Genomic DNA, 144,179 nt, shown 5'->3' with positions numbered 1-144,179 from the left:
TCTCTCTCTTTGTCCTTGTCTCCTCTTCTCTCCCTGTGTCCTTGTCTCCTCTTCTCTCCCTGTGTCCTTGTCTCCTCTTCTCTCCCTGTGTCCTTGTCTCCTCTTCTCTCTCTTTGTCCTTGTCTCCTCTTCTCTCCCTGTGTCCTTGTCTCCTCTTCTCTCTCTTTGTCCTTGTCTCCTCTTCTCTCTCTTTGTCCTTGTCTCCTCTTTTCTCCCTGTGTCCTTGTCTCCTCTTCTCTCCCTGTGTCCTTGTCTCCTCTTCTCTCCCTGTGTCCTTGTCTCCTCTTCTCTCCCTGTGTCCTTGTCTCCTCTTCTCTCCCTGTGTCCTTGTCTCCTCTTCTCTCCCTGTGTCCTTGTCTCCTCTTCTCTCCCTGTGTCCTTGTCTCCTCTTCTCTCCCTGTGACCTTGTCTCCTCTTCTCTCCCTGTGTCCTTGTCTCCTCTTCTCTCCCTGTGTCCTTGTCTCCTCTTCTCTCCCTGTGTCCTTGTCTCCTTTTCTCCATTGTCCTTTTCAATTAATAAACATGGCAGCCGTTTGGCTGCCATGTTTCATTCTTCCATTTCACAGAAGAGGATGTGAACCACATGCTCTACTGATCCGAGCACTTTAGTCCTCGATCCCGAGGACTAAAGTGCTCGTGATCGATCAACATGGCCGGCCTCCTTATAAGCTTTGTCAGTGCGCTGTAGATGCATCATGCAGCGCTTTGTGAGCTTGTAGGTTGGTCGGCTATTGTCATCATGCGATTCCCGGGGTATAACTTTGCCATTAGGGCTCTGCTGCTGCTGGGGGTGCTAAAAGCGATGAGGAAAAATTGGAGGGGTCAGTCAGTCTATAATATCTGGGACTTATATAGCGCTTTGCATAGTACTCAAAGACGCTTTACATGTATGGGGACCAGGAGATGGAACATAAAAAAGGAGAACTTTATTAGGAGAAACAAGTAAAATAAGAATTAAAACCAATAAAACAGTACGTAACAAGTTAAAAGCAGGTTAGCTTGGGAACCTGCCAATCTAACAGTGTAACCCTAAGGGGGATTGTTCCTTTAACTGTGTTGGCGGGCTGAGCGCTCTGACGAGGAGTATTGTGGGATAGCTTGTGTTTACTTTAGGTTCTGGTGTAGAGGGAAGCGGTCGCGCTATTCAGAGGAAGAGAGTTATTATTTTGATTGTTTGCTACGGACAGTTGATACAGAATTAGAACCCTGGCTGATCACGTTTGTTCTTTTGAATTATTTTTGTTTATTAAATCACCAGTTCTGCAACACGGACTCCTTTTTTCTTTATAGCATAGAAAGAAAGCACAAGGATTACTCTGGAGAGGAGAGACACGGTGGTTATAGGTGGGTTTTCAGTGCGGCTTTGCAGGTGGTGAGAGAGGGGGCATCTCTGATGTGTTTGGAGAGAGCCATTCCAAAGGGTATGGGGGCGGCCACAGAGAAGGCCCTGTCGCCCCAGGTTTTGCACTTGGTCTTTTTGGGGGCCTCAAGGAGGCCGGCGTCGCTGGCCCTGAGGGAACGGGAGAAGGGACATGTGGGTCGAGGAGGGCAGAGAGGTAGGGTGAGCCAGGTTGTGCCGTTCCTTGTATAGGTGAGGACTCGGAGTACTTTGAAGTCAAGTCTTTGTTTAACGGGGAGCCAGTGGAGGTCATGAAGGACAGGTGTCTAGTCCCGTTTGTGTAATGATGTCCTTTTTAGCACTCTTTTTACACTCTTGACTTGAATTAATACTGCAGATTTCACAGTGTAGTTGTGTTATATAAGCATATATATATACAGTATAGCATACATATTTTTGTGAAATTAAAGGATGGTTGGGTGTGTGTGGTTAGATACTGTAACTGGAATGACATTCTGTGATTGAGAACTGTAAATGCGAAAATACAAGCTGATATAACATTGCGTCCTGTACTTTGTCTAATGTCGGCACAGAAATGCTCAAACCTCTGCCTCGTTGTTTTACTTCACATTTTAACTAAAATAGAATGCAATTATCTTGACAAGTATGACAGTATAAGCCTAATGAAGTGCACTGACACTAGTTAACAAGTTCTCTGTGTAAATAAATGTAAATCCACACTTTCCCTAATGAATTCCAATATCACGACTCTCTCGAAGTTCAGCGGCAACCGCCTGGGTTCATTAACTACATGCGGTGGTGGAAAGTACATTTGCTAGAGTGCCGTGCTTAAGTGTAATGTTGAGGTAGTTTTACTTTACTTATGTCCATTGTTTTATATAGTTTATAGCCTACTTTTCCACTATACATCCCAGAGAGAGGCAATATGCATACTTTTTGAGCGATGCACACCGCTCCTTTAAATGTCTTGTCTTGTCTTGTCTTGTCTTGTCTTGTCTTGTCTTGTCTTGTCTTGTCTTGTCTTGTCCTGCCTGTCTGTCTGTCGTAGGATTTATGACCTATTGACCCCTGCAGATGCCGGGCCATTCACGCTAAGGACCCACCCATTGACCACTGCAGCACACACACACACAGACACAGACACACAGACGTGCACACACACAGACACTGACACACACACTGCACCGCTCAGTTCAGTTCAAACAGGTCTGATTTTTATCCACCATTTGACAGCTTCACTAGTGAAAAACTATAGTAAGCTTTACTTACTACATCCTATCCTTTAACCGATTAGGCAAATAGCAACGCGCAATCAGCTGATTGGGGTCGCATTTGACACACACACACACACACACACACACACACACACACACACACACACACACACACACACACACACACACACACACACACACACACACAGCCTGCACCGCTCAGTACACATGGGTGTGATTTAAAAAAAACAAGAGTATTGTGGTATAGCTACTTTTACTTACAGGTATAGGGTAAGTGATTTTCTTTGGTTAAAATAAGTGTTTAATAGCTCTACATTCTGATAGTACTTATTGTATATAGTGTATAGAATGTTTGTTCAGTTCATGTCACGCCAGCTCTTTATGAAACGGAAAATGCATTTTCACCTTGGGATACCAATTTTATCCAATCAGGATAGAGAACACTGTCAGGATACAGATTAAACAAGTGATATTGGAAGTGATGACACAAAAAAAGAGCTGACAAAATTAGAACAGTAACCTCCCTGAAAATCTATTTTCTGTGTATTAAGGAGCTGGACGGACAGGAGACTCCTGTTACTGAACAAATACTCTATAGCTTTATGACTATCAGAATATTGTGATTCAACCTTTTAACAAAAATATCACATACCCTAGCTTTTAAGTCAAATACCTGACCTGAGTGCTTCTTCCAACACTGACATCGTCAACTTTTTTTGTGTGGCTTTTTGCCTTTATTTTATATTTTTTATGGAGGGACAGAAAGTAGGCTGACAGGAAATGGGGAGAGAGATGGGGGGGGAAGACATGCAGTAAAGGCCGTCGGGATCGGGAGTCGAACCCGCGGCACACTGCCAGACTGGATTACCAGCCAAGGTGCCTGGACCACTGAGCCATGGCCCAGGTCACCCATCGTCAATTTATATGCTATGCATATATGGTTCTGGTAATTTGGAGACAGAAGGGCAGAAAAAGTGCAGGGGAATTGTCTCTGGTGTGATAATCGCATCATTTCATTTGCTGTTTCTTCTCTGTTGTTTATCATCATTCACATCAAAGACCTCCAAAGTGTGTAATGAGATGTGGTGAGAGCGGGTTAATGCTTGTGTAATGTATATTTATACTACAGTTGGAGGCCATCGATATTGTCCTTTTCTTTTTGCTGAGGTTTGCGTGATCTGCGCAAAAGGACAGTTAACCCATTTTGGGCGGGAACCCCTTTTGGTGTTTTAAACATTATAATTTAGCTATTGAAAAATAGCAGATCTACAAGCTCATAGCGCGCCACCGAGTGGCGCGCTACGAGCTTTGTAGGTCTGCTATTAGTGAAAATATTTATTTCAGCAAACTGAAGGATTTAGATGGATTTTTAAAAATGTTGAGGTCAGGCCTAAATGGGTCAAATGATAAGGGACAATATCGGTGGCACCCAACTGTATGCCTCATCATCTAAACAAAAATAAAGACGCCCCCAGAGGTCTCGAGTCGCATGTAAACAACCCTGCATGTGTGCTTGTGTGAGAGTCGCATGTAAACAACCCTGCATGTGTGCTTGTGTGAGAGTCGCATGTAAACAACCCTGCATGTGTGCTTGTGTGAGAGTGTGCAGCACACACTGTACACATGGGTACAGGTATAGGGCTGAGTGATGTGACTTCAAATCAATATTAGGGACGCACGATTAATTGGTAGCATAATCGGAATAATACAGATTATTTCATCGGTTTTCACCAGCTAAAATGTTTTTAAATGAGAAATGTAAAAAATCATCAATGAGTTCAATATAAATCAAAAGTGTCTAGTACCTCTAGTCTAGAACAAAAGCCACATTTTTCTACATTTAATTTGTGTACTCATCTCATTTAGTAGTCATTCAGTTGTGAAAACAGACACTTGGAAAAGAGTATAGGCTATTGTTACTTTTTTTTAACCGGCTTTGGGCTAAGCCCCTAGGGCCTACACTTGTTTCCATTGTGGTCCTCTGTATAATCTCGGAATCGGTCAGAATCGGTATGGGTGGTTAATCAGTCTAATCAATTTAGTTGATTCTAAAACATATTTAGATTTTTTTGTTTTGTTTGTTTCAAAACAAAAAATCCTTGCTTCTAGATTAATTGGTTATAAGTCGGTTATTGGTTCTAAATATCAGTTTCGATATATTTAAGCAATAAGCCACAAGAGGTGCTTTCTGTCTTTGCAAGGCCGCCCGGAGCCACTCATTCACAATCCTAGTTCGGGCGGTGCTTAGACACCCGCACGGCCAGGGTGTAAGGAAATCAAGCGCTCCCCTTCCCTAATTCAGCTACAGAGATGCTGGATCACTAACGCACCTGGGATTGATATAAACTGATTTAAGGTGTAGATTATTGTGACATTTACTACATGGTCTAATCAGAAACCAGCCATTCAGAATCAAGTATTAGGGACTAACCGGTTTAGAAATGTGGTTAATTGCCAGCCCTAGTTCTTACTGTCCGATTAATTGCATCTGTGCGTTTGATTGGTTGACACCGGATAACAACCCATAGTACATTTTGTTATGTACATTAGTCATATAGCACACTTTGAGGTGATTGAAGGTGCTGCATGTGTGCTACTTCTAAATATTCTAAATATAATATGTACTGTAAGCATATGTTTATGTATGTACATTCATGCATGAAAAGTGTCAGGCATGCCTGTGTGTGAGGGAAGTGAATATTATTGTAGATGGGTGAGGGGTGCTACTGCTCCAGGTATAGCCTATAGTGTGATTGTGTGTGGGTATACAGTAGCTGTCTCAGTACTGAGCGTGCGTACGTGCATGCGTGCATGCGTGTGTGCGCATGTGCGAGAATATAGTGAAGAAGAATGGCAAAAATAGCAGATACAAATCATACAAGCTGTGCCATGTTGGGAGCTTCAGGCATGCTGGCACACACACTCATACACCCACTGTCACGCACGCGCGCACGCACACACACACACACACACACCGGTTGAACAACTTGAAAGCAGTGCAGTGGTCACTGGTCAGTGGCTCTGGGTTAACCTCCATGCGACCTCTCATATCCCGTAGTTCCCCTTATGGGACACATGACAGGTTGAAACAGGCTGTTTTCCTTGGCTGTGGAAAGGGACCAGGGCTTTGCAAGTAGAGGTCACAACACTGTGTCTCTGTCCCAGCAGCACTGAGCTCCAGCTCAGCCCCTTATTGGGCCCTGAAGGACCCCGCTGCTGCTGTTACAGGTTTTATGTTTGTCAGGTGATATGTCACCGGAGCGGACCACAATTATTTCTGCATTGCCAAGTTATATGCGTTTGCACTCAAGCCTAGCCTTGATCTCATTGTTCCTGCGCTGTTCCATTAAAATGATGTGAAGCAGTAGTCTTGCGGAACAGCCACGTGAAACAGAGCAGACGTTTTTATATCTTCTGGACTGTTTCTGGGAAAGGATTGGTGTGCCCCATATGTGGCAGATACTTTGACTTTTCTTGATTGTAATATGAACGGATGAATCAATCAAAATTCATTGCACGTTATACAAGCCAGTTCCCCATATCGTCGAAATTTCACTGTGAGATGGAAAGCCTAATTGTGAATGACTTTAACAATCAATACTCTGAAGAAAGAAATATATTGTTGCTGTCGGAGCGGAAACCTTTGGTTTTTGTCCCATAAATTAACACCCTACTTCGTCATGTAAGCTCACTGTGAGCTTTTTATCAGCTATTTTCACTTTCACTGTTTTTGTATTTTTACAAATACAATGTTTCCACCCGACATCAATGATATATGAAATATATTAATGAAGCCTGGAAATCAGTAGGCCTACTGATCTTTGTTATCGATGCTCCAGCAGCCTTATTGGATAGCATTGTCCTCTGTCAGGGATTTCAAAACTACTTTAGGATACTAAGCATCAAATGTATACCCTAAAGCCAGTATCATTTACAACGTAATATGAGGCAGGTGATGACCATGTATCACCAGTGGAGCTGTTTAATATATATTTACAACAGAAGGTAATGCCTTAAAGTTTAAACACAAACCATGCCAAGGCTGGTCTCCTGTGTTGGGTCTCTGGGCTACACGCACACACACACACACACACACACACACACACACACACACACACACACACACACACACACACACACACACAGACACAGACACAGACACAGACACACACACACGTCACACACCAATAATAATAATACGCATTCATGTAATTTCCGGACTTGAATGTTTAATGTTAGTGTCTGTTTCACAACATTGCGAGTGAGAGACACCAGATTTCTGTCTTTATTTTATCCTGAGCTTGGGGGCAATAACATTGCTTGAGAGAGAGAGAGAGAGAGAGAGAGAGGGAGGGAGGGGGGGTGGGGAACTTGGGGTGAAATTGAAAACGGACGAAGAGCAGAGAGTAAGATCGTATATTTGTCACTGCGAGAAGAATAGGGAAGTGGAGATCTGAGATCTGTGAAAGCAGGGCCAAGTTCTGAGGAGACCCGTAGACTTGCTTGCATGGCCTATTGGCCCGCCAGCAGTTATGGACTTGATGCACGGTGTTGCACACTGAATAGCTTTGATATTCTTGTGAGTTTGTAGGTTGGCTTTGGTTTGTATTCACCGGGCGACACCAGCGCGAAAAACAAAGTATAAATCCGGCATGATAAGCCAAACTAGAGAGCAGTCTTCAATGCAAACATATTGTACTACCCAAGTGTGTGTTTCCCCCGTTGTCAGGCGGCGGCCTCAGGTCAGACAGGGAGAACAGGCTATAGTCTGGTGGCTTAGTGCACTTTTTTAGGAAAATTGTGCACTTGCGGTTAAAAGCGCCAACTTTTGTATGAGGCTTCTTTAAAGAAGCCTCATACAAAAGTTGGCACTTTTATTTAGTATGTCCTAAAGTTTAGGACATACTAAAGGATCTAGGAGCCTATGATGGGCCAAGGAAGAAGGGTCATGGGTGCCAGTTTGGCTGAGCATTCCAGAGGTTTCCAGAGCTTGCAGAGAGCTGATCCAGATGCACCTGTAAAGATGACTGTAGTACCTGCAAATGCAGCAATGCAAATTTGGACTGTTCCCCACTTTGCACTATGATGCATATCCTTGTACTATAATGGGAAGGGGGAGCAAACCAATATGCCCGTTTATCCGTCCGGCTTCCCCTATGAAACCACTCCGTTAGCACACATCTCTCCATGCACAAAGAATTCTGCATGCCACAGGAATCCATCTGCACTACATTGCCTCCACGCACCTGTCATATTTACTATACAAATATTGCTTCTGTGTTCTGTTATTGCACAACATTTTGCGTTACATCACAATTTCCACATTCACCGACCCCTCCCCTTTTCACTGCACACACACACACACACACACACACACACACACACACACACACACACACACACACACACACACACACACACACACACCGCAGTACAGTACAGTACACTACAGTCCAGTACAGTATGGTACAGTACAGTACAGTATCCTCTGCATTTAGGCCTACTATTAGGAGCAATGGGCACTATAAATACGGCACCCAGGGAGAAGTTAGGGGTTTAAGTGTCTTGCTCTGGGACAGTTTGACACACACCGGGTGGGCCGGGAGGTGAACCGAGACGTCTTCTCTACCCACTCAGCTACAGCCGCCTTAACTCAATTATTCAGGTATATTTTTGAGAATATTTCTAAATCAATCCATGCACAGGAAACCAGCTCAGTGGACTTGTGGTTAGAGTGTCCGTCCTGAGACTGGGAGGTTGGGATTTGATCCCATGGCCAGGCCTGGGTACCAAATTAAGACTATAAAATTGGACCCACTGCCCCCCTGCTTGGCATTCAGCATAAGGGTTGGATTGGGGATAAGTTCCTGCGACAGACTAGCACCATGGCTACGGTGTCGAGCTGCCACACGGCACGCTACAGAAACAGGAGCTGCAGAGTCCTGGCCTATATGGGCCGCTCGGCAAAGCTTACTTACCGGTATGCACAGGGAAAAGATCTATGTTTATGTAGTACTAGAGCGTTACCCATTGGGCACTGGCCTACTCGGAACGATGCAAGTTGGAAATGCATGCCCCACCCAGTTATTATGTCTGTCCCTCTTATGCCCATATATGGAGTTATTTGTGTGATAACTCCATTTGTGTGACAGGTCAGCTCCATATATGGAGATCTAGGGGTGAGGGGTGATGTCAGAACAGCAGTGTGATGTCAGAACAGGCCAGCTCCATATATGGAGATGTAGGGGGGATCTGGATGTAGGGACTGCTAAATCCGTTGTATTTATATTGCATTTATGTAATGTCCATTAATATGCATTGTCCCATCTAAATAAAGAAATAAAGTAAAGTAAAGGATTTGGGCCCTGTTTGGAGCCTGGGCAGAGGCTTTTGTGCTTGCTCTGGACAACCGTGGGTCCGACGAACTCGACACCGGGCACTGCACTCCCATGTGGTGGTGTAGTGGAACACGTGTCAAAATTGAAGTCGGTGGGGCGAACGGTTCTCGAGTTACGTGGATTACAGATAACAGACCTACAGAGACACATATATAGACAGACGATATAGGCCTTACTGTGTGAGCGAAGCTGTAAATAGAATAACATGTACTGCTACTGAGGCCGATATGGTCCTTATGAACACTGTAAAGGTCATGATCAGTACAACTCGTAACCATCTGGTCCTTGGCTCCAAACAGTGGTCTAACCACAAACCTTTGGCCGGACAGGTGCTGCAGTGTGACCACGGCACCACGCAAGCCCTCTCTGCTGGACACGAAGGTCAGGCCAGCTACTGTATAAAGCCGTTTTTTAACAGCAGGTGACAGCCAGACTAATTTTCCGGAAGTGCATTATTTGTCAATGGGACCCGGCAACAACTGGCGATAGCAGGCGAACAGGCGATGGTCGAAAAGTAGGCGGAGGAACGTCGCCCGAAAAGATGAAAATAATTCATCTTTTGGGCGACGTCGTCGGGCGATAGCAGGCGATTAGGCTATAGCCAATTAAATTCATGTGTCGCTCACCGTTCTCCTGCTGTTAAAACGCACTCAGTGAGTCATAATTAGTATGTACATTATGCGTACTGTATGTCTTTCACTGAAAATGGAAGATATACAAGCCGAAAGGCGTTATGAGCTTGTATATTTAGTGTGTGACATGTGTGACACACATAAATCAATCTCAAGACAGCAGGGAAAACGGCGAGAGAGCTCCGCAGTACTGCCTTTCCTGCACTCATCACGTCAGCGCGGCTCCTGGATTGATGGATGCTGCGTGTAAACGACAAAGTGATCTCGTCAGTCAAAGCGACAGCGAGACATGCAGAGAGAGACAGAGGTGTGAACCTGTCCCTTCTCGGGGCGTTCACTGTGAATGCCCAGAAGGGACAGGTCAGGGTGATTGGAGCTGGATAATACATTATAGGGCTTTATTCACAGATGCTCCTTCATTCATGAACATAAAAACAGACTGTGGTCAGACATGTACACTCACAGGCCAAACATTCCACAACTTAGGCTTGTGTGATTCATCATTCGGCCACACAGCAATGTAGGTTGTTGCGGGTTAGACAGAACCGATTAAACGGTTTTATTGGGGGAAAATTAGCATCCAGACACGGCAAAAATCTTCCTACTGTACTGCATGTGAACGGCAGTGTTGTGCTACTGTTTGGGGCTCTGGCTTTGGCTGGGGTCACAGTGAGCACTGAGCAGTTTCCCAAAGGAGTTCACGAGGGACAAATACCATTCGCCACACGAGTGACTCATTTATTGCGTCATTGTGTAATTTATTTGTATTTACAGCGCTTTTGCAATTAAAGCTACACAGCCGTCAGATCATTGAAGTGCATTTCAGATGTTGAAATTGATGGCATCACAGCTGCACAAATAAAAAAGAATAATAAAAAAAAAGTTAGCTTGGTCCTTGGACACAAAGTGCCTTGTGTCCCCAGCCTACTGTAGCTTCCATGGAGGTCTTCATTTTCTGTTTTACGTGATCGTGGCTTTCTGCCAAACACTAAACTCTATGCATAGTGAAATCAGAGGTATAAAGGGAGACTGATATATTTTTGATTGCTCTTTTAATGGCTTGACCCGCTGACTCTAATCAGAATACAGGAAGGAAGTATCAGCCCTGGTAACCCGTGGTCAAATTACCTCCAGCTGAACATCCATGAAACAAAGGAGATGGTGTTTGACTGTTTGACTCTGGTTGAAGGACAGCCCATAGAGTAGGTTGCTTCTTTAAAATCCCTTGGTACTGCATTCTCCAATATCCCTTCATTACAGTTGTGTTTGTAATACTATTGAATCTGCCTTCACTTCTTCCATCAGTCTTCTATGGTCTTCTATATAAGAGAAAGGGCAGCTTGAGAACATTGTCACGGCTGTCACTGAGTGAGATCACAAGTTGCGCCTGACCCAGAATCAGTCAATCTACTGTACACGTAAGATGGCAGTCTGTACCCTCTTATAGACAACTAGCCTCTTGACATTCACACCATTACACAGCAGTGCAAGCAAAATATGCATTCCAGATGCATCCATATTTTGAGACTGATGAAAAGTGTCTGTCTGTTTGCCCCCAGGAACAAATGAATGGTTTGAAAGATGAATTGACGCTCTTCATCCAAGGAGCTCAGGTGACTCTATCTTACACTTGAGCTGACTGCAACAAAGAAAGATAAATTAAATGTAGTCACATTTCTGCAGATGAAGACATTCACAAATGTAAGAAAACAGAAGCCAGGCAGTTTGAAGCCTTCTGAATACATAATTAAACTAGAAATGCATTCTCTCGAGATGCCAACTTGCGCCTTACTCACAAGTAGGCCATGTATGGCCTACTTGTGCGCAAGCAGAGCGTGCCATGAGGTACGCTCACCACTGACATCACCGCAACCTCAGTCGTTGAAGTGAACAGGCCAGACTCAACTGACTCTGGCCTATAGAGCTCTCTGCTGTCTGGTGTACGGCTGCTGCCCTGAGTCCTATAGCTCTCTGCTGTCTGTCTGGGTATGACTGCTGCTCTGAGTCCTCGAGCTCTCTGCTGTCTGTCTGGGTATGACTGCTGCTCTGAGTCCTCGAGCTCTCTGCTGTCTGTCTGGGTATGACTGCTGCTCTGAGTCCTAGAGCTCTCTGCTGTCTGTCTGGGTATGACTGCTGCTCTGAGTCCTCGAGCTCTCTGCTGTCTGTCTGGGTATGACTGCTGCTCTGAGTCCTCAAGCTCTCTGCTGTCTGTCTGGGTACGACTGCTGCTCTGAGTCCTCGAGCTCTCTGCTGTCTGGGTACGACTGCTGCTCTGAGTCCTAGAGCTCTCTGCTGTCTGTCTGGGTATGACTGCTGCTCTGAGTCCTAGAGCTCTCTGCTGTCTGGTGTACGACTGCTGCTCTGAGTCCTAGAGCTCTCTGCTGTCTGTCTGGGTATGACTGCTGCTCTGAGTCCTAGAGCTCTCTGCTGTCTGTCTGGGTATGACTGCTGCTCTGAGTCCTAGAGCTCTCTGCTGTCTGTCTGGGTACGACTGCTGCTCTGAGTCCTAGAGCTCTCTGCTGTCTGTCTGGGTATGACTGCTGCTCTGAGTCCTCAAGCTCTCTGCTGTCTGTCTGGGTACGACTGCTGCTCTGAGTCCTAGAGCTCTCTGCTGTCTGTCTGGGTATGACTGCTGCTCTGAGTCCTCGAGTTCTCTGCTGTCTGTCTGATTACGACTGCTGCCCTGAGTCCTAGAGCTCTCTGCTGTCTGTCTGGGTATGACTGCTGCTCTGAGTCCTCGAGCTCTCTGCTGTCTGTCTGGGTACGACTGCTGCTCTGAGTCCTAGAGCTCTCTGCTGTCTGTCTGGGTATGACTGCTGCTCTGAGTCCTAGAGCTCTCTGCTGTCTGTCTGGGTATGACTGCTGCTCTGAGTCCTAGAGCTCTCTGCTGTCTGTCTGGGTATGACTGCTGCTCTGAGTCCTAGAGCTCTCTGCTGTCTGTATGGGTATGACTGCTGCTCTGAGTCCTAGAGCTCTCTGCTGTCTGGGTACGACTGCTGCTCTGAGTCCTAGAGCTCTCTGCTGTCTGTCTGGGTAGGACTGCTGCTCTGAGTCCTAGAGCTCTCTGCTGTCTGGGTACGACTGCTGCTCTGAGTCCTAGAGCTCTCTGCTGTCTGTCTGGGTATGACTGCTGCTCTGAGTCCTAGAGCTCTCTGCTGTCTGTCTGGGTACGACTGCTGCTCTGAGTCCTAGAGCTCTCTGCTGTCTGTCTGGGTATGACTGCTGCTCTGAGTCCCTATAGAGCGTCGCAGTCCTGCCTCCTACCCTGGACCAGGAAATGAAACCCAATGCATTATTCTCATAGACATTTCTTAAAGTATTTATTTAAAGACGGTTACGCCGCGGACAAAGCCAACTCGAGTCGTGACAACTCATGACAACACAAACAATATTTTGGATCAAACAAATAATTACAAAGAAGAAAAACAACAAAAGAAGTGTTGTAACCTGACGTTTTTTTCTTCTTTCTAATTATTTGTTTGGTCCAAAATATTGTTTGTGTTGTCATGAGTTGTCACGACTCGAGTTGGCTTTGTCCGCGGCGTAACCGTCTTTAAATAAATACTTTAAGAAATGTCTATGAGAATAATGCATTGGGTTTCATTTCCTGGTCCAGGGTAGGAGGCGGGACTGCGACGCTCTATAGAGTCCCTATATAAGCTACTTTGAAGCACAGTGTCCGGTAGTGTCTACTGCCTGGTACAACTGCTGGTCTAAATCCTCTGTAAATCCTCTCTACTTTGAGTGCTACTAATGTCTAATACAACTGCTGTTGTCATACCTATTACAGTACAGTGAGGAACCCCCACCGGGAGGACACACAGTAGTGCCGCCGTCCTACTCCTCCCGCTGAACACCCCCCTCTGACGGGCACCACCCCAGTCTGTAAGAGTCGCCAGCACAGCTACAAAGCTTGCCCTACCTTTACATTGCCAAAGCAAGTGTCAAAATACAGTTGGAGGGGGGAACCCACTACCCAGCATAGTGTGCTAAACAGAACTGTCCCATTGCATCGTTGTATACATGTTATACAGTGTATAAAGCTTTTTTTCCCATGCACTTTTAGAACAACTGCCTGTATGGACACTCGGCCAAGCCGAATGCACTGCAGTGGAGATTCCACAGATTCCACGGTGGTGGACAGGTACTTTAACCCTGCGCCACCAAAGCACCTAACTGAAACACTTTTAAGGCTGCTCTTTCACTCTAAGCCACTCTCTTAGGTCTTAGTTCACTAAACTCCAGTCGTCTGAATCTTGTCTTAACCACACACATTTTCTGAACCCTTTCTTACGCTCCTGACAAATGTATGTACTGTAGGTATAGCAAGTTGAATTCTTAACTTGAAGAAGCATTAATAAATCTTCTGCAGTATCCTCAGATGGGACACTACTCCCCATATGACACAGACTGCAGTGGATGAGGTTGATGTTGCAGATAGTGGCCGAGGGTGACGTCACCTTTATTTGGGAACAAACCTCCTTGGCTCACACATGGATCTATTTAAATTGTTCACTGGAGCTTAACGCTCCGCTTAAGATTTTAACAAGCAGCTCTGTGGATATGAAAGTTCTCGTCCATCAAAATCGTGTTCCTCAGAGATGGAGGAATATCGTGGGATGATAGCAATGGGATGATTGTAAAAGTAAAACACGTTTATTGATGGTGAAGATGTGTGCGCCCCTAAACCCGCGTGTCGCCGCAAAGTCGCAGCCGTGCTAGTCTTTGTCAGTAACAATCCAAATCGGCTGCTCTGTTATTCAAGTGTGCGTGTTTGTATTTTCGGCTGATGGTCTCCACATGTTTGAGAGCATGCCGAGTTGCAGGGAGGCCTATTATAACTCTCTGTTGTGTGATTCTGTCGCATCTGATTGGATATCCTCTTCCCTCTGTCAAACACACTGCTAACCTTGTGCACACGCACGCATGCGCGCGCACGCACGCACGCACGCACGCACGCACGCACGCACGCACGCACATCACACCACACCACACCACACCACACCACACCACACCACACCACACAACACAACAACTCTAAAAACCTTTTCAATCCTGACATATTTACACATTTTCTCTTGTGAGTACCAGGAAATTGGTCCTCACAATGTCAACTTGTCAATTAACTTCCTCTACCTGCAATTGCCAAATTACAAGTGGGGACATTTGTAAAACCTGAGTATTACTCTACCCCAGTACTTGAGTCATAGTCAAGTATAGGCCTACTCCTGGATTATGCTTTTAAAAATACTTATCCAAAAGTACAAATTACAAAGTATGTGTTATTTGGTACGTGTGGGCACTTTGGGCATATAGGCCCGTAAACGGGTGCTCTCCCTGCATCCCATGCAGTCCTGCCACTTTCTCCAGCTGTCCCCATGTGTGGCCTCTCTTCACATCTGCATCCAGGCCGGGGCGACTGTGGCTCAGGAGGTAGAGCAGGTCGTCCAATGATCCATGGGTCGGCGGTTCGAATCCCGGCTCCTCCTGTCCACATATCGAAGTGTCCTTGGGCAAGACACTGAACCCCAAATTGCCCCCGATGTGCTGGTTGGTACCTTGCATGGCTTCCGCCGCAATCGGTGTATGAATGTGTGTGTGAATGGGTGAATGTAATGCACTATATGTAAAGTGCCTTGGATAAAGGCGCTATATAAATGCACCATTTACCATTTACCATTTAGGTCACGTCGCCAGGTGTTTCTTGGTCTGCCCCACTTCCTTTATCTCCCCTGTGGGTTCCAGAACAGGGCATGTCTTGTGATATTGATTCTCAGCTCACAGTTACATGATCTGACAGTAATGAACAAGAAAACCTGCCCGGCTTCACTGTCTGAGAAAAATAATAGGACGGAGGGAGAAAAGTTAATAGCCAAATGGAAATGGACCAAACGCACATTAAACCCAGTTCCGCTGTGGACAGGTGTTAATATGAGAGGGCATTGTTGATCCTGATGTATTAGCATAAGACCTGGCAGCACCTCATTTACATTTTGAATATATCAACCTCCCTGGGGGGGAAAAAAAATACAAATTCACAATTGCATTGCAAGCTGTAGGCCTCCCTAAACAACGGCGCAGAGCAAAGCGAAATGTAATCGGAACAAACGGCTTGAGATTGTATGTAATACTGAAATGCAAAATGAACAAATAATTATGACGCTCACTAGAACCAATATGTATAAAGTATTGTGAATGATGTCTAACACGCGTTTCATTTTCATTTCAATGGATACAGACATACAGTATATGGAAAGTGACCACCGAAGCCAATATTCTGCTTGGTTTAACTTTAAATGATTGTTGATGCCTGCAGGTTAATTAGTACTTCGTTGTACAATGAGTAGCGAAAACAGTTTCCCAGTTTATGTGCAATTTTGCGGTGGTTGGGGGACCCCAGAAAAAGTAGTTAATATAGTGTCACAATCATTTCAACCACATTATCCAAATGTTATACTGTGGCTCTTTTTTGTGCAAATCTAAACATTTTTGTGCAAATCTTATACATATTTTTAAAGCAAACACCTTTTGTTTTTGCTTCTGGTGGTCCCTGGAACAAAACATTTTGAGATGGGGGTCGGCGGCCAAATAAATAGGTCTGTAATTTTGGGCGTCTTTGACATGAAATCATTTGAGAACTATACTTCAACATAAGTTTGCGGCATCTGCCTCATTGATGGGTTAATCATCATAATTATGTCCAATATAGCCTACTGTAGGTACAACAGGTAGGTATAAGTTGAAAGTGACAACTTTCATCTCACAAGTAAAGAGACTGATAGCAGTACAGTCACTACAGTATTAGTCCCACAGGCATCGGTGTCTGTCTTCCATTAGTTGGACTGACATCTAACACTGTGATGAGATCAAACGTTTGCAAGGGAACATCCAAGGAAGCTCCATAAAACAAATCATGTGAATTAATGACCCACACGTTTGAGATATCTCTGCCTTGGATTGCATTCCACAGACATCTGCTATGTCCCAACTTAAGAAGCACAAGAAACACGCAGCCCCATTCCCTTATAATTGAACTACACGGACAAACTTATCTTCTCATTATTATGAAATGCCATATTCACACTTCTCAGTATAGCTCTAATTAGCGGAGGGAATGTAAAGTGTAGTTCTAGAACGCTATCAAGAGGCCACGTGCAGAGGCTTAATTTGCAAGTGTGATTGTCTGTGCCGCTAGCTGTCTGAGCCTTATTAAAATAATATCTTTTAGTGAAGACATGTCTTTCAGGAAGAAGATGGGCATAGTTTTTCTACATCAAATTAACCACTTCAGCCCCAATTTTCCAAAAGATCACAACGCTTCGCGATGCAATACATTGTGATCGACCGATTCTGATATTTTCTGACAATGAATGATATACCCAAAATCGGGGTATGTTGCTAATGGAAAGAGTGTGTGTGTGTGTGTGTGTGTGTGTGTGTGTGTGTGTGTGTGTGTGTGTGTGTGTGTGTGTGTGTGTGTGTGTGTGTGTGTGTGTGTGTGTGTGTGTGTGTGTGTGTGTGTGTGTGTGTGTGTGTGTGTGTGTGTGTGTGTGTGTGGTTGGGGGGGGTTGGCTGTTTCTTCTGATGTGCATGTGCCCCCCCAAGGTCATCACAAAGTCAGGATAGGCCTGATTATTGCCCCCCCATCTTGATTCAAGCGGCTTTGATTGCAACGCTCAACTCTGTGTCTGCTTTCGTGCCAAAACATACTCACAGTTAGTTTAGTGCAGCGGGAGCAGCAGAAATGTGGTGAAGCGCTTGGCAAATGGAAGTAATTGTTTAATGAGCCGTGTAATCAGTCTATCAGTGTGTTGATATTGCTGATCACTGTGGATAAAGCAGGCTAAATCGCAATTACTGCATGTTACAACGCGTAACTTGTGTGCATCATGCAGCTTGTACCAAGCCCTGTGGGCGATCTTTATCATTTAGACTATATGGAGGCATACGGGTGGCATAGAGGCCTTCAGAGAGTTGTCTTTCTGGCAGCGGTGCCTCCGGGCTTGGCCGGGCACTCCAATCAGCACAATCTTGGGAATCTGACAGCAGTGGTGTGAAGAAATAAATAAGTACATGTATTCAAGTACTGTGCTTAAGTATAATACGTTGTTTCTTTACATAATGTGATGAAAAATCACTGTTTTAAACCCACATTAGACAGTAGTTTGTAGTTGACACACCTGCAGGCCACCTGGTGCTCCACTGACACTGCAGGACAATAATGACTTTGGCACCAGGCTCAACATCATCATGCCAGAGCTAATTATGAGCAAGAAGGTTCTCATTCATCTTCTGTAAGTGTTCCTCCAACAACCTGATTCCACATGGAAAGTGCTCTGCAGCCACAAGGCCATTGGCGGTAGGCTGCTAAAGAGTCCCCCCCCCCCCCCGGACAATCAGACACAAATTAAAGAAAAATAAGCTTGGGAAAGCCAAGCCTGTGTGATGAACAGCGGCAAGGTACAGGCAGTCAAGACACAGGCCACTTACAGCAGTGGTTCTCAACCTGTGTGTGTCTCCCCCAGTAAGGCTATCCAACGTTGAAGATGCCACTACCTACTGGCGAAATGTGGAATTGCAACACTTTAATGGAGGTGGACGCCGGACGGACGTTCATGACGTCACGTGCGTAAGCCCGGACCTCAAAATTGAGGTCCGGGGCTAGGCTAGGCTAAACTTCCGCTCACTCGAGCCATTGAGTTATAATTATACTTCCGGCAGTCTTCCGGGTGCTTCAAAACGCCACTGAGCAACTTCCACTGAAATGGGTGGGGCTAGCAATCCGGTTCGGTCTCTATCCTTTATAGCTCTATGGTGTCTCCACATAATTTGGGGTGGGTGCGGGACCACAGAAAAAGTAATTAAAAGACAAGAAAAAACTATATAATGTACTCTTCGTAACTCTTGTCTTCTTCTTCTTCTTCTTTGTATTTGTTCTCTTTTTTGTGATAGTATTTATTTTCCCGCCAGGCCAGACAGCCGAAGGCCGGAGACTATGTTTTCACTCCTGTCCGTCCGTTGTGGGAGGGGCCAATTAGAATGCAGCATCATGAATTGCCGTGAACCTTTGCTCGCACACTCCCAGTAGGCAAAGGAAGAATGTCAAACCTCACCGCAAATATTTCAAATCGGTCTCAAGGTGGCATTATAACAGCCCTCATGTTCCTTGGTTTATAGCGCTCCTCCCCATATCGGCCATTTTTACCGGCATTTCGCCTTTTCTTCAAAGTATACTCCAACACATTTTGTCCAAAACTCACACAAATCAGTAGCCTATAAATACTATCTCTGATGCATCAATCAGATTTCTCATGTTCCATTTAAATTGGCTATGCCAAGAGGGCACTTTTTTTGTTATTAATACTTGTATGCTGCTAATATAATGTAACAAAGATCATCTTGAATCTTGAACTCTGTCAAGATGATGAACAGAAGAAAGAATAATACATCCGCTGGACGGCACTAGGTGGTAAATAAAAAAACGCCGACCCATGGATCATTGGACGACCTGCTCTACCTCTTGAGCCACAGTCGCCACAGTGCAGGACAAACAGTGGAAAAGACAAGATAGAAGTCTGCACTGTTTGCAAACTCCCAGCCAAGGCTTTATTTTAGATTAACGTTTCCACACAGAGTTGACACACAACACACACAACTCAGAGATGAATGTGTACAGGAAAGTCTGCAATGCAACCATGACTTACATTGGTCATTCATAACAAAATGTGTTGGAAATAAAATGAGCCCCGCCCCCTATACCCTTTCCCATTGACCTCACCACCAAATGTTGGAGGAATCACTCTTCTAACCTGTTCTTCTCTCCTCATTAAGCCTAATGAGAGTCGTAATTGCGCACCCGGCGTTCTTAATTTGCAGAATCTATACATATACATTTAGATTGAATTGTTGCATATGGCCAGACACCATTTGATGTATTTCTGCCATTATAAGGCTATTAGGAGCCCTTCAGAGCTCTCATGTGATCAAATTCCTAAATCTCTACCTGATGGAAGTTCTCAGGGATGGAGAGACAAGCCAACTAAAAAGAGCTGCAGAAAGATTCTGTCTGTCTGTCTGTCTGTCTGTCTGTCTGTCTGTCTGTGCATACATGGTGTATATATGTATATATACACCATGTATGCATCGACGAACTGCGTCGACGAACTGCGATGAATTGCTATTTATCTATTCAACATGAATTGTAACCTTTTGCATTCTTCTTATTTATTGGTACCCCTCTGTTTGTACTTTTGTATCTTGTTCTACTGTCTGAATATGTGATGTGAATAATGTGTCTGTTTTTAGTGCACTGAAACAAATTCCAATCAACTCTGTTGACATGGCAATAAAGTCTTGAATTTTGAATCTGAATCTTATGATAGTAATCATATAATGAGCTATAGGTATATACACATATACAATTATGTACCCTATAACACATGCACACACACACACACACACACACACACACACACACACACACACACACACACACACACACTATTGTATGTACTCTGGTGATTGCAGCATATAGCTGCCACGGTAAAGCGTTGTGGTTCAGATGGCTGTTTCATGTGCTTCTTTTAGACGCTCTTCACAGCGAGACAGTCAGCGAAGCACTTTGATGATGTCACTTCTGAGGGACTCCTTGTAGCTGTAGTTCTTCATAGATGTCTCCACGTGACGACCTGCATTATCTCTCATTTTGCAGCTGACAGACATTGTGTGGGTCTTATTTTCAAGACAGGAGACTGTGGGCATCATAACATTTCATGGGTTGTGACTGTGAGCAACTTATTTTAGAGCCGAATAAAAGTCGGTTCGGCTCCGTAGAACCTACAGTGTGACGTCATTTGAGGTTCGGGGGGGGTGGGTACTGTCCTAAAGTAGGCTCTTCGGTGCTACTGAAAATTTCTGACGAGGTGAAATAATTTCGGCACTACAGCGGTAAATGGTTTTATTTATTTATTTTACTCAAGGTTCAGCATGGGTTTAGTGTGGTCAAGGTTCAGGAACACATCTGGGGAAGCCATTCTACATGAGAATGATGTCAGCTTTGAAGGAATTATCCAATCTAGTCTAATTCATTAGCCCTTATCATCCCAGTAACAGTCAGGTATTAATGTCTTAATGTCAGGTATTAACGGTGCCGAAGGCATCTCCGGCACCGTTAAGCCGGTCGATGCCAAATTTTGCACACACACACTCCCTGGATGCCAACGATGAACCTCTGCCCCAAATTTTCCAGAACGGCCTGTTATAGCGCCACCAGGAGGCCGACTTTTGAAAAACACATTTGTTGATATTACCCCCCTTTCTGAAACCAGCTCCTCGCCACTCGCTCTACACACTTGCCCTCGATATTCGCGTTCACGCGAGGCTGCGCCATATTAAGTGTCATCCGAAACCAAGCAGCCTTGAGTGGAAGTGGCTTATAAAGCCCTCAAGAGCGAGTCTGTGCCTATCTAGACTCGATTGCCTTGTGCAGCCCTGTTCTCTGTCCGCATGGAAACCGCGACCTACAAATGTAAGTACATTTCTTTATTTACCCCACCGTGAAAAAACTATAAATGAAAGTTATGAAACCACACAAACAAAACAACTTTTAACACAATGATTTATAAACACCATGGATGTATATGACATGTCATTTTTGACAGTCACGCTGTATTTCCTCTTTCCATATTAATGAAATCCACATGTCACAAACATACACGATGCGATGCAATATAACTGTACAAACAAAATAACAGGTAACACAATTGCGTGATGGTAACCATGGCAACGAATGGTGTCTGTTTCCTGTTTCTGCACAAGGAGGGCGAGTGTATTTCCAAACAGTTTTTTATACCCAGCACCCTAATCAAGGGAACTTGATTCAGCTGGAGGGGCACTTTCTGACGAGGGAACCTCCCGAGAGCACTTCAAGTCAAGGGACTGGTTTCAGAAAGGGCCGTACTCCAGATTCTGTCCAAAAATCCCGCAAATCGTTACACACTATCTCTATAGTCATGTGTTCAAGCCGGATCTGTCCGATATTTCATATTCCATCCTAATTGGCTAATATTGGCTTTCAAAGTTTGCAGGATTGGCCCGTTTTGAACAAAACGCCTCAAATCATGAACGCAGCGTGCAATTTACGTGAAATCTTTAACGGACTTTCCTACTAGGCTGAGGAATATATCCCACCCTTTTCACATTGGCCTGTTATAGCGCCACCAACAGGTGGATTTTTGCAAAACACATTTTTGAAACAAAATGCCTCAAATCATGAACACAGCGTGCAATTTACGCGAAATCTTTTACAGACTTTCCTACTAGGCTGAGGAATATATCCCACCCTTTACACATTGGCCTGTTATAGCGCCACCAACAGGTGGATTTTTGCAAAACACATTTTTGGAACAAAAAGCCTCCAATCATCCAATTGCCAAACAAGGCGTAAGACGAAAGGGCACCATTTTCACATTGGCCTATTATAGCGCCACCAGGAGGCCACAACCTGACCTGCCCTGATGGAGACCTGTGCCCCGAGGGGCACTTTTATCTAGTTTGCCTTGATTCCCAAGCTCTCCTGGCATTATCTACACACTATCTACATTCTACAATAACTCACTCACCTGTGATAATATTTTTCTCTGGCAAAGCAATTCAGAGATGTCAGATGAAACCATAGCAGTGCGTTAAATGAACATTAAACTCATACATTCTGTCATTACTCCTAAGCCCTAATTACCCCCACAGTGGGGCAACGGGGAGGCCATGTCTATACCTGGCCTACTGCTGCCTCGCAGCCTAATTGTTCTAACACACATGTACTCTTGCGCACACATAAACACATGTATGCTATATACGCAGCTTTGCTCCTGCTCCATCTCTCTTATCCACCAAGCTTTCTATTTTCTTTACAACCTTATTATCGCTCCTGCAGAATAACTGCTGTGCCTCAGTTCCCATAGTAACTGTATGGCGAGCAAGCGTTCACAGAGAACTTCACACCATAAAAGTCCCCTTGGTCACCCGCCCACCTCATGTTATGTAGAACACCCTTATTTTTTGCTGTGCCTTGACACACATCATACTTGTTGGGGGTGGAATGTGAGTAACGCTAGAAGATGTAACAACCACTGGGACCTGAGTGGGTGGGCTAAGAACAATAGTGAACTCATGTAGTGAATATATCACTGTACTATATGAACTGTCGTTGTCTTTACGGGTGTCATCTGGCTCTCTTTTTTCCAATTTAGTCACATAATTATAACTAAATTGATGCCATCGTTAACTACTTAAGCCCTAATATAGGCTATAAACATCTTGCGACAAATAGCAAAAATAGCAGATCTGCAAGCTCTACAAGAATTGAGAACAACATATTCTCTTATAATAAAATAGGGACACCAGGTTGAAAGTGGTTAATCAGCCTCTGATGTAGTGGCAGAGAACTGGTGAGACTCTTCTCTGTGTCTAGTGAAGCCACACTGAAAGCACAAGAACACATGCAGGTGCAATTCTTGCCCTCACAACATCTCATCGCTCCGGTTCGATCTCTATCCTTTCATTGTCTCCACGAGGCCGAAGGCATGGGGAGAGAGCATGGTAAATGGTGCATTTATATAGCGCCTTTATCCAAGGCGCTTTACATAGTGCATTACATTCACCCATTCACACACACATTCATACACCGATTGCGGCGGAAGCCATGCAAGGTACCAACCAGCACATCGGGAGCAATTTGGGGTTCAGTGTCTTGCCCAAGGACACTTCGACATGTGGACAGGAGGAGCCGGGATTCGAACCGCCGACCCATGGATCATTGGACGACCTGCTCTTCCTCTTGAGCCACAGTCGTGCATGTTTTGCACTTCGTCCGTCCGTGTGTCCATGTGTCCGTGACGTCCGTCTGTGTACAGCTAATCTCCGGCACTGTTAACCCGGTCGATGCCAAATTTTGCACACACATTTGTTGATATTACCCTCCAGATTCTGTCCAAAAATCCCACAAATCGTTACACACTATCTCTATATAGTCATGTGCTCAAGACGGATCTGTCAGAAATTTCATATTCCATCCTAATTAGCTACTGTAACATCGTTTCAAGCCAATCTAGCTAGTCTCATGTGTATAGTTTCAAGCCAGTCTAACCGTGTCGGAGAGTAGCTGTTCACGCACGCACGCACGCACGCACGCGCGCACGCACGCACGCACGCACGCACGCACGCACGCACGCACGCACGCACGCACGCACGCACGCACACACGCACACACACACACACACACACACGCACACACACACACACCGGACGGATACACACACACACACCGGACGGATGGACAGACAGACAGGAGGAATCCTTTGGGGCCAGTGGTAACCTGGCTCCAGCCCTGAATTGCTACCATTAAAAAATATGTCCTGGCGATTGAATAATGAAGTGAAACAAAATGAAAATTCAGACTGAGTGTCAGGCTAGGCCAGTGGTGTTCTACCAGACAATCGTATACCATACAGCATACATAACCATTTCATTCTGTGACCACGCACAAGTGTATATAAGAATCCACGGAGGGGTGCCCTGGGTGCAGCCATAGCTGAGGTGTACCATTAAGTGCAGCTTGACACCTCAGCATTGATTGCCTACACCTGCTGGCCTACAGGGCACCGCTCCATGGATTTGTCTATACGCGTGCATGCATGTAGTTTGTGTGCAGGGAATAATTATGTGTATGGTATACCCTCCACAAACCTAGAACCACTGTGTAAAAAACAAAGATTTTGGGACTATATGGTTCAATAGTTACAGTATGTACGTTATGTACGTACCTGTTATGAAGCCAACTAGAACATGTTGGGCCTACTATGACACTCATATAGTACAAAGTAAATTAACAAAAAAAGAGAAGATAAACAAGGGCGCTTTCAGAAGCAGACAACCCCCCACACCCCACCTCTGCTGCTCCTTTGGGTCCTTGTCAACGTCGAAAGGCTTTTAATCAGTTCTACTGTTCTTCTTCACACTGTATATGTTGTTATGGCATACTATAGAACCCATTTCACCCCTTTTATATTCCCCCAAGTCATTCTTCTTCCCTCTACTTTTGATTTGTCCACAAGGGTTTGCATACCAGCGCGGGGTCAAAGCAGGCCTGCTCTGCTCTGCGAGGAGAGGGGCGATGATGAGAAACAAATGCTCAGAGAAGGAGGTGGACGCATGCAGAGGGAAGGGGCCGACGGCATTGGGCCAGCTGTAGCCAATTAGGATTTATCAGCAGTTTGTCAGACTGTGGATTCAGGCTCTTGACCTCTCGCATGGTCTCATGGAGGCAGAGCACTGCCTATTATTAGTATTGCTACAAAGCTCGTCGAGTTGGCAGTCAGAGGAGGACGTCTGCTAGAACTGGACTCGGAGGTTATTGGGTTGCCTTCAGGCGATTCTGTGTTCAGTGTGGTTTTCAGTGGTACAGTATGCGTGCGTTCTATTGATTTGTCACAAAATGCTGGTGCCTCAGAAGTTCTTCAACAGTTCTTTTGAGTGGTTGAGGTGTAGTGTTTCCCAACCTGGGGCCCTGATCCCTGCTGGGTGAGGGGCTCTGCCTCTTCACATCCAAACAGCAGTGGTACAAACAAAGTAACTAAGTACATTTACTCAAGTACTATGTAAGTATGTTTTATGTGCTTTTACTTCTACTCCACTACATCTCAGAGGCAAATATTGTACTTTTTACTCCACTACAATTATTTGAAAACTTTAGTTACTAGTTTGTTTGCAGACTTGAACAGAGGCGATCTACAAATGCGACACGAAGTACAATAGTGAAAATAGGAAATACGCAGTAAAGGCATTATACCTCAGAATTGCACTTAGTCTAGGCCTACAATAGTAAATGTAATTAGTTAATTTCCACCACTGAGATTGAAGAGACTGGGCTGGTTTGAGACACAATCCAAATGGTCCATGAGGTCATAAATAATACCACAGATACTGTACCACAGATCTATAATAAACCTAAAGTAGCCTATGCTTGATGATGATGTAATCGTCTGTGATTTTTATACATTTTGAACTTGTGAAATGGGACATTTGTGTTTGGGGCTCATCACATCCAAACAGATTGTCTGTTTGAACTGTCCACTGTAAATCCAATCTTTCGAAAACAATAGTAATATTAACAGATCTACATTACAATGTAGATCTACATTGTACATTGGGTATTTTATCTATTTGCCATGTGACAACTAGTATATTGTGCTTAATGTGCATGCACACCTCAGAATCTTTATGGACATTGCGGTCACATCACGGGTGTAAATTAAAGGCAGAGACATGGCCAAAGCATTTCCGGGGGTCCCCAGCCAAAAGCGTTGAGAACCCCTGGGGTAGAGCAGGAGATAGAAAAGTAAAGAACACAGGACACAATCAGGTCAAATCATAATCAGATATACATGCGTGTGTTGTGGCAGGCCGTATAGCCTACTGTTGTTTAGAACATTAGCATCATATGCAGGTGTCTTTTTAGCAGGTGAAAGTAGCAGAGCAGTGTTCTTAAGGTGCAGTTCAATAGACCAGTTTGTGCAACAACGGAAGGTGCTAACCACATGTTCACACAATCCACCTATTAAAAAGAGAGGGGAAGGGGGCGCCCGCTGGCCTAGTGGCCCCGGTGCATACAACATCATTTATAGGCTCTAATGCAGCCAGACAGTGCATCAACGTTTTGAAATCCCGATCCCAACGACCGTTGCTGCGTGTCAAATGTAACCAAATGGACCCATTTTATAAGCTGTATGACAGCTGAATGTCACCCCCACAGTTTGTGCAGCCCAGAAGCCTGTTAAGGTCTTCAATTTTCACTCTATCAGCTAGGGTTCGGTTCATATGTGACTAAATATGATGGACATTGTCATAATACATAGCCGTAAAATTGACTTCCCGCAAGCATAGAGCCACATTGTTCATAACCACCACGTACAGTACATTAGATGTTAAAACCAGGGAAATGGAGGTAGCTTAAGCTGCATGTAATCTAATATGAGCGAAGCTATTTAGGATGCAATATATGAGCTGCCTTCAGAGAGGCCCCTGTTGAGATTTAAAGCTGTAAAAACCAAAGCCCTTTCCACCCCGTAATCAACAGTTAGTGCCAAAGCTCAACTCCGGAGTAAAAGCCCCAAAACCCCAATACCCCATGGACCCCGGCACTCTCCCAGAACGGGGAACATTTTGACATATTGACAATCAGAAGGCAAACCCTTATTCTTTCAGAAAGAAAGAACTCAATATTGTTGTGAGATGTATAACTAACTAAGGCATGAAGTTTTAACAGTTTTGACATTTTTACGGCGTGACTCTGCAGGGGTCTAGCTGTCTATATCTGTATATTGTGTATTGAGCTAATCTCACAAACTGCTAGCCATCTATAAGAGAGTCTCTGTGTCGGGTGCTAAATCACATAACTGCTGGACGGTCCGATCAGTCAACTCAGACTGCCAACATCGATGACTGACTGACGTTACAGGCTGGCCACAGAGCCGTTCCCATTTGGATCCACCATTTGATTTTTGTCATAGAATGGCATCTGCGACTGCAAGCATGGGCGTCTGTGAATGCATTAGTTTGTTATTCACTGATGGTGACACTCTTTGGCTGTTCAGTCACACTCACTGTGTTAATACCAAGTTGTAGACATAGACTCATCACATATATGCGCCGCCCGCGAGTGTACTCTACCGTCACATGGGGTGAATTTTGTCACCAGCTCATGTCTGCGCAGACATCTTTTATGAACAAAAAAGGTTCATGGTGCATGCGTATAACAGAAACATCATGGACACTGGTTCTGTGGAAATGTGTGAAATCCGTATAGCTTCGCACATGGACCTGTAGCCTATAGCGGCTCATTGAAAAACTGAAAGCACAGTGAATGTCACTTATAGTTACACTTTTGTGGGGACTTAAAATTGATGAAACGATGAACTATGTATAACTAACTACTGGTAGTTGTGATATTAATCTGTGTGAACTGAACTTGAGCTACCTCTCTGAACTGATCTACCTCTAGGCGACGTGTGAACTTTCACAACACTGATGATACAGCAATATTCTCACATGACTTCAGAAAGCTAATCTAATATTTATAGATCTTTCCCTCTGCTGGAATGTGCTCAAAAAACATAAAATGAAGTCTTTGGTTTGAGTAAACAAACACTTTTTGTAGCAAAACTGGAACCTTTCCATTTCCATTTAGCTTCCTGCTGATTGATATCATACACTACAGTAAGCCATGACTTAATTAAACAAGACATTTGCTTGGCGGTGATCCATTGTTGTTGAGGCCTACTGCTAAATGTTTGCATTCTGACATCATGAGAAAATAATTACCAGAGACATCTTTTGTTGACAGCCTGTATGTCAGTTCAGTGTGAACTTTGAACCATCACAGGCCAGTCAATCTAAGATTTGACCCAAACGAAATTGCAATAGTAATCGTTTAATGTTTTTTATGATCCTTAGGGTCATCCAAATAACATTATATGATTATTATATAAATTGTGGATCGTTGTAAATTCAGGGGTTGAACATTAGGGTACCATTGAAAACCTATAAGGCAAACATTTCAAATTTGAATTATGCTTTAAGTAGCATGTGACATGTCAAACTAGGAGTTATTCATGATTCTGAATCAATTGCAAGCATTCGTTTTGCACGAAAAACACTCCTTGGGCTAAATTCAGCCATAGCCACCATAGCCAAATATGATGACCTTATCACATTTGTGAAGACGGCTATTTAATTTGAATGCCCCCGCGCCACCCCTGTCAAATATACAGCTAAAATTGTTCAAATGAAAGAAAGCAGCAAATGAAAAATAAAAAAAGAACTCCCATCTTTTACTTTCTCTAATAACAACCTAAAACATGAACCTTGGTTGAAAAACAAAAAACAAAGTTGTCCTTTAAGTGCACTTTTGAGCTAGGCTACTTTGATTTTTACATCCAATCAATCAAATTAATCAAAAATAGTTTTTCAAGGCTCTAAAGAAAGAAAATGCTATGACATGTTTTTACATACAATTATTTAAATATTAAAGCAGCACTATATATTTTAAATTAAGAAAATGTAATTCTGTTCAATCTGTATGGTAGATATGTTAATATAACTTATATACAATTGGGGTGGTTGTATTTTGGCTCACTGCTCTTCTATTGAGACATTTACAGTAGATTGTAGGATGCAGGATCTGACAGAAATGTTGATCTGAAGGTCGAGATTCAATATATTCAATAAATTCCTGATGAAGACCCGAAGGGGTCGAAACATTGAATCCTTCTAATAAAAAACTACTGGGAGCTTAAGAACGGTGTGCGCCTGTGCGGACATCCTACCTTCTTTCTGTACGAGATTCAATATATCCCCTGAGCAAGCAGGCAGGCTCTATTACAGTAGCTCAAAGGTAAATATTTCAGGGTAGAAGATGAAAGTTATACATAGTGCAGCTAAGTCCCACATATTGGGAATCGCTCTCATGAAGGATTATCCCAGCCAACAAGGTGAACAGAATAATAATTTTAAAAAGTTTGAAGCCACCACCTCGTCAACGTGCTGGACACATACAGCTTTGCATGGGTTTGGATGAATTCATCCTATAAGCTGCAGTGATTGCAGCGGCTGTGCAGATAATTAGTGCAGGTCTGGCCACCAGGCCACCAGGTTTGCCCCACAGCAGCTATTAAGTAATTTAGACCTGAAAACTGATTCTACAAAACGTCTTCTAAATCATGGCAGTTTTCAGGAAAACCTCTGTTTCTATATCAGTGGTGCTCAACCCTTTTCATGTCAATGACCCCAAGAATGATCTGTATTTGGCCGACCCCCATCTGAAAATAGGTTGTTCCAGGGACCCCCCAGAAGCAAAGATTTGAGTTAAAAACGTTCGCTCTGAAAGAATATATCCAAAGATTTGTGCCACATTTTCACGATTTTTCAAAAATAGCAGACCTACAAGCTCGTATGAGCTTGTAGATCTTCTATTTTTCAATAGCTAAAGTATAACATAATGCTTAAAACGCCAAAAGGGGTTCCCGCACAGAATGGGTTAAGTCATTAACCCAGCATGCACTGCTCCCATGCTGAATAAATCACTGCTGCTCAGCCACATTACAGTGTTATTATGACCACTGCTGTGATGCTTATGGCTGCTAATGGTCACTTGTGTATCAGGATGGACAGATCAGAGATAAATGGCACATAGCTTTTGTACGTTTTTTAACCACTTAAGCCTTATAGGCTACCATGTCTTAAGAAGGATGCATGGCGATGTCTGAGCTACAAACTCACAACTCGTCGTGATGCAGCACGTTGTGATCTTGTAGATCTGCTGTTTTTGCTACATTTGTGAAATAAAAGGTTTAATTTAAAGACAAATTAAAAAATGTTTGCCTTTTTCTATAATTCGATTTGTTCATGTTTTGCAATATTGTGCTATTTTTGTAGGCCTAGCTAGATTTTCAGGCCTATATTGCGTCAAACACACATCGTCAGAGAGTTATTGCCATTTTTTTACCAGCTGCTGTGTAAGCACAGCTGGTCTATGTTCTCTCTGCTTGGCTTTCACGCCACGCTGGGAAAGACCTACGCTGTAGACGGTATCATTTATAGTTGCGGGATTTGTGCAGAAGTACCGCTCAAGGAAATGACGTTGTGATTGGTCGAAAAAATATCGTATCCGGGGGAAATACATTTGACGGATGTTCCGGTCCGGTCCAACACTACGCCGATACCGTCTCTGCTTTATATTATATTATGAAAACTTCCTTTGGGGAACAGTTGATGTTTGTGAAGCACAAACGTATGGGGCACACAATTGACAGGTGGTAATCGATCACACCACCTATTTTTATGTGGCCCATATATTTTTGCTTCCTAAAGGAAATTTTGATATGTTCAGTCCTGCACTCATTCCGGGCCCCTCGCCGGAGAGAATGTCGTCCGTATTTTACTAAACATACGTTTTCTGCCAGAACTTTCAAATTAATATGAAACTAGTCCCCAAAACGACTCCAAGCTTTAGGAATTAATTATTGGGTGAGTGCACACGCAGTGATACAAGTTTAAATGCAGACGAGGTCAGTCTGCTAACCGTGTGTGGATAGAAACGATCTATGGCTGTGTATTTGGAATACATGAAATGTATATTAGATTACAGACGTTCTAGGGCTATTAACTTGTAAACTGAGAATATTCAACTAATATTCAAACATGTATTCACCAAAACCAACTTACAGTTAGTTAATTTAAAATGTATTTGTGTGTGCTTTTGTGCCCGGACAAGTGAATGGGAAATGTACTTGTCCAAAGGACAAGTGCCTCAAATCTCTTGTGGCACCCATAGGGACCACTTGCAGAGCCTGGCGGGGGCCCTTGGGGCCACATGTGGCCCTGTTAGTTTCTTTTTTCTTCTTCTTTTTTTTTTACATTTTCCTACAATATAACAACCCGGTTTCAACAATGCCATGTTGAAACTGGTAAAAAAAAACAAAAAAAAAACATATGTGGCCTGGGAGACGAGCTATTGCTATTGCTATTGATCTCGGCAAGAGAGAGATGGCGACACTGCACACTGTTCTCATACAGCATCCTCCCTCACTTGGAAATAACTCTTTGGTATGTGTCTAGAATAGATTGGGGGATTTTCATTCCTGAGTCCGAGGGAAGCCTGACCAGCCCTGTGTGGGAATCTTTGCTAGTCGCACACATTCTTAGTTCCTGAAATGCAGGATGCAAAGATGCAAATAGAACAGTATTACTATGAATTTAAGAAATTATTCACTGAATGGCTGCATGCTCGAGACTGGAACAGAATCAAAGAGACATTTTTTATTTTTTTATTTTCAGTAGACCTACGGAGCCAAGACTGTATGGCAGCGGATGTTTTATTAGCAGAGGAGATAGAAGAGGACACAGGACAAAATGTAGTAGTTTCATAACAACACTCTTCCCAAAAAATAAAGAAAGAAAGAAAAAAAGAAAGAAAGAAAGAAAGAAAGAAAGAAAGAGAAAGAAAGAAAGAAAGAAAGAAGGATGATTAAAAATAAGTCAGTGGGAGTTTCTATTATGTGAATTCATTCCTGGCTATGAAATGTTCATCTGCAATGTTTCTGTACTGGTCTATAGTATTTGTTGTTAAAGTGTGCTAGTAGGATGGTTAACCACTTTATTGACCTGGGCCCCTATAGGGCTCTATATATACTAGTCTCTTATTTCCCTCTACACCAAATCTACAAGCTCACAATGCTTTGCGTTTTGAAATGTGTTGTAAGCTACTATTTTCGCTGAATGTTCCCCCCCAGAAAAAGGACCCTAGGGTTCATGGCCATGGGGTACTGTAAATGCTGATTAGAACTATTATAAATTATGTAGCTATTGTAATTATCTGTTTCATGTGCTTCTATCTGCAGATGTGACATGTTTTATATGTTGAAGGGTGACATCAGTTAACAGATTTAGTGTGTCAGTCAGTCAGGCTGCAGTTATCGATTATTTTCTTTAGCGAATATTCTACCGACAATTACAACTCATCAGTAGTTGAATTAACTGTGGCACCCCTAAACATGGCCACCTGACGGGCTGGATCCCTTCAGGCTCCAGAAAACTGAAACAAACGCTGCCGAGGCTCAGATGAAGAGGTTTTAAGTTTAGTGTCATTACACATAATGAAATGAGAGGTAAAAAACCAGTCGACTGAGTCCGTCCATCAGTGGACCAGCATGCTGTTTAATGATTATGTCTTTTTAATTTGCCTCAATTACACATTGTTTAATGGCTTCGTAATCATGACAGCAGGAGACTCCGCAGACTGTCAAACTGACTGATGACTCAGCTTCTCTCATCATATCAGCAAGAAGTTGAGTCATCCTTTCTCAGGGTCACCCTTAACCAGTGATGGGAAGTAACTAAATACAATGTACTCAAGCATATACTGTAAGTACAATTTTGAGGTACTCTTACTTTACTTGAGTATTTACAGTTTTCACTTTTTACTTCTATATACCCACTACATCTCAAGGGACAAAATTGTACTTTTTACTCCACTACAATTATTTGAAAACTTTAGTTATTATAGTTTCTTTGTAGATTTTGATTATTATTACAAAACACACATTACCACTGCAATCTTAACTTTGGCTATTTTGAGTACTTATATATATTTTTTTGGTATATTAATTTTGTTCTTTTACTCGAGTACATTTTTAATACTGGACTTCTACTTGTATCAGGGTATGTATTGATACTTTTACTCAAGTAAAACATGTGAGTACTTAAACAGGAGATGATTTATATTGAAATACACCTCTGGTGGAGGAGGTGGCACTGAAAGATACTCACAAGCTATAAACAAAATCAAACGACACCATTTATTTCTGTTCTTGCCACTTGTTGCTGATTATAATGACACTAGAGGTAACGGAAAAAAGGCATTCCCCTTTCAATAAACACCAAGAGAGTAATGAAGTTAAAGGGAAATGTGAGCATAATGATTACAAGATACAAAGTGGGAACAAGCTATAAGTATGTGTGAGTTAACAGTGCTTTGATCTAATGGAAATGATGACTCGGCACATCACAGCATTGGTGGATATTAAAAAATTACATTTACTTTTTTTAATTTTTTGTATTGGTACTTTAAGTATATTTTGATGTCAATACTTTTGTACATTTTTAATACAGGACGTCAGGACCTTTATTTGTAACAGAGTATTTCTACATTGTGGTATTGGTACTTTTACTTAAGTATAACAAAATGTGAGTACTTCTAGTTCCACCACTGCTGACTGGGCACATCACAGAGCCTACAATACAATAATGTGTTGGGGAAAGGTTCCTCAAGTTCCTCAATTTGCTTGGGGCAAATCATCAACATTTAGAGAATTAGCAAATAGCCATGAAACCTTAATTATATCATTACCATAATACTGTACCATGAGGCTCAGCATTGTGTTTGTGTGCCCCATCTCATCATGCCTCTGGCCAGTGGCAGTATTATGTACACAGGAATCTGTATGAAAGTGCCTTTAATTTCATTTTTTTTATTCCCTGCTCTCTGTAATTTGCTAATTACACACATAGAAAGGGGGAAACCTAATGGCTTATATAATATCAGGCATGTATGCGATTTGAGAATGCAAACACCATATGGGCAGGCTGAGATAATAGTCCCTGGTCGCTGAGCTCGTTAAGCAATTAGCAAAGGGAAATCAGTCAGTGACATTATCATAGGCAAAATGTGAAATACCACCACCTAACCGCACACATTGTGCTGTACTGTAGCATCAATGCTCAACCTTTTTAATTTCAAGGACACCCTGTTTGATATGCTCTTGGCCACGGACCTCCACTTGATACAATGTGTTCTCTGGGATCCAGATCCACAATCCTCAGTGCAAATTTAACTCTGACTTACTGAGGGTCCATTTGGTTCCTCTAACTATCACTCATTTAGCTGGGGAACCCCTAGAACCCTTCTCCATGGACCACTCAGGATCCCCGGGCTCAACATTGGCAGTAGTTAACATTTCAGTTGTTCTCAGCCTTTTAAATTCAAAGCATCCCACTTTTATATGCTTTCAGTAGTTCCCAAACGGGGGGTCCTCAAATATAAATACCAACAGACAGTATAAGTATACATGGTATCTACCTTTTAAGATCGTTTTAATGCATCTAAAATAAAAATAAAAATACAATAGCTATCAAATAAGATTTACCAAGCTTACAGTGCCTCACATTGCAGATCGGCTATTTTCACAATTATGTGACGGCCTGAAAGGTTTTAGGCCATGAACCCCCACTTAACCCCCACTATAATTCTCAATGGTTTAGCCCCTGGAACACCCCCACCTGGGTGTCCCAGGACCCCAGGACCTGGGGTCCTGGGACACCCATTGAGAGCCATATACCACTAATGACTGACTGGGAAATCAATTAAGTTCCCAAAGTAGTTAAATTCTTTCTTTCTTTCTTTCTTTCTTTCTTTCTTTCTTTCTTTCTTTCTTTCTTTTCTTTTCTTTGTGCTGCAAATAAATGACTGCATCAAAATGTAGTGCATTTTGAACGATATGTTAATTGATTTACCAACCCTGAACATAGCCCTGAACCCTAAAATATTCAAATGAAGCTGGGGTCCTGACACGCCTGTAGGAGTCACCAACTCCTTATTTTACCAACTTCATTCAGCACTTCCTCAGGCAGCTTATTGTCCTGCTAGTGCTACACTTCACTTCATCACATTGACGCAGGATCGTAATATTTACCGTAATGTTCTATGTTTCTTAATAGGCTACCCAATCTTTTCCGGAGGAAAAGCTAATGAATTGTAAACAACTTCGGAGACTATAGAGGCGGTTGGAAGCTTTAATTTGACAGAGTCTGAGGTTTGCAGTGTAAAAGTTCCGTGGCAGTGATTAAAAGTCGCCCCAAGTCTGACAGGTTACAGCCGCCGATAAAGTCACTTTACCAGGTAAGAGCAACGTTTAATTCCTTTAAAAGCAACGTTTAATTCTGGTCTTCGGGGATGTAGCCCAGCAGTAAACGTTTCTTTAATGATAATAAATAATAAAGAGGGATTCCCTCTGGGCTTCGTTTGCCGAAAAGACCAAATGTCTACAAGATAAACAACAACAACAACGCGTCGCAAGTGCAACGCAACATATCTTAGATATTTTTGGCGAGCGACACCGCTCTGTCTTGACGAAATGACATGACTTGAAAATAAATTACACTGTCACCTGTGTGTGTGCTTTACCTTTTGACTGCATGCATTCAGCATCATGACAGCACTCACGCGTCACAGCCCACACCATACAGGCACAGACATTGAACACGACAGTTACAAAAACATTTGTTACTTGAGTAAAAGTATCAATACCATAATGTAGAAATACTCGTCTGTTGCATGTACAAGTCTGGTATTCAGCATGTATAGTAAAAGTACAAAAGTATTGGCATTAAAATATACTTAAAGTACCAAAAGTAAAAACCAAAAGTGTATTTCCTACAAATCTGTTGAAAAATAGCTGATCATCGCAGGGCGTTGTGAGCTTGTACATCAGCTATTTTCAATATACATACTGTAGTAAAAAGTACAATATATTTTCCTCAGAAATGAAGTGGAGCAGAAGTAAAAGTATTGATATACTCCACAAAGGTACAAACAAAAAATGCACATAAGTACGTACAGTACTTGAGTAAATGTACTTACTTAATTTACACTGCACTTGACCAAACAACAAATAATGTTAAAGTTGAATGTGTTTCTAATTATCTCCCCATGGTCACTTGTGCATAGCAAACTGATTCACTTTCAGTCTTTCACTATTATTGGCTTGTATTATTAGTAATCTGACTGTATAGGCATCCATCCTAACCTGGCTTGCTGTGCAGGTGAAAAAGAATGCGACAAACAAACATAACAGCTATGGCCATGTGGGATGTTTGAGAGTTCAGGAGGTTCTCATCACGGAGAGCCTCAGGAATGTCAGGAATCACCAACATCATCTGAACACTTGACTAAGAACAGCTGAATGAGACGTTGTATGGAGGATGCATACTTTGAGCAACAGTTGTCTCCTGCTAACCCTCATGGGAGGATGGGTGTGTTAAGTCACTGTGACTCAGTACCGTCTGAGACTCGACAGACATATATGATATCTTCCAACCCGATCTCTAAAAAAAGATTGTTGGTGTTTTTCCATTCATAAACCGAGACCCTGTGAACATCTTAATTTCTTGGTGCCCTGGTGTGATTTCAGTTTCCATTGGAATGGTCTTGTTTTACGGCCTCTATAAAGCCAAGCAGTGACTTGTGGTGCATCTCGTCTCATTGCTGTGATGTGTTTGCCACATGTGCTGCTGATGCGTGTTGTTGGCTGTGTGTGCTGTGCAGTGTGCATGATTTGAAGCCTGTGGAAACCTCACTTGTCCTCTGCCGCTTTGCCGACCCCCTCTGGGTGGAGCCGGGGGGTCCGGTCTGTAGCTACTGTTCAGGGTGAGTTGTCTTTTGTAAAAGTTATGACACTCATCATGATGTTGGTACTTTATTGCTCCAAGCCACAGAGTGAACTATTGAGTAAATATTGCCCAGCTTTTTTTATTGTGCTGCATTGACTGGTTTAGTTATGCTTTGTTTAAAAAAATGTTTCCCACCAGTCCCCTGAACAAACAATCTCCTTTCCTTGATATCACATGCTGTGGAAAGAAAAATGGATATTTCACACTCCCACGGGGGAGGTGGTGAATTCACAGGGGGGACGTTATGAAAGAAATGCAGCAATTGTTCACTCCCGATTCCCAAGACACAAGCCAAATGTGGCCATAATACTTAAAGAGATTTAAGTGTGGCTGTAGATTTCTACATGACATGGAGGCTCCTGTATTAATATTCTGGTGCATGTTGGGGGGAGGGGGGGCATTTCTGAGTGAGGGTCTAACAGTGAGGGTCTGACCTCGCATTCCAACCTCTCTCAATCACCCTGTTTAGGGTCATTGCTCCTTTGAACCCGATTTGCCCCAAAATATGAACCTTTTCTGCTTGCATTTTTCTGTGGGCGGTAGATGGCTGTATACTGTATGTGTGTCTGTCTGTGTGTGTAAGAGTAGAGATAAAGAGAGAGAGATTTTCTTGACCCAATCGTCTTTTACTCATCACAAATTGCAAAACATTATTGGCCTTTTATATATATATATTTTCTTTTATGGAAGGACAGACAGTAGGCTGACAGGAAATGTGGAGAGAGATGGGGGGAAAGACATGCAGTAAAGGCCATCGGGATCGGGAGTCGAACCCGCGGCACACTGCCAGACTGGATTACCAGTCAAGGTGGCGGTGCCTGGACCACTGAGCCCATTATTGGCCTTTTATAACCAGCTCAAATCCTTTGTTGCTGCCCTACATGCCAGCCGGCATAAAGGGCAAGTATAACCAGTCCAAAATATGGATGTCAGGGTTTAAGTGGTTAAAATCTACTAATCTGCAACACTACTTACACGACATGGAAAAAGTGACAAACATTACATCGAGAACCATTGCATTAATCCCCCCGTCAAAATCTACGGGACACACCCACCAGTGAACTTGACGCAGAGAAACACAGAAGAGCTGTCATCTGCTTTCCATTGTTTGCAGCTGCCTCGTTTTGCACACTGAAGCCAACACAACACTGCAAACTCCAGAGTGTCCTTTAACTCAGAGAGTGTCCCGCGAGTTGAATTAGCACTCCTGATTTTGTGATCAAAGACCGACTTTCCCACAATTAACTTTCTCGGTGGCTGCGTTTGTAATAATTAGCAATCTTAAAACTGTGGCTGGACACTAGTCACTGTCTTTAGGGGCAAGCCACTAGACAATTGTGTCCAGTCATTAGCATGAATAACGGTAGTGTGAGAGCCCTGTCTGTGTTTTCTTGCCTCCCTCTGTGCTTTCTCTGTCCAGCTTGGTCATCATCACGACGGTCAGCTCGTTCATGAAGGTTCCCATTCTCTGAGACAAGGGGCTGGACGGTACTGGGCAGATCTCGTTCCATCAGACCCCACACAATGGACGAGCTGTGCTGCTACATCAACATTTTCTCTCTCTCTCGTGTGTGTGTGTGTGTGTGCGTGTGTGTGTGTGTGTGTGTGTGTGTGTGTGTGTGTGTGTGTGTGTGTGTGTGTGTGTGTGTGTGTGTGTGTGTGTGTGTGTGTGTGTGTGTGTGTGTGTGTGTGTGTGTGTGTGTGTGCGTGTGTGTGTTCGCGTGAGTGTTCGCGTGCGCATGTTCGCGTGCGTGCGTCTAGCCACAGCCCTCAGGGCCAATCAGCAACAGGAAGGGCTTGTGCTGGTTCTGTGTCTAACGTAGACTGACTGAGATTTGAGATATCTGCGTCTCGCAGCTTCTGTCCATGCGGGTGGCCTACCCGCCTCTGAGTGGCTTCTCTTTGCATCTTGTCCCTAAACTCTTTTCCAGGCAGAGGGCAATTAACTAGAGCACTCATTTGCAGGCTTAAACTGACAGTTAAAGTCAAAGTCCACCCCTTTTTATGTGCCCTTTACTTTGGGCTGTTTGCAGGCATGAAACGCCTCAGATGCATACTGTACGTGCAGTATTCCCTTGCCTCTAGTCAGATATACAAATATACATACACTGCCAGCAGCACATTCTGTGCCTATATTTTGACACCGCTATTTGACCACATGCAGTTGTTTACAGTGCTCCTTGCAGTCTATTTCAGAGCAGGGATCCTGGCTGCAAGCTTGTGGGGACAATTTTAGGAAAGTCTCTTTTCCTATAAACACGTGTTCACGCTTAAATGTCATTGTGAACTGTGGGAACGAGGGGAGCTATAATTGTATGTGGGAGTCAGTCTTGCAATATGTACAGTATTTGTTTATCCGTGAGATACTGTACAGTGTACCGTATCTGCATGCTTTGATACCGTATTGTTTGAAAAGTATTTACAGTGTATTCTGTATACTATTGACTCAAAGAAAATCAAAAGTGCCATTGAGTTATGATACACTATTGGACTGGGTCATGCATGTTTTGAAGCAATTTCTGATCTATGTTTTTAATGACAAAAACTTGTGCATATATCACTTACTGTAAATATACTGAACTGAAATATACTTTTTTGTACAACAAATAGCCAGTCTACAAGCTCACAGTCACAGTGGGACATGACCTTTCCGAAGTTCTTCAGATTCCACAGATATGAGTCTGCTACCACTTAGTCTGCTTTCACACAGGGATGGGTCATACAGTGAATTCTTTTTTTGGCCTCATGCAGCTTGTAGTGGGATTGTTGTGTCAGACTTGTTGACTTAAATGGGGGAGGGCTTCCTGCCCCCTGACAGCGGATATGACTATAGCCCGTTCCAATTGCCTTTGTCTTTGTAGGTAGACAATGTCGGGAAGTGGGCCTTGTTATCATCTGAACTCTTAAGATAGTATAGTATTGTACTATTGTACAGTATATTGTATTGTATGTCTTTATATGTCTTGATGAATTGAATAAAGGAACACGATGGAAACAAGCCCTCAGGGCTTTTTGTGTTATCCTTTTAGCATTATTGTATTGACTGTACCTCTGAACTTTTTGTCAATCAATTTGATTTGATATTTTTTTGTCCTTGTGCCCTTTTCAGACTTCCATATTGTCAGTCTGGGGAATATTGCTGATAGCCTCAGACCCAGTCTTACTCATCTGCAAATAGAAGCCTGGTCATGACCTAAGTCAGAAAGTGTCTAGCCAGAAGCAGGGCTTCCAGTGTTCCCTGGAAGTTGTCATTTTTCTGCTTCCTCCAAATCAGCACTTTATTAGACAATCAACAGCGTAGGTCTTGTGCGTGCGTGCGTGCGTGCGTGCGTGCGTGCGTGCGTGCGTGCGTGCGTGCGTGCGCAGGGGTTGTTTAATCAGGAAAGCAGATGACTCAAATCTGAATGCATCGGCCATTCAAGGTCACGGTCATTGTAAAGGTTTTTTTATTATTCCAGAGGGACAGTTTGTTGCACAGCCAACAGTAAATACAATCATCATCCTCAACAGTCAACACAAACAATACACACGAGAAGCACAGATTTACACACAGTCTTATTTTAAAAAGGCCTGATAGCGGCAGGGACAAAATTAGTTTAACAAAATCTTGGTCCTGCATATTTGCATATTATCTGTGATCCTGACCAGATGGAATAGCGTCTTCATACTGTACAGTTGGGAGATGTCATTAAGATTTCAAGATTTTTAAATGTCAAGATTTGCTCCTGCAATTTTAATGCACATTCTAATAATTCTTTCTAATCTGTTCCACTTTTTCAAGGTACAGTAATGGCTGATTTATAGTTGGCTGTGCGCAGGTGTCTCACACCGAAGATAGCAAATCTACAATCTCACAATGCGTCACACTGTGATGCTTGTGGATCTGCTATTTTTTTTGTACTTTGCAACAAAGTATAAATCAGGCTGTAGTGACTCAAACCAGCATATAGCACAGATTGAATCAAACATTTTCCATATAGTGGTACATGTCAACGCTAAAACGCCGGCTTGTACATGCAACATGCGATGATGGACATTTACAGTTTGCGCGAACAACATCAGTATTTGGTTCAAAGATTATCAATCAGTTTGTATTCCTGCTGAACCACTTCAACAGCCTTGCAATCAATAACGGCAGGAAGAATAGAGGGAGGCTTCTTCCTAAACTCAATTATCATCTATCAGTCTATTATTATCATCATTTCCTTTAGTCAGCTTTCAGCACTTCATAAAATGGTGTCAGTTTATTGAGCGTTAGTGAGGTCAGTCTTGAAAATAGATGCAGTAAATTGTGCAGTGTATGAATGGTAGACCGTTTACAATGTGACACATATGGTTCATGTGGCCCTGCCTCTTTTTTCTTTAACCACATTTAACCCTGTTTGAGTACATTTTCAAAGTGTTTCCCAAATTTCCAAAAATATATACTTTGCATTTCCCCCTCCTACAGAAATATCAAAAATGCCAGCTCTTAAAGCTCACAACATGTCACCATGTGACATGTTGAGACTATTTCACTATTAGTCATTAAGACATTGTGACATTAGGCCCTATTGTGGGTGTCAGGCGGTATGCCCTTATTAGGTCATAACGCCATGATCTTGTGCGTTATCCATATTATGCAAGTCGCGCTGAGCGCACACACGTAAGGCTTACGACTCGTCAGCATATTTTACGCCTGGGGGAGTGTTCATATGTTGATTAAGGGCGCTTTGCGCTATCTGCTATTATGCCCCTTGACCTAAAAAGACTCGGCGCATAGTGCTTAGACGTGTGTCAGACCACCTTATGTGCAAAAAGATTTGACACAAGAGCCGACCCCGTGCCTGCTCAGCAGTTTTGCCATGTCTGCTTATTATAAGCGACCAAAAATATTCCAAAGTCCCGACAACAACAACAACAGAGGGGAACTGGGGCATTGTCCCTCATAGACTTAGCATTGCGCCTCAATTTCCCAGAAGCCCTGAGAACCCTGTGTGACTGATTATTTTTCGGTTCACGTGATCCAAACGTGTGACGTATCCTACTGTGTCCGCTGGAAACCATGTATCTCTTAAAAGTGATCAAAAACAGGCAAACAGCGAATTAAACAATGAAAACAAAAGTCGTGATCCGCAGGGAAAGATCTCTTTATCAATTAAGTTGATGCCACAGACGAAAAACAGTCTAAGTCCACACTATTGATCCATAATGTTTAAATGATAGATACGGGTTCAGGACAACAAGGCCTTTTCGTGGAGGGGTCAGAATGAAATTTGGACTGTTTTTCATCTGTGGTACTTTACTAAAGCCCTAATTTATACAAAATATTTTAAAAGTCTTGACATTTTTGAAAACGTCTCAGTCCTGTAATAACACTCAAAATAGTAATGTCAGGTTGATAGTAGTTCAAACTTCACAATCTCTATCCTGCCATGTCATGCAAATAGTTTCAGAGACACCAAGAACATCTGCTAAATATGCCTAAATTGTAGAGGCTGCTAGTATCAGGGCATACAGTATGTTACTGTAGGGATGCCGCAAACATGAAGCCTTTTGCAGCGGTGCTCCTTTTAAAACACATTTGTTGCTAATCACAGGTATACTCCTATAAATTAATTACGCAAGGCGCTCATGGCGAGTAGGCTCGTCTTAAGGCACTAAGAAAGCCTCGCTGTGTTTCATTTCTGGAATCGCTCTGGGTGCTATAGGGCCTCGCCTGCACTGCCTCTGCACGACCAACTCCATTAGCTTCTGTATTAGCCACGACCTTTTCACCCTCTTTTCTCTGAAACTACGCCGTTGTTCCGTGGTTTTGAACAGACCTCGATGTTCCTTTTTGATTATCCGGTGATCACGATTGGACCATTGGCGTTTTCTAGAGCAAGGATTGGCCCCACTTTAGCTCGCTAGCATTGATGCAATTACTTTAGCATCCAAGATGGAATCCAAAACCGGACTCGCGTCATAGTGGACTGCTTCTCATCACGTGGCACCCAATCGCTACCCATTTTGTCCACCAGGTGGCACTCAATGTTAAAGTAAACATTGATGTTCTCTGTAAGATTTGACATTCCAATTACACTTTGAGCAGCTTTTAATGTCCCCACCACTCTCCCCACTTACAACGCAGATGAGTAGCGAGAACCATTGAGTAGTATTATTGGCCACACACTGATTGGCCCCACCCTGCAGCGTGGATACAACCACTCCTGTCCTGTAATTGTGAGTTTGTAAAATAAAGCGGGGGGCCCTGACAGAGTAATTGGGCATCCGACTCTGAACCGGCTGGGATTAATCGTCCCCAAGGAGCCTTGCTGCCAAGGCACAGCCAGCCCTTCGTCATGCCAGTTGTATAATCAAACGCACCTTTGTGAGGCACAACAGAGAGCCTGGGGACTGTTGGCTCGAGGTCCGGGAGAAGACTGTAAACACAATCCAACCTGTATTCAATTTACGGTGCTCCACATATATTTTGTTTGAGTTTAACCACTATCAACCTGGCGTCCCAAAAATTAAAACATAGCAAAAATAGCCTGTCTACAAGTTTTGCGATACGACAGGTTGTGAGTTTGTAGATAGGCTAGCTATTTTTGGTGTGCAACATACTGTACAACAAAGTCTAAAATAGGGTGATTAATAATTCTAACTTTCTAAGAGAGTCTAACTTGCAAATACAATGATTGAATTGTGCAGAATGTACAGTTCTTACACAATACATACAGTATAGGCTACATACTGGTGCATACCGGTATTAATGTTAATCAGTGACTAATGTGCCAGTGGAATTTAGACAAAGGCACCATCTCAAGTCCCATTGGCTCGTTCACTGATTGACACATTACCTGATTGACATATTTGCGTATTGACATTCACTGATTGACCTAGTATGAGGATTTCATAGATCGCATCCTGCAATCTGGTGAGTGATGAGGTGTACTATAGTTTCTTCTGGGACTAATAAATCATGTGATAGCATTACTGTGTGCATAGATATTTACCTTTTATGACCTTAGCATCCCTACTTTTTATATTACAAAAAAAGAGAAGAAATTATTACAAAGGGGTTAAAATAGCAGATCTCATCATGCCACTCACAACACGTCGCAAGATGGCGTAAAAGGCACGACCGAAACTTGGCATCTCACGCTGTCATCTGTGTCATTGCATCTCTGTGTTCACTCATAAAGCTACTGGGTGTTGAGAAACCACCCGCAAAGTGTGTTCCGTGTCTGCCATGCTTTTAATGATAGCAGATGGTCTCATTTTCTACCCTGACAGCTATATTTGAGTTGTCATTAGAGCATCTAGAACAAGAAAAGGCTGGCTGAGCAGCAGTCTGCCCTGCCATGAGTCATCAGTGCAGTGGTTTGTATGTGTGATGATGCTTGTATGTGTGATGTTGTGATGATGAATGTTGAGCATAAGTTTGAACCGACCTACGCAATACGCATGCTCCTCCTGTACGCTTTGTTGGGCCGCTGACCTTGACCCCATACAGGCCTCTTTTTTTATCAACTTGACATTCAAACCTCCACGATAGTTACTTGCATTATATAAATTGTATATAAAAAAGTATAGTAGGCCTTTGACCTGTGTTGCATAACAAACACTCCCCCAACACTCCCTGCTGTCAGGTGCCACCCCCAGAGGACCTGCAACCGGCTTCCCTCCCCCGAACACCTGGTGGGCAGGGACTTTACCACTGCGGCACCTGAGTCAGTGAAGAATCTTTTCTTACAAGCTCACAATGGATGTGTATGCCTGTTTCTCAGTGTCTTCCCCGGCCCATAAATGGATGCCCTTTTTATGACCCCTAAAAATAGATACCGTAGTTATATATAGATGTATTCGGTGTCTTTCCAAGGGGTATAATGTACGCAGTATATAATACAATAAAAGCACTGGATGCAAACATCCGTTATGTGTAACCACTCTCACCCTTCTGTGTGCGTGTGTGTGTGCGTGTGTGTGTGCGTGTGCGTGTGTGCGTGCGTGCGTGCGTGCGTGCGTGCGTGCGTGCGTGCGTGCACAGTAACATGTTCAGCTCTCCGGTTTCAGATGAGTGACCTTGTGTTTATTTAAGAAAAGCAGTTGAAGGCTGCTGGCAGCCCATGTCAGCAGATCCATTCAATGGGTCTATTCCTGAGCAAACACTTCCTCTCTCGCATGTAGCCCATGTGACCTCGCACACAGACGCTGGGCCAGCGGGACATGGGTTTATCAATTTTGGCCATTAAGTGAGTTGCTGTTGTGTGATTAGGGAGGACATTTTCAGCATTTTCAGCAGACATCTCCTTGTTGACGGACAGATGGGCAAATTGATACAAGCTTGTGCATGCATGCATCAGCCATATTTCCGGCTGCTATATTGTTTCAGGACAGAGAGTGTGTTTACCTAGTGATGCTGCATAATTCTCATCATATACATTGGCTACCCGAGCTACTGTAATTTCTGATGTTGCAAGAAGCTTATGGTTCAAATAAAAAATAAGTTGAAACGGCACCGGATAATTCATAGAAGAAAGAAAGGAGCCAGAATGGAATAAGGAAAGAAACCATAAAACTGTAACCAAGTGATCACTTACAAAAGCAAATCTAAGGGGCGCCCCTCACTTCACACAAGTGTGATTGTTTTCACCAAAGGAGGGCTGGTATAGACCCATGGGGGACTTCAGTCAACAATGTGTAACGGCGTTTAAACTGGTTTTGCTAATGCGTACATCGTTTATGTTTCTGGTTCATGTGAACAGATTTTTGGCACTGCAAAAATGTCTTAAACAGTACTTGATTACCCCAGAAGGGACGTAATATGGTGCCTTTATCCAAGGCGCTTTACATAGATTGTGCATTACATTCACCCATTCATACACCGATTGCGGCGGAAGCCATGCAAGGTACCAACCAGCACATCGGGAGCAATTTGGGGTTCAGTGTCTTGCCCAAGGACACTTCGACATGTAGACAGGAGGAGCCGGGATTCGAACCAGATCATTGGACGACCTGCTCTACCTCCTGAGCCACAGTCGCCCCACGTAATAGGTAGCAATAGGTACAGTAGCAATACTATATTGTACAGTTTAATATTATTTCTTTCAAGTTTGGCACAGAAGTGGTATGCTCTTAATGTTGCCACTGATCTGAAAACGGTTTGTTATGTGGTCAGGTCTGGCTCAGGGAAGAGGACACCCCTGCCATGCATGTATAGCTGTCATGACATGGGAACTGCAGGAAGACCATAATAATAATAATAATAATAATAATAGTGCTTTTCCAAGTGCTCAAAGCGCTTTACCATCTCTGTGTAGAATAATTCAAACCATTTTAAATGAATAAGGTACAAAGGGATTTCATTATAGGCCTAATCAAATACCTTTATTGCAGCACTCCAGGTCTCCAGCGTTGTCTGACTCTCAGCCTTGAGTCAGTATAATATCATTATTAAGTTCACTTTTCAGTGAAGATGCCATTTTCCAACAAGGTTACTACAGAGGCGTCTCAGTTAATGGAATAAAGAAAAAGAAAATAACTGAGATATGCCTTAAATAGAAAGAATCCCTGTTTCGCTCCATATCTAAGAAGACACTGTGAACAATTAAATAACCCCTTTTATTATCTGTACATGTCATGTTCTCTCTTTCACTTTAAACTAAATCTCACACAATTGCACCTGCACAATATGATTATTCTATCATTCAATTATACCTTATGCATATTTTATTTGTTAACTTTTATAACAATACACTATAGTTATTGTGATAGAACAACATTCTCATACACCACGATTTGATTGGTGGAGCTTGTTGCGGGTGATCCACAGCCTAAGTACACACTGGTCGACACCTCATACACGATAATGCCTTTATTTGCGGTGAGCAATAAAACGATAAACAAATCACTTATGCGGATATGTACACATAGGCCTATGTCATAAACAGCAGTTTAAAAGATAATATATATTTGTATTAGAGATGTCCCGATACTCTATCGGTATCGGGAAAAGTATCGGATCGGCCCTTATTTGTCATATCGGTATCGGTGAATATGCCAGTCTAACCACAGATCCGACACAGGGGTAAGGGGTTGACACTATAGCAGGTAAATAAAATGTTGGGACATGTGGAGTTTGCTTTGGAGTTGCCCAAACTGCAAGTGCACATTTGAGTGAGGAGTCTGCTATAAACACAAGATATATAGCTAGATAACTATAAACACAACATGAGATCACGACACTGGTATCGGAATTCGGTATCGGTATCGGCTAACACAGAAATTGAGGTATCGGGATCAGATAGGAAGCGAAAAAATCGGGACATCCCTAATTTGTATATATATTTATAAAAAACAAATCTGGTGAATTAATCACACAGAAAAACAGCCCTAGTATCCAAGGACCTTAAATACTGCCTGAGAGGCCAAGGAGAAAGAAGACTTTCTTTCTTGACCACCTAGAATGATGCACACCACCAGCCCAATTAAGGGTCAAGCATTAAATATCAAGTACCGGTAAATGATTCATGACAAACGTTTGAAAGATCTAACAACCATTCATGCTACTTTTGTAGATTAAAATGTGATTTAACAAACATCCTAAAGTCCTACGGCAGTGGTATTCAAATGGCGGGCCAAATGCGGCCCGTGGAGCGCCCCCTTGTGGCCCCTGGAAGATTTGTATTTTATTTTAATTCTGGTAATAATAAGAGGGCTAATGAAAGTTACAAGTATGGTGTGCACGATATGAAGTGTGAGATTTCCATAAGTGACTTTAGACTAGACTAGAGCTAGACCTTTCGCGCCCAAACTGTGCGCCCCCCCCTCACACACAATCATTCTACAGTTGTGGTTGTGGCCCCCGGGTCATAATCTAATTGAATACCCCTGTCCTACGGTATGTCAATGAAATGTTGTCCTACAACACTGCTAAATTCAGTGCATGTTGTACATACTTGTGGAAGGGTGCCCTAGCTGGCCTAGACTACTTGGTTAAGTAGACACGGCTAAAGCTCCCCCAGCGACTGCATGACATCTGAGAAAGTGTGGAATGACCTACATGTACACAGCAGGTTGTTATGATGGTGAAAGATGCTTTGCTTTTGGTCTTGGGAGTGTTGTTGGTAAGCTGAACACTTCAAATGCCCTCTTACACTGAAGAGCCTTACATTTAAGAAGAGGGCCTTGATCCTGGTTTTCTGTTGCAGGTTGTTATGATGGTGAGAGATGCTTTGCTTTTGGTCTTGGGAGTGTTGTTGGTAAGCTGAACACTTAAAACGCCCTCCTACACTGAAGAGCCTTGCATTTAGAAGAGGCCCTTCACCCTGGTTTTCTGTTGCTTGGGTTCAGAGTTTGTTTGTACCACAGGCTCAAAAAACTGTTCCACCGTCTCTGAGTAGAGTTGCCATTTCTGCGTATAAGCGGCATTGGCCTTGTTTTTCTGTAGAGCTTGTAAATCCCCCCCACCCGGCGCATGTGCACACACACACACACACACACACACACACACACACACACACACACACACACACACACACACACACACACAGGAAATAAATAATGCACGGAAGAACTTGGCATCCGACTGCGCGTTTTGTGGCGATGAGAGGTGGTGTGTGTGTGTGTGTGTGGCTGGCTGGCCAGCCTCCACTGCATGTTTCAGCTGTGTTTTTAAACCCAGTATTGTGGCCGTCACATGTAGTAACGGATGGCTACACATCGTAGACACACGCACACCCTGGGTAAATAGTATGTGTACTGCGCACACACACACACACACACACACACACACACACACACACACACACACACACACACACACACACACTCAGTCCCCCCGCGATGCGATACAAAAATCAAAATGTACTGTGAACCCATGTGTCTGCAATGGTACTGATGCGAGGTTGCTCTGAGTCCATGGTGGTGGGACTGGGAAACGCGATGGCGTTTGCCGTACGATAGCCGAGAGATGTCTTTCGTTTTGGCATGGCTTTGTAGTTTGCGGTGGTTGTAGGAAGAAGAGTGTCATCCAACTATTCGTGTTGTGGCGCTGAGAGATGTAGTGCATGTGAGCGGGTGGCTGGCCTCTCACAGCTGTGTTTTGCTGCGTGAGGATGGGCATGTGAGCGGGCTTGCCAATAAGGGCCCTCTGTTGCGTGTGGACAATTGTGTAGGTTAGTGTGTGTGGTGTAGCCGAATTGGGTGGTGAGAACATGAGGGGGATGTTGCACAGCAATCGGTGACCCCTACATTAAGCTGTGTCCTTCCCAACATGCAGTGTGGGGGCTAATGCGGGGCTAAGTGTGTGTTTTGGGGTAAATGTATTAAATGTGGGTATTACACGCAAGTCTTTGCGTGGGTCAGGCGCGCAACATTCGTGTGCGATCGGAGGGTGCTTTTTCGCGAGGTCCCGGGAGGCTGGCCGTGCTCCGTGGCGTGTGATCGTGTCCATGGTCAGCAGCAGTGATGCTAAACAGCAATGCGGGCCCGAGCTAATGTGACGCGCAGGTTTGTTTGTTTGTTAAGAGATTATAATTTATGACATGATATTTTATAGCGTGTAGGAGCCAAGATGTCTCAGCTAGGATGGAGAGCTTTTGTACAGTCTGTCTAGTGAGCATCTTCCATAAAATCCTAATGGTCACGCATTTCATAAACAAAGGTTAAAGCCTCAATCTGTGATTTCTTCACCTGCTTGGCTGTATAGAACAGCAGGAATATTACTAAAACATCATCATTTTACATATTGTGTTAATTGTTTAGGAAGCAGCGGTATAGTATGGCGGGAGGCTAGGACACCATTTTTCAGTCGTGAGATTTTATTTTGCTTTAATCCATGGGTTCTATAGTCTGATGATCCCTGCACTCGTTGGCTGAACTACCTTACCACCGATCTGTGTCATACCGTGTGTCTAACTTACTTCTCCCCATGATATCAATCGTGTACATTAAAGTATAACCATCACCACTAGAACATTGTCTCGACACCTATTGAATTGAACCAGAATTCCTGGTTTGATTGATTGATTGATTGAAAAATGTATTAACAGTTTGCAGAATTACAGTACATTTCAAGCACAAACTCAATACAAAGGCTGTTAACTGAGTGGACGACCCAATTAAGCATTACACTTGTTTCCAATAGGGTCCACCATGTTCAAATCATCAAAAACATTTAGAGACGTACAAATAGACACTTCTATATAGACAAAGGACAGAACAGGAATTCATCATAAAGGAGGTAAAAAGGGAAAAGAAACATATACAGTGAGGGAAAAAAAGGGGTGGGCGGTGGGGGGGATTCACGTTCAGCTCCGTTAATTTGTTTGTTTTCCTTGGAGGAGCTGCGTTGGGTCCCCAAGTCGGCTCCGTGGCCGTACCTTGAGTTGGCTGTGTGGCCGTGGTCACTGGTGGTCACCACCTGAAACACCCACCCAGGGACCTGCTTAGTTGGCAGACTGACTGCATGCTGCTACAATAATCTGCAACTTCAAAAGTCATAACAAATAATGTAGTTGTGTCGTTCCCAGCCTTCCAACCATTCCAATTACACCAGTTATTTCCAGGGTGCAATAGGTTTTATTTTGTTACTTTCTGATGATTCAAAAGTGCAAAAGTGTTGCACCTGTGTTATGTTATGTATGCAAAAGAGTTTGTGTTTAAATATAAATACTATTTTGATGTCAGGGCCTTGGCTGAAAAGCACAGCCGGAGCACATTGTGGGTTCATAATTGGTCTCTTCAACCAAGCATGCATAACATTTACCTGCTGATTCACTCAAGCAGTTCTTTGTTATGGAGAATGAAAATGATTGGGTGTTGAATAGCAATGCAGCAAGTCAGGGTGACTCAGTGGGGTGAATATTATTGCTGTGTTGAATTCAGCAGACCATATTAAATATGGTGACATTCTCTGATTCTTCTCAGAACACTTTGTTCAATGCTTTCTAGGAGGATGCGACCTGGAATATTATTATATTATGCCATTAATATCTTGTCAGGCCATTAGATTAGAAGATGGATATAAGTAACAAGCAGATTGTGGCTCATATCAACCCTACAATGACCACAATGACTTTACTGTATTAAGGCGTCAGTTTGTCTATTCAGGTGAATAACACCTTTGACCACTTTCAACCTGGCATCCCTATGTTGGGTTAGGCTTTAGGTGGGTTTTCAAAAATGTGCATCAACTTCTTAAACTTTTCTTTTCTTTTCATAGCAAAAAATAGTTGGTCTACTCTACATTACAAGTTCACAATGTATTGCATGGTTATGTGTTGTGAGCTCGTTGATCTGCAATTGATTAAAAAAATAATAATACATATGTACAGTTTTTGTACGTACAGTTTGTACAGTTGTATGTACAGTTTTTTGTACCAACTATAATCTATCTAATAATTTAGCGATCGCTCGCTCGCTCGCTGTCTATTTCGCTCGGTCACTGTCTTTCAGTCAGAATACTTCCTTAGCATAGAGCAAGACAGCTGCTCGCTTCCAGCGGCCCCTCACAACGCCACGACGCACAGACCGCCTCACGGAACCTAGCGCCACGCAGCCCTGTCCTCCAACCTCAATCTGCCTGCATTACACACGCCAAACATTCTAACATTCATCTTAATGAAATGAATTTGCGTCAAAAACAACTCGTCTCCCCGCAAATCACGTGTCACCAGTGAAATGCATGTTGGGACGGACACACTTTTCCGCGCAACAGACCCACACAGGGAAAACAACTCGGACCCTGATACTACAGCTACTCTTGCGTCAGAAGACATAACTTCTTCTTTTGTTAACGTGAACGAAAATATTCAATAACTTCCATTTATAGGCAGAATTTCACCACCAAATTTACATCACACATCAATGGTGATGGTGTACTTATGATTGTACTACAGCATTTACTTGCAAAAGAAACCTTTAATTAGCCTACTTTTGTGCCCAACCCAACTTCCCAAGACCATCTGTAAACAATTCCCCCCCCTATCACATTACCCACACTGGAACATAATTTGCTGTTCATATATTCAGAACGGGTTAGGACTAGTACACTATATACAGTAGTATATGCATTAGTTAGTCATGCTTGTGTAGTGAAGTTGTGAGTGTACAACAGTACATGTGTAACATTGTTGTGGATCTTGGGTGTTTGTTTATAATGCACTCGGTAGGGTCTTGTCCTCCTGGCCCAGGGCCAAGGGCTGCTCGACTGTCCATCACCCCCCCCCCCCGCTCTTCTCTCCCTCCCCCGTGCCCAGATGACGTGGAATGCTTGACCCTTTCACCCCTTCCCTCCTACGCCCCTCTCCTCCTCTCCACAGCACAACGGGGCAGCAGGAGGATTGACGGGGAGGGAGGTGCACTCCTCCACCCGCACTTGGAGCTTGTTTGACACACGCATTCACATGTTTGGAGAGATCCTGTTTGCCATGCCAATCAGGATGACCCACTACACATGCATACTGAGCAGCAGCGTGCATTCAGCGCACGCTGACGGAAAAGAAAGTGGTGGTTTTCTTTTTTTTGTTGTTTCATCATCGGGCGCTAACTGGGACACCGGCCGAGCGTGTGAATGTACCCATTAGAACTTACTATGTGTTTAAAGACCATCTTGTAGACTGGCTAGTATAGTGTGACGGTAGCACCAGTAGAAAATATTAGACGGGTGTAAAGTTAAGAGTTAAACAACTCAGATGGGCCATAAGGCACCTTGAGATGGACATGTGGGTGTGTGTGGGGGGGGGGGGGGGTGGTTATCTTTTTTGCATTTGACGGCATCACACTACGGAGTGATTATTATGGCTGAAAGTGAAACCTAAGGCGTGATTGCATACGTCAGTATAGATCCGCTATTATCGATGCATGATACCATCGTATAAGGAGTATAAGCATAACCTCACGGGCAATAGCATTGCATGGGAAAAGTTAAGTGTAGCAGCACCAATTGGCCATAGCACTGTGCATCGATGACTGCATGGATGGACGGCCAACAGCCATGCAATCACTGATGCACAATGCTATGGGCGGCCAATTGGCACAATGCTAGATCTAAATGGCAACCGCAGCAGGCCGTATAGAAGGCCAGTGGTACTGTGAAAGTGGCAAGTGTTTTCATAGAGGCGTCTCCATTTAAATATGATTCTAATTTTAGACATTGTGGGCTGGGAATGGACACATGTATGACTGACCTCAGAGCGGAGACTGCTGTACCAGCACAGCTGTGGGAGTGAGGTTCAGGCTGAAGATCCCTGTTCCAACTGATGCATCATTATTTGTTGGCTCTCTCAGAGTCTGTATGCAAGACTCGGGCCAAGCCCTTTAAACTCTGATTTATTGCACACGATATATCACTAGTTCACGTATGATGCGTCGTGAGATTGTAGATTTTGATGAATTGTATACCTATGTTGGCTTGTGAAACAGGACATTTCTCACAATGAGTACTTTATACTTTTACTATATTTGCAGAGAAGGCTCCCTTGACTCAAATACACCAGAGTAAGGCCAAGTGTGGACAAGGACGGATGCATGCACACCGCACAGACAAACAGTCTGGTGAGACGTACCGTAGGAGGACACTAGGCAGGAGGCAAACCATAGTCCTAGAGAGTACTAGAGATAGAGACACCTCAGGGCCTGCAATGCAATCCCACAAGAACACACAAGGCAGAGAGAGCCTCCTGTTGGCTCTGGCATGAGAGAAAGGAAATCGGCGGGTCCGTTGGGGGGGGGGGGGGTGCCCTGGGCGGTTGCTGGGGTGTGGTCGGCGCTGGATGGCCGCACCTGGCCGGCAGGATACTGCCTTCCCTGTTGGTTGGGTGTGGCTGATGCTGTAGCTGGTGATGGCTTTCCAATCTGTGCATTCGTCTATAGCTGGAAGCCTGGATGAGAGGGGCAGTGATTTGGCCAATCACTGAGGGTTGAAGGTTGGAGACCACCTGATGACCTCTCTTCCAGGCCAAGGCTTTATCCAGTAGAAATGGATTATAATTGCATCTTTGATGTATTTACAAACTAAAAAAGTATATTTTGATGCCAATACTTTTGTACTTTTCCTCAAGTAAATTTTGATTAGTGGACTTTTTAACTTTTAATAGGGTTTTCTACATTGCAGTATTGATACTTTTAAAGATAATTAGTACTTTTTACACCACTGACGGAGGAGTCGAGAATGACTGTTGCTCTAGAGTTTGCCGTTAAGCAATGCCCGCTCACCAGGCATGTAATTGTCTCTCTGGCTGCCCTGCTGTCTAATTGCATATCAGCAGTAGCTTAATTTCCATCGTGACTGTGTGAAGCTTGAGAAAAGATAACTGTGGAGCGTGCACTATCATTTTTCATTTCTCCAGACTCACACATAAATGACTATATTTAATATGCCCCTGCTGTGTGTGTCTCAGAGGAGCTGTGCCAATCATAAATTATATCTAAATCTAAATTAACGTAATTCCATTAACTCCTTTGAGATATTAACCACTTAAAACAGTGGTCCGTGGCTTAAAAGCTGAATAAATAATGGACCTTGATATGAAAAGGGTTGCAAACCATTTACATAAATACCCTCTATTTTAGAGAAACAAACTTGTGTTACAACTGTGCATGCGTCGCTTCTTCCCGTCTACACTACAACATTGGGAGCGCATTTACCTTTATCGTATTTGCAATGTTTTCTTGAAAAACATTTTTAAATAGTTCAAATAGCCAATCTACATTGACACACTGTGAGCTTGTAGATCGCTATATAAGTCGCAAATACGTTTAAGGATCAGGGGTAAGGGGTGGCACAAGAAATAGCCATATATTTCTTCGCCCAAAAATAGTCATTGGGACACACTGTGAGCTTGTAGATCTGCTATATGTTTTAGCTAACAGCAGAATATGGATGGTGGTGTTGACGCAGTTGACGTCTTTGCCTGATTCATATGTCATATCTAAGGTTGCTTTAGGGTAACATAAAATCAAAAGCTGAAAGAATCAAACCACGTCACTGGCGCTGTCATGCGTGTGGACACACAGGACACAGTGCCGTACAGTGTGGTGTGGTGTCCAAACTTTTGCACAATAGTCCATCTGTCAAAGCCACTTTCCACTGCTGACTGGGGCTGTTCTGATGATCGGGCTAAAGGTTTGTGGTGAAGTCAGGCTTCACTTCAGCGTCATGGCACTGTCGTATAGTCTCCCACTGAAGCCTATAATTATTGAGGAGTGCGTGTTGACCCAAAGGTTGGTTAGTTTACCAACTTCCCTGCTCCTAAAAGACCACAATAACTCACCAAAACCACTTTACTCGAGATCGGGCCTTAAAGGAGCATTCAGTGATTTTTCAGTCCGCCCCGGTAACAAAATGTGCACATGCACACGCTCTACAGTGGGGGGAAGTGCAACATCATGTGCACCAAGGCCCGCCCCCACACATGATTGGAGGAAGGCCCCTCTCATCCTGATTGGATGAAGGCTTTGCCACCCGCCACCAAAACTGAAACTAGGGTTTTTTGACCCCAGGGGCTCACTGGGGACAGAGAGGAACTCCTTATATGGTCAGCACACTCTATAGTAGGGAGGATTATCAAAGAAAAAAAAAAAAAAAAAGATTTTTGAATGAAGCGATATCACTGAATATACCTTTAAATGACTTGGCAAAATTGACCTATCATGTCCCATCTCCTTAGTGCTGTCGTTCCTCAGCATTTCACCATCGGCCTAATTTAGTTCACTGTTTAGCATCCATGTCATCACATGTGTTGTAAAGGGTTAGTTCACTGTTTAGCATCCATGTCATCACGTGTGTTGTAAAGGGTTAGTTCACTGTTTAGCATCCATGTCATCACGTGTGTTGTAAAGGGTTAGTTCACTGTTTAGCATCCATGTCATCACGTGTGTAGTAAAGGGTACGTGGATGCATGGCTCCACGGGGGGACAGGGACAGGGACAGGACAAGGACATGGACAGGGACAGGGACAGGACAAGGTCACAGTCAGAAAATAACCTGGCAACCTCCCAAAATTATTTGGCAACCCCCGGGCCAACCTTTTTCCCATTAGTTATTCTTGTGCATTTCTCTTGTTAACATTTTTGGTAACGTGATATATGACATCACATGCATATAAATAGCTCTGGTTAGGAACTTCAGAATCGTCCAGATAACTTTTTTTTTTGTTTTTATTACAAACTTATTTCTTCGATCCAAATGAAGTGACATATGTGACGCATATGTGGGGCGCAGACCACTTTTTATGGGTAGCGAGTTATTTTGTTTCCTATATTTAGTTTTTAATTACTATTCAAAATATTTTCAAAACATTCCCCCAGAATTCACAATCTTTCATAAGCTGCAAACAAATTCAAAAGTTTTTCAAAAGAATGATATATATTTTTTAAGCGCATCTACAAACTCACAACATGTCATTTTGTGAGCTTAAAGATCGGCTAATGGTACCGTACTTCCACTAGTTTGGGTCCTGGGGAGACATCAAATTTCTCTTTTGGGTCTGTCAATGCTGGTAGAGTACAATATATAATTTATGTCATGACTGGGTCTGTGTGACAGTGTCACTTTGGGGATTTTCCCAGCAAAGATCTGAGATTATGGCAAATGTTTATATATTATTGTAAAATATTGCAGCTTCTGTTTATTGCCCTTGTTCCATGTAGGAATATTCAGATGTCAGATGGTTTATTTATTAGCCAACATAGCCTTTTTCCCATTAGTTATACTTGTACATTTCTCTTTAACATTTTTGGTAACGTGATATGACATCACATGCATATAAATATCTCTGGTTAGGAACTTCATAATCGTCCAGATAACTTTTATTTTATTTTATTACAAACGTATTTCTTCGATCCACTTGAGAACCAAGCCTGTTTATGGCCATTTCTCCCCTTTCGGCGAGTTGGCGTAACAACAATGCAATGTCAGATGCATTAAAGTGCTTTTAATTGAACACAATAGTGCGCAATCCTGCACAGATGCCCCGGAGGGCCCCGGAGGGCCCCGGAGGGCCCCGGGCGGACCAACACAATAACTGCTTTAACTGGTATGGGATTAGTGAGAGCACCGTAAACGTGGGCATGAAGAAGAATGCATCCCTCGGGGGACTTTGATGGAAAGGCTGGTGTGTCGGACGAGGCCAGTGGAATACTGAGTGAGCTTCCAGAATGACAGACAGCTTCTACAGTGAATGGTCTGTTTAGAGTCTTGTCTGTGAGAAGCTGTGGTGTAGTGTGTAGCAGGTCTGCTGTCCCTTACCAGAGGTACTGGAGTGTGTAGAGTGGCGTCAGTGGAACAGCTCCGTTCCAACAGAGCCTTGGGTGTGTGAACCTCTAACACAGGGGTTTTCGACCTGTGGGTCGCGACCCCCCCCCTGGGGGTCGCCAATTTATTTTGGGAGGTTGCCAGATTATTTTGACTGTGACCTTTGCTGTAACTCCAGTCTCCACTATGTTTTGCGATAACTACTAACTTTGTGTAACAAATTACTTTTCCCAATTCAATAACGCAGAACACAATTACTGCAATTTAAATGGGCTAGGGTTATAGTCACCCTTACTGCACCTCAATTGCACAATGGCATTTTTGTAAAGCAGTAATTCAGTTACTTTTTTGTACTATTTACTGTAACTAACCAGTAAGACGCCTTAAAGGCGAGAAAGCGACCGCAGGGCTGAGACAATCTACCGGAATAATGTCACTTACTTACTATGTTTTCAGTAACTTGCTCAACACTCCGTATAAACGCCGGGGAAGATAAGGCTCTATCTTGCACCGATTGGTCAGATACGGCAATCCGTTCATCACCCCTGCGTGTCCAGTTATAGTCCACTTACACATGGCAAATAAAGGCATGTGTGGCAAATTAGAATAGCACAAGGGTCACTCTCGGGTGAAAATAACTTCACAACCCCACTTGGCAGTTGGCACACAACACGGCCATACAATCACTATTTCAGCTATGGACATGTGTGGAATGATGTCGTTTTTCAGCGCTATTGCTGCATACATAGTTCAGCGTGCTCTCATATCTGCCCCTAGGTCAGGATGCATGCTCGGGAGAGTAGAACTAATTGTATCACTTCTGATTCAATCTTCCTGTTTGGAATGTGGATGGCTGACCCTGCGGCACCGGGCCATCATCCAGTGTTCTCTTGAGTATATTTACTCTCTCCCACATCTCTGTCTCTCTCACACTCACACACATACGCACGCATGCGTGACGCACACACGCACACATGGACGTGCATGCTCACATGCACATGCACACATTCACAGAGGCAGGCAGATGGGGTAGCAAATAGAGAGAGACAGTGATAGGTGTACAGGGATTACTGATCAAGATAGGTACTCATCGTTGCAACAAAATGACAGCGACATCACATTATTGCAGTCATTTGGGGTCGGTCAGCTGATAGAGTTTTGCTGTGTACTGCTCACAGCCTCACACCAAAACCCCAGAAAACTACAAAATAAAACAACCAATTTGTTACTGCATTGTTATCTGTCAATATGTGGAGGCTGGAAACAGCTCTGTTTGAAATGGAAATTGTTTGTTAGAACCCTCTGTGAGTCCGTTTTAACAGCTTCAACCAAGTCATTTTGGCAGCACAAGATCAGTGAGCGAGATAAACACTGTTTGATTACTGGAATTCCTGGAGCTTTCTTCTGTCTTTGTGTAGCCTAGCTGATGGTTGTTAAGCAGAATTCGTGGCAACTTGTGATGCTCGGTGATGGAAGAAGTACTCAAGTAAAGTAAAAGAAAGTACCTCAACATTGTCCTGAAGTACAATACTTGAGAATAAATATACTTAGTTACTTTTCGCCTCTGCTGATGCAGCACTGGGAATGAGCGAGATGAATGAGGAACCAGAGTGGGAGAAGGCCAGGGAGATCTGGAAAAACGGAAAAGAGAAGGAAAGTGGGCAGACAGAAGGAGACCATACTTCTAAGAATATCCCAACTGTCTCTCACGCTCCATTCTGTCTCATAATAAGCTGACATCCTTGGGGAGAAAAGAGGTTATAGCCTCAGGGGGATGCGGTATATGCCACCAACTTGACAACCCATTTGTGCCGAGGAAAGGGCTTGTCTGCTTTTCATTCAAATTACTCTCATAGAGTACCCTTCTTAGGAAATTGTTATGTTTAATAACAGTGGTCTTGTGGTTTCAGGGTCCCCCCTGAGACTGGCGTGTCGGGCGGGGGTGGGGGGGGGTTGGAGTCATACCAAATCCCGGGCAGAGTCATACCAGAGATGAGAAAACGGTACCCAATGCCTCCCTGCTTGGCACCGAGCATCAATGGTTGGAGGGGTACAGTAAGTCCCTGCTGCAAATTGGTGTCATTTCGTCCAGGGGGTGTACTCAAGTTGCCGCTAAGGAAACCGGAGACGGCGTTCAATGGTCCGCATGGCTTGGGAATCTACTTTACGTACTTACCTAAACCACTTGAGAGCTAAGTGGTCCACAGTATAGCGTCCCTATTCTGGGGTGAGCATTCAGCAAAAATAGCTGATCTACAAGTTCACAATGAGATGCGGTATTTTAGATCAGTTATTTTCAGCGAAGAGATTTGTTTGTAGAGGGAAATATTAACAGACCAAGTATAGAGCACTGGGGAGTGGGGGACCCTGGTGGTCATATTGCAATATGTTAAAAACGTAATGAGGATTTTGTCATTGGTTTCCTTCATGCCTGTAGTGAAGCTTTGGTTTTCAGATTAAACTTAAGCAGATATAACAAGCTTTGATCTGGTTCACATCCCCAACCTGTTGAATCAAACATAACTCCGTAGGAAAGCTGTCGGGGCTAGAATTAACATATCAAAACAGTACAATCTGAATTCTGCATGCAAAGTACTTGCCGATCTTTGCCAAGTGATCAGAAGCTGAGCCCACGGGTCACAATTTCCCCCTGCTTTCTTGCCAGCACCTGAAATGGCTTTTTGATTTATTTAGCTTTACTACATTTGAGCTTGACATCAAAGATATGGTGTTTTGGCTTAGCAAGAAGGGAGACTTTGTAATGAGGAAAAAGAAAATCCTTTCACAGAAAATGTGAATTTCTACTGAAAGTGAACATAAGAGAATGCCCCAGGGGAAAGTAAAGAGACAAACATTATTGTTTTGTTGTTGTTTTTCCCTCAGAGAAAAAGGAAACCTTTTCCATCAGAGTGGTGGTGGGATTTGATGAGGAAAATGCTAAATCTTGGCGTTTATTATGTTCCACAGGCTTATGGTTTGGAGCGACAACAACAACAACAAAATGACTTGTTTTACTTTGCATTCAGTTGGTTGGAATAATAAACCGATAAACAAAATGGCCTTTTGCTCAAATAATATTCTCTTAAACTTTTAATGTCCTCACTATCTTTTATTATCCTCCCTCTTTCAATGAGTTTTTTGAGCGTTGAGCGGTGCCTCTGCTCCATTACGCAGCTATGTGTGTCCGTATGTATGTACAGTATGTGTGTACGTGTCTGAGCACGGAAAGCTGCAACACGGTAACTCTGTCATTTCTCGACCGTTTCGGATGTCTGAAGGCTCGCCGGAACTGGGCCGGCCCCCTGGGCGCGCTCCTGGGGGTCTGGATTAGGGATGTTGAAAAAAGTTGAAAATCGACTCGATTTTCGACTCATGCCTTCCGCGACTCAAAAACGTATGAGTCGAAAAATCGTTTTTATTTTATTTTATTTTTTTTTTGCGCCTGTCAGCGCCGCACCTCACATGCATGCCCTGGCTGCAGTTAGAGCGCCATCGTCCAAGGGTGTGGGGTGAAGGGGAAGGGTATCTTAGCAACACTGAATGCTCTGTCCCATTGGTCGTGTGCTCGTATCATGAGCCAATGGCTGCAGCTCTGAGCCCCCAGACCCCAGGTTCGCAATTCGCATCTCATTGCTCACGCTCAAAGACAGGTCCGCTCTGTTCTGAGCTGTGAGCGCTCTTCTCTTCTCGTGAAGAAAGCAGGACAGCGTTGTCAAATAAATCCCGCCGTCATTCATACTGTATTTATTCCCCGACCCGACATTAAAATACGGAACAACGTGCGTCCCGTATCAGTTCATTACGGGACTTGTGACAGGCTGCTGCAGACACTTGAGTTGGGACTAGCTGATAGCATAGCAGCCGATAGCGCCGCTGCTCCTTCAGTGTCGTTGTTTACAAAATAAAGTTTATTTTTTATTATTGGGCTTTGATCATTGATGCAAATTCTAAACATATGGATGCAGCTGCAGAAGTTGTGTTGCTTAAAGGAATGCATAGTTGCGTTCTCCTCAACTGCTGCGCAGCAACAACAAAAATAAAAAAATAATGGAAAATAAAACTCGTCGATTTGCGGCCTCGATTTATCGATTGGCCAAATATGAGTCGTTTGGCATCCCTAGTCTGGATGTTCCGAGACCCCCACACGGTACAGGTGGTTGCATACTGGACGCGTTTTTCGGATTTCTAGCTACGTTTTTCCGTAGTTTTTTCCCCGAAAGACGTGTCCAGTGTGCAATCACCTTAACTCAAATCAAAGTACAGTACAGAGCACAGTGTACACTACAATACAGTACAGAGCACAGTACAGTAACTATAACAATAAATGTATAGTTGCACCGCTCAGCTCACGCTCAGGTGTGATTTGATCTTATTGTTTTTTTTCCAACAATGTATTTATTTTCCTTTTTTACACACAAATGACAATACAAATATACAAAAAAACAACAATGAACATTACATGACAATTACTGATATAAAGAAAGCAAAACAACAATAACCAAAAAACAAAACAAAAAAAACAACAACAACACTACTCCTCTTCAGCTCCATCCATTAAATGTGACAAATTATTGTTCTTTATGTATCTTATAAAATGGCCCCACACCTCCTTAAACATTTCTTGTTTGTCCTTAAGAATGTATGCAATCTTTTCCAAAGGTAAACATAAAGACAATTCCCTGAACCACTGTGTAATACTTGGTTTGTCTGGCCTCTTCCAGGTCAATGCTATCATTCTCTTAGCTTGTAAAAGACATATATCTATAAACAGATTTGACTCTTTTTGTTCATTACAAGCAATATCACATTTCTTTTGCTATTATGGTCATCAAGCCATAGGTTTATTATAGATCTGTAGTATTATTCATGAACACATCGCCTTCTAAGGATCTTGTCTCAAGCCAGCCGGGTCTCTTCAAGCTCAGTGGTGGAAAGTAACTTAAGTACATTTACTCTAGTAGTAAGTACTCTACTGTACAATTTTGAGTTCTTTTCTATTCTTATTTATTTATTTTTACTTTACTGGAGTATTTTCTATTTCCAATAATTTGTTGTAGATCTGTTATTTTTTTACATTTTAATACAAGTATACAGTATAATTTTATACATTGATGCCTCGTGAAACGGAGCACTTTTACTTTTGGTACTTTTAAGTATATATTTTGATGCCAATACTTGTACAGTACATTGACTCAAGTAAAGTTTGATTACCAGACTTTTTTCCACCATTGTTCAATCTGCCCACATGGACACTGACTCATGCTGGACGCTGTGTCTGTCCGGCAGCATCGCTGACTGCGGTCTTGACAGGACCAGCTAATGTTTGAAGCACGCTGTTATTTACTTATCCCAGCATGCCTAAAATAGCCGCCTCCGTGGCCCCTGGGACCGACCGTCAGACGGCCGGGTCATTTCATCGGAACGCCGACATGCAGCTCCAGTCTCATGATGACACGCTGCCTGTAATTGTTTCGTCTCTCTGATCGCCGGCTGCATGTCCTCCTCAAAGGGGGGAAGATTTGTCCATTATATGGCCATTTTCGATGCATTATTATCTGCCTGATGGTTTTATCTGTGCTATGTTTCACTAAAACACTTTTACACACGCACGCACGCACGCACGCACGCACGCACGCACGCACGCACGCACGCACGCACGCACGCACACAGCACCCAGTGGTGGAAAAAGTACTTTTTTGTTGACAGAAAAGGAACTTACTGCTACAGTGCCAGTGTGCCACCTTACAAAACATCTGCCTTGCAAATGCTGTGTGCCTGTTTCTTAGCAGTACCATACTGTGTGTGCTTATATCCTTTTTGTGTGTCTACTGTACAATACCAAAAAGTAAACTATAGTAGAATTTCAGACATGTTTCCTGGTCCTCACAAGAGAAATGATGATTTTATGGTTAACTAGAAAAAGTGCCCTTCTGGGCACAGGTCTCCACCAGGAGGATAGGATTGTGTGTGATGTTTGGCAAAATGTTTAGGAGTAATATAAAGTGTGTGTGTGTGTGTGTGTGTGTGTGTGTGTGTATGTGTATGTGTATGTGTATGTGTATGTGTATGTGTATGTGTATGTGTATGTGTATGTGTGTGTGTGTGTGTGTGTGTGTGTGTGTGAGAGAGACGCGGCCTGTTGTAGCGCCACCATGAGGCTGATTTGAAAACTGTCAAGTGGCATTTCTTCCTCAACCTAGTAGTGTCTAGTAGTGGGAATAGGCATGCACAGTTTCACCGCAATCGGACGCTGCGTTGAGGAGTTGTGGCGATTTGTACCAAACGGGCTACTCCTGAAAACTTTAGAAGCCAATCGTAGCCAATCAGGATGGATAATTATGAGAAATCAAACAAATCACATGATCACATAACTATGGAGAGCATGTGTACCGATTTGCGTGAAATTTGGATAAAATCTGAAGGAGTAATATTAGAAAATGTGTTTTACATATGTCGGCCTCCTGGTGGCGCTATAAAGAGCAGATGTGAAAAATTCCAGGCAAAGGTTTTTCCTTGGCCTCTAGGGAGTGTGCATACATGGTTTTACACAGATCGGTGCAGTTATAGGTAAAACACAAATCGACCAGTTATAGCGCCACCATGAGGCTGAGTTGAAAATATTCAAGTGGCATTTCTTCCTCGACCTAGTGGGAATGTGCGTGCAAAATTTCACGGAAATCACACCATGTGTTCATGATTTGCAGCATTTTGTTTGAAACGGAGTACTCCTGCGAACTTTGGAAGCCAATTTTAGCCAATCAGGATGGAGTGTGAAAAATCTGAAAGACCGGTTTCGTTGAATGGCTCTAGAGAGACTGTGTACCAATTTGCGTAATGTTTGGACAAAATCTGTAGGTGTACTGTCAAAACATTTGTTTTGCACAAAGCGGCCTCCTGGTGGCGCTATAACAGGCCAATGTGAAAACTTTGGGGCAGAGGTTCAGCTCTGGCATTCAGGGAGTGTGTGTGCAGAGTATGGCTGCGATCAAGCCAACGGTGCCAGAGATTAGCTGTTCACAGACGGACACACGGACGGACACACGGACACACGGACGGACGGACGGAGTGCAAAACATACTCTCTCCCCATGCCTTCGGCCTGGTGGAGACAAAAATATATATATTTGGAGATGTAGCCTTACGGTATTCAGGATTGGTCCTTTAGCGTAGAAGTTAGGTTTATGGGTAGGGGTTGCACACCAAAAATAGCAGATTTGCAAGCTCAGCTTGACAAAAAACGGGTACAAAAGGTAATTGTTTATAAAGTTTCCATCCTAAAATGTTGATGTCCTCACAAGTATAACAATGCTGTGCGTGCGTGCGTGCGCGCGTGCGTGCGTGTGTGTTTTCCATCAGTGTGGTGATTTAATCTATGTAGTCGGGCTTGCCCTCTGTTTTTCCTCCTCTGTTTGACAGGCTGTCACCGGCGTCACCGGCGTAGCCTGGGATCCCGTTGCTTCTGTTTCCGACCACATCTGAGCCTGGTAAGGAATGACATCACCTTTCCTCCAACTCCACTTGATGTTTCTTTTTTCTTTTTCTCTTTTCCTTTTTTTGTTGTGCTGCTCTGCTGGCAGATCTGTCCCCAAACGACCGTTCTTTGAAATGAAACTATTGTGGCACAAAGGATGTTGGATTGTATCGCTGCAGACATGATAGTCTGTCGTGTACCTTTATGACAGTGGTTCCAACCCCTTTTCCAACACGCACGCACGCACGCACGCACGCACGCACGCACGCACGCACGCACGCAATGTTGGATGTTTTGAGTTGTAGTTGGATTTTATTGCTGCAGACGTGATACCGTCTGTCGTGTACCTTTTATGACACACACACACACACACACACACACACAAAATCCAACTCACAACCTGACGCGTTGTGAGTTTGTCGATTGGCTATTTTCAAATGGCCAATGAGAGCCAATTAAATAGGGTGTTTTGTGATAATTATTCAAATCTACAAAGTAACTTGTGACTAAAGCTTTCACATAATTGTAGTGGAGTAAAAAGTACAATATTTGCCTCTGAGATGTAGCAGAGTAGAAGTACTAAGTATTGAACATTGGAAATACTCAAGTAAAGTAAAAGTGCCTAAGAATTGTACTTGAGTACAGTAGTTGAGTACTTGTAATGAGTTACTTTCCAGCGCTGACACACACACAACTGCACACACGTTTTCAGACTGGTTGGGTGGACTGCATGGGATCACAGTGGGAGAGAGACGGCAATCAAAGAAAACAAACAAATGACCTACAAACCTACATGTTCACATATTGGTGTTAGCATTATGTTACGAGCTTGTAGGTCTGCTATTTTTGAAAAATCGAAGAACCACTGACATAGAAACATAGCTTTTTCAGAAAACTGTCAGGATGTAGAAGACATTTTTAGAATCTGATCTCAGGTCAACATGGGTTAAAGGGGTGTGAGCATTGCAGCAGCATACTGTACATGATATACTGTATGGACTATGGATATACAGTACATGAACCATAGCATCCCTATTATTCTGTGGTGAACACATTGGTGAAAACTAAAAGGAATAGGACAAGGATAGAGCCCTGGGAGACCCCAGTCAAGTTGTTCAAATGATGTCGTTTAAAACACGTTTTTATTTCCAAAGAATAAATAATATACTATATACGTCAGAAACCATGTTATCGTTGTTTCATTACATTGTGCGTTGGCATCATATAAATGGGTATTGAATAAATAATGGTATTGAATAAATAATAATTGTATTTATATAGCACTATTTAACCCATTTTGACCTGAGATCAGATTCTAAAAATGTCTTCTACATCCTGACAGTTTTCTGATAAAGCTATGTTTCTATGTCAGTCGTTCTTCGATTTTTCAAAAATAGCAGATCTACAAGCTCATAGTAATAATAATAATAATAAATAATAATTAGCTCATAGCTAATAATGCTATGAGCTTGTAGATCTGCTATTTTTCAATAGCTAAAGCATAACATAATGCTAACACCAAGAGGGGTTCCCGCCCAAAACATGAGTTACAAAGTGCTGAACAGCAGTTTGCCTTGGAGCATAACGTACTGTACATAACTAAGGTAAAATAAAACATGCACATTTAAAAAACCTATGGGAATAACACAGTTAACAAGTAAGTTAGTTGTGACAAAGCACATCACATTTCCTCACACTGAAAAGGAGACCGAAAGAACGCGTGGTTGTTCGCAACACCGTTATGGCAAATGAGGTGATCTAGGGGAAGGCTTTCCTGAACAGATGCATTTTTCCAGAAGTGATTTAAATAATGACACATAATTGACATGTTTGAATGCCAAGGGTAAGGCGTTCCCCAGCCTTAGCTTATAGGTGCTTGTACTGCAAAGGCCTGAAACAGGACCCCATGGGTGAAGTGCCAATGCTCGGGTTATGTGAATTGGGTAGTTAAGGGTGTTTCCCGGTTGGCTCAAGGGTGTTGTATAAGAGAGGTTGAAAATGGGCCTTCCAGGAAACGCACTCTTGGGGCTAAATTAGCAGTTGACCAGGGTGACTCGCTCGAGTATTGGCGCGCTTCCTGTCAAATTCTACTCTACTACATTATACATGTGCACGCACACACACGTACGCACACACACGTACACACGCACGTGCGCGCACACACACACACACACACACACACACACACACACACACACACACACACACACACACACACACACACACACACACACACACACACACACACGTACACACCCATTCTTTGAATCCACCCAAGACTTTAGAGAAACAACCTGTCTGACCTCCAGGAATTTCTCTTCACCAAAATAATTAAATTACTGCCACTAGAACGCTGCAGGTTGTCGTGATTTGAGACCCAGGAGCAGCACATATGGAAATAATACGCTCATGGTTTTCCCATGCGGTTTCCAGATTCAATAAATGTCAACAGCAAGTGTTAACTGAGAGTACGGAGTTCATTTAATCAGCTGTTTTCTCCCAGATTAATAGTTATTTTCTGAATTGCTATTCGCCCATGCCACTAAAACCCTATACTGTACTTATATTACCGGGGTGCACCAGGGCTCTAGTCTTGGTCCCTTTTCCCCTCTATCTTTCCCGAAGATAGCCGACGTTACGCAGAAGCCTACAGTATTTTGAACCTAAATCAGGTTGTATAGTGTGGCAAAAAGTACGTTCTGTGTAATTCTGAAAATAAATGTCCACGCGTTGACGCAAACCGACGCACATCACAGAATACATTTATATTTTTGCCACACTAATGGGATTTAGGTGCGTGCGTGCGTGCGTGCGTGTGTGCGTGCGTGCGTGCGTGTGTGTGTAGCATCTTATGTTACCATTTAGAACAGTGGTTTGAAACAACAGATATGCATACAAGCTCACAGTGCGTCACTTCGTGCCTCGTTGCTAGCTTGTACATCAGCTATTTTTGGAACATTAGAAAAGAATATCGAAAATACTTGGAACATTTTGCATTCCGCGTGGGGGGTGTTTGTGAACGACAGGGATCTGAAACGTGGCACACCCACACCCGTTGGAAGAGAGACACTACATGCATTGCTTCATCAACGTGAGAGTGTCTTCTCTCTCAGCAGCTCTGGGTGCCCCAGGTGCCAGCGGGCATAGAGAGAGTGTCTTCTCTCTCAGCAGCTCTGGGTGCACCAGGTGCCAGCAGGCATAGAGAGCCAAACAAAGCAAGCTGTTCCCTCTCACACATTACCTCTGGGTTACGTTGACCCGTGTAAAACACTTTGTCAGCACGCAGCAGCAACCAGCAGTGAAGCCTCTAAGCACAATAAATGCTGCACTAAACATTTCATTGAAGTTGGTGTGAGCTCAGAGGCAGAGACTGTGGTGCTGCTTGGTATTCCGGTCAGACTTTGGGCAGCATGAGGTTATTATAGAGGTGGTCCGGTTTGAGCCAGCGGAGCTGTCCAGTGGAACGGTCGGTGAGTCGGTGTGACCACTGGCAAGAAGATTGCCATGGCGTTCTGGAGTCTTGTATACGGAGTGCAGCGACCGACACCATCTCATGTTGAAGCTAATTTGGATTGAAGTGATGTTTTTGTCTCTTTCTCCCTCCCTTTTTATTTCTAGGCCTACAAAATGCCTATTCACTAGTCTACACACAGTAAAATCATCAGTGTTCGTTTATCCATTTTACAACCAATTGGACACTTACAGGTCCAGCATTTTAAATACTTTATAGCATTCCTGGCATTTTATACTTCCATTCATCAAACATGTTGCTAAGGAACACATCTCATTATTGGTCTCCAAGGCCTGCCCTGCACTGGGCTAGGTAAATCAGCCTTTGGTTTTAGAGCTTCCTTTACCTGGAATGAATGCACTTTAAAAATGATCTCACTGGGGCAATTTAGAAACTTGCTCGCTAATCTTGTTGTATTAAATTTTCATTAATTGAATTAAGGTGTTTCTATATTGTTTTCATACTCTTTATGAAAGAGTATGCTGTTCCTATTTCGATATTATTTCACTATTGTTGCACCATAGGTTACAGATTACTATGAAAACCTGCAAAACCGTCAGTCGGTCTGTCACGCCTCCTCCATATATGGTTGTCAGAACATCACACCTCGTGACATCACGCCTCGTGACACGCTCCATATATGGCCGCCTCCATATATGGTTGTCAGTCTCCATATATGAAGATCACGACATGGAGAAGACTGGATCATCACCTACATCTGCATATATGTAGCCGGCCAGCAGATCTACATCTGACCTCATTGACACCAGATTAATAGTTTAACTTGTGCTTCTCAACTGTGCCGTATTAAGAAGCTCTGTTTCAGGACTGAAAACGTCAATTAAAAAAATGAAGAAAAAAAGGTCCATATATGGGCATTCCCAGACGATGCCCTAAAACAATCACTGTTATGCCCATATATGGAGATCCCTGATGTCATCAATATTAAGCCCATATATGGGAATGTCAATATATGGCCATATCGTGACAGTCTCATGATAACCACTGTGGTTGCCGCGACGCGGGTCACACTTGCAAATGAACCAAGTTGGTACAACACATGGATCTCCATATGTGAAGATCACGACACTGACCTCATCAAACCCTGGATAGCCATACATGGAGAAGACTAATATATGGAGCCGGCCAGCAACTCTACATCTGACCTCGGCTCACTGACACCAGATTAATAGTTCAACTCCTGCTTCTCAACTGTGCCATATTAAGAAGGTCTGTTGTTTCAGCGCGACCTTTGCCCTTTAGGGCATCTTACTGGTATTATGCCTTCTGTAATCTCGGCCATCATTGAAAATGAAGGCTCTGCCCTCAATGTATTTCCGAGAAATTTAATAAAGGTTGGATGAATTCTCTCTAGCACTTACTGCCAAGCTACACCAGGCTTTTCTCGCGCGTTTTCTCCCGCGCGTGCGTTTAATTTAGGTCCAGTCCTATTTTAAAAAACGCACGCGCGGGCCGCGCGTTAAGGGTAAACGCGCGAGAAAAGCCTGGTGTAGCGTGGCTGTGAGTAAACAGAAAATGTATACATTTTCATGTTGGGATACCCATTTTATCCTATTGGGAGAGGCAGTTCTTACTGTGTGTTCATGTCATATTCATAGCAGTCTATTCAGACTGGGATTCATGAACCGCCTCACCTGGAGTCACTTAACACCCCCTTTAAATTGACACTGAGGATTTGGCTGTGTGTACGGCGGCGTCTGCTCTCCTCATTGGAATTCTACGGCAGCCACATCTGGCTTCTCTGTTTCAAGACGGAGCAATAACCGAGGTCGTCCAGGGAGACCGCGGTGCTTGCTCTGGGCAGGGCAGGAGGAAAAAAAACCCAAAATGCTAATTGATAGCACTGGGGTGTCAACTGTCGGGAGAGAGGGAGAGAGAGAGAGCGCGCTCTCGTTCTCATTCACGAATTCTCTTTAAATTCTACTCGCCACTCTGTGTGCTCTGGAGGCGTCTGAGACATAGAGTTAACTGACAGCAGGGCTGCTTAAAACACGCTGCTCTTAAAACACCCTGCTCTTAAAAGCAATCGGGGAAATCCTTTCCATAACAATGTTCTTTCTATGCTTTGCTGTAACTCTCTCTCCTGGCTGATGCCCTCTTGGGTCTGGACACTTAACTGTTTCAGTTTGAAAGGACGTGACTAGGGTGACTGAGAGAACAAAGCGATCAATGTGCATTTTAGCATGCTTGTTTGTGCGATATACCAAGTGATTGTGGGGTTTGAAGCTAATCTAATCTATTCGAATCTAAATCGAATCAAAAATTGCAAAAATATCTAATCTACAAGCTCAACAATGTGTTGCAATGTAATGCACTGTGCCTGTGATTTTGTAGATATTTTTATTTTACCATGAAATAGGGCTTAAGTAGTTAAGAAAATGTCTTCCTTCCCCCCTGACAAGGTAGCCGATAGTCAACAGAAAAGACTGAATCTTCTGAAAGTGTCCGATAGCTTTGAGGTGAGCCCCAGTAGCAAAATCTTCCCAAATGGATGCAGGCCAAATTCAATTCAAGTTTAATGGAAGCTTATGCGGTACTTGGATGGTAAATGCTGTAAGCGTCTTAGGAGGTGACCTGTTGGCCGAATTGCTTGTCACAATACTTGATATTGATCACTTAATATTCTGTTTTGATGATGTTGTGTCCCGACATCACCTCTCGAGCAGTGTGCGTTCCAATCTGCGCTGATGGCTACAAATACCTGGATGAATAGTTGTCAACTTGTCACAGGCAAAGGTGAAGTGAAATGGGCTGTAAAGCAGCCGGTGTATAAGCCTATAGGCTCTGGAGGGGTTTAAGAGAGAGATAGAGATAGTTGCTGAATTTCACAGCCTTGGTTATGTGCTTTGTGTAAAAACATCAAGGCACTGTTTCACTGCAGACCACAGCATGACTCCCAGCTTCTGTTTCTGATTGCTATGTTAGACCCGAACACACATCCCACTGCCAGTCTGCCAGGGTCAAAGTGGTTAAAATAGTGTGCTGATGTATTCGTGAAGATGTAAGAGACCCTGTTAGTTTGGCCTCAATTAAGACAATGCTGCTTTTAGTTTTGTGTATAGTTTGAGCCATCTGGATAAAACATGCGGTATGGCAAGGCAAAAGCACACTTTTGGTGGCATTACTGAACTTTCATAGGGTTTCATGGGGTTTGTTAACTTGTTTTGTTGCAGGTCATTAATGTGAATGCAGTTCAAAATATTAACTTTTCAGGAAATAAACATGTTTTTCGAACAACATAATACTACCTCATCAACGTTGGTATGGTGACTTATACATTGTTAGATACTTGTGTTTGTCCTTATTATCATCATTATTATATTATCATCACTTTACCCAAAGTGGAGTTAGGATGTTTTTGACCATTAATATAGTGGTTGCAACTGTATTAATTGATTGCCCGAGTCCCGTGGTGGTAATTCTGCTCGGGTTTTGGTGAATATTAAGTCGTTCCGGTCATTTTGTGGGGGGCACTGGGGCCACGCATTAAAAGTAAATTAATCCACACAACTAGCGTCATTTGTATTGTTGACCTATTTCTAAAATATTAGCGCAACTTTCGTTCAACTTTGACCCCTCTATCACATGGAACTATTTTTTGGGCGTAGTGATATGGACATAAAAAACATAGTTCCGTGTGATAGAGGGGTAAAAAATAAAACGAAAGTTGCACTATATGGTAAGAATAGGTCAACAATTCAAATGACGCTAGTTTTCTGAATTCATTTACTTTTAATGTGTGGCCCCCTGTGCCCCCCACAAAATGAACAACTTCATATTTACCAAAACCAGAGCAGAACTCCCACCACGTGACTCGGGCAATCAATTAATACAGTTGCAACCACTATATTAATGGCAAGTATTTCATACAGCTTAAGTAAAAAAAATCTGAACTATCCCTTTAATGTGGAGATTCAATTATAATATTTGTAAAAATGCGCACGCACACACACACACACACACACACACACACACACACACACACACACACACACACACACACACACACACAGTAAAAGTGTTGAATAGCACTGATTTATATAAATCAAGATTGCTGGTTTCTAGTCGACAGCAACAATATGATTGGTGGTTATTTTTAAGTGTATTTATGTATTTATTTATTTATGTTTTACATTCCAATTATTCCAATCAACCACTAAGTCTCTTGGGAGAGGAACCTATATTGAGTTACTGCCCTTGATGTGACACCCTCAGATAAATCTTACACTGAATTAGTCCGCTCTGTACGAACATAATTACTTTAAGCAGATTAGCAAGGTATCCTCATTTCTTTTCTTGAGTGTTGCAACCTCCAGAACTTCACCCGGGGTCAACGTCCTCAGCCTAGTGTTACTGTAAACAGCACCTCCTAGATTCTTAACCACATGAACCCTAGCATCCCTATTCTAAGGGCAAAGAGTTTTGGTGTCGTGAGGAATACTTGGCCAACTAAGTATAATATAGGGTTTAACCCATTGAAACTGAGCAGGCCTCTGTGTCATTTCTTTGGCTATTCAAAAATAGCAGATATACAAGCTCATAGCGCGGCACGAAGCTTGAAGATCTTCTATAGAAAAATCATGAACATTTGTGCAAATCAATCAATAAAAAAGCGAACATGTTATAACTCAAAGCATTGCTTCTGGCCGTCCGCAGCCAAATACATTTCATGCTGGGGGTCTGAGTTGGGCACAGCCTTAGTTTTAGAGCATATTACATACATTACCGGCTCCAGTGGAGCTGCTCACTGGTACCCTGGATAGATAGACTAACTTTATCTTTTCTATAAATCACTTACACTTACACTTGTCTGTATATGTCTAGCTCCGTTATATTCAACAGAAACATGCTCTTTCTCTCGTTCTTCCCGTCACTCTCCATCAGATCTTATGGTGGCATTGTTTTCTTCCAACCTTGATTTTTTTTGGGTTGGATTTTCTCCTGTCGGTTGATGCTCGGTCAAAGATCTCCAATGTTGATCTCCATGCTTCAGACGCGTTGAAATGTGAGGGGAAAAAATGGAACACTGATGTTTCTGGCACAGATCTACCTGCTGTGACCTAGTGGATCTGTTATTGTCACTGCATGACAATGACACCCACGCGCAACCTATGACTTTAGACCCAGACTTTAGACATGGACTTACAAAACATTAGTGTTGTGATTCTTGTGAAAGGCATTGATCAGATGATTTCACAAAAGGGATCCAGCATCACAGGAAGATAATGTGCTACTGCTACAATAACCTTAATAATAGAGACAATACACCATAAATAGGCCCAGGCGGTGGCGTAACCGTCTGGGCACCCGACTGGTAATCCAGTCGCAGTGTGCCGCGGGTTCGACTCCCGAGCCCGACACGGCCTTTACTGCATGTCTTCCCCCATCTCTCTCCCGTTTCCTGTCAGCCTACTGTCTGTCCCTTCAAAAACCAATAAAAGGCGTAAGCCGCAAAAAAATATCTTTAAAAAAAAAAAAATACACCATAAATAAATACTGAAACCAGATATACATTAGGGAAGGTGTATGCATGCCATGTACTATGTGTACTATGTAAACTCTTCATTTCCATTTTCCAGCCATTCAGCAAAAAAAGAATAATAATAATACTTTGGGGACCCCCGGAAATAATTTGGCGACCCCCCTGAGGGGTCGCGACCCACAAGTTGAGAACCCCTGGCTTACAGGTCAAAATCATACTGCTGCTCACGTGCCAATTGCAAATAATACACATATTAGACATGGTGTATGTTATTCCATCATTGATGACTTACTGTATAAACAGTATACCACAGTATATCTCTGGTTCCTTCCAACCCCTACAGATTCAACTACGGTATCAACTTGGACGCCAGGGGCTGTATCCCTTTCAGGAAACGTCAGTCCCTTTGGCCCACAGAGAATCAAAACCAGATGTTGTTTTTTCATGCCACAAAGTGTCGGTTCAATCCATAAATTACGCAGGTCAAGTTCACCACAGTGCACCCTCTCCCCACATCAAATCCCAATTATGACCCATAATTCAATGCAATGGGCCTCTTGTCTCATTATTTCATATTCACACAGTTGCACAGTGGCAAGATGGCATGCAGGGTTGACAAATGGGACAACGTTTTAGCAAGCGGGTTTGAACTAAGCACATGTGTTATCATAGTACCTCCTTTTTGTTTTGTCATCTATTGACGTTTTGACTAACACAAAGAGGTGTGTAACTATAACTAACGTACGTAGTCTCGCCGTAACATAATAATAATAATAATAATAATAAAACTTTATTTTTAAAGCACCTTTCAAATTTGCATTACAAAGTGCTTTACAACAACAAACCAAATATACAGCAGAAGACATTTCAAAAGAAAACAAAAATTAGGAAAAATATATATACTAAAATATTTGATTGGCAGTGAAAACTAATAGGAAAACTAAAAGGGATTTAAAAGAGGACACTGATTCAGTACGCTTGATATGTAAGGGCAGTGTGTTCCAAAGTATTGGCGCTATGGTGCTGAAAGCCTGGTCTCCTTTGGACTTTAGCCGACAAATTTGAGGGTTAAGAAGGTCATTGGATGAGGATCTCAGGGAGCGGGTTGGGACATAGGGGGAGATTAGATCGGTGATGTAGGGTGGAGCGAGACCGGACCTGGCCTTGAATATGGTGAGAAGGAGTTTGAAATTGATTCACAAGAAGATCACATTGTGATGAGCTTGTAGATCTGCTATTTGTGAACATTTCTGAACATGTTTGACTATAATGCCATGCCCAAAATAGGAACAATTGGGTGAAATTGATTAATAACCTCTGGGTAAACCGATTGGGTATCCACATCCAATCGGGCTGGCTTGTTTCATAAAACGTGAGTATTTGGATGAAACGGCCTATATTTTCTAATGAGCCTTCAGGACGGACACAGACGAGCAGCTATTAATCTCCCACGATTCGGCAGGCTAATTTAGGCTCTTATCGGAGCGCTGATGATCTTTCTTTTCCTCTGCAACAGCTGACATTCGTCCTCGTGGTGTCCTCTGCTGCTTTCTGCACTGCTGTTCTGAAACAAAGCCATGTTGTCACTATCTGGGTCCAAACCTGCTCCAGGCGGACTCTTGAAGATCAGAAGTGTACTATTAACCCATAAGACCTGAGGCCGCTTCTAAATCCTAACAGTTTTCTGAGAAAAAAAACCGTATGTTGCTATACCAGTCGTGCTCAAAACGTTTCCATGTCAAGGACACCCCCATCTCCAAATATTTTGTTCCAGGGACCCCCAGAAGCAATAAAAAAAGATTTCAGTTAAAAAATGTTTGCTAAAAAAAAATACTGTAGCTAAATCTAAAATGACACATGCTTTCCTGGTTTCAATGGTTTCAATTATGCAACGTCTGCTGTCATACGGTCTTGTATAATCCTGTTTTGGAAGAAGAAAGAGGTATACCCACCACAGTTAAGCTTTGGCTCAATGAGATGGAATGCTACACTTTAGATTTATACTCAAGAAGAACTCAGAATTAGATGTATAGCCTACTCAAAGATAAACTGGATTATTTGGAAGCCCTTAAAGTCCTTTAGGCTAAATCCTGTGGTCCTCGTCTCGTGTGATGTTAGGCAGCACTCCTGGGGTGGGGTGGTGTGGGTGGCTACAAATATAAGGCAGCTTTTGGTTGTGAAGCATTTGCAGTAATTCACCCTATTTGTACACGTTTAATAATGGTAATAATAATGAATGTTATCTATATTGCACTTTACATTTGAGACAAACCTCAAGTGTTACAGTACAGATTTAAAAAAAACATTTGCATTAAACAAATGGTTGAAATCAAATCAACTGTGCTCACATGTATATGTCTGACTGGTTACCTGAGTGATTATGTTTACTTTGTTTTATAGGTCAATGTAATCGTTATTGTAAGTTTGTTGTAAAATATTATTAGTACAGTATATTAGATTAGATGCATGTATTTTCTGTAAACAATTGTTTTTAGTATACAGTAGGTAGTTCACATTTGTATAGAAAGGCCTAACCAGGGACTGGTGTTGCAAATTAGCCTTGGCTATAAACCCTATTAATAAGGGAAATTTAGCTTAAAGGACCACTTCACCACTTTTCAACTTCTCTTCCTATAATTGGTCCTAACTAATGTTCATGATAAAATACCACAATGTTTTCCTACTCGGTCTGTGTCTCATAAGAGGGCTGTGGGCAGTTCAGAAACCCGTCCACCAGCGACATCATCAATGGTGAATCCAAGCTAATAGAAACGGCAGGTTTCTTTTCCTGAAAAGTTGCAATGCAAAAGTTGAAGCCATCGTTCTCACGATAATAAAAATCTAAATGTATTTTAAAACAAATCTTGTTTAAAAATAAATCTGCCTAATGATGATGTCACTGGTGGACGGGTGTCCGAACTGCCCAAAGCCCTCCTAGGAGACACAGACTGAGTAGGAAAAAATGGTGGTGTTTTATCATGAACATTAGTGAGGACCAATTATATGGAGAGATGTTGAAAAGTGGTGAAGTGGTCCTTTAAGTTATGGCAAATCTGGAAAGAAATGCTTACCACTAGCTTTCTTCACAGATGTGTTCATAAAGGTGTCTACTATCACAAACTTTGTGGGAGCCAATCAAAGTGCGGGTACTCGGAGGGCCTAGGATAAATGCAGGACAATGTCAAATTGGCCAATATGAGCTTCTGAGGTGTGTAAATAGGTTTTTTTTGGGGTGCTGATGAATCTGTTCCAACCATTCATTTTCAGTAAAAATGACTTCTGGCCATAAAATTGGCCATGCCTGCTTTTGTATGTCCCAGACATACTAGTGTAATAACTAATAATCCATGTTATGCATATCTCAATGGATGTCTATGGTGTTTTCTTTTCCGTTTGTGTGTTGGTGTGGGGGGCATATTAAAATATGAAACATTTTATTAATATCACAAATGCATGCATCTTAATTGAAACTAACTGGTGAAACAGAAGTAGATGGACAACCTTTAATGGATTTAACTGATTTATTCTTTTCAGAATCAGAACGACTTTATTGTCACACCTTTACAAAAATAACGGTAAAATAAGGGGGAAATTAATGTGCCGAATTTCAGTTCATTAATACAAATAAATAAACAGCATATGGCTCTATGATATCACAATATAAAAGATCAACACGTAAAAAAAAACTAAGGTGCTAAGATTTAAGTATGCTTTTGTAAACAATAATTGCAAATATGAATAAACATAAAACTATCTCTACTCTTCCAACTCCCTGGCATCTCCCTTACTGCTCTTGTCATCTAGCTTGTTGTTCTTGCAAAATTTGCCATGGCAGTTACCACAAGCAGAAATGCACTGTGCATTAAAATGCAGTGTGTACACTCCCCCTCATAGTTGCAACTGACTAACTTCAGAAGATAGTCTGGTGTGATGGGGTCTGTTCATTGATGGTACAGACTCATAGCCTTTGTCACCAAGCTTCCATCCATACTCCAGTACATTATGGATGGAGATTATGGATGGAAGTTTGGTGGTGGTACACTGGATGTACTGTACATCCAGTGATGGATATAATCTCTGGTCTGGATATAAGCTCGGAGAGAGTGCTGTGCTGCGGCTCCTGCTGTTGGGGGCAGTTTTTCTGGTTTGATACTCCCAGTAGTGGTAGTAGTTCTGCAAGACTGACAAAGTGGAGAGGGCTATGGAAGTTTTGAACGTCCAAGCCAACAAGGAGGACATCATCACAGCCAGGCCAGCTGTGAACTCTTCAAGTTCATGTTCCATGGGAAATCGCACAAAGGTTTTGGGGACTGGAGATTTGACATCTTCAGCAAGCAGGCCGCTACTGGGAGTATCAAAACTGAAAAACTGCCCCCAACAAAGGAGCAGCAGCACAGCACTCTCTCCGAGCTTATATCCAGACCAGAGATTGGCAGCTTCCATTCACACTCCAGTACATACTGGAGAATGGATGGAAGCTTGGTGACAAAGGTGACATATTAGTTATTACGTGTGTCTGGGACATACAAAAGCAGCACATTTTATTGCCAGGAAGTCATTTTTACTGAAAGGTAATAGCTGGAACAGATTCAGCACCCCAAAAAAAACCTATTTACACACCTCAGAAGCTCATATTGTCCTGCATTTATCCTAGGCCCTCCGGGTACCCCAACTTTGATTGGCTCCCACAAAGTTTCCCAAGGGAGTTGGCTTGGAACAATTTTTTCTGTGATAGTAGACACCTTTATGAACACATCTGTGAAGAAAGCTAGTGGTAAGCATTTTTTTTCCAGATTTGCCACAACTTAAGCTAATTTTCCCATGTACAACGCAATGGTTTCATGTTTTTACAAACTTGATACATTGTTTTTTGCAGTGTCCCTGTTAAATAAACGTATATATACATATATATTAAAAAAAAGAAGAATCTAAAATAACAATAATAAATGAAGGGGGCCAATGAAAATAAAAGCCTAAAGAAAAGACAGTGGAACTCTTAGCTGGTCCAGGAGAGAGTTCCACGGCAGAAGGGCAGCTGATAGAAAGCTTGGTTGCCTATAGTGCGGAGCTTGGTGGTATTTTATTTATTTCTCCTGTTTATTTTGTGTGTGTGTTTCTGTTTGGGAGAAAATGAAGAATTGTGGTCCATAAATAAACAAACTGTCCCGGCGCTATAGAGCGTTGCAGTCCCGCCCCCTTTCATGACGACGCCAGGCCCAGGAAATGATTCCCAATGCATTTTTCCCATAGACATTTCAAAAAGTATTTATTTAAAGACGGTTACGCCGCGGACAAAGCCAACTCGAGTCGTGACAACTCATGGACCAAACAAATAATTACAAAGAAGAAAAACAACCAAAAAAGTGTTGTAACCTGCCGTTTATTTTTCTTCTTTCTAATTATTTGTTCGGCCCAAAAAAATGTGTTTGTTGTCATGAGTTGTCACGACTCGAGTTGGCTTTGTCCGCGGCGTAAATGTCTTTAAATAAATACTTTTTGAAATGTCTGAGGAAAATGAACGGAGAATCATTTCCTGGGCCCTGGTAGGGTGCGGGACTGCGACGCTCTAATGTCAGGGAGGTGTCTCTGTATCGTTTACGATAGTCAATGACTCATATTTGACACAGTCTGTATCTGGTGAAAATGTTATTTCGGCAGCTTTTCTCGCCGTCAGTTGATGCTTCATATACATACGAGTCGAACCACTATGCTCATTTGTTTTATTTTTGGAACACAGATCTTACATATCGCAATATTGAACATGTCTATGGGAACCCAGGTTTTTTTGATTGATTGATTGATTGAAATATGTATTAACAGTTTGCAGAATTACAGTACATTTCAAGCACAAACTCAATACACAGGCTGTTCAGATTTTACGGGGGCCAGTTTCGAATTGCAGCCATCCATAGGTGCCCTTTGAGAGCGGTTTTGAAGGAGTCAAAGGATTTGTAGGATTTGTAAATTACAGACTTCAGACTTTCAGACTTTGTGCTCTATCTTTATCCCAAGAATGTCTTGAGGGAATTGTCTGTGACATTTGGCACATAGCCTACGTCCCCTTGGACCCAAGGATTAAGTGATTAGAAGTAGGTGGTCAGAGGTTGAGGTCCCTAGTGTGACCTCACAAATCATGTTCCTTTTAAATCATGTTCCTTCAAAGTCTTCATTCGCTACTGGACAGACACGGACGTAAATTTCAGCCGGTCAGTAGAGGCATAAAAACCACCAGTGATGGAAGAGGTTCTCGCATGAAGATATACTCTGTTACAACTTACAAGTGGAAAAAAGTCCTGTGTTCAAAATGTACTTGAGTAAAAGTGCAAAAGTATTTGGCATCAAAATATACCAAAAGTAAAAGTACTGAAATGTTTGAAAAAAATCTGATTGACTATTTTCAAATAGCCTAGCTATGTATGAAATAGGTCCAAAGTGGTTGACGTATATTTTATAATCATTTATCTGCAAAAGCAAAAAAACTGATTAGAAGTAAAAGTATTGGAAATCGTGAATACTGATGAAAGTAAAAAAAGAAAAATACCTCAAAATTGTGTAAATGTACTACTTACATACAAATATACACTTCTATGCAAAAAAGGAAATCATCGTATACACGTTAGAAAAAAGGGAAAACGTGTACAGTATAGACATATACCACAATTTAGTGGCATAGGAGCGAAATTGCTTCTGGTGTTCGTCGTGGACTTTGTAGGAAGGAAGTATTTTGACAGGTACATGGGTATCTTAGTGGTGTAGACCAGGCCCATTGCAAGTTGCTGTACTCATCAACCCTATAAGCCATTCCAACCTATCAAAATGAGCGGGGGTGAGGTGGGTTCTGGGAGCAAGGCCAAGTAGTAGCCTGAGCAGTTTGTTTTGGGATGTTAAAGACTGTTTTAATTGAGACATGTCTATGATTTTCATGTTGCCATTATATTTGCATAACCGTTGTTGTCGGGCCAACCAACTGTGTTTGCTGTGATATAACGACAATATACTGTTGTGAGTTATTGCTTAATTATAATAGCTCCGAGGGAAGCATATTTATTGGAGGGTTCATCATGGAGGGACCCTGCTGTTAAATGACTGTTTGCTCTGCTGAATTATTTCATATCGCTTAGCTTGGCCTCGCTGTGGCGCTAGCCCAGCAACAACCAGAACGGCTGAGTGGCTTTTATTCATTCTATCCCATTGATGCCAAATGGCTATTTCACTCCCCCTCTCTCTCTTTTTATTTTCAACTTGATTTGGTTGGATGAGACTCCTGTGAGGAGTTAAATAGCATGTGAAGCCCCAGGAGTCAGGTCGCTGATGAGTGATGTTAGAGTGTGCAGCGGAGCACTCAGCTTGCCTTTTAACACAATGTCTTTCTCTCTCTCTCTCTCTCTTTCTCTCTCTCTCTCTTTCTCTCTCTCTCTCTCTCTCTCTCTCTCCCCCTCTCCCCCTCCTCTATCTAACTTGTTTTTATGCCTTATTCGCCGGCTGGCCACAGCCATTTCCCCCCAGGAATGAATAAGAGTACTGAGAGCCAGAAGTCACTCATTATTTGACAGTCTTCTGGCGAAATGTTTTATTAATTCGACAGCGGTAACATTACTGTCAGATTGATGCTTCATATCCATATCAGTCAAACCGCTGTGCTCATTTGTCTATTTTTTTAACACAGTTCTTATTTGACGCTGACACATTGCGTCAGACTTCGGTGCTCTATGGAAAGGAATGTCTTAATATTTTTGCACAAACCTCCATTGGGACTCTAGGATGAACTGATTATAATTTGGTGGTCGAAATGTGAAGTGCTGTGACCTTCACTACATAATAGTGTGGTGCCTGTTATTAGAGTACTTACACAGATACAAGACACAGAATTTATGAAGATGAGGATCTTCATAAATGGCACTGTATGTGTCAGGCAGGCATGGCCATATATGAGTTGTGCGTCAGGGCACGGCCAAATTTGGGCATAATCTGGGCACGCAGACAAACCCATTTACCCGACAAAACTTCCACTTCATATAGTAGATGAGTCTGGACGTAAACTGCACACTGGTTGGCGGATGTATAACCACAATGCTGTATTTCTTAGTTTGTTACTCTCTTTGTCTCTCTTCCCTTTTTCACTATCATGGAACCACACAAATAGAGAGAAATATATATAAAATATATCCTCTTAGCTAATTTATCAATTCTCTCTCTCTCTCTCTCTCTCTCTCTCTCTGTCTCTCTCTCTCTCAGTTCCCGGTTCTCTCATTTTGTCTATCTCTGACGTTCATCGTTTCCCATGCAGCTTCCTCTTCATGGCCTCGCTCGCGGTGTTGTGGCTGTAGTCGGCTCACCATTAGCTCTGCAGGGGGACGGATATTTGTTGCCAGGAAACACAGAAAGACTAATATTCCCTGCATGCCAAAGACTACATTTCAAAGATTTGCACACATTTTCACAAAAATAGCAAGATCTACAAGCACATGTGCTATATGTATATATACAGTACCATGGGTGACCGAGCCTTCTGCTCGGTCGCCCCCGAACTGTGGAACACTCTCCCCTACCCGCCCACCTGAGAGCCCCACAGTCGGTTGACACTTTTAAGAGAGGACTAAAAACTTTACTTTTTACCAAAGCATTTTTATAGCCTTGCCCTTATGTTTTAAATGTTCCTGTTCTATTAGATGTTTTTAATGGTGTGTTGTTTCTTCTGCTTTTATTCATTTGCTGTAGCACTTTGAGATTCTGACGAATATAAAGTGCGTCATAAATAAAATCCATTATTATTATTATTATTAGTAGTATAGTTGGCTATAGCTAAAATCTAAAATGACACGGATGCTTTCCACAGTGTCCGGTGACCCGCTCTTTAATGGGTTAAAGTATGGAGGAATGTTGAATGTTGTACTGGTTGAATCTTGCACACAAACTACATTGCATATCATATCACATCTCTCTCTTGCTTTTCCCCTCCCTCTCTTTCTATGTAATGCGATGGAAATGTTTGTGAAATACTGTATATCAATATAACCAGGTATCTAAATTGAACATTTCAGAACAAGGGTGTAGTACAGTGGATTTCAAAGTGGGGTCCAGGGGCCCCTCAGTGTTCCTTGAGGGGGTAACTAACTGAGAGTTATGAGGGTCCTTCAAATGAAAGCCACTATAGTGCATGCATTATTGAACAGTGAAATTAATGGTATGCTTATGTTTTCTTGCCTTGAGTGCCATCTAGTGGCTGTTGTGCATCATAATATGAATGGATTGTCATAGCAATACATAACCAATAATGCTTTCTGTATTGCCTTCTCCTTACCTGGTCAGTATAGCGCCTTGCATGGAAAAAACTACTATGGTAATAGAGCACCGGAGTCTGACGTCAATATTGGTAGAGGGCGCAAATCCACAGGTTCATGTACTTTTTATTTGCATTGTAATCCCCATATAGGGGGATTTTAGATCGCCTCATTAGTGGGCAACCAGACTAATGAGGCGATTAGTAATTTAATTATTGTAATTTAAGAACTGTGTTTGAAAAATAAACATGTCATCCCGGCCGTTTCACTCATATGGATATGAAGAATCAACAGACTGAGTTAAATTTTTGCTAGAAATGCAGACTATCATATATGAGTGACTAACTGTCACAAACGATACAGAGACACCTCCCTGACAATAACACAGAGACAGCTTGTTTATTTTTGGACCACAATGCTTATATGAAACGATTTTAAGATGACCCCATGGTATTCTCCATAGAGAAATTACTTCCGTGAACCAGGGGATGAGCGAGTGACGTCAGGACTTCGGCGCTCTATTGAATAAAGGAACTCCATGGACAAAATAGCTTAGAAGAAAACAAACCAGTTTAAATCTCCAGTGTGTTCACTGTGCACGCACCTATGTTTGTGCGTGCCTGTGCACGTGCATATCCTTGTATCTCTGGTGATGTGCACTCGCTGAGATGTACTGCACTACACTTCATTAGATAGCAAACACCAAAGGCAAGTCAGACTCTGTCCATGGCATAGAGTGGATGTGAGTTATTTCGAAATCTTTCTGGTAGATCTTGTTACAAAATCAATAATGTTCAAAATGGAAAAATCTTTTTTATGGTATCAAAGGGGAGAGAGAGATGGGTCTTGCAGGCTTTGTCGTGGATAATTGGAAAGCGTGGCGGCTGAGACTGTAGACATGAAACAGGATGTTCCCTGGAGCCATTTATTCATATCTGAGTGCTATACTACAACCTGTGCCACTGACTCTAAATCCATTTTCTGGTAAAAATTGCACTGAGGACAAATGATCTCTCACTTAATTGCTGCAATGGGGCTTGCCTGCCATTCCTGCGGACGCCACTAGAGGTCATTGTGACGCTGAGTTGGGAAAGTGAATGAATGGAGCCGTCATGATGTGCACATGGAGGGTTTGCAGCAAGCAGCTCCGGGCGGCTGGTATCTGCAGGATGACAGCATTTACTGTTGGTGGGTCTTTCATGGGACCTCTCTCTACTCTGGCACTCCACTTGACTCTACTTCACTCTACTACTTGGTTTCATTAACCCATTTTGACCTGAGTTAAAAACATTCACTTTGAAAGAATATATATTCAAAGATTTGTGCCACATTTTCACGATTTAAAAAAAATAGCAGACCTACAAGCTCGTAGCGCGCCACTCGGTGGCGCGCTATGAGCTTGTAGATCTGCTATTTTTGAATAGCTAAATTATAACATAATGTTTAAAACACCAAAAGGGGTTCCCGCCCAACATGGGTTAAATCCCAATTTGTCTGCTTCATTCACACCACAAATGTTACAACATTCCCAAAGCATCTCTATAGCTCTTTCCCTTTCTCATGTGCTCTCTCTGTCTCTCTGTCTCTCTCTCTCTCTCTCTCTCTCTCTCTCTCTCTCTCTCACCCCTTGCCTTGCTCCCTCCGTTTCTTAATCCGTCCCCGTCGATGCATTTCAACAGGGGGGTGGATCAGCCTGTTTACATGATTTGCATAAGCTGGATTCAGAAACCTGTGCTCACCCTGTGGTGCCTCTCAGTCAGCAGTGGGGGTGGATGGTGGTAGACGGGTGGGGGGGGGGTCCAGGGGGTTGGGGGGTTTCAAAAGGAATAGCTAATGACTGCACTGCAGTGCCCTCATTGACGTGTGTCACTATTTCAGTCCCAACGACTAGCAGTCTCATAACAAGGCCAAGTAAGAACCTATGATCTGCGGTGATGGATCAGCATTATGTGGCATCAGCCTCGCCAGACGGTGGTTTCCGCAGCCCTCCCGCCGCCACCGTCTCCTTATTGATCCACGCTTGGCCTAGGTTCATGTCGTTCCTCTTTGTGATGCCCACTGAGCCCAGATTTCAGGAAGGGGAGATCAGGGTGGGGTGGGGGGTTGTGTGTGTGTGTGTGTGTGTGTGTGTGTGTGTGTGTGTGTGGGGGGGGGGGGGGGTGGTTGGGGCCATAGAGAGATAGAGAATAAGGTTTAGGGTAAGGTGGGGAGGGCATTAACTGGACTGAATAGTGAGCGCAGGGGGCAGGCAGGGCACTGCCGCAGTGTCGCGGGCCTGCTTGTGCGGCTGCGTGCGGCTGCCTTGCGGGGGCAGTGGTGTAAACTGTAAAGTAACTAAGTACATTTACTCAAGTACTGTAGGCTACTCAAGTACAGTTTTGAGGTACTTTTTCCAATTTGTAATACTTTTACTTCTGCTCCACTGCACACACCTTTGCAGTTGTAACATTGTACCACTCATTTCAGAGGCAAATATTGTAGACTTTTTAGTCCACTACATTTATTTGAAAACTTTAGCTAGTAGTTACTTTAGATTAGATTTGGATTATTATTACTAAATGTACATTTACCACTTCAGCCCTATTTTGTCCTATATTTGAAAATAGCCGCTCTACAAGCTCACAATGCGTCGCAATGCAACACATTGTGAGCTTGTAGATCTACTAGGCCTACTTTCAATTTCATTTTTCAAAACTTGTGAAATGGGACATTCTACATTTGGTACTTTTAAGTATATTTTTTATACCAATGCGTTTGTACCTGTACATTTAGAATTCCGGTCTTTTACTTGTAACAGAGTACTTCTACATTGCGGTATTGATACTTTTACTTAAGTAAAGGAAAATGTGAGTACTTTTTCCACCACTGCTTGGGGGCGCGAGGGAGTAATAGAATCTCAGCGTGATGTGCTGGGACGCTTTGGGGGGGTAAATATAGCTGCAGCTACAGGCGGTGCTGGAGGACGGCTCGGGTCGGGGAGGGAGGATGTGCAGGGCTTTGATAGAGCCCCCCCCCTGTGCCTGTGCCTGTGCCCGTGCCCCCCTCTCTGGTCCTCCCTATACCCTTCTAGAGAGAGTCACAGAGGGCACTGCTGCCATCACAATATGAATCACCTTCCCCGTCCCATACCTTGGTGGGTTTACTGGCCAAATGGCGTAGCGGATCACGTTGCACTGCGGTCGAGGGAGGGGAGGGGGGGGTGGAGGGGGGGGGGGGGGGGAGATAAGTCAGCCACACTTTATTTCCATGGCCTGGTAGGGTAGCATCTGTTGGCTCGCAGAGTTATTGAGTTTCAGGAGCAACATAGCGTGTCTTGAACAAGATGTTCTCTATTGGAATGGTTGTTGTTTTGTGACGCATGGACAGATGTGTCTCTCCTGTTGGTCTTGTATCCCTGTACAGATATAGAATAAAGCTGTGTGGGCTGTCATATATGTGCAGAAAGAAGAAGCATGTGGCTTTTCCTCAATTACAGAGCGTTTGATGCTGAATGATTGCAAGAAATCACCACTTTATGTTTGGTTCCAATTTGTTCTTCACCCTTCTTTCACCTTGCAAATTCCATCATTAAGCTATACTGTGGCAATCACAGATCAAACGGGGGTCATGGTGCTTTGGGAATGATTGGGGCCAACCAAGTCCAATGCCATGCAAAGTCTGATTATTGCATGCTCTGGTATGATTACTGTTCCCTTTTTATAGAGGCATTGGATGGGTTGAGTGGTGATTCGCCATTCATCAACCTGTCAGCAAGCAGGCCTCGTGCATTTTCTAATGGCGCTGGTGGCACCGCAAGCCATTTGCTTCCGTGATGCTATGGGCATAGAAAACAAGACGAAATATAGCCACAAGCAGCAATTTACTGCATGAACCCTAGCGTCCCTATTCTGGGGCTGAACATCTAGCCAAAATAGCAGATAGACTAGATCGGCTATTCTCGGTGAAGACATTTGGTGTTGAGGGAAAAAGGGAGCGGACCTAGTATAGAGCCCTGAGGGACTCTAGTCAACTAAATATACTGTATCGGGTTTAAGTAAGTGTGGTCCAACGGCAGGAGAAGGAGATGAATATGAGAATATGACAAGGACAATGATGAAGATAAAGATGACTTTCAGAAAAAGAAGATGATGAAGGAGAAGCGGAAAAAGCAATATGCTCATTGCTCTAGGCTCAGGTAGACTCGACCAAGATTTGAAGTTAAGGTCTTTTGAAAGTTTCCAACACCTGTCTTCAGGCCTAGTAGTGCTTCTTTGCCTGGGAAGGAGCCAGCTTAAGGCTCATACATAGTCTGGATTTCCGGTGGTGGGGTGACCACCGAACTACAACATGACCTGTTTTTACTCACCACTGCTCAACGTTATTTCAGCTCCGGTGGTCACCTCATCACCGAAAATCCAGACTATGAATAGGCCTTTAGGTGGTTCAGGCATCTGGTTAGGATGCCTCTCGGGTGTCTCTCTAGGGAGGGTCCTCGAGGCACGTCCCACTGGGAGGAGACCCCGGGGCAGACCAAGGCGCAGTTGGAGGAAACACATCGGGAACGCCTCGGGATCCCTCAGGAGGAAGTCACTAGTGTTGCGCTGGAGAGGGAAGTCTGGAACACTCTGGTGGAGCTGGCCCCCGCGTTTACTATGAAAATCTGAATTTCATGTCAGTCAGTCACACCTCGTGTCAGCCTGTCTGTCACGCCTCGTGACACGCTCCATATATGGCCGTCTCCATATATAAAGATCACAACACTGACCTCATCAAACCTTGGAAGACTGGATCATCACCTAGATCTGCATTATATGGAGCCAGCCAGCAACTCTACATCTGACCTCACGGACACCATGTTGATCTGACCTCATCAAACCCTTAGATCTCCATATATGGAGCTGACCTGTTCTGACATTCCATATGTTGATCCTTCCCCACCCGCCCTTCCTCTTCGATGTCCCCTTTTGACTGATACCTGATTTACTGACACTGGCAGAGGCTCAGGCAGAGGCTCAGAGTGACCGGATAGGAACTGCAAGGTTCCCAGTTCAAACCTGGGCTCCCCCAGAGTTAGTGTCAAAGTGTCCTTGAGCAAGACTCTTAACCCCTAATTGCTCCCGATGTGCAGTTTGGTGCCTTCTGCCTTGCATGGTTTACTCTGGCATCGGTGTGAATGAATGGGTGAATGTAATGCACAATCTATGTAAAGCGCCATGGATAAAGGCGCTATATAAATGCACCATTTACCATGCCTGTCCATTCAAACTCTATACGGGCCCGCCCCAAAGTCATTAGCGGCAAAAACGTTCTCATCAGCCCCGAAAATTAGGGTCCGGCCCTACCTGGGCCCTGACTGGGCCCTATGGGCTGGCCCGAGGCACCGCCTGGCCTTATTAATTAGCACACATTTTACACTCTACCCGGCCCAAAAACGTCAATACAAATAAATAGATAAATGGGCGAGGTCGCTTCTCGCACTCGGGACGTTTTACTGGTATCACACTCTGTATACGAGTGTCACACACATTCATTTTCCAGAGTCTCCATCTGGCCAGGCTGTGTGAGTTTTGGAATAGTGGGTGAGACTTCCAACCTATTATTGTATGCCAAATTGCCAAGTTTGGAACCAGTTAGCTGTTCCGTTATCTGAGAGACAGATACTGTTGGGACAGACGACTAATCCTAACACGTACAATAGGGTTCCAGCAGCCTCGCTGCTTGGGCTCCTAATTAAAGCGATGTCGTTTGATTGTTCATTTGGAGCCATTGCTTATGGCAGGCTGGACCAGGTGTGCAATGCTAATATAAAAACCCGCCATCGCTACCGTTCATTATCAAAAGCTCTCAAGCATAGTTATATGGCCTTTTTCAAATTGGCTTTTGCTAAGCCGCAGATGTCCTCCTGTTCAGGCGGCTTTTCACGGTGTGCGTCTATATAAAGACTCCAGAGTAAATAAATAACACGTCTATAAAGTGCAGCTCTTTCAAGGTCTCAGCATTTCATGAAATTTACTTTGATGCAGTTAATGCAATAAAAAAAGACTCCTGAGACTTTCTCAGGAGTTCCTCGTGGTGTTATTTTCTGTGATAGTTGGTGTACCACTTTCACTATTAGCCCAATGCATTTATAACTTACAATTTCGCCATTTAGCAGACACTCTTAATCCAGAGCGACTTACATTTGTTTCAAATTATGAACTAAATGTATCATACCAAGCATATTATTTGCGACCGCAGGTCGCCTTTACTATGGAACCGTGCATTTCCCGTCAGTGTGTTGTTTGGTCACCCCAGGCATGACTATACAGTATATCGGAATGCCCCCATATATGGTTACATCATCATAGGGATGAAGTTGCCCCCATATGGGAAAGCCCCCATATATGGTGCCCAGGTCTCGTGACATCACGTGACATCATCAGGGAGGGAGATCCCTGATGTCATAGTAAATGCGACCTGCTGTCGCAGTTAATAAGTTAATAAGTTATATAAGCCCATATATGGAAATCCTTGATGTCGTCAATATTGGCCAGCAACTCTACATCTGACCTCAAACCCTTAGATCTCCATGGATATATGTCAGAACTTGTTCCTCACATAGCATATGTTGATCCTTCCCCATCCTTCCTCTTTGATGTCTCCCTTTTGACTGATACCTGTCCATTCAAACTCTAGAAGGGCCCGCCCCAAAGTTATTAGTGCAGCCGCGCCCGGCAGCCGGCAAAAACTAGAGTTCTCAACAGGCCCAAAAATGAAGGCCTGGCCCTACCTGGGCCCTCATCAAACCCTGTACATTCAAGAGAATGTCCCCGCTACCACCCTTAGATCTCCATGTATGGAGCTGACCTGTTCTGACATTCCATATGTTGATCTGACCTCATCAAACCCTGTACACTGAAGACATGCTCCTTATATGGCCAGTACAGAATTCATTCCATGTTGATCTGACCCCCCATGCCAAAGCGCCAGCGCTCGCTCAGCAGTCTGCCGTCAACGAGGCGGATGCGTGCATGCAATCTCAGGCATCTTACTGGTTTATTTCCAGATGTAGATTGGATACTATTTTGAAATTAATGATTTGACATACAGTACACAGAGCCAATGTAAAGAGATCCAAGATCTGGAGTGATATGTTCCACTTCCGTGGCATTAGTAAGGAACCAAGCACCAGTGTTCTTTACCGAAGAAGCCGATATGCTTTTTTGTTTGGCAAAAGTTCTCCTCAGAATAGGGAGTCTACTCTAGGGTTAAGTGGTTAATGTAAAAAGAAAAGTTCCTATCGCACAAAGATTTGGTGGCCCCCTGTAGTACGTCTGAGGACCACTTCCTTCCACACACCCCCTGTTGAAGACCCATGCTACGGTACATAGAGTTTAACCTTCCACACACCCCCTGTTGAAGACCCATGCTACGGTACTGTTGAAGACCCATGCTACGGTACATAGTGTTTAAGTGGCCACTACTTACAGTTGGGTGCCACCGATATTGTCCCTTTATTATTTGACCCATTTAGGCCTGACCTCAAAATTTAAAAAAATCCTTCTAAATCCTCCAGTTTTCTGAAATAAATATTTTCACGATTTTTCAAAAATAGCAGACCTACAAGCTCGTAGCGCGCCACTCGGTGGCGCGCTATGAGCTTGTAGATCTGCTATTTTTCAATAGCTAAATTATAACATAGTTTAAAACACCAAAAGGGGTTCCCGCCCAAAATGGGTTAACTGTCCTTTTGCGCAGATCACGCAAACCTCAGCAAAAAGAAAAGGACAATATCGATGGCCTCCAACTGTAGGTCCATACTTGATCTGTACTTTTCCCCCTCTACACCAAATCTCTTCGCTGAAAGTACGAATCAGGCTTTACTCTCGATGTGGTATTGTTCTTATTCCAGGGGCTAGTAAGGCCAGCAGATAAATTGAGCTCTACAGCTTTTAGCAAACAAACTAAAATGTCATCTGAGAACCGCAGCGGGGTTGATAAGAATGACTTTCCTCACATTCATGCAGTTCCCTATTGTGTAGCTTTGCAATGCAGCAAATACAACTATTCATTTCAGAAAGGTTTGTCAGTGCACAGAATATGTGATCATCAGAAAACTGACAATTGTTTGACAATGACTTGATCAACCATATGTGGTGCTTTACATTCCTTCCAGTTGGTACAGTATATTGCGATGCTTGTTCCCTGGTAATTGTGCGGTTTATGTTAAAGCTGTGTATATTATTACAGATGAACACAGCAACGCTGAATAACAACTGACGCGATGCCATCTGTGCAGTGTGATGAAAGACATCCAACAAATATGTTCTGTGTGCGTGATGTGTGTTTTGTTTTCCTCCCAGAGATGATTAGCGTGGCTTATTTGTGCGCGGCTTATATACAAAATGAGTTGATTGTTTATTTGTTCACATGCTGAGACAGAAATTTGGTGCCTTTGTTTTGAGTTACCGTCTCAGAGGGGTTGAGTGTTGTAACTCTGACAATACTGTGTTCTGTGCAATGTCACGGTGCACTGCACAGCGCCATAGGGAGGGAAGTTTCTTTCACAGACCCGATCTCCGCATCTTAATAGATTGGTTTTCAAAGAATGGGCAAATTGCTGATTGATCTGCTAATATCTGTTGACAGATCTTTAATCGGACCCCCAGTAATAGATATTTTTTCCCATGAACAGAGTGCATTTTAATAGTGCTTTGAACTGCGGTTCCCACATCACAGTTTTCCACCACATAATTTAGATCTTTTGAGTTTTGGATTTCATTATATTTATATGCCTCAGTGATAATGCATAGGCAGTGATAATCCAACGGAAAAAGATAATCTTGGGAAGTAAAGCACTGACATCCCCTTCGGAATATATGGGGCGGCGGTGGCTAAGGGGTAGAGTGGCCTGATGGTAACCGCAAGGTTGCCAGGTCAAACCCAGGCTCCCCCAGAGTTGGTGTCAAAGTGTCCTTGAGCAAGACACTGAACCCCTAATTGCTCCTGGTGTGCTGGTTGGTGCCTTGCATGGTTTCAGCTGCCATCGGTGTATGAATGTGTGTGTGAATGGGTGAATGTATTGCACAATCTATGTAAAGCGCCTTGGATAAAGGCGCTATATAAATGCACCATTTACCATTTACCAATCTAAATATCCCCTCCAATGGCTGGGTTGTTGTAGTTATGTTATTTAGATGCTACAGTAGATATGTTATTTGTTTAGTTACTGCAGGTGCTATAGCAGTGGTGGACGGAGTACTACTCAACCTATATTGTGTACAGTGTAGTGTTTTTGGTATTTGTTGTTAATATGTATTATTGTGTTATTTGTATGCTATGCTGATGAATTTATCACATAGGACCACAATGGAAACAAGTCCCCAGGACTTGTTTCTGTTACCCTAAATGTCTGACTGTACCTTGTGCTGTTTACCTTTTGGACTAATATTCAATCAATCATTCAAAAATCACACCCGTGTGAACTGAGTGGTGCAGTGACGTCACACACTAACCATAGCAACCATGCTCGTTTTTTTGGTACAAACACGGGTACACGGGTACAAAGCCAGTTGTTTGCACCACTCAAAAACCAAGTACTTGAGTCAAAGAATAATGAATATCTGTTAACCAGGTCGACAGATACAGTATGTATGCTTCGAATATGGTTTCCAGTAGGACTTATTTAACCGACTGCACAGGAAAAACTGAAGTGCAGGGAAGACTGGATATACACTTTATTTCTAGGAGGAAGTGACACATCTGTAGTATCAAGATAGATAGGGTGCGACACATGTCTCTTGAGAGACTACCAGCTATTATGTCATCCTAGATACTTTGTGGTACACTTGTTTTCTAACACTTCCTAACACTTCACCCTGTAGCCCCGTTAATAAATCATAGGGTTCATGCGGTTCCGACAACTTTGCACTTTTGTAAGTTGCTCTGGATGAGAGCATCTGCTAAATGCCTACATTGTAAGAATTACTTGACTCTAATTTAGGCTCACATACAGTACAACACATTAAAGCTCGTGTTAACATTGCATTGCTTATTGAACGTTTGTAGCAACGTTTAAACGTGTTATTGAGACAAAGACAAATACAGTGCAAGTGCTATGCGAGGCTGTGTTAATGTTCAATGTAAAACGGCACGGTGTAACATTGTTGGCGTTAAACCCTGTAGTGTGGACCATGCCATTCCAATTAAAGCCAGACATTATTCTTGGTTACGGCTAGTTCAGGGGGTCATTGGTCTTTGGAAAGCATGACATTTGCTTTGATGTTTTATGGGTAAAATGACATCAAGTATTAATGCACAGCTGTGAGTTCATCGTTTGAACCACTTTCAACTTGGTGCAGTATATCATGTCATTATGCCTATTGTCTCATGGATGATTCATGGAAAGTTTTTTTTTTTTTTTACTAATACATTTTGAAAAATACATACAGTTGGAGGCCATCGATATTGTCCTTTTATTTTTGCTGAGGTTTGCGTGATCTGCGCAAAAGGACAGTTAACCCATTTTGGGCGGGAAACCCTTTTGGTGTTTTAAACATTATGTTATAATTTAGCTATTGAAAAATAGCAGATCTACAAGCTCATAGCGCGCCACCGAGTGGCGCGCTACGAGCTTGTAGGTCTGCTATTTTTGAAAAATCGTGAAAATATTTATTTCAGAAAACTGGAGGATTTAGAAGGATTTTTTTAAATTTTGAGGTCAGGCCTAAATGGGTCAAATGATAAGGGACAATATCGGTGGCACCCAACTGTAGCAAATATATCACAATGCGTCTGAGTGCTAAGCATTGTGAGCTTGTAGATTGACTATTTTCGCTATTCGTCATGCATCAAATTATGGCTTAAGGGGTTAAAAAATAATGAAGCTCGCCGTAACTGCTGATACCACATCCCCGGTTCAATTCCTATACCCGGTGGACCGGTTGCTGCATGCCTCTCCACGAGACATTCTCTCTCTGCTTCCTGCATCTCTATCTCACAGTGACAAAATATGCTTAAAAAATGTATAGCAATAACAATTAATATATTATCAGTATCACCTAAATTTGTGAATTTGTATTTCATGAATTTGTCTGAACTTTGTATTCCATGGACAATAGTGCGAAAGAGGTTTATGATGACCTGAAGTCGAACAGGTCCTCACATCACCCATGTAGTAAGTAGCCTTGCCGAGCCATGAGGCCCATAGGGCAGGAGCCTTTCTCCTGTTTCTGTAGCGTGAGGCAGCTTGATGTACAAGTACACCCCCTGGACATGACGCTAGTATGTCGCAGGGACTTACCCCCAATCCAACCCTTGATGCTGAGTGTCAAGCAGGGAGGCACTGGGTCCCATTTTTTAGAGTCTTTGGTATGACCCGGCCGGGGATTGAACCCCGACCTCCCAGTCACAGGGCGGACACTCTAACCACAAGGCCACTGAGCTGTACATCACCCATGTATCACAGTATTATTTGAAGATATCTATTGATTCTCATTCATTATCCTAATGGCTCCCTGGAATATGATAATTGCCTGCTCCAGGACACTTTGAACAGGGAAAGAAGGACATATTGTATCCGTTAATGGCCTAAAGCTCATTTGTGTCATCTCTTCCTTTCCTGCACACTGCTGCTGTGTCTTCTTGAAAGAAAAAGTGCTAACAAGCAAATGGGCCGTTGTGGGTAATCATAGCAATAACACTGACAACAAATGGCTGTCTGCATGCCCGATGCATCGAATAAATGATTTAACCCATTTTGGGCGGGAACCCCTTTTGGTGGCATTATGTTATGCTTTAGCTATTGAAAAATAGCAGATCTACAAGCTCATATCTACAAGCTTGTAGGTCTGCTATTTTTGAAAAGTCGAAGAACGACATAGAAACATAGCTTTTTCAGAAAACTGTCAGGATGTAGAAGACATTTTTAGAATCTGATCTCAGGTCAAAATGATTTAACATCATATTGGCCTCTGGAGAGCAACACACGAAACGTGTTTCTTTTATATTATCATTTCAATAGCTGATTTACCCTTCCTCTAATGCGCATCCCAGACGTTTGTGTGCTTTTCCACAGGCCCGTGTTTTATGCCTGCCATTTCCAACGGCAGCATTCTAATCATGTTTTTTATGGATCTAAAGTCTGTCCTACTGTATTTGCTGTTGTCATTTTCCCCTCCCTATTCAAATGAAGACACAGTGGTGGTTCTCAACCTTTTTCAAGCAGCGACCCCCCCCCCCCCCCCCCCCCCAAAGTGGCCAGTAGAGTAGAGAACAGAGTAAAGTGGCACAGAGTACACTACAGTACGAGCCCTGGCCGCGTTCCTGGTGGTCTGGATGTTCCTGGTGGTCTGGATGTTCCTGGTGGTCTGGATGTTCCGGAGATTTTTAGCATTTTATGCAAAACATGCGCCTCTCTCTACTACTCGTTTAGACTTAGTTCAAAACATTTGCAAATTGGTACACATTATGTCTAGGTAGTCACATGATCACCATGTTATTTTTCTTTTTTAATATAATAACAAAAATAGAGGATCAAATATGAGAACACATCTCGGTGTGACATATTGCTTGTACATCTGCTATTTTGCCAATATTGTGCGAAAGGGATTAAGTATGGGCTTAAAGGGGCATTCCACTCATTTTCAACATTTTACTATGTCATAAATATACCTTAGAGCTGTTGTGTGGAAATAATAAAAAGGTCCCCCTATTCTGTGTTTCCTAGAACTGGAGGTCTGAAAAAAATCATTAACATGGTGAATCACAACTTGATGATGTCATCAAGATGTGATTCACCATGTTAATGATTTTTTTGTTAATGATTTTTCTAGGAAACACAGAATGGGGGGACTTTTTATTGTTTCCACACAACACCTCTAAGGTATATTAATGACATGGTAAAATGTTGAAAAGGAGTGGTATTCCCCTTTAACTTGCAGCCCTAGTAGATACACCAAACTGGAGGTGTCTGAAGACCCGCTCGTGGCGCAGCTCTATGGATGGTGATGGGCTGGCGGTCCGTCCGTCCATCACTTTGTTCTATAAAGAAAGCTCTCAAAAACGACTGGCTTGATTGCCGTTCATGCTCTCTGGAGGATGAGCCCTAAACTCATTTGTTGATCCAATCGACTTTCCTCTAGCTAAACCATATTGTCACCTTTTTTGCACAAAACATTCTGCATAATCAAATAGGCAGACATTGGGAGGAACCCTACTGATTATGTTGACCCTGTGACCTTTTCTCTAGCACCACATCTGTGGGGTGTTCTGTGGGAGTGTCTGCTACTGATCTCTGTGAATGTGTGAAATCCACAGACTGGTGAACACGTCATCGACGAATGCCCAACCTTCAAATCACTTCATGGAGTCAGCGGCTTCATTGAACTGGAAGACGATACCACTTCTTGGCTGATATCCCTATTGCCTGTGTAGCCCTACACGAACGAACAAACTCAAAGGCAAAAATGTCTCCCTGCATAAAAGAGATGTCAGACTGGTACAGCCCGTTCCCTTAGGGAATTCAGAACTCCAGAACTGGATAAAAAAAGAAACAGCCAGCTTAGACAGTGGATATTCATTCACACATGAACCGTCCTATGGTGTCTTGTTCCCTCGTTAGATGAATGTTGTGGGTACAGTCATGGATGTGTTGAAATTCTTTATTGGGAATAACTCCTTGAGATACAGTATCTAGGTCCCATGGGAATGTACAAGAGGTCGTAATATAAGAAGAAGAATTTTTAAATTTAAAATATGTGTTTCGAATTTTTTGGTAAATTGTTCCAATCAGAGGGGGCTTTAGACATAAAGGCTTTCTTACCTAATGCTTTGGGGACTGAAGGAACGGAAGAAAAAATGTAATGCATGTGCAAGAGGTGTCTGTAGCTCGCAAGACTATGCAAATGGGGATGATGTATAGTATGAATAGAAATCCTCCACTGCACTTGATTTGGACTACTTTCAGATTCTGATTACTTCATCCTCTGCTTCGGTCTTGGTGTGCAAGGTGTCTAAGCTCGGCACATGTCGAGAATTGTCGCCCTCTGAATACTTTTAGTTTGCAAATTACACAGCCTGCGATCGAAGGCTGATATATGCGATTACAAGACTTTAAATTTGGAAGAATGTAATCGTTATCTGACAATTGCAGACAAAGTGACCGCCACGCTTGCGGCAGAAACTGGCTAGAAGCCCTCTAGTCTAGTGCATAACGGCCTGCTCTCAGTCTCAAGTGTCCATTCAGCTGCCTTTTGTCGGTTTCATCAGTAGATAAGACCGGCTAATTATGCTGTTAACTCACTGTCTAGACGGACCCACCCTCACTTTGTGATCTGCCCTACATGGTGTCGCTGCACCACGTGTGTGGTGGGCCCTTTTTATAGACGCCCCTGGCATTGGCTTGACCTTCCAAATGGTCAGGGTGTGGGTGGTCACTGCTTGTCAGTCCATCCCATACGATGGCCACATCACCCTGACAAAGGACAGCTTGTCCAAATGTTGGTAATTAAAAGAATTTAAATGGCGCTGCAATGAGTGTGAGGTATCCCTCTCTATTTCAGTCCTTCTTTGATGCCGAAAGGGCACGGGAGGACTTTGCAGGACAATTCCTCACGCGCAATAAAATACAATTTAAGGCCTATTGTCTCATGGAAAATTCAGCTTGAAAGGCCAGCAATGAAAGTGTTGCTCCCGACGTGCAACAGCGGTCAGCGCGCTCCACAGTCGCTATATGCAGCGTTGTTCACACTAAAGCCTGATTTATATTTGGTTGCGCCGTACTGTAAATAGCAGATGTACAAGCTCACGGTGCATCACATTGCGACACGTTGTGAGCTTGTAGATCTGCTTTTTTCGGTACACCGACACCGCTGCGTCACCATAAATAAAGCATTAGATCACCACTGTGGTTGGTTACTCGAGCAATGCTGAGCTTGAATGTAATATATGGGTTTTAAAAGCTGTACAATGTTATAATGAGGCCTGTTGGTACACCGAGGAGCTTCATAAATATTCATTAGTGATAGGTGGGGGAGCACAGATTGATGGGCAAGCAAACAAGGAGAGCAGGCAAATGGATTTGACACAATAATTTTAACGGTGTCCTTCTACTGGAATGCTCATAAATATTCATTATCCATCAGGGGTGGGTACAGGTTGATGGGCAACGAAGCAAACATGTTGCCAACACTTCATGAATAGGGATTGATAACACGGGGCTTTCACAAGCTATTCTGACAGACACCTTCAGGGGCTTTTGTAATGGCTGTCAACAGCCTTGGGGCACCATCTAATCTTTTTTTGACTTATCACCTGGTCCCATTGTGTCATAATAGATCACTCGGACCTCCGCACAGAGATGGAATAATAGTCGTTTCAAACTCGCTGTCGCATCGCCGTCATCATCAGCTTAAGTGAAAACCTTCTTTTTTTTCCCGGTCGTCTCTCTGACCTAATGCCAGACAGTGAATTAAATATGCATTAAACTCCGCCGAGCACTCAGGTGTGGTGAGAAAATTGCTGGCCGTTTTATACCCGCACAGAGTGGCGTGGGGGGGGGGGGGGGGGGGGGGGGGGGAGTGGGTTGTTGAACGATGAGGGGCGGTAGTGATCCTGACACTTTGAGACAGCCTTTATTCAGTGCTCGCCAACTGTCATCATGTGCCCACAAGTCCTTTCATCTCTGTCAGTCGAAGAATGCCACGGCGCCGTGGGCGACACCCACAACAAATACACGGGAGAGACCCCCCAACTACACACACACACACACACACACACACACTGCAGACTGCACTGCACTGCACTGCGCTCTCACCTCAAGCTACATGATTACATCCCACCCAGACTGTTTTTGAATTGAAATTGTATTGGATGGAAGCCTCTATAGTGCGGTTGATTTATGTTCTCCGTTCTCTAAAGAGGAGATCCTCTTTAAGGGGTCGGTGGATATTTCTACAAATCCTGAATCTCTGGAAAGTTTCACTTGCGGGATTTAGTCGTTTTCCAAGACTCTGCTTTTGCACACTTTTTTCTTTACTCTTTTATTGTTATTTCCTCTCTGCGACAGTTCCAGAAATAGTGGTTGGAGATGTTTTCCCCAGGCAGCGCTCAGGGGTGAATGATGGTGGTGACGTGTGTGCGTGCGTGCATGCGTGCGTTCATGCGGTGATGGAGGTGACACCTGGCTTAACTGTTAATCCACCTCAATGAGAAAAGCATGAATAGTATCTCCCTTGACACCCTTAGCTCCAGTACTAATGATGTATGTCATACGCACACACACACACACACACACACACACACACACACACACACACACACACACACACACACACACACACACACACACACACGTCCCTTCACACATCCCCGCTGTTCCGTTCAGCACATCTGGAGGAGGTATTGTCACCTCGGTGTGACAGACATGACGCTACGTTGCTGTAGAGTGCGGCGTCTCGTCCTCGGGGAGCCGCCATGGAGCTCAGACAGACATGCCGGGTCGCCGGTCACCAGGACACCTACAGGACAAACAATGGCCCGGTGCCAGGGAGACTGACTCATCACAGCACCCCCACTGGGTGGCAAAGTGGCATGGCACTCGTATAGTCTCTCTCTCGCTCTCTGTCATTTGTATTGGATTAAAGTGCTTATTTCTTCTTTCTTTCTTATCATCTGGCAATGATAATACAATATAATGTATATATACATTTGGGGTGGTTGCATTTAGATCGTATCAAAGGTCATGTCTCACCTAGACAGTAGACACAAGATCTGACACGAATTTTAACCTGAAGGTCAAGATTCAATGTATCCCCTGAACAAGCAGGCTGGCTCTTTTGGCTCAATGGTCAAAAATGTCAGCTTTAAGTACAGTACTTGAGATAATGTGCAGTACTAGTTACTTTCCACCACTGCGCAAGTAACTGCCATGCAGGGATGAGTGCATTAAAGGGGAACTTTAAAATAGGAGTCATGATGCATGCCAATAAAGTCCCCCAGACTCCCAGAGGCATGGAAATCAAAACCTCTCGCCACCTGGGGGCCTGGATTTATCATTCCTCTCACGCTGATCCCCCTCACTATCTCGCTCCGTGTCTGTCTCTCACTCATATGCTGTCTCTTCTCGCTCTGTCTCTCTTTAGGCAGATGAAGGCATGCGCTAGCTGGGGCTTGCCCCGGGCCCATCAGTCACCCTGTCAATCCCCGGGGTGCGATCAAAGCTCTCTGGGGGGAGATCGAGAGAGCATCTGTCCCACCGTGCTCTCAGGCTGTCCGCTTCCGCTGCCTAATAAAGCCGTCAAGCATAGAGAAATCCAGAGATCCTCGGCGCATCAACGTGTCCCGAGAGACGCGCCTGTGAGACACCCCGTCGGATGTTCCGTAGCGTTTCGCTTGTAACATGTCGGTCGTTTTCCCCTCCCCCTCCCCCCATGGGCATTTCCACATCCTGTCGTATGTTTATTACAACGGTGTTGTAAAAGACGGATAGATGGGGTACAAGAATACGGAAGGCTGTTGTAGCTACGCGATGAGTACGCTGTGTAAAACAAGATTCCACCCCAGAGTCAGTGTCTTGATGCATATCTGCCTGTCAGACGCACCTCGTTGACTACTGGAACGCGTAACCACATGAACCCTAGAATCCCTGTTATTGGGCATATAACTTGGGCATATAACCATAAGTAAACATTTGGCAAAAATAGGCAAGAACAGCTGATCTACAAGCTCACGGCATGGTCCAACGCTGATGCAGTGTCAGCTTGTAGATCGGCTATTTTCACTATTTTTATGTGCAAGAAAGTACACTGTAAGATTTACCATAAGTGGTTTATGAGACACTCGTCCAATTAAATCCCCTCGTTATCCACCAACTTTAGTGCACTGTAAGAGTTTGGTTTATCCCTCTGTATCTTCCTCCAAGGAATTGTGGTGTTTATTTTATTTCGCCTACGTTTTTTTCTCATGAAGCAGCAGGTTCGTGCTGTACCACCAGACACCCCCACTTATGCACCCAGCGGTGCCGCTGAGACGGATGCCCCTGCCGAGCCGCCCCGTTCTACCCAGCCATGCATATCTCATCCTTATCAACCACAAAACTTTAAATAATGCCTGTGGAGTTTGTCTGGGGGAGAGATGCTAAACGAATCGCAATATCTCAGTGTTTCATGCACATTGGCAATTTGCCAGACAGCAGTTTAACCCCTGAGAACAAATACCAGCGCATCAAGGTTTTCTGCTCCCATGCGGCTTCCTGAGGAGTCTGAAGTCGAGCTTTATCAAACTTTGATGAGCAAGCGTGTCCACTGCTGCACTGGCTTATATCATGACTATATGACACATGCGGGACAGGCTAGTCCCTGTAGGTAGGTAGTAAGTAAGTAGCCTTGGGATCGGTTCCCCAGCTATGTGGCCTCCTGTTTCTGTAGCGTTAGACGGCTTGATGTACAAGTACACCCTCTGAATCTTTTGAGTATTTTAGAGTCTCCATATAATATATATATAATTTCAATATGCCAATGAATCCCTCCCCCACACATATCTGTGATGTGCCAGTGCTTTTGTACCCTATACTGGCTCACCTGCCAGGGAGGAGCCCCCACCGGGAGAACCTCCGTCCTAGTCCTCCCGTTCGACATTCCATGCTGAAAGGTGCCGACGCTGCCTTCGCTCCTCCAAAGCGCAGCCAATAGTGTGCGTGTAGAAGGCCAAGCCGGATGCACCGCAATAACTTCAGCTAGGCGCACGCCTCACGGTGGGGGACAGGTACTCCAATCTCCACTCCTTGCTGTTGATTGTCTCCACCAGGCCGAAGGCATGAGGAGAGAGTATGTTTTGCACTATGCGTGTGTGCGTGCGAGCGTGCGTGCGTGCGTGTGCGTGCGTGTGCGTGCGTGCGTGCGTGCGTGCGTGCGTGCGTGCGTGCGTGCGTGCGTCCGTCCGTCCGTCCGTCCGTCCGTCCGTCCGTCCGTCTACAGCTAATCTCCGGCACTGTTAACTCGGTCGATCCCACATTTTTGCACACACACTCCCTGGATACCAATGATGAACCTCTGCCCCAAATTTTCCAGAACGGCCTGTTATATATTATTCCTCCAGATTCTGTCCAAACATCCCGCAAATCGTTACACAGTATCTCTATAGTCATGTGTTCAAGCCGGATCTGTCCGATATTTCATATTCCATCTTAATTGGCTAACATTGGCTTTCAAAGTTTGCAGGATTGGCCCGTTTTGAACAAAAAGCCTCAAATCATGAACGCAGCGTTCAAATTTTCATGAAATCTTTCACAGACTTTCCTACTAGGCTGAGGAATATATCCCACACTTTTCACATTGGCCTGTTATGTTGTTATATTTTCTTTTCATGTCTGCCTATGTATCGTGCCACTCTCACGGCTACCCTCTCAAGCCTATAATTTACGCAATGTCGCGAAAACAAACGAGAACACCAGACTCACAAGCTCACAAGGCGTCACATTCAAGCGCTACTTATTTTTCCTGTTCCTTTCAACTCTCCCCCCATTTGCTCCTGTGTGTCTCCTGACATGGTGCCCAGTGAGCGGGTGCCAGGCAGGCACCTGGGGTTGGCTGCGGGCCCTTCTCCTGCTGAGAGAGAGAGAGATTATCCTCCCTGCCTCAGCTGGGAGGACGGATGAAGACTTGTGGAGATCCAGGCACCTGCGGACGGGGGGAGGGGGGGGGGGAACGGGCGGACGGATGGACGAGAGATTAGGCTAGTGTAGACCAAGGACAGCTGACATGTAACACACACACGCGCACACACACACACACGCACACACACACACACACACACACACACACACACACACACACACACACACACACACACACACACACACACACACACACACACACACACACACACACACACACACACTAACCACTTAAATCCTATATGCTTTGTTGTATGTGAAATGGCAAAAATAGCAGACCTATACACACACAATCCAATGGGGCACATTGTGATGTAGTTAGTAGATCTATTTTTGCAGAATGTTCTCTTATTTTTGCCAAACATCCACCTAGTACAGAATGGAGACGCTATGGGTTCATGTAGTTAAGGCGTGTGTGTGCAGAATTCATAGAACGCACGCACGCACGCACGCACGCACGCACGCACGCACGCACGCACGCACGCACGCTATGGGTTCATGTAGTTAAGGCGTGTGTGTGCAGAATTCATAGAACGCACGCACGCACGCACGCACGCATGAACACGTCGGCCACACGCACGCACGCACACGCGCTATGGGTTCATGTAGTTAAGGCGTGTGTGTGCAGAATTCATAGAACGCACGCACGCACGCACGCACGCATGCACGCACGCATGCATGCACGCATGCGCACGCGCACACGCACATGCGCACGCACACACACATATATACACATATACACATATACAGGAATAAGGACATCAACAGCATTCAAGTCTGTCAATATCTTGGGACAGTAAGATTTGGGACTTTTTGAAGGTCGTTCTATAAAGAAAGTTGTGATATTAAAACTTCTTGTTGCCATTGGGGGAAAGAAATACTTATATATTCTACCCATATTCTACCCACTTTCATCTCCTCTCCTCAAAGCTGTAAGTAGACTGTGGAGGAAAGTGTGATGAATACGAGTCGTCACCTGCTCTCAGTCAGCACTCTCTCTCTCTCTCTCTTTTTCCCTCCGTTCTGGGCCTTGAAGGGATATTATTTTCCGTAGCCATTCCGTGTATATAATCCCTTATGAAGATATATAGTATATAGTGTGTACAGTACGACATTAAACGCAGGAGTCGCTGTCAAATTGATTGAATCTCACGTCATCCGCGCCGACAGACCGCCTTTGTATCTTTTGACAGTCGTCGTTTTTCGGGATTAGCACTGCAGGCTAGTAGGATGACAGCCGTTTTATGCTAATTGTGTTTCCCAAGTGTATAAGTCATCCCTGAGCTCACTGCTCTTCCTATGTGTTCATTTTAACCAACCACCCCTCCTCTTTACTTTTCATTCGGCCTCTCTCTTAACCCATTTTGACCTGAGATCAGATTCTAAAAATGTCTTCTACATCCTGACAGTTTTCTGAAAAAGCTATGTTTCTATGGTCAGTCGTTCTTCAATTTTTCAAAAATAGCAGACCTACAAGCTCGTAGCACGGCACTCGGTGGCGCGCTATGAGCTTGTAGATCTGCTATTTTTCAATAGCTAAAGCATAACATAATGCTAACACCAAAAGGGGTCCCCGCCCAAAATGGGTTAATCCATTCTGGGCGGGAACCCCTTTTGGTGTTTTAAGCATTATGTTATATACTTTAGCTATTGAAAAATATCAGATCTACAAGCATGAGTTTGTAGGTCTGCTATTTTTGAAAAATCGTGAAAATGTGGCGCAAATCTTTGAATACTTTCAGAGTGAACGTTTTTTAACTCAAATCTTTGCTTCTGGGGAGTCCCTGGAACAACATATTTTCCGATGGGGGTCGGTGGCCAATTTCATATAATTCCGGGGGTCCTTGACATGGAATGGTTCGAGAACCACTGACACAGAAACACAGGCTTTTCAGAAAACCGTCAGGGTTTAGAAGGCACTTGTAGAATCTTGTGTCGGGTCTAAACGGGTTAATGATCCTCGATTGAACCACTAGCCCTGTCTATTACGTTAATTTAAAACCCTGGGAGACGAAATAATAGAGGATTTATCTGCCATGAATCCTGGATGGCATTACTCAAGGCGGACAGACACTGGTAGGAATTAGCATGAGGGATGTGAAGCAGTAGCGCTCTATAGTCAGAATGATGGCTTCGCTCTCCGTTTGGTCAGACTCCGAGGCCCCCTTCGGCACTCTGTCACCCCCCCCGTCAGGCCTGGTTGGCTGCGGCAGCCCAAGGTTCTGCAGTACTGTCAGCATTCAGGGGGGGCCTGAATGGGGGGAGAAAATGAATTTCCTCCCTGCCTTTTCGGCTTCACATTGAAACCACTTGAGCTCGACTTGATATGATGTATAAATAATTCCACTCCGGTGGGTTAAAATGTTGTTTTTGTTTCTCAATTAAATCAGTCTTCCGCTAAATGCCTCGAATGTCTCAAGGAAACCCTGGAATGTGTTTTGCGAGGCTTAGTGGAACAGAAGGTTCGGAACGTTGCCAAGCAGTGTCTTTGCGATGATGAGGTGGATTCTCTGAGGTCATGGGTGATGACAGTTCATCCCTATCGCGATGCGCGCAGAATCCCAAGAACCCACAGTGGACTTGTGTGTGCGTGCGTGTGCACGCGCCCGTTTTGGTTCATGAGGTGCACAGCTGCCTTCCACTCTGGCCTGTGTGATCGTATCCCAACAGATGCCTCAGCGTGTCTGTGTTGATTTTGGGGGGAGACGGGGGCATTTGGCGTATAGCAGGGGTCCCCAGTTGCCTCGTATTGCATGCGTGTTTGGCCAGGCGAGGAAATTCCGCCAGAAGGAAGATGAAGGATCAACGACCAGCCTGTGGGCTGCGCTCGGCCAACTTTGGCTTTGCTCCGCTGGCGAACAGAGGCCGACTGTATCCTCATTGTGAATACAAATGTCCCCCCCCCCCCCCCCCCCCCCCCCCCCCCCCACACACACACACACACACACACACACACACACACACACACACACATAGTCTGTGCACATGTGCAAAACGCATCCATGCATCGCCGCATGCATGCCAGTCAGCCGTGACGATGCCATGGCACGGTATCAGAGCAGGATGGTATAGTGATGATACTACATGACACTGCTGTTGTTTATCTATCGGCGGAGGTGATAATCCCCCTTCATGGCTCCCGGGAGACTCTTGGAAGTGTTTCTCCAGCATGTCTGTCAGTCAGTCTCGCAGGCCGTGAGGGGGGTCTGTTGGATGGATGTTGACAACATGGGGAGGCTGGTAGTCGGTTAGGTGGGGGAGATCGGATGAGAATACCTGGTGTGAGTGTGTGTGTGTGTGTGTGTTGTAGCTCTGTCAGAGAGAGATGTGCAGTTGCTGCTCATGAGGTAGAGTAGACTGCTTGGGAATCTGAAGCTTTTCCAGTGTCCTTCGAGCAAGACACTGAACTCCTAACTGCTCCTGCAATGCAGGCTATGCTGCCTTTGCATGGTTTGCCCCACATCTGTGAATTAGTATATGGGAGAGTAATGTAACATTGTAAAGTGCCTTGCAAAATGCCATGGGAGTTTGTGTTGCTGGGAGGCTGGTTTGGCTATAGGGACATACTGGAGGTCACAGAGGTATACTACTAGGTGTTGGACAGACCGGAAATTTGGGATCATTCTACTGTATGGTTCAGTGGTTTCTGGTTGGCTGTAAATATAAGACAAACATTATTCATGCCAGCTATAGCAGCTCACTCCATGAGCTCACTGGCATCTGGAAGTTGGCTGCCAAAATGCAGGAATTGGCACGTTGTCGTCCAAGACGAGCAAAATGGATGCATGCTCACGTTGTGGTGATCTGCATTCTGCAGGTGTGCAAGTACCTTATTCATATGCTTAATTGACCCGATGTCATGCATTAACAAACAGAAGATTTACAAGTTCACCACGGGTCAACAAATTGTGAGGCAGCAAATTGGCTTTTTTTGGATGCAGACCAGGTATAAGTCAGACAATGCTCTCCCCTGAGAGACTTCACAGCGCGGTAATTACAGATGCATTCCAAACGTCATTGAATTTATTGGATAGGACACGTATGAATTGCTGCATTATTGATGCGTCACATATTGTGGATGATGGCGAGCAGCTGTCGTGTTTCTGTTGACCTCATATGCAACAGGCACAAACTGGAGCGGAGGAGAATGCCATTATGAATTTGAATGCCATCTCGTTGCACAGTGCACCTGCATGCATGTATTCATACATTTACTCTTTGGGTTCTGTTTGTTTATTGAACCCCTGCACGTAAGCAACCAAATAATCCATTGAGACCTGGAACGCATCCATGTCACGTTAGCGTTTAACCACATTAACCATTAACCCATTTTGGGGCGGGAACCCCTTTTGGTGTTTTAAACATTGTTATAATTTAGCTATTGAAAAATAGCAGATCTACAAGCTCATAGCGCGCCACCGAGTGGCGCGCTATGAACTTGTAGGTCTGCTATTTTTGAAAAATCGTTAAAATGTGCCTGAAATCTTTCCGAAAATTGTCATGATTTAGAAAACTTTTTATTTTTAATTTCGACGTCAGGCCTGAATGGGATAAAAGAAACGACCACCAGAGCCCTGGAGTATTTATAACCCATTTAGACCTGAGATCGATTCTACAAATGCCTTCTAAATCCTGACAGTTTTCTGAAAAACCTATGTTTCTATATCAGTGGTTCTCAAACATTTTCATGTCAAGGACCCCCAAAAATATATGTAATTGGCCGACACCATCTGAAATTATGTTGTTCCAGGGACCCCCCCACGCAGAAGCAAAGATTTGAGTTAAAAACGTTCGCTCTGAAAGAATATATTCAAACATTTGGGCCACATTTTTGCTATTTTTCAATAGCTAAAGTACAACATAATGCTTAAAACACCAAAAGGCGTTCCCGCCCCAAAATGGACTAAAAGAGACAAACTGCTGAAAAGCTAAATGTATATTGAAAATTCTCATTACCTCACAATTCACCTGCACAGCCTAATGATCTCTTAATGCCTGAGGAATCGTTTCCATATTCTGTTTTTAATTTGCGAGTTATCTGACAAAGGGAAAGAGGAAGGCTTTTCAGCACAAGTTGCTCTTACCTCTTTTAGCCCCAGACTGCTGGATGCGTTGACAATAAGCAGCACCTCGCTGCAGGCTAGACGTCGTGCAGAGTGATCCAGCTGCGTTGGAGAAAAAAAAGAATACATAAAAAAAACATTTATGTCTCCCCGCAGTGAATGGCTAATCATAAATAATCAAGTACATTATGCCTGCATGTGAGTCTTCATACTATAGTGTGTCTCCCTCCCATTTCAAACTATTGTATTTTTTCTTGTGCCACAAGTCGACTAATCAGCCATCTGTTCCTCACAGGTTCTACATGCATTGTTGCATTGCGATACAGCACAGGTTTTCAATTGGAGGGCGGGGAGGGGGGGCAATTGGAAAGGAGAGAAAAATGTAGCGGATTCGAATGCCATCAATTTAGCTATTGAAAAATAGCAGATCTACAAGCTCATAGCGCGGCACTCGGTGCCGCGCTATGAACTTGTCCTACATTACTAACCCTAATAATACATCTAACCCTAACTCTAATCCTAACTCTAACCTCAGTCTTCAGTGAATCAGTGTTGATTTCGAAAAATGTTCGTCGACTACCTTTTTCCACTGACGAAAACTAAATGGAAACTGAATGAAAACTACTAAAGCTATGATGACTAAAACTAAGACTAAATATACTGACAATTTCGTCAACAAATTAAACTAGACTAAAATGTTATAGGAAGGGACTAGTGGACAAGAGATCCAGTATAAGTCGTTTTACACTTGGTTGCATGCTGAAAAGAGCAGATCTATACAAGCTCACAAACTTGATGGCATTCGAAACGTTTTGGAAGCCCTTGAGCTATGAAACGCGTAGCTCTCTCTTGCTAAAACTTTTGAAGGGCAAATTGTCTCTTCTGCAAAAAAAATAAAATAAATAACTACCGGTACATAAACTAATGGCTTTTCTTACAAGGTGAAGTGCTACTTGGAACCGAAACATATTAGGGAAAGTCATTATCCAATTTGTCAAGCCAGCCAAGCATGAAAACTGACGCCCGTTTTATCCCTCGTCCTTGTTTACGTTCGACTGACGCAGCTGTTTACAATCATGTTTTCAGATTGGCCAAAAGCCTTTAATTGGCTCTCTTCAATTTGAATCTGGATGCATTCATTTATGCATCCATAAATTCCACGACACGCAAAATTATACAAACGCATACATGCCACACACACACACACACACACACACACACACACACACACACACACACACTCGCACACGGAGAAACGGCATAAATATTACATTGGACAAGTACATGCCTCATGGCAGATGCCATATTTCACATTGTACCGCGATGCCCCGTTCTGCGCTCATCTCTTTGAACCCTGACTGCCAAAGTAGCGTAGCGCTGGCAGCATAGCCATTCGCCAACCCACGGCGTTTAGCCCATTCTGGACGGGAACCCGTTTTTGGTGTTTTAACTAAGCATTATTTAGCTATTGAAAAATAGCAGATCTACAAGCTCATAGCGCGCCACCGAGTGGCGCGCTACGAGCTTGTAGGTCTGCTATTTTTGAAAAATCGTGAAAATGTGGCACAAATCTTTGAATATATATTCTTTCAGAAAAAAAATTATTTCGACGTCAGGCCTAAATGGGTTAGTGTTCAGCTGCGATGCTTTCAGAGATGAATGTCGCCGTGTCGGATGACGGCCCGGGTTATGAGATGGAACCGCTCCGTCATAATTCTGGCTCCTTTGAACGTTGTCTCACACAGTCATGGCCCACCAGTGAACCTGCACTGTGTACGCCCACGCCCACTCTCCCTTGAATATACAGTATCGTCCCTTATGTCTTATTTGGAAAATACGACGTGTCCCTTATCGAACCGATCAGGCACTGATTCCCAAACAGGGTCACGACGAGTAAAGACCGCTTTATTTTTGGTTTCCTACATTTTTGTTTTTTTTAATTATTATTCTTTCAAAAAGATTTCCAAAATGTTTCATGAGTTAAAATCTAATTCAAATGTTACAGTATACAGTCTCTACACCACATTTCTGTCTTGGAAATAAGGGATGCCTAAAACAGTCTTTTTAGCACAGCGTTGCTGCTATAGAAAGTATATAATGTGTGTGTTTGTGTGTGTGATTATGGTTACACATGACAATAGCAATAGCTGATGGTGAATAGCTCGTTAAAGGAATAATAGGCGATACATTGTGACTCACGGCTGATTAATTCTTCTATGTGTGGTTGCAGTCGATGGATTTTTTGAGCAAATTATGCCAGTCCGTTACAAGGTCAACAGAAATAAGACTATTAGGGGAATCTCATTGCCAGTCAAATATTCGCTTTCCTCTGCTCCGATATCAATTTGAATTTAGGCCTTGTGTTGTGCAGCTCTGCTATATAGCAGGCCTCGGAAAGTAAATTGCACGGTTAAAGCTGCTTATTGATTTCTGTTCCGCCTTTTATAATATCGCTGCTGCCTCTGCTGCTGCTAGGGACCTCCGGGCGTGTATCCCAACGTTCGCTTGGCGCTCCGCCAGCGCTTCCAGTAACATTCCCCTGGACAGGACACCCATAAACATACTGGACGTTTAATCAGAGCTGGGGCCAGCGAGCCACCCATACTGTCTTGAATTACATGGCAATTTCAACAGTGTCATTATGTACCTGGTCCTTAAGACGCGCCGCAACTCGGGTTTCGGACTAAAGCGCTGCAACGTTTCGATATGGAGCTGAAAGTACAGCGGGGCGAAGAAAAGTTAAGCTGACGGCTTACATCCTAGATCCACCTGTAAGCCATATTTCATTGTCAGTGTGTCTTGTACAGTACATACAGCATGTGAACATTCTTTCTGCACACAGGCATTGCAAAGTGTGCATGCTCTGCAACATCCCAGATATTAATTAAACTCTGAAAGTGTAAAACATTTCCTGTAGGGGAGTTATTAACCCATTCAGGCCTGACGTCGAAAAAAAAAAAAAAATGTTTTCTAAATCATGACAATTTTCGGAAACATTTGAGGCACATTTTAACGATTTTTCAAAAATAGCAGACCTACAAGTTCTATGAGCTTGTAGATCTGCTATTTTTCAATAGCTAAAGTTTAACGTAACGCTTAAAACACCAAAAGGGGTTCCCGCCCAAAATGGGTTAAGGAAGCGCTATTTTATACTTCAGCTATTTCCGAAATATTTCGACATTTGAAAAGACAAATACTCCTAAATAGGGGATGGGGGTGTTACTGTACTGTAGTGTGCATGTACTGTACATGTGTTGTGTATATGCAGGCTCGTATACACAGTACACGTGTACCTTTTGCTTCACTTCTGTGATTGACGAGATTGGCCATGGCTCCTTCGTCCCAACATTCCCAGAGGTGTGGCGTCATACTTCCTGCTGTGTGACCCCATAGCTGTGCTGTGTGACCTGTAAAACCGTGAAGATGAGGTGCAAATCTTTGAATATTCTTTCAGAGCGAACGTTTTAAACTCAAATCTTTGCCTCTGGGGGGGTCCCTGGAACTACATGTTCAGATGGGGGTATCACAGCCAAATACAGATAATTCTGGGCGTCCTTGACATGAAATAGTTTGAGAACCACTGACGTAGAAACATAGGTTTTTCAGAAAACTGTCCAGATTTTGAAGACATTTTTTAGAATCGGCCTCAGGTCTAAATGGATTTAGCTATCCACTAAATGTCATAGACAAATATTGTACTTTTGACTCCACTACATTTCTAGGAAAGGGCCCCTGGTATACCTAAACTTACAAAAGTACATTATGAATCACTTAAGACCTACTTTGAGTACCACAGACGAATAACAGTCTAAGTCCACACTATTGATCCATAATATATAAATGATAGATAAGGGTTCAGGACAACGAGGCCTTTTCGTGGAGGGGTCAGAATGAAATTTGGACTTAGACTGTTTTTCGTCTGTGGTACTTTATTGTAGTATGTGTAAAATGTAAATCAGTTAAAAAATAAAATGTAATTTGTTACTTTTGAATTCCATTTTTATTAAAAGCAAGTACACGCCAGCACTTTGGCTCAAGTAACACAGTTGACCTACTTGTACAGTACAATAGCCTCCGTCCCATATCACTGGGAGGACTGGGGTTGAGTAGCCTCACTCCCATCACTGAGGGAGGAGAGGAGAGGTCACATCTTGCAGCTGTTCATGTTTTAGAGTAAAATAACCCCCCCTCCCCCTCCAATCCCCGGAGCCCCCTTTCAGTGAGTGTAGCGCTGCATGGATGGATTAAAGCAAAGACAGCATTTACAGCAGAGAGGCCCTCAGGAGCCCTGCAGTGAGAACAGAAGAGGGAGGATGGAGGTTGGAGATGGATGTGAAGGGACAGATGAGGAGGGGCAGCTGTTCCTCTAGGATGGAGGAGAGGAGCATGCTGCGAAGGGAGGATTGAGGGTATGGCGTCGGTGCAACCATGGATCCAAGGACTGTCTAAAGAGGACGAGACGCGAAGACCGTACGGGCGATGCCATGTTGCTCCATGGTGCTCCATGGAAGGAAAGAAACATGCGCAGTTGAGACCAGGAAGTTGTACATGCACAAATTTGGGCACACCACCTTTACACTGGCGTCCCCCAACATGTCAAAATGTTTCAATTTATTTCAATTTCTTTATTAAAAAATAAATAAAAAAATACCCAAATCTTTTTAACTGATGTTAAAAAAAAATCCTGTTTTTTTCTCATACTTTTTGTTTAAAAATCTCAGTACAGTATCAGATGTACAAGTTTAACAGCGCGCCGTGAGCTCCCCCCCCCCCCCCAATAGTATAACCCATTAAAACCGTTAAAGCGTCGACTTTGACTATTCAAAAATAGCTGAGCGAGCTTGTATATCTGCTATTTTCGGACATTTTTGAAAGATCTTGAGAGTTCGAGAACTACCGGTTTTTCTAAGACATTTGTAGAATCGGCCTCAGGTCGTCTTAATGGGATAAAAATAGGATTTCATGGTTCCCACATAGCAGTAATAGATCAAGTATAGGTGGTGGGTTTCCTATATGCTGAACACATGAGAGGCTCTGTGCAGGGTTCTCACAGCACAGTCGATCGATATCCTGTCAGTCTGTTCAGAACGACTGATCCCTTCATCTCAGTCAGATGTGCTTCGTTCCACACCCAGTCCTTTTCAATTTCACCATCTCCTCACCAGCCTCTCTGAGACCAGAATAGAGATTAAGTACTGTACGTGTGTACTGTACGTGTGTACTGTACGTGTGTGTGTGTGTACTGTACGTGTGTGTGTACTTTGTGTGTGTGTGTACTTTGTGTACTTGTGTAGTATGCACACATACTAGTGTACATACAAGCCACACACGTGCACTGACTGAGGAGGCTGTTCCTTCCTAAGGTACTAGGGGGAGTACTAGGAAGTACAATTTCAGGAATAGATCGCCGTTGACCGTAGTTTCCTTTGTGTGTGTGTGTACGAGCGTGCGTGTATGTACGTGCGTGCGTGCGTGCGTGCGTGCGTGCGTGCGTGCGTGCGTGCGTGCGTGCGTGCGTGCGCTATAGGAGGCTGTTCCTTCCTGCATTTCCTCCATCAATCATATTCATAATATTGAGCCCAGAAGGGCATCTTAATAGTCTGACCACGACGTGATGACCTATTCCCGTTTTAAATTCTACAAGCTTCCTCACATTCCCCAGAAATGAGAGTGTGGAAACGGTGGAAAGAAAATGTGAGAACAAAATACAATCATGTTGATCTGAGGATCCACGTTGTGGCTAGAATGTGGATCTCTGACTTTGTGGCTAGCCAGTGATGTCAGTCATCTATGGCTTATGACTCCAGATTTGAGATTAGCTCTGTCTGGAGTCTGGACACACCGTGGACAGACGCACGCACACACGCACGCACGCACGCACGCACGCACGTACACACACACACACACACACACACACACACACACACACACACACACACACACACACACACACACACACACACACACACACACACACACACACAGCCCCAAATACAAATACAAATATACAAACAGAAATCTGCCTCAAACGCTTTCATTTTGAAAAACCTTTGGATGAACACCAATCATCTGGAGGTTGAAAGTCCTACAGAATATGCAGTAAAATCCTGAATTCAACAAAGTGTACGTTTTTGAGGGGCTCCTAGTAGTTCGGATGGGCAGTGGTGGAAAAAAGTACTCAATTATTTTAGTAAAAGTATCAATACTGCAATATTGAAATATTGTATACTATATCGAAAAATGTATGAAAATGTTGGTACCACAATGTACTTATAGTAGGCCTAAAACTAATGGTACTCATTATGCATAATGTCCCATTTCAAGTTTTGAAATGTATAAAAATCTTTTGAAAATGGTTGATCTACAAGCTCACAGATTGTGACCTTCATGTAGATCAGCCAAAATGTACTGTATAAAATGTATATAGGACTGAAGTGGTTAATGCATGTTTTGTAATAATAATAATAATCAAAATCTACAAAGTAACTTGTAACTTATGTAGTGGAGTAAAAACACTATTTGTATCTGAGATGTAGTGGAGTTGAAGTAAAAGTAGGATATAAGGATGTAATACTGACGTAAAGTACAAATACCTCAAATGCAGTACTTTCCACCACTGCGGATGGGTTAAACCACTGCTCCTCATAGTTAGGATGGGTTAAACCACTGCTCCTCATAGTTAGGATGGGTTAAACCACTGCTCCTCATAGTTAGGATGGGTTAAACCACTGCTCCTCATAGTTAGGATGGGTTAAACCACTGCTCCTCATAGTTAGGATGGGTTAAACCACTGCTCCTCATAGTTAGGATGGGTTAAACCACTGCTCCTCATAGTTAGGATGGGTTAAACCACTGCTCCTCATAGTTAGGATGGGTTAAACCACTGCTCCTCATAGTTAGGATGGGTTAAACCACTGCTCCGCCTCCTCATAGTTAGGATGGGTTAAACCACTGCTCCTCATAGTTAGGATGGGTTGAACCACTGCTCCTCATAGTTAGGATGGGTTAAACCACTGCTCCTCATAGTTAGGATGGGTTAAACCACTGCTCCTCATAGTTAGGATGGGTTAAACCACTGCTCCTCATAGTTAGGATGGGTTAAACCACTGCTCCTCATGGTTAGGATGGGTTAAACCACTGCTCCGCATAGTTAGGATGGGTTAAACCACTGCTCCTCATAGTTAGGATGGGTTAAACCACTGCTCCTCATAGTTAGGATGGGTTAAACCACTGCTCCTCATAGTTAGGATGGGTTAAACCACTGCTCCTCATCGTTAGGATGGGTTAAACCACTGCTCCTCATAGTTAGGATGGGTTAAACCACTGCTCCTCATAGTTAGGATGGGTCAAACCACTGCTCCTCATAGTTAGGATGGGTTAAACCACTGCTCCTCATAGTTAGGATGGGTTAAAACACTTCTGCTAATATTTAGGACACATTTCACATTTGGTTCTGATGTACTGTGACGAAAAATACCCCGGAGGACCTGAGATGGGGACATGGCATCGTTAACCACATCTTTTTTAAAGTTTAAACCCATGGCGTGAACTAGTTTGGGCATGCTTAATCAAATTTAAATACGCTATTTTTGAACATTCTTTTAATGTTAGGGATTGCGTGGTTAACGGAACATACAGTAGCTGTTTACATGATATATCTCAACATCAAATGTGTGTTTATGGGTAAAGACGGAAAAAAAAAACCCGGAAGGAAATGTGAGTCCTCACTCAGTCAGACTAAATCCCCCCATGCCCAGCTGGCCTGCCCATGAGCGTCCAGTGCCATGTGCGGTCCAGTGCCACACTCACAGCTGTGAGTGCTCTGGGGTAGAGGCAACTACAGAGCTCTGCTCACACCCCCGAGACCAACGAGGGCATGGCTGCTGCAGCACCATTTGAACCACGGCTCTTAACCATTTTCACTCTGGCGCCCCTGACATTTTTTATTCTTTTCATCCCCCCTCCCCCCACACACATTTTTTTTTTAACATCAAAATCTTCCATAAAATAAATTCAAACATTTTGAAATAGTTTCTAAACGAATCATCTGAATTGTTCTAATTTCTTTCTGAAAAATAGCATATCTACAAGCTTGTATAGGTCGTGTCTGTTCGAATAGCCAGCCGTTGTGTGCCAACAGTCAGCGTCCTGAGTGTGCTCTCCACTGCCAGAGCTCACAGCTGTGAGTGCTCTGTGCTGGAGACAGCTGCAGACCTGTGCCCCTGCCCCCCCCCCCCCCCCCCCCCCGACCCCCCCCTCCGAGACCAATGAGACCCCATTACCGACTCACAAGACAGGAATGGCTTTTCAGCGCCCCGTCACCCCCTGCTTTAGGTTAGATTCCTTATCTATGGCGTGTTGGTTGCACGGCCGTGCGCAGCCAACTATAAACCTGTTAGTGTCACGTGTGTTTCTCGTCTTGATTCTTGATTTGCCTCAGTGTCTGGAACAGAGGGAAAGACAATAGGTTCAGTGTGTGTGGAACGCCTGAACTTTTATCCCACCCGATTACATCTTGAATATCTGTGCTGGAATGGTTTACCACACACACTGATGCTCCACGAGATGGCCCAAAAAGCAATTCATTTGATATTGATATTACAATTAGTATGATGCGCTGAATGTCGAAATCAAATTTACGTTTGCAGAGGCCAAAAGCAGAGGGTTCATTGATCATCTGCAACGAATCCATACGTACAATGCCGGCGGTAACTTATGTGAATTGCAAATATTGTCTAGGGCAGGATGATTAGTTGGAGGTTTCTGTTTGGACATCCAGAGTGCATGAGCACCACACACACGCAGAACAACTCTCCGTCTAAACACATCTGTCTCGACCGAAGTTTATAACGAAACGTGTACAGGCGGAAATAACTCAACCTATTGCGATGGCCCCCTTGCATGTTTAAAGTGGCCCTAACACACAATCAGTAGTTTTCATGGACTCCCGGCGTGCTCCCAGGGTTCACAGCGTGAAGGAGAGAGTGTTGTACAGAGCATCTCTCAAGACAAATAGTTCATCACTGACCGATGGCTGCTGTGAGATCATCACACACATGGCTACAATACACACCGTAGATCGTCCTATTTTATAACTTTGTTGTATGGCGACAAATGTAGTGAATCAAGAGATGATCTACATGTTCACAACATGTCACGATGTGACGTGTTGAGTTTGTATAAGTAGCCTTGCCGAGCCATGAGGCCCATAGGGCAGGAGCCTATCTCCTGTTTCTGTAGCGTGAGGCAGCTTGATGTACAAGTACACCCCCTGGACATGACGCTAGTATGTTGCAGGGACTTACCCCCAATCCAACCCTTGATGATGAGTGTCAAGCAGGGAGGCACTGGGTCTTTGGTATGACCCGGCCGGGGATTGAACCCCGACCTCCCAGTATCAGGGCGGACACTCTAACCACAAGGCCACTGAGCTGGTGTGAGTTTGTATAGATCTCTTAAAATCCTAGCCTATAAATGACATGCTGTTAAGTCCGCTGCATGGTTGAACCAATGAGTAACTACATTTTGTGACTAAATAATATCTACATTGGAACATGCTGTAGGTTTTCCTTTTTTCTCCATTTCCTGTATAGTAACGTTTTGGACAAACAATGTTTAAACAAAGACACTGACGATATTCACACATTAAACAGGCATAAACGGCACACAGATGGCTACAACAATAGAAGCGTGCAGTGAGTGATGGTGACCGAGGCCACACTGCAGGCTGTTGACATGCATAGTAGCCCCTGCTGATTGAACATGTTTACACAGTGTAGTGACATCTCTGATGTCTTCAGAACGATCCCTGATGAGAAGTGACCGCCAGCCCCCTCTGTTATCCATCTCCCACGGTGCCACGCTCCCTGTAGAGAGTCTGTGCTTTGACAGAGACACTGAATCCTGTTTTCCAGTGTTTGTCCGTCCGGTGGGTGGCTGTCCACAGGGAACGCAAGGAGAAGTGTAGCTATCAACGATGAGGACTAATTATATAAACCTAATTATATTTGTTTTATGCTTATTACACAGCGCTTCAATGATGCGCTAATGCATTTTGGCTGCTAATGGAGGGCTAAATGTTCCTGCTTTCCAGGCTGTCAGGCTCACTTTTCATCTGTCTTCCGGTGATTTACCTTTCTCTCTCGATCTTCATCAATTGTTTAAACAATATTCTCCTCACTGTAGTTTGCTCTGTCTCCACTTGTTTGTTCTCCCAGTTCCTTCTCCCTATAACTATCTGCCACGCTCTAGCTCTCTCCCTCTGTCCTCACCCACGCATTCATTTCTCCCACTAGTTTCAGCTCCATCTTTCTTTCATATGATACTGTTGGCTTGGGTTGTGACTTGTGATTCCCACTCTACCACAGTGTTCTCTACCACACCCCACTGTTCCCTGGTGTCCTGACCCCATCATCTGCACTTAGTTGTGAACTCACTTAAGTATATAACTCAGTCTCTTGCCTTTCAGTGTTTTGACAGAGAGAAGGGAAACGTTTTAACAGAGAGGACAAGCTGGGAAGCAGCTTTATGTCCTTGTCATAATTGCTTTTATAAAAAGTGATGATCAAAAATGTATGGAAATTTGAATAAAAGATTTCCAACAACTTTTTTTTTTTATTATTAACTTGCTCACCAATGAATAGGTTGCCATTCAGATCAAGAAAGTACTGCCGAATCAGACAACCCGCAACATTCCAGGTTAGAATAAAGTTCTTACGGTGCAAGGCTCGAATATACAAGTTGAAATGAAGAAAATGCCAGCACTCATTGTATGTCCTTTTGATATGAATTTATTTACCTCTGACGTTGATAATGAACGCGTTTCGGCCTGTGTGGCCTTCGTCAGCGTTATGACAAGATACCAGGAAGTGAGGTCTTTATATGTGAGATACAATCAACAGTAATTAAAGACAGGTGTCACCTGTTATCCTCTTACACAGTATCAAAGACTAATTATAGTACCAAGAACGGATAAACAATCATATGCGTATAAATAGATATAGTAAAATATGAATACATCACAATGAGCTATCATACTGAATATGGGGCCTGCCCCTAAAGTGCCTGGGAAGTTAATAGACAAAACAGACAATGCCAAACTCACACTTTGAGTCTATGCTTTTTAAACTCATTAGAAATGTATAAAGACAATAAATATGGAAAACATTAAATATATATATATAAAGAAGAGAGACCATTGGAATCCAGACCACTCATATCTGTTCTCATTGTAGAACTTCTAAACCATATAATGGAATTTGGAATGCCCAATTGTATAAGCCAATGTGGCTGACTAAAGCTAAACTCTAAAGGAAGCAGCCCAATAAAAGCTCCTCATTTAAGACCTTTAGGATGATCTGTCTGGAGTGTGTGAATCCAATAGGCCTCCCTTTGGAGTAACGCTCTGTCCCTATCACCCCCTCTTTTTAGGGGGTTTACAACTTCAATCCCCTGGAACCTCAAAGTGCTTACTGCATGACCCACAGCATTAAAATGTCTCGCAACAAAAGATTTCTCATCATTATTCCGAATGGAACCAAGCAAGCATTAAACTGTTTAGTTGTCCCTTCTCAGTCCCAAGGCTTTATTTATGCGTGCCAGTGTCGCTAATTGATACGTTTTTGATGCACGCCACACACACACACAAGTATAGAGAGTATGCGCATGCTTAAAGTGAATGGCACATCGAGTGGCAAATCGAGTGGCAAAGCAACAGGCAAAGTGAGTTTAACATTGTTTAATGTTGTTTAATGCAATCAGATAAGACTTTTCTGTGTGGATGTATGGGCTGTCAAGGCCAGAAAGTAGTTTTTTGCCACTTAGTAGGCGTTCCTGCATAACTTCCTGGTTTGATGATGATGTCACACGCATACCCTCTATAACTGACATCTTAAGATCTTGATTTTTTTTTAAGATCTTGATTTTTTCACATTAAAACTAAATATATAATATATATATAATATAAATATCAAATATTTTTGTAGACTATGCTGGCACATTCTAAAATGATGAATGATAAAAATGAACGGTGGTGGTCTTTCCCCTAAGCTTGCTCCCCACTGATACAAGGACAAGCTGCATGCCGCCATTCCTCATCATAAAATGGAAATGGAAAGGTGGCGTCTTCACCCTCGTAAGTCATCCTGTAGGGAGCGAGCGGGACGCCGCTGGCATCAGATTGAGCCTGTAAATCAACCCAGCAGTGCTCTGCTCATCTGCCCGCTGCTCATGGAGCCGCATCAGTCATACCGGGGCCGTCGCGCGAGCGCTTTGCTTCCATGCAGCACATTTTGCCTTAGTCACATAAAACCCAGGCTTAATGGCCTGTGTGAGTGAGGCGCGCGTTTGTATGCGTTAGAAGAAGCCGCGCGTCTTCGCTCGATGTCGACTGCTGGGCTCAACGAAAGTTCTCAAAAGACCCCTGGTGTGCGGGGGGCTGCATGGGGACCCCCAGTTGTCCTTGAGGGGGTTTCCCTGCTTTATCATGAGATAATAGAGCATAAAAACCACTTTAACCCTATACTTCTACAACCGCACACAGTGTTCGAAAATCTCGGGCACAGATGTTCTGTTATGGGGGTCCCCTGGTACAAAATCTTTATTTAGATTTTAGATGGGGGGGGGGGGGGGGGGGGTCTGTGGCCTAACGCTACACATCAATCTGGAGGCCCTTGGCATGAACATGTTCGAGAACCACTGACTGGGGTACTTGAACTTACTTTCAAGACTCCCTGCTACTCTCTCTCTGTTCTTGGTCTTGGAAAGCGGGTGAGGGTGGTATGGGGGGCTATTGCCGCAGGGTACAAGGTTGCACTGACAGTGTTATGTTCTGTCTTGAGCCAGGCTCTGAGGAGTCAGTCAGAACCACTCAGTGAAGCCATAGGGGGGCTGTGTACTGTACTGCACTGCACTGTACTGTACGCGCTCTTCTCCCGGCTCTCTCGGCAGCTCTTAAAACTTTAATAATCTCTGCTGCCTGTTGGGATACAGGGCCTGCCTTTTATTTTCAGGCTTCTTATGGCTTTAACAAGGTGGTTGGTTTCTCTCCATAAATACAACATTATTATTCATGGCCTGAGGTGAAGCAGGGGGTAAGGAGCAGGAATTGCCTGAAAGGCCTGCCTGCCGGAATGAACGAATGAAACCAACGAGAAAACGAAGTGAGTGCGAATGAATCGCGCTGCAAAAGAGCAAAGGCTTTGGGCTAATTTAACGATTTATGAGGACTTCCATGAACATCATTGCATGGTTAATACATCATGAACATTACAATTTTGTTCATGAATCTATATTTTCTCCAGGGGCCACCAGTAAAATCCTATATGATTCTGATAGAAAAATACTATTATGAACCAATGAACTTCAACCTGCACTTTAAAATGCATTTAAACGCACCAATAATGAATTTTACAGAAAATAAGGCAATGATATTTTGTGCATTGGATATTTTGAACGGTGCAGCGGCTCCAATGCACAGCTTTGTGTGTATGTCTGTCTGTCTGTCCGTTTGAGCACGGAATGTTGTTGACATCATCAGACGTCATCATTGACGAGTGTTTTCATACTGAAATTAATGGAAGTATGGAACCCATTGTTTCCTTAATAATCAAACAAACTACAGTATGTAGTTTGGCTAAACGAACTATATAGTCTGTGGGCTAAACATGGCAGGCTTCAACTCATTTAATAATAAAGAATAGTATTAAATGAAATCATCACAAAATGAATCATGACAACGTACAAATTAGGTTTAACCATCATCGACAGATTGGCAGAGTAAGATTGAGAAACAAAAACGCCTCCAAATCCCTTTCTGTTGGTCTTTGTCTAACGCTGTCTGTCTTGTTCTTGGCAGGCCGGCCGCTGACATTTCCAGCCTGCGTGTGAACAGCAGAGAACGTCTAGAACGTCTTCCCCCCACCCCCCTCCCACTCAGAGGAAAGGTAAGGCCCCGACTTCCACCTCCACCTCCCACCCACCGCGCCATCTGCCACCACAATCTGTTTACATTGATAATCTCTGGTCACCCGTGTGGTTTTGATAGCACTCCGCTCCGCCAACATCTCCCGCGAGATGCTGCCTGTTTATGCAGCAAACCGCCTCGGATGAAATGGCATTTTACCTTTCATTAACTTTTAACTTGCTAGCCAGTGTTGTTGTGTCGTCAACTAATACTATGACGAAAAATGTTTGTCCACTACCTTTTTTCACTGATAAACTCCATAAAAACAAAATAAAACGAAGCCATGATGACTAAAACTATGACTAAATATACTGTCAATTTTGTCAACAAATAAAAACTAGACTAAAATGATAGGAAGGGACTAGAGATCCAGTATAAGTCATTTTACACTTGGTTGCATGCTGAAAATAGCAGCTCTACAACGCGTTGTGATCTTGTAGATTGGCTATTTTTAGCAAGTGTAAAAACTGTCATTACGACGGCATCAAGGCCCGCTAAAATACATTTGAGTGTAGATTTAGTCGACTAAAATATTATGATATTTAGTCGACTAAAACTAACATTAAAACTAAAATGTGACTAAAATGTGACAAAAAACTAAACTAAACTATTCAAAAGACTATGACTAAAACTAAAATCAAATTTTGCTGCCAAAAACAACACTGTTGCTAGCTTGACCAACGTCTTATTGGGCTGCGGAAGCAAGCAGTGTAGTGAATCACCTTGTCCGGATTGCAGTTACCAAAAAGGTTGAGGTTCCTACACTTGGCACCACCCTCCCCTCCCTAGAGAGCGCCGGCGGCTAAAAAGGGCCATCTAAAATTAGCCAGGCAGCGGATAACCTGGACCCTGACATCAAAGAGAGCTGGACACGGTTCTGTGCTTGCAGAGTTCGAGGAAGAAGAGAGGAATGCACAACATGAAAGGGGGAGATAGATGATAGCGTGCGTGCGTGCGTGCGTGCGTGCGTGCGTGTGAGAGAGATGGAGGTTTGCTAGCACTCCCTACAGTATGATGCATAGTGGATGAGGAGGTCAAGGTGTTGCTTGTTCCACATTTCCCCTTCAGTCCTTCCCAGGGTCACACTGGCTCACAGAAAACCTGGATGTTCAACAGAGGCTTGTTTGAGAGAAAGGTGCATTTTAAACTTTAAAAACCAAACATTAAAAGCGTGAAATCAATTCTGAAGCAGACAAGGGGCCCGTGGAGTGAGGCCAAAAGTGGAATGATGAGTTAATGTTTTGCTGTGCTAATGATCATTTTCTATTCTCTGCTGATCGGTTTGCAACTTGAACACCGCTGAGTTGTCAGGAGCAGGCTTGATCTCTGTGAGGCAAACCTGAACGAGGCAACAGCTGGGGGCAGTGTGCCTGCCTAGTGCCTTACAGTACAGTAAATGTTTTCAAAGTTTTTACGCTCAGGAGGTAGAGCAGTCGCTTGGGAACCGAAAGCCTTTCGGTTCCCAAAGTGTCCTTGAGCAAGACACTGGACCCTTAATTGCTCCCGTTGAGCAGGTTGGTGCCTTGCATGGTTTTCCCTGCCATCCGTGTATGACTGTGATTCTAAAGTGTCTTGGATAACGGTGCTATATAAATAAATGTACCATTTACCAGTGCTAGCAGGTTGTGCAGAGCAGGCAGTGGGAGGTGCAGTGCTAGGAGGTCAGTAGTCACTGAGACTACATAATGTACATTATGCAAACAATGACCAAAAAAGGATTCTTCCTGTCCTTTCCTTCGAAGTTCCTCTCCTCCTCCAAGCTTAGTCTGAAGATGCCCCTGACACTTGTATCTCCAATGAATCATTTGCATATTTATTTCCCTGGCCAGGCAGCACCACACACACACACACACACACACACACACACACACACACACACACAGGCCACTGGAGACCTCTCGCGCATTTGTTTAATTGGCTATTGATTGACTATGCAGTGACAGTGGGGGGCAATGAATTAGAGAGTGGTTGGGAGTGGGAGGTGACGGGATAGTGGAGGTGGTGGGCGGCTGGCGGGAGACCCGTGAGACTGGGTCTCAAGGCGGCATTTGAATTATTTATTTATTGTGCATTTTTATTTATTATTTAGCTATAAGGAGATGGCTGTAAGGCTTCCTCCCACCCCGTTCATTTGCATAGGTCACGCACAGCCACTGGGTTCAATTTGGGGAGATGGTTGGTGGCAGAGGGAGGGAGGAGGCAGTGTGGGCTCGCAGGGGACAAGCAATTCAATTTGGATCTCAGAAGGAGACAACGATGGCGGTTCAGGAACCAATTTCATGTCAAACAAAAAGTGCGTGCGTGCGTGCGTGCGTGCGTGCGTGCATGCGTGCGTGCGTGCGGCCATGTATGTACTGTACCTCCATGTTTGTGTGATTGGCACTTTGTGTGGGCATTTGTGTGTGTATTTGTGTTTGTAAATTAGCTGTCTCGTAACAATACGACATGAGCAGGCGCTCATCCATATGCTAAGTAATGAATGAATATAAATGAAGTGGACGTGTTTTTGTCTTGGTCGTTGCCAACACATTATTTCACGCCATTTGCATCTTGTATACGTGCTCTAATAATAAAGGAAAAGTCTGCACTGGTGCAGTGATGTTAGGGAAGAAGAGAGAGGACCCCCCCCCCCCGATGTCTTCTTCCAGGCCTCCACTGCATGTCTCAAAGCGTGGAGGGTGTAGTTCCGTGTTCACAACATTGAATAGAGCCTGACCGATGGAATTTGTTTTGGTACCGTGCCCAAACTGTCCATCCTAATGTTTGGACTTTTGACAAACATCATAATCAACATTTACTGTTCAATTACAAAAAGGAAAAGAAAAATAAATCTATATAGCTTGAAGAACCGAATAGAAGACCGCCATGTTCTTTTCTGCCGCCCTTATTGCTGTACATTGAATGGTCGTCCCGTCCACGTGCCCTATATACTGTAGATATGAGAACATTTAACTTGTAGCATGAGCAAATAAATACAAATGAACACAAATACTGTACCTTTTTAATCCAATCCAATTCACTTTATTTATATAGCACATTTCACAACTCAGGGTTTACAAAGTGCTGTACAGAAAGTGAAAAACTGTAAAGCTAAAACATAGACAACCAGGGAAATTCACACAAATGCTCAAAAAATACCCACTGTGAGCTTGTAGATCGTCTAATTTTCAAAGCTGTTGGAAATGTTCACCATTGCTCAGAATTGGGACACCGGGTTGTCGTTAAAAATCAAGACACATCGACTGCATAATTGCCAGTCAAGGCCATCAAAATAGTCAAATTATGGTTGATATTTCAGTCTGGATCTATTGCTCTTATTGTCTGAGTGCAGTTTGAGTTTCTGTGGTTGTCAGGGAAAACAGAACTGCGCGTTCCCCTTCTCCTGGGCTACGCGTTCCCCTTCTCCTGGGCTACGCGTTCCCCTTCTCCTGGGCTACGCGTTCTCCTTCTCCTGGGCTACGCGTTCCCCTTCTCCTGGGCTACGCGTTCCCCTTCTCCTGGGCTACGCGTTCCCCTTCTCCTGGGCTACGCGTTCCCCTTCTCCTGGGCTACGCGTTCTCCTTCTCCTGGGCTACGCGTTCCCCTTCTCCTGGGCTACGCGTTCCCCTTCTCCTGGGCTACGCGTTCCCCTTCTCCTGGGCTGCTGTGAAGTCCTTACAGGTCTTTTTTTATAAAACTTAGAAAAAAGACTGTGTGTGTGTGTGTGTGTGTGTGTGTGTGTGTGTGTGTGTGTGTGTGTGTGTGTGTGTGTGTGTGTGTGTGTGTGTGTGTGTCTCTCTCTCTCTCTCTCTCTCTCTCTCTCTCTCTCTCTCTCTCTCTCTCTCTCTCTCTCTCTCTCTCTCTCTCTCTCTCTCTCTCTCTCTCTCTCTCTCTCTCTCTCTCTCTCTCTCTCTCTCTCTCTCTCTCTCTCTCTCTCTCTCTCTCTCTCTCTCATATATATGGTGGAGATGGTCCCGGCCTGTATTGCTCAGGCTGTTTTGTGGTTTCAGTTTAAATGGTGTCTGAATAGGATTTAATTTGATTCTATACCCTTGCAGTACTGTATGTGATAAACCAATCCCATAAATGCTGTACATCCTATAAAATGTGCAAGCATTGATGCATGAAAGTAGGTAGAAAACTCAAAAGGGATTATTTTTTCTTTTTCAGTATTCCAATTTCATGTTCAAGCCCAGAGCACCAGCTGTAGGCTATTATATTGTCACTGTTGGGTAAAAGCATTGTCCAAAATATTTATGAAACCCACAGACAGAATTCTGTCTGTCTCTTATTTCGGGCATGACATTGCATGCAAAAATGTTCAAATTTTTAATGTTCATGTTTTTCATAAATAGCAAAAATGTATCATCTGAAAGCTCACAATGCACCATGATTCACAATGTTGTGACTTTGTAGATTGGCTGTTTCTGCTGCCTTATTTGCCTGATACTGTCATAGAACAAAGTGTAATATACTGTGAATTTATGAAGAAAAAAAATAAACACAAGATGAAATATGGAGACACAAGTGTTCTGCTCGACAGCTATGAATAGTAGAGTCCAGAACTAAATTGTAGACACATTATAGTAGCAATATTTATATGAATCCATCTTAACCGGGAAAGCATCTGTGACATTTTACATTTTTGTGTTGGCTATTCAACAGCTAGCTGATATAAAGGCTCACAGCACGTCACGGCTTGTACATGAGTTACGAAAAAGTTTGAGAACTACTGACGTAGAATTTATCTAAATTCTTAATTGGCACATGGCTACGTAATTATTAATTTATTCAAGTCATGACAAAGTGATAATTAAGCCACTTAAAGCTACCGTTGATGTGGCATGAAGTCGCAAAAGACCACACACACGCACGCACGCACGCACGCACGCACGCACGCACGCACACGCACGCACACACAGAGATGGTTACTTCCCACGCTGATCTTGTATTGTTGCTTCAACCTGTAACTGGGATGCAGTCAGTCTGTCTGACCATGCAGAGCGGCGCGCTTTAACGACGCTAGACGAGATGCAGGAATCTCAGAGAGGCATGCCACAGCTGCGTCATCCTTCAGCCACGCTGCTCCTCTGCGCTGGGAACCACCCCAGGAATGTGCCCCCCCCCCCTGCCGTGACACACACTTCCATGTCCTGTTCCTATACATGCCAGCCGGTCACACTGGCTTTGATGCTGCTGTGTGTGTGTGTGTGTGTGTGTGTGTGTGTGTGTGTGTGTGTGTGTGTGTGTGTGTGTGTGTGTGTGTGTGTGTGTGTGTGTGTGTGTGTGTGTGTGTGTGTGTGTGTGTGTGTGTGTGTGTGTGTGTGTGTGTGACTGTGCACTGTGCACGTATTACTATAAATGTGATAGATATTGTGAGGGCAATGGTCCTCACAAGACATTTTAGTTTTATGGTTGACGAAGAATCGGGGAGTGAGGCTTACAATTAAGAAAATATTACAATTTACAATTCAGACTAATTGAGGGAGTTATGCCTGGTTTTTACATGCCCGCACAATGGTGCTACACACCAATTTACAATCTACCGATCTACAACAGTTACAGCAATTTTTGATGTGCAGGATAATAAAAAGTGGCAAAAGAGAATGGTAGAAATTGCAATCCAATACGTGCGCGCGTGCGTGTGTGGGTGCGTGCGTGCGTGTGTGGGTGGGTGCGTGCGTGCGTGCATGTGGGTATACGGTTGACAGGCAAGCGGGCCTGGGTATTGATCTGTTTCAGTTACGATTGGAGACCAAAGGGCAGGCTGGATCATCTGTCTGTCTGCTGAGAAGGAGAAGGAGAAGGGCACTGAACACATCTTAGGCTGGATCATCTGTCTGTCTGCTGAGAAGGGCACTGAACACATCTTACAGCTCAGGCTGGATCATCTGTCTGTCTGCTGAGAAGGAGAAGGGCACTGAACAGATCTTACTGGATCATCTGTCTGTCTGCTGAGAAGGAGAAGGGCACTGAACAGATCTTACTGGATCATCTGTCTGTCTGCTGAGAAGGAGAAGGCACTGAACAGATCTTACTGGATCATCTGTCTGTCTGCTGAGAAGGAGAAGGGCACTGAACAGATCTTACAGCTCAAATCCACTTCCACAGGAAAGCGGGACCCATAAGGGGATGAAATACAATCGGAGGAAAGAAATTGAGTTAAGACAAGAAAAAGTTGTTCATCCATCTCTCGCTCGGTGTGTGTGTGTGTGTGTGTGTGTGTGTGTGTGTGTGTGTGTGTGTGTGTGTGTGTGTGTGTGTGTGTGTGTGTGTGTGTGTGTGTGTGTGTGTGTGTGTGTGTGTGTGTGTGTGTGTGTGTGTGTGTGTGTGTGTGTGTGTGTGTGTGTGTGTGTGTGTGTGTGTGTGCTGCGCGTGTCAGACTGCTTGTACCGCTGTGAGTGATGACGCTGTCTTCTACTTGCACCTCATTAGTCGTTAGTCGACAAACATGTCCTCTTCTGAGGCCTGCAGGTCGACAAGACATTAAAAGATGACCCCTGACCACTCTTAAGGCCACCCATGGGCTGAGGAATGTGCTCCTTAGTCCAGACTCTCTTGTCAGCTCAGCTCACCACCCCCGACTCTCTGATGACACAATCAGACACACACAGACACACACACACACACACACACACACACACACACACACACACTAGGGTAACGATTCTGATTCCTTAACGATTCCCTTGAGTCTAAACGGTCCGATTCCCTTTAACGATTCCTGTAGGTAGGCGGTTCCAAATCTGATGGAATCGATTCCTTGAAGGGGATCCCCAGCAAAATATGCTAATATAAAAAAAGAAAAAAAAAGTTTAACCCTGTTATATATTGTGTCTATTTAACTTTGAGCAATATTGTTTAACACAAATCCTCTCTTATTGGGCTCCCTGGCACAAAGTACTTTCAGTACGGTGGTCTGCGGTCCGCCAATTACTGATCTAAATTCGGTCGTCCTTGGCATGACAATGCTGGAGAACCACTGCGCTATAAGAGATGAGCTCTGGCAGACACACAGCCCTAACGCTAGTTTAATTAATTTAGACCTGACTTCAAAATTTAAAAAAATGTCTTCTAAATCCTGTCAGTTTTCTGAAATACGATAAATATGTTTCTATATCAGTGGTGCTCAATATTTCATGTCAAGGACCCCAGAAACTATATGTAATTGGCCACCGACCCCCATCTGAAAATATGTTCCAGGGACCTCCCCAAAAGATTTGAGTTAAAAACGTTCGCTTTGAAAGAATATATATTCAAAGATTTGCGCCACATTTTCAAAAAATTTCAAAAATAGCAGACCTACAAGATCTGCTATTTTTCAACAGCTAAAGCATAACATAATGCTTAAAACACCAAAAGGGGTTCCCGCCCAGAATGTGTTAATTCATTGATGAGCGCTACGCAGGTCTCACACCAGGCAGTGTGCACAGGGCACCACGTTCCCAAAGGGGCACCAGAATGGTGAGCCAATCACCATTATAATCATAAATGGGCTATTTAAATTGAAGAGGAATGACGACTTGCAACATAATTATTGTATATTTGCTCGAAATAATGAAAGGATTACATCGTGTCACATGCATTGGTGTGTGCATGTCACGTAGGGCTCTCAAATGTAATTATTTCACTGATTGATTGGTGTGTGTGTGTGTGTGGGGGGGGGGGGGGGGGGGGGGGGGAGACAAAGCAATTAGCACCTAAATGGCCTGCAGCTGCCCTGATTTAATTAAACCATAGATTACAAACTTTGTGTTTTTGATTGAATACTTTATTAGAGTAATGTAAACAGCGCGAGGTGCAGTCAGACATTAAAGGCTAAAAGTTTACATTGTGGGGCTATAACGCTGTATAATTATTGAAAATGTCTTTGCTCGACTTACATAAGATCCCCTTGAGATGTATTATATTGTTTTTTATAAACATTATTTTTGTTTTCACCAAATAGTTCGCTAAACTACAAAAATCGGCACACAGTAGCAGCATATATACACCTTTACCCTCATTGAGAATGCAAGGATGAACTATGCAAATTGCCAGCAAGATAATCAAACAGGAATTCCAACTCAGCAGATTCTTTTTTTCATGTCAATACCTACTCAGCTTTCTGTGCATGCTGAAGCTACGGGTGGCAGGTTACCACAATGATGATAGGCTTGACCTATCAGTGACTTCCACTTCCTGCCACCGACGTCACACATGCGACTCAGATTTCGGGGGAAGTACAGAGAAGCTATCGCTCTCCCCCCCTTCCTCTCTCTCTCTCTCTCTCCAGGGTAGGAATGTGAAAAAGGTGCCCTGGTGACGAGTTCTGCACAAAAAAACATATGGTCCAGGTCATGCCTTCAAGCTGAGTTAAAATTACAAAAACATGTTTCATGTGATGTGTGGAGGGAACGTCATGCTTTCACTGTTATATTTATCACAAACTCAACTATTCCATATGCATGTGTTTTATAAAAATCACACCTGTGTGAACTGAGTGGTGCAACTCCCCCCCCCCCCCCCCTTCTCTCTCTCTGTCTCTCATTAGCAGGCAACAGTGCAGCACTATCTCTCTCTCTCTGTTTCTGGCACAACAGCACCACTTTTTTACTCATTGGTACTGGTGCTCATAGTCACATAGGTAGGTGAACGGACACATGAACACATGTAGGTTAACATGGACATTACTTGGAGTGGTTGCACCACTCAAAAATAAAAACACTGTCATTTAGTTTCAATTGTTTGCCCCAACACATACTAAAATGATGCAGACACTGGGAATGATCTCATGAAATCTTACTTTCAGCTGCTCTGCTTTGCCTGAAGAAGGTCTTTGAACGAAACGTTGCTTAAATAAAGTGTTCGTATTGCAAGTGCAGACGGTGTGCACAGAGCAGCTTTTTCTGAGCTGCTCTGCTTTGAAACACAATGTAAAACCATGAAACCTGGCGACTGTTTACCAGGATAGGTGGGGGCTGATTGTGTATTGGCCTCAATTTGCTTCACTCCCTGCATTGCAATTATTCCATTAGCCCACTCTTCCGTCTGTCCTTACACCCCTACAATAGTCATGCTGATTGGACTCTGTGTGGCCTCAATTTAGACTCTTCATCACAGCCACAGCATAGGAGCCGCCGAAAGTTGCAAAGCAGAAGTGTCAATAAATAACAGACGGCACCCCATTCTGCTCTTGTTAGTCTATTATCTGTTTAGACTGAGTAATGGCCTATGGCCAGTTCACCGGTCGGTGCAGTGTGATAGTCAGCCTTTTCCCATTTGGTGTTAATATTTAATCTTAAAAGTTGAGTACAGGCTATGCAGGGACACAGAGAAGGCAAACTTTCCTCTTAAGACCTGAGGCCGCATCTAATGTCTTAAATACTAACCGTTTTCTGAAAAAAACTTATGTTGCTATTATGGTGCTCAAAGTTTTTCATGTCATGGACCTCCAAAATTCTAAGTACTAGTCCATGCCCGTTCAGAGGTATGAACACACAAAATAACAGTTCCAGCACACACACGTGCATCTCGTTGGTGCATTGCAGAGCCACGAATAACACACGCCGCTCATAAACAGTTGGCATGGGCACATTATGAAATTAAAGACATATTGTTTTGAGGCAGGTGGTCTGCGGACCCCCAAGCGGTCCGCTAAGCAAGCCATATGACAGAGATTGAGCACAGCTGGTGGTGAGACAGACAGTCTGGGGGAGAGTTGTTAAGAGATCACCTTTGAAGGTTGAGATGGGCACATTATGAAATTGAATATTAATGTGTTTTTGAGGCAGGTGGTCCGCACGCAGACCGACAAGTGGTCCGCAAAGCATTCCCTGGAGGGGTCTGTGTATTCCTCTGACTCACAAAAGGTCTCTCTCACACACATTCCCCCTTCTTTCATTAATTTGTCATAGAGAGAGAAATGTTTTTGTCTCAGCTGGCTCTTGTCTCTGGTCTCTCAGTTTGTGGTCTCTCAGCGTGAAAATAGGACAACTTGAAATGTACTTTCTCACCCGTGGTGAGATCGCAAATTATTAGGCGATGCTGTGCTCCTTTGCACCAATGAGTAAACATTGTATAGACACTATTGGCATCAATAGCTAACACATTGTGGATTGAAGAGTGAACAGCGGCGACTCTGGGCGATAACAATCTCCTAGTGGGTGTTCCTGCTGTCATTACGGTATGTAATCTAAACGTATCACCTTTCCGTGTGGCGGGTAAACAAAGCCCATCCGCCCATTTTTCAACTATCGCCTCTTCGCCTGGTATCGCCAGTAGTTGGTGTGTCCCATAGACAAATAAAATAACGCACTTACGGAAAATACGCCAGGCTGTGGCACGCTGTTAAAACGTACTGTGAGTGCACATGTCAATGTTCATGTGAAAATTATATCCATAGTGGCCCTCCGGTCATATACTGTAAGGCTGTGTGTGTGCCTTGCTAAATAAAAGTCCTTCTGTAGCAACTTTGTAGCTGAGAGAGATCTGCCTCTGCCTGTGCTACCGTCATCGTCAGTCTAATCCCATAGCCTGCGGGTACACTGTAACCATGACAACACTCTACAGCCTATGAGCGCAAGAGCTGGGGTATGGTAACCGTGACAACGGCGCGCATGCACAGTACCGGTGAAATCTGCGGTCATAGAGTTAACAGTTGCTAAACACGACTTTCCAGAGTTAATTGATAGTCTCTTTTCCCGCTAAGTTGTATTTGTTTTATTGGGCGATTTTGATAACTTATGAGACATAACAGGTTTTCGGTGGCTACTTTGTGCGACGTCACACGTTTGGATCACGTGATCGAAAAAAACCAAAACAAGTCTTGCTAGCTTCTGGGGGGCGATGGGTAATCGCTCATGGCTATCATCATCATGGAATATTTTCCGACGTTAGGAAATGAGATTGCAATATTTTAAGGCACACGCTTGTGCAATGGAACGATGTACACTATCGGGTGATTCTTCAAAGGTTAGTGAAAAACAATGGCAGTGAAGCGGGTTTTTGTGTTGATTAATCCGGCAATAAATGTGTTAAACAGAGTTTCCGAAAAACGCTAATTAACAGCGTACAATTTGCGTAAGCGGAAAAAAGGGCTTCGCAGTGGGGTGCATAAGCTAATGGTCAATGCCAGTGTGCAAATTCAGATCAATTGGTTCAGGCACTGAGGTGCGGGCAGCGACAATGGAAGCAAAGGACAGAGACAAATTAGTGACGGACATCTCTAAAGTCATCTCAAACGATTTTGTTCTAGGGACCCTTCAGAAGCAAAGAATAGCAGATCTTCGTGTCTACAAGCATGACACGAAGTGACGCACTATGAGCTTAGTCTTTCGACAGGCAGGTACTTTTCACATCACAGTTTGACAGGTGTTTCATTTACGCCTTTGCATTCCTCGGATTTAAAGTATAGTTTGTTTATTCTTATTTCCCAGATGGAATTCCTGTGGTTTAGTCGACACGTTGCTGGGAATGACAGCTGACTGCACCGGCCAAGCGCATAAGAGAGAGACGTGCTCTGTAAGATTCTACTGAGAACCTAAACATAGGTTTTAGTTTTTACTTTGTCAATTAAAAAATAACACTTGTCTTGTGTCTTGATGTGGCAACATGACAAAACTGAAAGATGTACGTCTTTGTTCAGAAACTTCAGATAGCAGGGTTTGCTACGAGGCAGAACAAACAAACACGACTGCTCTCTGTGGAGCGCTGGTCTTTGTACTGTATATACTGCTGGCTACAGAGTACATCAACAGAATTTACATTATGATTCATTTTCACAAATTCAAAGACTTTTTGTCCTAGCCTCAACGACCTTGCAATGCGTATGCAAAGAAAGACTAAACTTGTGTCATTTAGATAGCATATTATGTAGATGTAGCATTCTGGAGTGTACAGTGTATACTCATTTTGCACATATATTCTACTGTTTTAGACGGATGTTGGGTTCTTAGCTAAAGCAAAGCAAAAAGCAAAGTTATTTGTTTACCCAGGGTAAGTGGACTAAGCTCGAGATGCTTGTTTACAGCCACGCCCTGCTCATAGAACATTTCATGGTTGGGGTTCAATGCCTTGCTCAAGGGCACTTCAGCGGTGGTAATTTTAACGTGCCGGTCCGGGGATACGAACTGGCGACCTTCCGGTATCAAGACCGCTCCGCAAACCGTTCGGCCACCGCTGCCGCAGCTTATACTTATGATCCTTCATGACTACGTACATGTATTTCTACAGTATGTATTTGATGTACAGTATTGCCATGTGGTGTTCTTGCTTACTGTAAATCGCTCAAAATAGTGTAGGACTAGGGACCCTGCAGTTTGGGAAAACACTGCATTATGCCATACAGTAGTTGTTCCTCGCTGCTACAGTACAGTAGCTGACTGTACTGTACATGTATGTGTGTTCAAGCTGTCATGGAGTGAGAGATATATATATATATTTCGATGTGAGTACCACAATGGCCAAAAAGCCACCGTAAGCTTCAATAAGCACTAAAGATGATACAGATAAACGTGTTCATCACACAGAGGTACGGCTATTGATTGATGAGATTAAAGCAACATTTATCACAATCACCTTTTAAACCTCACTCGATAAATGTTAACGATCAAAGTCGTTGAAAGGTGGGGGGAAAGATGCGCGCACAAAACACCGCAGGCCCCATCCCTCACTGAGCGCTGCACAGCCAATAAGGCTGTCAAGTCATGGACTAATTACAGTATAGAGGATTCTAATTAGGCATGAGTGCTTAACATTTTGAGCTGGAAAGATCTGACTGGAACCAAGAAAAAATGAAAAGCTCTGAGCAAAAGTGTTACTAAAATACTATAGTTATCAAAAGAAACCACTTGTGTGGCAACTGGCAACACTTCAAAATTGTATAGTACTATCAGTATGTGAAAATAGCTACATTTATTTGTATTATCATCACACCGGCTCTTTCATAGCCCTGTGTGTGTGTGTGTGTGTGTGTGTGTGTGTGTGTGTGTGTGTGTGTGTGTGTGTGTGTGTGTGTGTGTGTGTGTGTGTGTGTGTGTGTGTGTGTGTGTGTGTGTGTGTGTGTGTGTGTGTGTGTGTGTGTGTGTGTGTGTGTGTGTGTGTGTGTGGTACTATCAGTATGTGAAAATAGCTACATTTATTTGTATTATCATCACACCGGCTCTTTCATAGCCCATTGTGTGTGTGTGTGTGTGTGTGCGCGCACGTGAATGAATCCTGTCTCTGGGGGGATTTATTCTGTGCGAATGATATTTGAACATATGTCTTTGCAGAATACAAATACCTTGATAGTGAACACTAATGCATCCACTCACTGCTCAGCCCTGTGGGGAAAGTGCCTGCAGGGTCTCTGTAAGTGATCCAGTGTTGAACACTGCAGTGTGTAATAGTCACGCTATGCAGGAAGGAAGCAGGGAGGGAAGGATTCAGTTAAGTATTGAATTCTGTGTGGCGTCTAAACAGATATGCGTCTTCATCTTCTGTCGTAATGTCTGGCAGTCCAGATTGAGCCGCGTGCGTGCGCTCTCATGTGTGGTGTAAAGTAACTAAGTACATGTGCTCAAGTACTGTACTTGAGTACAATTTTTACATCTAAGGCAAATATTGTCATTTTATTCCACTACAATTATTTTAAAACTTCAGCTAGGCCTAATAGTTATTTTGTTGATTCAGATTATTACTACAAAACATACATTTGCGCCATAACCACTTGTGCGCTATATATACATTGTCTATTTAAAATAGCCAATCTACAAGCTCACAGCGCGTTGCATCGCATCATGTTTTGAGCTTTGAGCTGCTATTTTCAAAATACATATTTATCCTGAACGATGAATTGAGTTTGAAGGACCACAATGGAAACAAGCCACAGGCTTTCTTGGGTTTAAACTTTAATTCCTCTTAGCAGACCTCGTATTGAACTGTACTGTCCTGTCCTGTGCGTTTTCTGCAAACTGTTAATAAAGTATTCAATCAATCAATCAATCAAATCACCAGTTCAATGGGACATTCTGCACAAAGGTGTAGTACGTTGCCAATACTTTTACTTTTGTACTTTTACTCAAGTAAAAGTAAAAAGTTTTGAATTCTGGACTTTAACTTAGTTGTAACAGAGTATTTGTACATTGCAGTACTGATACAAAAAATTTTTTGAGTACCTTTTCCACCACTGAAGTCACTCACGTTTACTCATCTGTCTGTCCACCTGTCCATTCTGTCTGCTGGATACAGGTATCTGTCCATATCTGTCCATTCGGTCTGCTGGGTGCAGGTGTCTGTCCATCTGTCCATTCGGTCTGCTGGGTGCAGGTGTCTGTCCATCTGTCCATTCGGTCTGCTGGGTGCAGGTATCTGTCCATCTGTCCATTCTGTCTGCTGGGTCCAGGTGTCTGTCCATATCTGTCCATTCTGTCTGCTGGGTCCAGGTGTCTGCCCATATCTGTCCATTCTGTCTGCTGGGTCCAGGTGTCTGTCCATATCTGTCCATTCTGTCTGCTGGGTCCAGGTGTCTGTCCATATCTGTCCATTCTGTCTGCTGGGTCCAGGTGTCTGTCCATATCTGTCCATTCGGTCTGCTGGATGCAGATGTCTGTCCACATCTGTCCATTCGATCTGCTGGATGCAGGTGCTAGCATTGGACAAGACAATAATGGATGGACTAGCTCTTTTTATGATTTGCCTTTAACCACTTATTGGATAGTCTCTCAAGACAGATTATGTCTGCTAAAACATTTCTTTAACCAAATGGGTTCCGAGATTTCTTATGGGGTAATACTGATGATTAACACAAATGTCATTGTGTAAATGTGTTGTGAAGGCACAAATAATCATCCCCACAATATCACCACAAGATCAATATTGCGGTATGCTGTCAAGAATATTGTGATATTGTACTGAATTTCAGTTAAATTAATTACAGTGTAAAACCAGCAGACAAGTTGCAACACATTGCTACCTTGCTCTGCTACGCCGGGGCTCCACCGGACGCGCTGCGTCTCCGTTGCGTGAGTCAAAAAACGAACCGGGGCAATTTTAATGCAGTCACGCAACGCGGGCAGTGGAGCCACCCTTCATTGATTAAAAAGGGAACATTCCCTGACGGTGACGGAGACGCGACGCTGACGCGCCCGGTGGAGCCCCGGTGTTAGACGCGAGAGACAATGCCGTGCGATATCTCGGCACCTGTACAGGCCTGTCCATGACGAGCACCATCTGTTGTCACCGTGTGGTGTATTGATCTATTGACTCTGATTACGTGCTCACCTCCATACCATGCTAATCCTTCAACAACAGATCCCATATCTTTGTCTTTATCTCCCCACTACCACATTTTGCCCGTATCCGAAACGTAAATCTCGAAATGTAATATTCTGTGCGGTGAATGATGGCTGATATTATAGCTATATGTCAGGTTTTATTTATTAAATGTCACCCGTGTTATAATGTTTTGACACGGGTGTTGTGGCTTCTAGAAGGCTTTCTTCAACAAAGGATTATGTTGATGTATATGTCCTCCTCCTGCACCGCGCGCGTGTTAATCTTAACACAGAGTCAGGGATTTTGTGTGTGTGTGTGTTGAGAGATTGGGGGTGACAGGTTTGCTATGATCATGTTCTGAGTCCACGATACAGACAGATGGGGTGTTTTTTAGTGATTTTCAATACTGTCACTAATGCCCCAGGGGGATCAGAGGAGATCAGAGGTGACCCTTCACCTCCCAAGGCAAAGCTACTGACAGCCAGGCTGGCTTGTTTAGTAAAGGCATTCTAAGTAATAACTAGACCTGTACGCGCCCGTCGGCCTCTGGCCTACTTGAGAACGATGCAACCTAATAATACCCGTTGTCAACTTGTCATAGCACCCATTTTAACTGTCTGTCTGTGTACCACATGGAGATCTCTGTATCTGTCTGTCTGCCTGTGTGCCTGTGTTTGAGTGCTGCAAACTGACTGACTGTGAAAAGTGGACTGGTTAATAATCAATTGGTAGGTGTGGGGGTTGCCATGGCAATCAATTAGCTGGAAATTGGCAAAGCCTGACCAGAGCCTTTTGTGGTGGTTCTGGAGAACCGTGGGTCCGACCGACTCGATACTGGCCCCTGCGGGTGTGTGGAACTTGTGTGTCGAATTTGAAGTCGGTGGGGCAAACGGTTCTCGAGTTATGTGCATTACAACCGTACACACACGCAGACAGACAAACAGACAGACACATACACAGACGTTGGCGCATTTATAGTAGGCTGGGTCTATACTTCAAAACTAAAAGTGCCATGCTGCCTGCATGTGTGTAAAATAAATGTGCTTTATGATGTTTCAGACTACGTTGTCAGTGGGCAAACTTAGTCATAAGTATATGTAACCTTTTCAATTAAACATAGTGGCAGGTCTCTGTCAGGTGGAATATGTTCAAATTCAAAAGTAGCAGATCTACAAGCTTTAAACGTGACGCTTCGAGATGCGTTTTGAGCCGCGTTTCGAGCTTGTGGATCTGCTACTGTTGATGATTTTGCGTGACACTGTAGTACGATCGAGTATTAAGGTGTTCATTTAAAAAAAACACAAAAAGTCTGAATATGTCCGACAGCAACAATATAATTGGTATATTTTTCACAATACAGCCAAAGAAAAGAAAATATTATCTGCATGATTGAATGCGCCTACATTTTCATGATAACCAATAATAATCATCATTTTTTGACAATTTCTCTAAACACTATTTTTTGTCGCAATTAAAGCTGCTATAAGCAATAATATGTCAAAATTGTAATGTAATTTTTTGTTATTCAGACAGCCAGCAATGAGTAAAACGCTCCCCCAAAAAATGTAATCTCTGTGACACATCTAGGGGCCACAATCTGCATTCAAAGATGTTCCTAGAAGCTTTGGCATTGGTCGAAAAAAACCCGGTCGAAATGACTAACCAATCAGGAAGTAGACAGGTAAATCGACCAATGACAAAGCTTCTAGAAAAATCTTTGAATGCAGATTGTAGCCCCTAGATGTGTCACAGAGACTAATTGTTTTTTGGGAGCGTTTTACCCATTGATGGCTGTCTGAATTCCAATAAAAATAAAAAGGTAATTAAAAATTTGACATATTATCGCTTCTAGCAGCTTTAAGTGTCTGCCCAACGACAGGCCCGGCCGACACTGACAACAAAACTGGCACCGGCAATGTAGCGGAACAGCAATTAGTCATTACAAACTGATTGTTTTTCTTTTAATGGGAGGATGTGGAAAACATGACGTGATAACACTTCTGTGTGGCTAGAGTTTGCTGTAAAAGGCACTGGGAGATCAACACGGCACATAGATTAGAATGCAATCAGGTACACTATGAGTGCTACTGCTAAAGGTGGATGTTAATGCAAAGTTGCCAGTATGCAGACAGCTGGTTATTATAAGGATAAAATGTGTCTGACTAAGTGAAGTGGCCTATTTCTGTCCATCTATGGCTCTCTGGACACATGTAGACTAATGTAATGACACACACACACACACACACACACACACACACACACACACCCTGCTTGTTAAGTTATGCTAACCCTCTCAGCGGCTGAAAGCCTTTCATCAGTCAGCTCTAAATATCATCACTGTTGGGTGGAAACCATGTATGTCCAAAACCATGACTTTTCCAATCGATCAAATACTTTTATTATTCAGTCACAAGCTTTTGTTGAACCTTTTTGTTGGTTCAACATTTTTATAAAACCCACAGACGCACTTAACCACTTTCCACCGGGCGTCACTGTATAATGTTTGCCATGTCATTATATGGGCGAATATTTTCATTTTCTTCTTTCAAAATGGTCCATTTACACACATATGCAAGCTCACGATACATCACAACACGATGTGCTGTGAGCTTGTAGGTCGGCCTTAAAACGGTATTATTGATTCATTCAATTAAAATAAATAAATAAAATGGAGGTACGTACATGGTTTCTGCCTGACAATGATAAGGAGATTATGGATGAAGGAATGGGGACACTAGCCCCCCCCCCCCACACACACACACACACACCCCGATATTCCTGTGTGTGTGTTTGTGCATGTGTGTGTGTGCGTGCGTGCGTGCCGTGCGTGTTCGGGAGATTGTGTCTGTCCATGTGCACATAACGTGCAGCTTTCACCCATCTGGATAGTACTTTCCTTCGTTCTTGTGTGGCAAGAGCTTGCTGTAAAAGGCACTGGGAGATGAACGCGTGCGTGCGTGCGTGCGTGCGTGCGTGCGTGCGTGCGTGCGTGCGTGCGTGCGTGGCGTGGCGTGGCGTGGCGTGGAGTGCAGCCCTGCCGGTGGGTGTCCTTGAGAGGTGGCGGGCGCAGTGGGGATACGGAGGGGGGAGGGGGGGTGTTCAGTCTGGGTGGGCTCCATACATCGGTCTATGGCTAGCTCCCATTGTCTGCAGATCATCTACTCTAAGAGGATTAGGCTGTGTTATGACATTAGACTGTGAGCACAGCTATCATCTCCTAAGCAGCCTGGTCTGCGACTCTGCGTATAGAGCTCCAGCGGAGCGCGGATCGACTTCGCTTTACCTGTAATATTCCACTTTGAACGGCGCAGCGAGCGGCGTTTCCTTTCCGCGCTTCCTTGAGCTTTCAATGTCAAACCGCACGCTTAGTATTCACCGCACGGGCGCCGCTCGCTCGCTCGCTCGCCACCCCAAATAAGACAGCTATTTTGATTCATGATGTGCACAGAGCACTCGGTCTGCGCCTTTCTGGGCGCGCTGCGTGGCCCAGAGCATCTGAAGGCTGAGTTGTATATGCGTGGTCTCACTCCGGTGTCGCACATTGGAAATATAGCCTGTGGATCTGCTTTTTTCAGTGTGCTACTGTACAGTATACACCCGGGCATGACTCCTGCATGGTCTCAGCATCGTGCATATACCAACACCTCTATCGCTGTTCATGTACCCCCCAGAGGAGATGGAGAGAGGGAGGAGATGGGGGGAGGGGGAGGGGGCTGGTGAGTGAGATGTGAGAGATGTAAGATGCAGGCGTGGTGAAAAAAACTAAAAGATACAGGCGTAGTGACAGTGAGGGGGTGGGGGCGGGGTGCACAAGACGCACAGAGAGAGAGAGAGAGAGAGAGAGAGAGAGAGAGAAAGAAATCAATTGCCAAGTTGCAGACTGTTTTCCTTCTTGGAACATGGTGCATGCGTGTGTGCACGCGTGCGCGTGTCCGTCTGGCTGGTGTGCAGTTGTGCACACACTCTTACCATGAGGTATGCCTCATAAATTGGGATTGAAACCCCAGCTGGCCATAAGAAATCCATTGTGGTTTTACTTGTTAGACTCCAACCTATCAAATCATCCCCCCCCCCCCCCCCCCCCCTCTCTCTCTCTCTTTCTCTCTCTCTCTCGCAGGTGCACCCATTAGTCACCCCCCCCCCCCCCACCCCCTTGTGGGTAGAACCAGTCCTGATCCACCCGTTAAAAGGACATGTTTTTTGTTTTGTTTTGTTTTATGCATCACAGAGGTACGGATAAAGCATTCCGTATAAAATAACACTTTGGGTTCTTTGTTTCTTTTTCTTTCTTTATTTTCTTTCTTTTTTTTGTGGCATCCTTTGAGGATGAACGGGGCAGAGGCACCCTGCGCCTTCGGAATGTATCAGGTTCCTGGACATAACACCGTTGGTGGCGACGTAAAGCACTGCTCCTCTATCTGTGCTACATCACAATCCCAGGCCACAGGACCTCGCTAAATCACTGCTACAATGCCCTTGACGTCTGCATTAGGTCCATAAACCACTGGATTCTCATCCCGGAGCCAGTTGACGGTGTGAGTACCTTGGTCTGGCGATGTGAATAGCATTATCCGTGCGTGCGTGCATGCGTGTGTGAGTGAGTGAGTGAGTGAGTGAGTGCGTGAGTGCGTGAGTGCGTGAGTGCGTGCGTGCGCACTTGTCCTCATGAGTATATTATCATTTTGATAAATAGACATTGTGAGGGCAATTTTCCTGGTCCTCACAAGAGAATGGGTTGTTATGTGGTTAAAAAGATTAGATATAGGCTTACTATTAGAATCCCCGCCAGGATTAATTAATCTATTTATTGCGCATTGCCACGTTTTTTTTTCCCTTTCAACCCCTTATTTTGAAGAGCCAAATATCCGTAACCGGATGTTATGATGACGTAATAGTGTGTGTGGTGTCTTGACCGGTTGTTGTTCTCTCGCTCGGTGCAGAAAAAACCCGACAACGAGTATCACAGCATCCTAAAACAATTATGTCCTTACTAATATAGTAATTCAAAGCAAATGTGTGCGTGCGTGCGTGCGTGCGTGCGTGCATACGTGCGTGCGTGTGCGTGCGTGCAGAGGCGTCTGGGAGAAATGCGAGGCCCTGTGCGATATGTTTTGGGGGAACAATGTGCGCGCGCGTCAGCGTGCGCGCGATTTCTTTAAATTAATTAATTAATTAATACATACTTCAGTGTATAATTCGACTGCGTTGCGCGGTCGCGCGGCCGATCTACAAGCTCACAACGCGTCACGCTGCAACGCATTGTGAGCTTGTAGATCTGCTCTAATTCTGCAGCGCAAGCTAGCACGGCACTGCGCAGCGCAAAGGGGGACAACAGGGGGCCCCACGACCGGACGGCCGGGCGTTGCTTAACGGGAGGATGAATAAGTGACGCCGGTTAGGAGGAGGAGGAGGCGACGCACGGCCGTCGGAGGCCCCCCTGAGGGGGGGGCGGCTCCAAACCGACCGCAGCTTAAATAGGTGAAAAATCAACTGCGACGGAACGGGCTGCGATGCGATTATTGTTTCTTAAAAATAAAAAAAACACTGCCTAGCGCGAGGCCTCGCATGCGTGAGGCCCTGTGCGGCCGCACCACTCGCACTACCCTTAAAACCGCCCTGCGTGCGTGGGCGCCTTTCGTGGCCACATCTGCATGCATCTGTATGCATGTATGCATGAGGTACTGTACATCCTACAGGGGAGTCTGGGCTGTTGTGCTGCCGAGGTGGATTCTCTGTCCAACTGAAGTGTGATTTATGGTTGATACCTCATACCTGCTTAATGGCAGCGGCCCAGACCTGGGGTGGTCTCTGCACTGCAGAGCTAGACAGCTTGGTGAGAGCACTGTCTGTACAGTGTTCTAACAGGCGCTGTTAGAACGCACGCACGCACGCACGCACGCACGCACATACATACAGACACTTTATTCTGTAGGTGTATTGAGATGCTTACTATATATCACCAGTTTGAAATATGTGTTCATGAGCACACACACACACACACACACACACACACACACACACACACACACACACACACACTGACACTTTCTGCTGTATAAGGTGTAATGAGATCTGTGCTATATATCACCAGTTCATGAGCATGCACAAACGCGCGCACGTGCTCGTACACACACACACACACACACACACACACACACACACACACACACACACACACACACACCATGGGCAATAGTAATCGCATGCAGTCAGTGCACATGCGCGGCATGCTTTCCCGAGGTCATGGGAGTGTTCAGCAGGGAGGCCTGTGCTTCATTAGCATTAAATGGAGTGTGTTTGACTCTCAGGTGGACTTCCCAGTTCCCACTAGCTCCACATCAGTGGGCTGGAGGTTCAGAGGGCTGGAGGTTCAGAGGGCTGGAGGTTCAGAGGGCTGGAGGTTCAGAGGGCTGCAGCAGCTGCTCTCCTCATAGACATGGACCTGCTGTTTGAAGCTATACTCACTTTGTTCTCTCCATCTCGCTTCCGCCAGGCCGCTGAAGCGTGTCGGACGAAAATGTCATTTGCAAGAAATCAGTGGTGGAAGAAGAAAATGCTCTGTTACAAGTGACTGTATTCAAAAACACAATGCTTATAGTACCACTTAAAGTACTCGTATTTTTCAAAATGCGAAACAGAGAAGATTTCTGCAAGCTCACATTGCATCACAACGCGTTGTGAGCGTGTAGATTGTTTTGAATAGCTCGCTGTAAAAACAGGCCATAATTGGTTAATGTTTTGTGATAATTTTAAAACAAAAGTAACTAGTAACTGAAAAATTGTACTTAACAGCTACACTGCCGTAAGAATGCATATCCTGTGTATCAGAATGCATATCCTGTGTATCAGGTTTACATGCAAATAACTTTACTTTCCTACGGAGGCTGAATGGCCGATTTGTACAAAAAGCGACGTTTTGAATATGGTCAAAAACTTCCAAAATGTAAAAGAGTAACACGTCACGTCGCTGGTGAGCTTGTGGATGGGCTACGTTTGCTATATTTGTCCTATAAAGGCCTTTTCAGATGGGCAGCAACTGATGCGCCTAGTAATTCATTTTAAAATGTTAAAGGTGTGCGCTCCGTGCATTTTCGATGCACAGAAAAGTTGAGGGACGATTACGCAAGCGTATTTACACGGGCGCGGACCCGTGAAATTGTGGCACACGTGCATGAGCAGACCTGGAGCAGACCCGTTGTTGATCCTGGCGACAACACCTGTGTCACTCTCTCCCTAGACTGGAACTCACCTATGCTTGAAAGGTGCAGCTGCTGGACTAATTAATTAGAGCGACAGAGAGAGAGAGAGGAGTGTGTGTGTGTGTGTGTGTACGTGTGTTCGTCAATTTAACAAAGGTGCAGACGATCAGAAATCAGCAGAGAGTGAGCGACGTTTACGCTACCGTATGCCGAATTGAAGTGGACACGGCCCCAGACTGCTTTTTTTCTCCCTGGAAATGAAAACGTCTGGGTTTCCGAGGCTACTCTCTCTCCGTTTCTTTGTGGCGTTCGCCTTTATTTATTTATTTATAGAGGGACAGACGGTAGGCTGACAGGAAATGGGGGAGAGAGATGGGGGGGGGGTGACATGCAGTAAAGGCCGCCGGGATCGGGAGTCGAACCCGCGGCACACTGCC

The 144,179-nt window shown here is 43.7% G+C and overlaps 1 long non-coding RNA gene across 1 annotated transcript; it reads left to right on the top strand.

Moving 5' to 3' along the window:
* The first annotated feature begins 34,901 nt into the window (after nucleotides 1–34,901).
* On the top strand, nucleotides 34,902–121,298 carry LOC306923057. The gene is made up of 3 exons (XR_013789994.1): nucleotides 34,902–35,132; nucleotides 64,322–64,389; nucleotides 121,220–121,298. It is a non-coding gene; the product is annotated as an uncharacterized lncRNA (long non-coding RNA).
* Nucleotides 121,299–144,179: the final 22,881 nt, after the last annotated feature.

This window comes from Electrona antarctica (assembly GCF_951216825.1).
Source record: "Electrona antarctica genome assembly, chromosome: 5".
Classification (NCBI taxonomy): domain Eukaryota; kingdom Metazoa; phylum Chordata; class Actinopteri; order Myctophiformes; family Myctophidae; genus Electrona; species Electrona antarctica.
Note: the sequence above shows the minus strand (reverse complement) of the source record. Positions and strands in the feature narration are given on the sequence as shown.